The 126,033-nt window shown below is 38.9% G+C and overlaps 2 protein-coding genes across 3 annotated transcripts; one reads left to right on the forward strand and one right to left on the reverse strand.

The window, feature by feature from the left end:
- Positions 1-33,956: 33,956 nt before the first annotated feature.
- STX18 (syntaxin 18) lies at positions 33,957-87,842 on the forward strand. Its single transcript, XM_042811996.1, has 11 exons — positions 33,957-34,154; positions 58,365-58,432; positions 67,775-67,890; positions 69,260-69,337; positions 69,448-69,514; positions 72,905-73,020; positions 77,356-77,444; positions 83,298-83,356; positions 83,706-83,775; positions 84,362-84,442; positions 86,137-87,842. The coding sequence occupies exons 1-11, from the start codon at positions 33,993-33,995 to the stop codon at positions 86,230-86,232; spliced, it is 1,002 nt and encodes a 333-aa protein (XP_042667930.1). The 5' UTR covers positions 33,957-33,992; the 3' UTR covers positions 86,233-87,842.
- On the reverse strand, positions 86,641-108,464 carry NSG1 (neuronal vesicle trafficking associated 1). 2 transcript variants are annotated; one of them, XM_042811997.1, is made up of 5 exons: positions 108,413-108,464; positions 107,897-108,047; positions 104,326-104,442; positions 94,402-94,512; positions 86,641-89,205 (listed from the first exon to the last, which is right to left on the reverse strand). In XM_042811997.1, the coding sequence occupies exons 2-5, from the start codon at positions 108,023-108,025 to the stop codon at positions 89,005-89,007; spliced, it is 558 nt and encodes a 185-aa protein (XP_042667931.1). In that variant the 5' UTR covers positions 108,026-108,047; positions 108,413-108,464; the 3' UTR covers positions 86,641-89,004. The 2 variants fall into 2 exon arrangements, with proteins under 2 accessions (XP_042667931.1, XP_042667932.1); XM_042811998.1 differs by lacking the exon at positions 108,413-108,464 and adding an exon at positions 108,150-108,178.
- Positions 108,465-126,033: the final 17,569 nt, after the last annotated feature.

The following is a 126,033-nucleotide window of genomic DNA, read 5'->3' on the forward strand; positions in this document are numbered from 1 at the left end:
CTGTCCATTTTTACATATCTTCCATTGTAGATTATAAACTAGCAAACAAACAAACACAGTAGAGCAGAATCAAATCAAAGGAAGCAAAATCCTGCTCTTGAGCAGAATCAGCTTTCTACTCTTCTTAGAGGTTGAGAAAGAGGACAAACCACCATGCTCCAGCAGTCGTATCATCTATTGTTGATGATGCAGAAGTTCCAGGTTATTCCAATATCAAGGTGGGAAGGAAAAAAAACAAAAGCTGTAAATAAGCCAAAGTTTCATAGCATGAAAGAATTCAAAGTGATTGTGAGATAGCACGTTTACATGAGTACGGAATTATTAAAACTGATTTAATTTGATCTTGTAAATAAATAATAGTATCCAAGCACGTTTATTTATCTCATTTGAAGTGTTTCATCTGCCAGTAGACTCTGCCAAAATTTCATTGCATGTTCTTCGTAGCTAGTAATCAACAGTTATTTATCCAACGTGGAACTCCTTGTCATCCTGATTTTATTTTTATCTTAGTTTTAGTTAGCTACAATTGCATTTTAGCACATAGTTAATAAAAAGTAAAATTAGGTTGCCAGAGTCTGAGACTTAGTAATCAGTTTTGTGGTATCTGCTCTCCCACACTAATCATAGAATCATAAAATGGCCTGGGTTGAAAAGGACCACAGTGATCACCCAGTGACCTGCTACATGCAGGGTCACCAACCATCAGACCAGGCTGCCCAGAGCCACATCCAGCCTGGCCTTGAGTGCCTCCAGGAATGGGGCATCCACAACCTCCTTGGGCAACCTGTTCCAGGGCATCACCACCCTCTGTGTGAAAAACTTCCTACTAATATCTTACCTAAACCTCCCCCATCTCAGTTTAAAACCATTCCCCCTTGTCCTATCACTACCCACCCTTGTAAACAGCTGTTCCCCTCCTGTTCATATGCTTACTTCAAGTATTGGAAGGCCAGTGGTCTAAACAAATCATTAGTGAGACAGTGTTAAATAATCCCAATAATCACCTGTATACTTCCATCTTCTTAACCTTTAACTCTTATAACAGTGAGAATACTGTTATTTTCTTCAGTACAGAAGGCGAGAAAAATCTGTCAACGTGGTTTTTTTGTTCATGTTCCAAGCACCAAAGTATGATATGCATATGTGATAAAATTTCTAAGAAATATGATCAGAGAAATCAATATGCACAATTTCACTTAACCATTTTAGCCTGTTTAAACTATTTGATGTTTTCTTACAGCAAATTTAATAAATTCAAAAATCCCTGTGCTTCCTGGCCACCACTGTCCTGTGTTGGTGTATAGGTCTTTGGAACTTGAATAGCTGGAGGAAACATACATGGATTGTTCATAGTACCTTTGCTACTTACACTTTAATCCAGTATAAAGCAAATAAACCTTAATCTTCCAGGCACTTAAACTAATTACATTTAGCCAAAATATCTATATATAACCATTACAAAGCCAAACATCATAAAATCCAGATGCAAAAAACATGGCAACTTTGTCTAACAAATTTGCTTTGGCGTGAAACACAAACAGAACCACATCAACGACTGTAGCACTTCAGATGTCAAAGTGTTAATCAGAGTTTTAAAGTGAAAACCTGTTTTACTGATGTTTATATATGTATACATTATTACTAAAACATACTTTGATTGAAACATTGGAAAATCTTAGCCTAACTAAGGAGCAGAAAGGTAAGATATTCCTGGATTCAACTCTATTGCTGACATTCAAAATGCTTGTTAGTGGAAGTTTGGTTAAAAACTGCCTAATCAAACCTCGTAACTGAATTTCATTATTTCAGAATACAAACGCCAAATTACTTTATAAGCCTAATTTGACTAGTTCCCTAAACTCAATGAGCTTATGAAATGCTTGACATTTTTGCTAACACTTTTATTTAAGTCTTCAAAAAATGTAAGTAAAAAATAAAAGAATAGAGCAGAAAATCTTACCTTTGAATGTTTTGGTCTTCATTGATTTAATTTTGGTCCTTCAAACGTTTTTAAATGCTGTCTTTAAATATTTAATGTGCAAAGAACTTCTGAAAATCTCAAGATATTTTTTCCTTTGTGTGTTCTAAAATCAGAATCATCAATGACAGTTTCAGACTGGCTAGGATATTTTTCTGTCATTGCTGTTGTATAACTGTTGGCATGCCCTGAAATGCGATTATGCCAGTGGCAAAATGCAAAACAAACCTGAAACCATCAGTATAATAGGACCAGCATTTTGAAAGGAGCAAATGCCACACAGGTTACACTTCAACTTCTTCACAAGGTATTGTCCAATTTATTAGTGTTTAGTGGGATTTCTTCCTTCATCAGCAGCAAACCAGCAATACCAGGTTTATAATGCAATTTTAACAACGTGTTGTTTGTTTTCCACATAAATACTGCAGGTACATTTCTCAAAGCCTCCTTGTGAAATTAAGTCCACATATTTTGCCTAGGGAGAAGCTAGATTTGTTTTTTTCACTCTTATCTTATAGCACATCTCACACACTAGTATATATTGAGTCCAAGTTTAGTCAATTGTTGATGCTCCTTGTGCTCTAATTGATGCTATTATCCCTCAGTAGAAGTTATCTCAGTGAAAATGGTGTCTATATTGTCCAAATCAGGTTAAGTGTGACTTATAACCATCTTCACATACGACCTATACACGTTTGAGGAAATCTGAATGTAAGTGACTTTGAGTTGCTGTAAGATCTGACTTACAGTAATAAAACTATTAAATATATTTACATTGTTTACGTATGTACATAGATGTATTGGTGCAAATCTTTGCTAAACTAGGCTTTATTTTCATATATAAATTAGAAAAGTAGGTGTGAGATTTATTGGATCAATTTTTTGCAAAATGAGGCCCTGGATTAGTTGAAGTGTATAGTCCAATTTCAATGTAAACTTATAAATGGTGACACCATAGATTTTCAAATGCATAAGTAGCTATTGATTACTTAGTTTCAACCAAAAGTCAAAACTTTCCACAATGAGCCTTCCCTTTTCATAGCAGTTTCTAATCTACAACTTTATTTTGAAGCAAAATAAGGTAATTCTTCTTTCATGCACTATTAATAAACTTACAGCTTAGAGAAAAGTGGACCTTTGACCACTGCATGATTACTGTACAAATACTTGCTCACCCTTAGAGTAAGTTTAGCTGTTCTTTCATATGACATGCTGCTGGGACTGCATTTGGTCTCTGAGGAGACCTTTTCTAACCAAACTGGAACTGACACAGAGCATTAAGGACATTTCTATGGGAAGTTCAACCAACATAAATTTAGGAGAACCCAGCTTGAGTCACTCAAGCTACAATTCCCATGAGGTCTCATGGCAATTGAAGGATACATCCTGCTAGGTGTTTTGGCACTTATTGATGGAAATGGCTGTAATTGACCTTTCTCAGCATTAATGACCTCATGCTCCAAAGGAAGATTATTTCTCCGTCTCATGTCTGACCTAATATACAAGTTAGCTGAGAATATAGTTTCCAATTCAAATTTACTACAAACGGTAAAGAATGACATCCCCAGGGGGCTATTGATCCAGCCGTGTGCTTCATTTGTTTAGCCAGAATGATAAAGATGTGTAAGTATTTTCTTAGATACTTACAAATTTTTCCAGGTGATGTGGAAATACGATGTGACTACCTGAACTCTGTTAAGAACAGAAGTTTCCTCTGAGAATGGGAGCAAAATTTCCTAACTACTTCTCCTTTTCTTTGTTTGCTGGTTTTTTTCTTCCTGAAATACATACAGTGTTAGAGTCCACTGTTAAGGATGTCTTTATTTTGGCTTTCTTTTTGACCGAGCTCACTGTAAGAGATGATGTGTGGTTTTCCTTTAAAAGAAGAAAAATTTTGTGAGTAGTTAGGGGCAAAAAATTGAATTTGTTAGTGGTGCATTCCACACTTTCACAACTAAGCCTGTAGCACATGTTTGTGTTACTGGTATATAAGATGATACTAAATCAGCTCGCATAACTAAATTGCAGCATACCATTGATTTTAACCTCGAATAAAACATATGCATGTGTTTCAAGTGTTTTTAATTATCTGTTTATTATTAAAGCATGTTTTCTATTCGGAGTTTTTATACAGTTTTGATGCATAAAAGAATTTTCCTTGGGAAGTTAAGCTTAATTGTATTACTTGAAACATTTTTGAATAAGACAAACAGTGACAAATGGCCATTTACAGAACTATTGTTCTTCAACTTCAATTGTTTAAAGGTGCTGCAGAAATTACATCTGAGTACCTGGTGCTCAGGTTAAAATAGATGAAATTCTGATTGGCTTTATGATAGAACTGTATGACTAGCTTTAGGGAAATTGACCACTTCTTTAGCAAAAGCTAGAACCATCTGAAAGCCTGACCAGCAGACTCCCAAGAAAGTGATTCCCTCCTCTTGCTGATCCAGTAATACCTGCCTCTGTGATTCTCTGTCTTCCACAATTTATATTTTTCTAATCCTTCCTCTGACAAGAGGAACTCAAACTCACTCTCACTACTTATTTCCTCTTTTCCTGGTCTTGCACAGCTCAGTTTGACTTGATAGCCTGTATGATTTCTTGCACCATGGCTGTGTTTTCTTGTCCAGTTTTGCCACTTCTATAAGTAACATTCCACAGAATAAATCTACTTAATTCAATAAAATTTTTCCACATGACTCACTTCTTAAGTTTTCCATCCTCCTGTATCCATCACTCTTTCCTCAAATAGCATCTCACTTATAACTTCAGAGAAGAAATCAGCAAAGGCTTCTACTTTTTTTCTGCTTTCTTTTCACTCTAACTTTTTCTCCTCTTTCCTCGAGGAAAAGATGCTAGAGTGGTTCTCTTTCTCTTACAACTCAGCTTTCTCTAGCAATTCCATCCTACCACCAATCACCCTCCTCCATTTTATCCATTAATCTTGCTGTAGCTTTTGTCACTTTCTCCTATCAGTGCAATCCTGCTCCAGTAATTACCTGCCTGCCCTTATCTCTCTAGTAATTGCCCTGTTTGCTTTTTACTTTGTTTACAAGTTCATTGAATGAAAAAATAAGTTCTTCTCCTCTAGTTCCATGGCAGAGCCTCTTCCAGACAACCTATTTTTTTTTGTATTCTACCAAAACCCTAATTTTCAAAGACTTTTGAACTTTTAGGTTACGTACCTTTCGTTCATTTTCAGCATAGTGGCTCAAGGTATTAGCAAAAATATACTGTCTCTCTGTGCAGTTTATATTAGATTCTTTACAAATACTTTCATTCCTTTGCTACTTTGTTCATTATGCATAGTAGTACTTACATGCAAACACCTACACTGAGCTTCATGATCTTCCCTTTCCTTGATATCTGTGGATAGGCACTTGCTAGATTACTAGCCTGAAGGAACCTTGGCTTATCACTGCTTCTGTTAAACTTACCTGATATTTTCTAGTTTCCTTATATTCATTTGTCTGAATTTATTTCTTTGTCATATCTTTAAAGTATATTTGAGGTAGAACTCTGCTTTTTATTGATTGTTCATATGACTTTCCCTGTGAAAATACCACAGTTTAGGAGTTAGGTATCACTTCATTTCAGTGATAATAATAGCCATACATTAAAGGGTGAACCGAACTTCAGCTGTACATAAATGCACATAATTGTCAATAAGCCAAACTCCTATTTTTATCAGAATTGGTTGAATTGAAGGCTTTCTTCAGTAGTTTACTTTTTTAATAACTAAAGATAGTGAGGAACATATGGTTACCTTTTCTGATCTGAGCAGCTAGACATATTGTGAAATTTCATGTTATTCCCACTGAATGGAGAATTCAACAGAGCAAATTTTCTTAGATGTTTATTTGTGTTTATTTCTAAGATGGTTTCTTTCCAAGAAACAAATTCCTGTTTGTTTGTTTGTTTGTTTTTTGAAACTAGCAAGATTCAAGCTAACAGAAGTAATAGTACATCCTCCAAACAACACCCAACAGATAACACACCCTGTAGACTTCCTTTATGGAATTGGTCCTTTTTATATCTTTAACCTTTTTCTGAGCATTTCCCTGCTTCTCAGTTTGAAATCAATTTGAATTCACTCACATACACGACAAGCGAATGCCTCATTTTCACTTGGATTTTGGAGTTTGGAGGATGCTGTTGTTTAAGCTGTTTGCCTAATGGAAGAGTCGAATGACATCTTATGACTATCATAAATAAATAGCAAGTTCATTCCTATCCTAATGATACACCTATACAAAACTGAAGTTTCTTCTGAAAACTTGGTACAGATTCATTTACTGTGGATTTTTCAGCATGATCTGTAAAATCCTGATGGAGAATAAAACTATTTCTGCATTTCAGCTTTGTAATCCCCTGGAAAAACTGTTGTATGGCTCCTGAACTGCTCCTGCCTATGTAGCTCATGCCTGTTTGCCAGTGTATCAAGATTAATGTTTTGTACTTTAAATACCATGTTCTTCATGACTGTGTACAGGTCACTGGCACATTTTCTTCCTTCAATCTTAGATCAGGGCAGAGAGAAAATATTGAGTGGAAGTCAACTGCTACAGCTGTATATGTATATCCTGAAATGATACTTCCAAATTTCTGTAGCCCCACGAAAACAAAAGTTCTTTTTCAGCCTCATTTCTATTGCAACAAAGTAGTTGTTATAAACTGTAACCTTTCAACACCAATCCTGATGAATATACAACTAAAAGATAAGGTTTTTGAGAAAAGCAATTGCAATGCTCTAACTATAATAATACCTAGCTCTTGTACAGTCCTTTTCATCAACTGATCTCAGAGCACTTTAGAAAGGAGATCAGTATCATTACCCCCATTTTATTCACTGGCTTCATTTTCTTACAGTGCATTGTCTTCATTTGCAAAATGTATACAAAACTCTTTATACCCCTCTTTCAGATCTAATGTGAAGTGGGAGTTAGACTCGTTCTGGCATGAGAGGGTGCTTTTTGCCTTTCACATCCTCCAACCCCTACGCACACAGACCCTTCTATTTTTTTCTGACCGAGTGGTTTTGCAGAGCAGAGATCAAAAGGAAATTTATCAGTATCTGTCTCCCTTCAGACCACTGAAGCCAGACTTCTGACAACTGTGTAGCAGCCTTAAAGCTGAAAGAGGCATCAAGAACAGGGAAAGAAAAGAGGGAAACAGAAAAGTCCCATGACTACACAGTCACTGCCAGATTATGGAGAAGGAAATCATAGTGTGAGCGCCCTCAGATGCTTTGAAGGTAGGGTGCCAGAGGCTGTAGCCTCCCTTGATTTTTGGTTTGTCCAGCTCAAATGACTCCAGGGTCCCAAGCCCCTGAAGGGCCTTGAGCTCAGAAGTTAAAAACAGCATCCTCTTGTGTTACAGGCAGTTGTGGTTAGAGGTGATTCAAAGTGTTTTAAATGTTTTAAGCACCTTAAAGTCTTGGATCACTAGCAGAACACAGATTCACTGAAAATGCAATTGAAGATGTAGCATTTAAAAAACAGTCCTTCCTTCATCTAGTTACTAAAACCAGGACAGCCCAGAATTTATGCTGGTTAATAATAATAATAATAATAATAATAATAGTAATAATTTTAAAAAAAAATCCATCTCATATATGAATGCTGTGATGGGAAACCTGCAGTGAAGGCTTACAATTTTCTGTTCTTTTCCAGATTCTTGAGGGATTGGGGCTGGGGATTGTCTGAAGTCCCTTGCTTACCCACTCAGACAAGACTGCTGAGGTGATATTAGACAGCACAGATGCTGCTCAGCTAAAAGAGAGGAAAAGAGTCAGTGATCCTTTTATGTCAGGTGTGCTCAGTATTCCTTCAGCAGCATCCTTTGTCCACTATACTGCAAGAGCTTTTGCTGAAAGTTCTGGGCAGGACTCTGCTTCTGCACTGCTTTAAGTAATCATGTTAGTGATATGATTCACTGATGAAAGAGAAGCAGATAAATCCCCAAGTTCTAAACTTGGAAGGCAGAATGAAATGATGGATGAACCTTCTCTATCAGCAATTCAATTGGGTTCAGATAATGAATCAAATATTTAGCTGCTTATCCAGACTCTATCCCAAAAAAACTCTCCAAAGAGTTGACTTTACCAGGGAGGAGATCAGGCCCTACAGCTCAAACTGGTTTACTCTCATGTGTGACTTGAAGATTTTGTTTGCATTTTGGGTGAGGTGGAGCCAAGACTGATGAAACACTGAAGACAAATGTTGAGCCAAGAAGAAAATGGGACAACTGAATTTGGCAAGGAATTTAAAAATACTCTGAGAAAAACTCTGGTTGGATATTGCTGTTATGTATTTCTCTTCTTAGGTAATGTTTGATTCAATTTGGTCTTCAGGGGAAAAGAAAACATTTTTATTCTAATTTTGATTGCTATGGTTCGTCCAAATTAGTAAAAAGCACTACATTTCATCATGAAATTTTAATTATTTTGAACTTTTTTTTTACCTCAAAGATACATTTTATTAATGAGCAGATCTGAGAAAATCTTTTTGAAAAGGATTCACCTTTGAGATAATCATGGCAAGTATACACAGCAAATTCTCCTGCTATGGTCAGGGAGGAGTTTAGAGGTTCCATATGGCAAAAAAAATATCTGGTCATAGAGGTTAATTAATTGAGACAGGTCATCTCCAAGTTTTTCATGGTGTCATTACTATCCAGAATATTCAACAGGACATGCTTATACTTTTCAGCACTTCAGAAATGTATCTGAGACTGCACTGTTGAGCCCTTTTCACATTTAAGAGATGTCAGCCCTAATACTTTTGTGTGCCAGTGTAAATGAGAAGAGCACATATGTTCATGGAGATGTTGTCAACATAGCATTTATGTATTTACAGGAGAAAAAGAAACTCTGTATCTCTAGGAATTAGACTTAATTTACTTATTTTTTTAGGGAAAAATATTACTTTCTTTCTTATAGAAAATACAAAACATTTCTAATTGAATTCTAAATACAGATTTCATGTTGAAATTAAATACATTACCCTCATGTGTTTTTTGTTGTTGTTGTTGTTAAAAAAAATGTAGTCAATCATTTAATCATAAGAAATGGACTGTAATCAGAAAAATCCTACTTCTTACTTTCTGTCAGGAAGAATCCTAATGATAAGAAAATGAGCTAATGCTACTCTTAGTTCTTGTGATCTTTTTACCTTCATGTGAGATATCCCTGGGCTCCATATTATCCTTCCAAATTGCTCTTAGTAATATGAAGGGGAGGAAAGAGCACGGATATTTTAGTCTCTACATAGTAGTTGTGGCACAGTTTTAGACCCTTGTAATTAATTTCACGGTCCTCATAAAAGCAAAACCTCTGGAGAAGTGAAACTGCAGCTTCCAACATGGTGGTGTCATTTTGAACTGGTTATATCTGAGCATTAGTTTCATCAGGCACTGCTGACAAAAGCAATTTTAAAGATAATAGTCTAAGTAACCTGGCCATATGCAGACTCTTTCTGTGTTGACTTTTTCTACCAGGAGCACATCACTCCAATATAAAAAAAATAGTAATTGATAAAGCTGTGACAGACAGGAGCTTGCACACCCTAAAGCATGTGTTTCTGGTCTCTAGTCTGCTGCATGCAAATAGATTTGTGAGCTTCTCTGGAGTCACTGTGGTATCTCTGAAAGTTTTGGGGAAAGTAAGATTTAGTATATCCCCCAGAAAGACACAAGTACCAGATAGAATTGGGTCCAAAACATTTCTTAACCAATTTTTTTAATTATTACCTTGAGTTAAATATAAATGTAAAATAAAAGTGGTCCATGTTGCTTGATTTTATAGTTGTTTTCTGACTAGGTTCATGGCCTGGTTCTCAGGCAGTCATAAAATTTTAGCTGGACTCGTAGCACTGGAAGGCAGTGACCAAATGCAAAACATCTCACCTTGTAATGGGTACAGATCTTGTCAACATTTTCATTCCTATTGTCTTTCAAAAAACAACTTCATGAAAGCTAATCTGAGGACCCAAACCACATGATATCTTGTAATTGTTAAAAAAAAAGAAGGGCAGCAAAGTATGAAATTTGATGTTTTTATATCTATGCTAAAACTGTTATTATTTCTGAAAAGTAGCACAGATATTTCATTTCCACTCAGCTGCGGGTGGTGAAATTTGTTTTCTTGAGGAAAAAGTGCAGATCTTACACTGGTTCTACTAAGCACTAATGTGTTCACTACATCTGATGCAGCAAAAGATCTGGACTTGAAGTATGTTTCCTTCTGTGGCTCCTCCTCTGTCTCCTCTGAAAGTAATCTAATATTGGTCTTATCAGTAGCAGGTTACCCCTCGTGTCTGGATCTGTTACTTGTGGTACAACATGCACTGTGCTTGAAAAGATAAACCATGCCTGACAAGCCACATCAAAACCACAGGAATGCCATAGGGCTTTTTCTTTACTCTAAGTTGACCTGAAGGATTTGGTTATAAATACCAGTGTCCTCAGTGTGCCTATCGAAACACAAACGTCAGAGGCTGTTTGAGGAACATCTCCCAGAATCAGGCATACAAAAAAGATGTTTTCTTCATAGTGCTGAACAACAGAAAGTAAACAAACCATGCAATTTGCAGCGATAACTAATGGAGTTGTTTGCGCCCTCGTTACAATTTGTTAGAACGTGAGGCACATGTGATAATCAGAATCAGAACAACATATTTTCAACATTGAAATACTATAAAATCACCAAAAAGTACCCGTTCCCTAGTGGTGTTTGTCACAACACACTGAAGTTGTCTTTCAGACTGTTTTGGACTGCAGATGTTTATAGAAAATCACTCTGTGTGCTGGATAACTTCACAGAAGAATGTTTTCTGCTTCCACTTAGTTTTGAAAGTATTTTTAAAAGTAGCCTTGGATTTGCAACAGTGTACTGGAAATCAGACATAGCTTATGGGTATAAAATCTTGTCTGTTACGGGGGTCATCTGGGGAGAGTGCTGACATTGCAGTTTCAGGTCTGCTGTAACCATTTATCAGACATCCAATCTTTTTTGTCAAATGTGTACATACATGCTGCTGCAATTTTGCTGAGGAAAGATACAGCTTCCAAGCTGCCTGCGCATACATATCAGAAGTAAAAACAAGGCACAGAGTATACACATTCTGTACATTAATTAATTAGTGTGTTCAAAAAGATGCTGTTTCTTAAACCTGGAGCTACAGACCACTGGGACACCTCTTCGTGATGAAGAAGTAATCACTTAGTAATGATGTCTCCAATATCATTCTAAATAGTTGGGACAAAAAGTATGTATGCAAGTCTGTCCTGCTCCCTGGAAAGGCATCCTAGAACACAGCTATGACTGAAGAGCAGTTATACTGAAAAATGGCAAAGTAAAACCAGCATATCTGGATGGAAGAATGGCAAAATCATATATTGGGCCCTTCCAATTGCTGTCATCAGCAAACAATGTTCTGAAGTACTTGCTCAATTCTTACTCCCCTCTTCAAACAAAAATATCATTAAAATTAAACAGTAAAAGTAAATAAATTGATAATGAGTCAACAAGGGAACTGTTTTTGCAGTGGGAGGAGATAAATTATGAAGAGGATGAAATATTCAGTATTGAGTGCATCACATTTACCACATTTAATAAGTACCAATTTTCAGGGAAGTGGAAAACACAAAGTGAACACTCTTTTCTCAGCTGGATTTTTTATTTATTTATTTATTTATTTATTTATTTGTAATCTTTATTCTCTGCAGATCCTCCCATTTCCTTCTTTTTTGGCTTTCTTTGCCTATGACTGTAACCATAGCTGCAGTGTGTATAGAGAAAGAATATGTTGATAAACCTCTGCATTTGGTTTTGGACTTGAAATACAATTACAGCAATTATATATACTAGCAGCAATGTATTTTTAAAGGCCTCACTGAGATAGTTGTTCCGAAACAATAATGAACATACGTGGATTAAATCAGCTGCATCTGAGATTAGCTCTTCTGTCTTATTTATGCTCCCCTATTTCTCAGAAGTGTTTCTGGAAAATATCTAGGGCAGAACAACATAGACTTACCATTGAGCTTTTGTGGCAAAACAAGCAAGAAGCAGAGATCAATGCAGAAATTACAGTTACCTACCAAATTGCTTTGACTTCTTAATTCCATATTCCCAAACGTAATATTGCAGGCCGTAGGAAATGTTTCCAGAAGACACAAACTCCTCTTGTGCCAAATTAAGTGGTTGCTTTTCAAGACACCAGCACCTCTTGAAAGAAGAAAATCCCTCCCCATGAACTGGATCCCCTGGGATCTGGTATGTGCCAACATTTTGGAACTATAAATCTCTCTTACCTGTCTAGCTGAGTGCTGAACTTTTCTGGAACTCTGGTCCCATGATATTCAAGTAATGACTTTCACAGAAAAACGTAAGAGTTACAAACATCTGGTTCTTTCAGCCAAGAACACAAAATACTTTCAAGATAAAATCCAGATTGTTTATCCCTTAAAGATAAATGTGTCTTTTATTTGAGCTGAAAAACCATCTAGTCATTCCTTATAAACGTATATCAAGGCTGCTTCCTCTGCTTCCTCTGATAGATGTTTTTATCAAGAACACTTTTCTATATAGAGGGAACATGTGATCAATATAACAGCCACAGAGTTTTCTCCAGTCCCATATTTTTAGACATTTTATAATTAACACTTTACAATGACTAGAGACTTCTGAAAAAGTTCCGGGAAAAACAGTTACTGCAGTGTGATGCACCTTGCACAGCCTTTATCCTGCCCAAACATACCTCACAGCAAAAGGCATGTGCATCAGATTCGCATTTGTTTGTGCACAAGTGTATCTTGATGGTGCAGCGTATGTTGATGGTGATGTTTGTCCATGAATATGGACTTAGGTTCCTAAGGTAGTACTTAAGTGGAATTACAGACTCCCTGTCTCTCTCATTCTTAAACTGTAATCACCTTTGTGTTTCCAGTTAATGAGCTACATCTTTCTTCTTCTCTAATTACATTTGTTCTTTTAAATCCTTTTTAAAGTGATTTAACTCTTGAATTGCATGGAAGGCTTTGCAGTACTGAGTTCTTGATCTTATTTCGGAAGACAGGTGACAAAATGTTAGCTATAAACCTATTTAGTATTTGGACTTCATCATCTCCTGAATTATAGTACATGAATCCTTCAAAGCAAAAGCAAGTGAAGACAGATGTAATAAATATAAAATAGGAAAATAACATTTAAATAGAAAAATTTTAATAACAAAAAAATTGCATTAGCACTTCTTACTTTCAGGAGAGATGCAATAGATGCCAAATGTAAAACCTGAAGAGTATTGGCTGACTTCACCTCACACGTGAAGCAGAAGAAGTAGAAACTGAGATTGTGTTGTCATCAACACATTACAAACTCAACACTTTAACTTCATGAAGGAAATAGGAATATTAGTTTTATGTACATGTGTAGGTCATAGATACAAATTGCTCATTAGTCTTATTCAGCTTTCATTTATACCTGCACCACTTAAATGCTTTATAAATGCTTGTATAGCTAAAATACTTGTGAAACTGATTTTTTTTGTCATTGAAATTTTAAAAGAGAATTCTCACAAATACTTGAATTGAAAGTGTTAGTGTCCATACCTTTAAGGAGAAACCAGCATAATGAATGTAAAATACATCATAACACTAAAAAAATAGTCTCCTGAAAAGCGACAGATTACTACTGCTTTCCTCAGTAGCTGCTTTGCTAGAACCCACATTTGCTTTCATGTTAGACATATACGTTTTGGCTAACTTCAGTATCCAAAGCTGTTACTGAAATCAAAGTTCTCATTAAATCCACTGAAATACACACAGTTTGCCAAATTTTCCTTCAAAGTGTTAGTCCAGCTGCTTAAAAACATCACTCAGAATCTCATCTCTGAATACATTGTTTATTGTTAAACTCCCCAGAAAGGAAACAACTTATAAGGTGCTAAGTCTCCTGATATTTCTCATGCAACAGTTGATTTATATTTTCTTGGAACTCAAATGCACTTGGAAATCATGAGAGCATTTGAGATCAGCTGGGAATCATTAGGTACCTTACAAGATTAGACCCATATGAGGTTGTCCTTAGAATTACCTTTTTTACTCATCACTAACCCATTCTACTTCCTTTTATTTCTTAGTCACTTTATTTGCCTCAAGGGGCTTCATAGGGCCCTTAAGGCAGTCCCATAATGATACTAATTAATTAATAATTGGTAGCAATTTGGGTGTGTTGCAAGAGCTGACCTCAGATAATTCAGGCATTGTAACATGATGTCCTTTACAGTGCCAGCAGCAGAAACAGCAGGAGTGCCATCCTCCAGCTGCCAGAACTAATTATAAAGAGTTTATCTTTTTCCTCAATAGCAGATTCTGTTTGTTTCACAACAACTAATTTAAATCACTTTTAATATCAGCATCAACAAAAGAATACCTGGGGAAAAAAAAAAAAATGAGCCCATTTTTTTTGCCAAGAAATTTTAGAACAATTTGGATTTTCACGGTTTCTTTTGTTTCTTCCAACAGCAAACAGAAGGTAAAAAGCAGATGGAAAGTCTCTCACAGGAAAATATATAAACTGCTATCACTTCTGAGCAGCTAATGCAGTGCTGATGGGTTAGTTAACACAGCAACTCAAAGCACAAAGTCCCTTTCTGAGGCACGTATCCTATGACCAAGGTTATGACAAAAGACCACAGGTTACATTCTCTGCACACGGGTTCTGTCTAAGTGTTAAAGGTGCTGAGAATGTTAGGTAGTCTTACAAGGTCACCTCAGTGTTTCTTACAGCAGAAGGTCACTCACTGTTACACATTCTTACCCTTCCTGTTATTCGGTGCACTTCCACACTCACACTATTAAAAATCCTCCTCAAAATGTCATACTTCCTCTATAGTAAGGTGAAAAGGTTAATTCCCAAGGGACTAATCCTGTGAGGTGCTGAGCTCCCTCAGCTCCCACTGACTTCAAAGCTAAATATTTGGTTCACATGAAAGCCTCTTTAATTCCCCATTACTGTAAGGTATACTTGTATATAACAGTGGGAGCAGTTGTCATTATAAATCAGACAGTTTATCAGGGGAGCTATTCTCCAGGGCAGAGCAGATTCTAACACACCACGACATACTTTATTTGTTAGCCTCAATTCCACAGGAATTTTATTCAGGCAGACACCTCAAGGCATGCATCTTTTCAAAGTGTTTAGGCAGGAAGCGAAATTCAAATTAGATACACTTACGATGCAAATGCATTATTATTTAGTTCAAAACGACTAGGCTCAGGGGTCGTAAATCCTGCCATAAAGAGATCTTTCAATTACCTTCTGTTCAGTGAATCAGAGAAGAGGAACCCTTTCCCTGGCTTTTTCATGCAGAACAAATTTGACTCCCAAACAAATATCAATCACCATAATAATCCAAATTTTGGCCTCTGTGTAGACCTAACGCCAAGCTGTTTTATATGGGGTTTTATTTTAAGATGGTGTCAAACCAAAACCTTGCATCTTTAGTGTGTCTGAAATCTGAACCCAGTCTTGAATGACTCCACCCTTTCAAGCTGAGCCAAGACTCCAGCATAAAGGATGTTTGAAACCTGGAGTCAAATCGAGATCTGATTTAAGGATGATTTTCTTTCCTTTCAAATCTCATTTCTTCCTCAGTTCATCTCTGCTCTTCAACCCAAGCCAAGCTGCATTACTGCTTGCTTCCCAACGTTTTCACAGCATGACATTTTCTGATGTTTCACACTTCCCCTTACCTACTTAGCTGATGTTTCACCTTTCTAATATTCATCCTTTTGCCCCCAATTCCCCTGCTTCCAGTCTCAGCTATGACAGTTTGCTCTGCAGACCTGCTTATTCAAAACATTGCTGTTGCGGTCATTACTCACCACAGTGACTGCAGTGACCACCACAGGCACCCCGAATCCTTTCATTAATTACTCTGATTTTAGGGAATAAAATTCACACCTTTTTCCTCTTAGGACTCCAGAAACCTTTCCTTTTCCTTTCCTCTCTGTTCCTATGTTACATTGAAACCTTCCCGCTTCACCGTTCTTCCAGTTACACTGATCAGTTACACCCATCTGCTCCTCAGCACTACCAAATTCCACATTAGTGTCCTTGAGTTTTATTGCATGAGACATTGGGAAATTTTTATGTCTCCTTCTTCTTTGATCTTCTGGACAGGTGTAAGAGCAACATCTCTTTCCATACTTCTTTAAAACATGTCTTTAAAACAGGCAGTGCCCACAGACGGTGCACTGGCTAGTAGTGTCCCAGTAATTGTGTAGTGTCTGCAGTTAGCATAAGGCTTCAATCAGTACAGCTCCTGGAATGTGTATTTCTACTCGTTAGATTGTCTGTAGGAAATTTCAGTTTGTCATAGTACAGTGATGATTGTATAAATGGTGGTTTAAAGCTTACTATGACATAAACTAAAGGAAATAAATGTCTCCTCAGATACACAAAGACATCCCAACAGGAGGCCCCTTTCTCTGACATGGAGAAACTGTAGGTTCAAGTTCTCAATCACTTATTTAAAAAAAATAATAACCCTTAGGCCCATATTTAAATATCATTTGAAACTGTATTTGTAGGAATACACAAAACCCAACATTTCACACTGATCTCTACTGTGTGTTCAGTAAAGCAACATTTAAATGTATTTTCTCAGCAAAACTTGCTTGAAAATTTCATATTCATCCAATTAAGTATTTGATTGTATGTTAAGTGTACATGCACATTTTCCCATGCAGAGAATAAATAAATCTCTGTACTTTTCAGTGTACTTTAAGCGGAAGCATGCTTTTCAAAAATAATGGTGTGGGCACAGTGCTGGTGAGAAGTGCCGAATACCTCCAGAGTCTTCAATTTTCTGTGGGCCTCATCCAGAGATGTTACCTTACATTGACTGGTATGGAAGAAGTATAGGTCCTGTGGTTAGGGAATAGAGGTATGTGTTAAGAGGTCAGGTTTCCTTACCCACCCTGCTGGACCTGCTGCTTAACCGTGGGTAAGTCACTGGGTCACTTTGTAACTCAGTTTGCCATCCATAAGGATGGCTTAATCTTTCTTCCTACTCCACAGGAAAGTTATGATGCTTATTTTGCTTGTGTTCATAAAGAGTTTTGAGATATTTGACTTAAAAATACAGTACAACTCTTGTGGAAATGTTTTCATTCATAAGACCAGTACTTCACATTTAGTCACGATATAAGGTCTCCCAACACCATTAATAAAACTAAATCATAATGAAAAAAGGGATTCCAATATTGTAACTTTCACATTTTTTTTTCTTCTTTTCTATTTCCTCTTCTTGTAATTTGTAAATTCAAGGGACCTTTTTTTTCTTCTATCCAAACTAAAAATACAAAGGTTCAAAAGCAAATAAATTATTTTGCAGACTTCTTCATTCAACTTCAGCCAAAATGAGAATTGAAAAAGCAATTTGGATTGTGTTCACTTAAAATTAATTTATAAAGTAATCCTAATGTAAATTAGCCTTTATGAGTACATACTGCAAATAAATACGTTGGAAGTAACCACAGTGCCACAGCTTAACAGATAGTATCTCTGGCTATTGAGTGTGTGCAGGCCTACCTAGGTCTTTATCGGTGATTGCACTATCTAAACAAAAGCTTATCTTTCTTTTACTGTTCTTATCTTGTTTGTCAGTCGATTGTTTGCTAAGTATCTCAGTGAACAAGACCTAAAGGAAAATGACTTTTCATGTATAATTTGTTTGGATCAGATTAAATTGGTAAGAAGGTAAAAGTGAAAGACAGAGAAAGTAGAATGGTTGTTACGAATGAGCAGCAGAGGACAAAATGAATTAGCAAACATTATGTTTGAAGTTTTCTCTTCCTTTTGTCTGACTTTTCAGAGTAGTTTCTGGTAGAGGGCAGCTATAATAGCATGTCCAAAGGAAATTCTTTAGCTCATGTGAATTTGAAACGTCTCTTATTATCATAACGTAAGAAAATGTCACGGGAAGAATGAAAGGATCTAACATAATTACAGCTAGCGTAGTTAGCTCCTTTTGTCACACTGTTACCTGCTGACAATTCTTCCAGTGGCTGCTATTACTTTCTGTTCTACCATACATTTCTCATACTGATTCATTTTACTGTTGTATCAGTGCAAGTCTTTGAAATCAATCTTGCTTTGCAACTCCAGAAGCCTGAGGCCTCGGACGTGATTTGGAAGGGAGGAACTAGCATGTTAAAGTCTTTTGTTGGTGTTCTGTTTTTGTATGCAATAATACCTGTGTCTGAGATTTGGACTCTGTTTTGTTCAGAAGCAGTACTATCTTATGACTTTACTTTGAGTAGATAAAGTAATCAAAGAAAGCCTGGGGAATTACAAACCTCACAGGACATCTCGACTTGCCAAAGACACAGCATGTCAGCAGCAGCAGAGCCAGGACTGGAGTTCTGTTGTGCTTCAGCAGCATCTGCAAGCTCCTAGAAGAGGACCTTGCACTTCTCACTCTCTCCAGTTCCTCATTACTTTACCCCCTCATAGATACATATCTGGAAGAAAAATGCAGTAATTTATTTCACCTCTCTTCATTCCACAGGCTGGATAACTTCGTGAGGGGTCCTTTCTCTAGCCTATTTTAAGACAGGCTTGCTGATTTAAACCTGAAAAGGAAGCTTCAACACTTCTATGTAACAGTGCATCCTTACAAAACCTCTTTCGGTGATTAATTGCTCCATTTTTTTGAAAAGCATCATTCAATTTTACTTTGAATTTGTCACATTTCGGTTTCCAGATGCTGAGCCTTGTTATATGTTTCTTTGATAGCTAAAATTTCCTAACTAATTGGATGGCTTTAAAGGGTCATGAGCTTCATTTAGATAAATTAAATAAATAAAGATCTTCAGTCTCCACAAAGAGCTTTGTAGCTCTCTTCTGTACTTCTACCTTTCTGTATTTTATTTTCGTGAACTGAGTATCCATGCTTGGTACAATGTTCTGCTCCTACAACAGCTTCAGAAAGACCATGCACAGTCGTAACTCTTGCTGTCTCTTTGTCCAGTCCTCTGCTGACACATCTAAAGATCTTCTTGCCATGTCACATTCAGTTCATTATGTCCCATGATGACTTGTATGTGAGCTTTGTACACAGTCTTGCCAGTCTCCCACTGCCACAAGGCACTCATTCCTTGATGACTTAATGACCAGTTTACCCCAGTCTTCTATCTGGTTATGTTTCCTCTCATGCCATATCTTCCAGCTTCCTAAGTCATCCTGATTTTTCCTTACTTAGATCTTCACCAAGCTCCACAAAGTCCACAGATAAATTTTCATTCCTATCATGATCATGTCCAACAAGAAGTGATCAGTGACAGCAGTAGAGGAATTATTTATGCCAGAGACAGTTCAAAATAAAAAGCCCTAACCTTGTCCCCCAAGTCTTTCTACTCGTCCCCCAAGTCTTTTTCTGCTGTATGTAAAAAGGTCAGTGAGATGTCAATGGAAGAGGAGACAAAAGTAAACATGCAGCACTGCTCTCTGGGCAGAATTACTAGTCTTTTTTTATATTCTATGTGTACCTAACCTTTTTAAAATCTGCAGTGCTGATATACTCCCTTTTCTTTACTCATCTTATGGAGACATTCTCAAGATTATTTAGTCTGATATGGGCCTTGAGACCCTCAGTTCACAAGAACTGTAAGGAATTACTTACTCATTCTCAGTTCATACCATATTAAAAAATAATCCCCTGCTTTCCCAGCATGTTGAAGTCAAAAGTAAAATTCTCTCAGATCACGAAATATCATCCCAAAGGCTCTAGGAGAACCTTTTTTGAAGTTCCATGATGGTTCATAGGTTGCCATTTCCAACAGCATGACCTGATCATCTGCTTTAGACTTCAGCACAGAAGGCTCATGCCTGTGATCAGACTCCTTCACTGAGAACTTTTCAAGCAAGCAGCTTTCTCCTTAGTGCCTTCCAGGAGAAAGCAGGTGTGTATACCCTTTTTCAAATGGTATGGTTCACATCAAGACATGAATATGACCTTTTCTTCCTGGTTTACTATGATCCCCATACTGAGGATTTCAAGGTGCTGCTGGACAAGCTGTTCCTGCAGGGAACACTGTGCTGTGGGATTACATGTAGGTGGAGAACAGCCATTGTGTTAAGGTGGAAGACATGTGTGGCTCTGCATTGACCATCTTAAGGCTGGTGTTGACTAACTTAAGGTTGCTGTTGACCAGCTTAAGGTAGCTGTTGACCAACCTAAGGATAAAGCTGATGCCACTGCTTTAAAAGGAGTATTTATAACCGCTCTGGAAAAGTGCAGGCTTTGTACATAGGACAGCATAACATGTAAACGCTAGCCAGAACAGCTGACTTTTGCCACTGTGTGTCTCCTCGTGAAGAGCAGGCTATGGCTTCCCGGGCGCGGTGTCCTGACCCACAGGCCGGGAGCGGGGTTGGGTACCGGGTTGAGCTTGCCTGCAAGCCAGGCTTGCACAAACAAATATCTGGTGTAGCTGTTATGATTATTGTCAGTAACTGTCCCTATTGTTCAGGGGCAGGAATTCCTTTGGTCTCATAAACACGGATCCGAGTCCTCCCCTCCCCCCGTTAACCGTCAGATAATTACACAGTTGGCTTTAGAGTTTAACTTGTCAAAGGAGTTTCATTACTTTGTTCCTTTTGGGCAGCTTCCACTATTGTGCTTTCTGAACGCTAAACAGAACCTATATTAACTGTCAGTTAATTACACACCGTTTTTCTTCAGTATTTACCAGTCAAAGGGGCAGGTAGGCTGCAATCCTATCATCTCAATCACTGTCTCCGCACACAAAAGAATCAATAAAGATGAGTCACTTAGTGTCACCCAGTGTCTGATACTCAAAGCCACCCATTCCTAATTGCCTTTAGAGATGGATGATAATACAAACTTTGAAGTGATAATCAGCCTAATGAGTGGCCTTGCTGAGAGGGTAGATCATGTGTCAGAACAGTTTGCAGATGCTTACGGGCAAACAAAGCCAGCTTTCCTTTTGGAGCTGGGAGGACCACGGCGAGTCTGGTACCCAGAGGCCGGCACAATGGCAGAGACTGGGGCGCAGCGGGGCGCTGAGCCTGCTGCCCGCACCGCCTCCATCCATCTTACTGCCGGCCTTTAATCAGCGCAGCCGGAGCAAGGCCGGGGAGCCCCGCCTGTTTACGCTGGATGTTTGGGCAATAACTGTGCAAAAGATAAATTCTCTGATTCTGAGCCATTGGATTTAAAGAATAGTGATTGGACTTGATGGGTAACGGCCGGGGATCGCGGCTGAAAGTGCCGAGTAAATGTAATTAAATACAATCGGGTGCAGTCAGCCAGGCAAGGCAGGGGCCATAAAAGGCTCATTCAGACGGCAATGAAAACAAACAACGTCAGCAACAAAAACAAAACCGGTGTTTGGTTTGCTAATAGGAGCACGATCCGAGGTCCGATCTACACTCGGGTTCTGCGCCCAACGATGCGACCGAATAGATAAGTTGGAAAAAGCAGCAGCAAATAAACAAACAAACGAATGAACGAATTCACTTGTTACGATCCCTCGGTCTGGGTGCTGTTATACCGTCGTAAGGACATTCCTTTTCCAAATAGTTTAAATGTCATACATCAGGCAAGTGAACAAATGAGCTATGACCACGTACATATCAATATGACTGGCTCCATAAAAGGCTTGTCCTCATTTAATAATTCTTTATTAATTTAGCCAAATTTTGACAATAATTCACTATGGACATGGTTTAAAGATCAGCCATAATGTGTAGGGTCACACTATTTTGTTTTCAAAGCACAAATGAAACATACAGACATGCATAAATGGGCTGCTTAGCATCTTGAGCAATTCAGACCTAACAATTTACAAACTACTCATGGACCAAATGCTAAAATCCATATCTTCTTTCTCAGCACTTCTTTTTCCTGAGATACTGAGCCAGAGAGAGAAAGATAGTGGTAAAAGCTAGCCAAGGACTTCAGGACACCGCTTTAATAAGAAACCGTCAGAGGTTTTTCATGTTTTGCAGCCAGCTATTTTATTTGTGAAACCTGTCAGACAAAGGAATTACTGAAAGAAATGACATGAGGAACAGAAATTGTGCTAAAAATCAAACAAACCTACTGAAATAAAAAGCATTTCTGCATTAAAAAAAAAATATATAAACAAACGAAAGAAAAAAAAAACACCACAGCACTGTGCTCCTTTCAAGTAAAACCAGAGCTGTATTTACATATTATTAGCAGCTTTACATCTGCTTTACTTCTTATCTTCAAATTAGTGAGAAAAGTGCAATCTTTTGGATTTGAATGAACAGAAATAATTCATCTTTTTCTTTTTTTTTTTTTTCCTAACTCACATAAGACTATAGCAGAGGTGCAATTGGAAAGGCTTTAGAGTTGTCTGATGGTATTTTCCCTTTCATTTTGAGGTAGTGCTCTCTAATAAGTGATTCCTAGTAACTCTCTGTGTGTTCATGTGGGCCTTTATTTTCAAGCCCTTTGCTATAATTAGTATCAGCTATTAGTCCAACCTAACACTGCCTGCAACTGAATTCACAATAAGAAGTTAGTTTGGTTATTTGGAGGGGGAAAAAGAAAAAGAAAAAGAAAAAAAACAAATATGATAACATGGATACTTCAGTTGACTTCATCAGTGGGCTCCAGTTCCTCATGTCCACCAGTGGTCCCAGGCTATCTATCTGTCACCACCCGGGATACCCAAGGTCCCTAAACTCAAAAAGCTCAAAACCCATGGGCCTGTCCCCTACTGCTGTGCTCTCAGCCCTGCAGTAAAACTGCAGATCCTCCATGGCAGCTGTGAAGGGTGCAGAGCTTTCTCTGCAGTCAGGCTCTGGTCTTGTTCCCAGCAGAGCCCCGGCTCCCTCATAACTACCTATGAAACACCACTGAGAGATCACAGTGCTACCATTTTTGGGAGGTAAATTTGAGCTGTAGAGATATTTCACCTTCCTTCCTACCTGGAAAATCAGGAGGGAAGATGATCTCAGCCATACTGATACAATATTCTTCTTCAAGGGAAATTCTAACCCACAGTTATATTTCTCCTACAGTTTAATATTCTTTTAAAGTCTTCTTAACTTGCACATTGATAGCTCATAGGTTTCGGATTAATTTTTAGGTAAGAAAGTTACTAAACATTTTTAACATATGGCTGAATAACTCCATACACATATTCATAGGAGTATACGCACGCCACAAGTTCATGCTAATTTAAACGCATAATTACAAGTATGCAAGTTTAAATATGCCCTTTCAAGCACAAAATATCACTACCATTGCATAGCTTATCACTTATAATCATAGTTCAGAACTTTGTCTGAGCTCCAAAGTGTGTTGAACAAAGGGAAAACCTACCTGTGCTCAGAGCTATAGAAATGAAGTTGGTAATTTGTGATTAGTTAATAGGAAAGTGTTGACATATGAATTACAGTAGTGAGTTTAAGCATGCACACTGTGGGCAGCTATGGGTGGGAAATGAAAGGGGACAATGAATTGAATAAATGCTTTTGGTGGTTCATGATAGCTGACGTCCACTCAAGTAATCTTGATTCCTAATTTGGATTACAGGTGGGGATGTTTAAAACTATGTGACACGATATGCTGCGGGGGCTTGACTAACTGCTTTTAAAACAAAACAATCATGGATTTTAATGTATCTTTGAAATCCACCCAACTGATACTAACCTTAGGAGATTTACTGTTATTTTGATATCTTCTATCTGTATTACTGTAACTTTGTAGAGGTTTTCAGATGCTCAGCTCTGTACAGACATTATTCAAATAATCCATGTCTGAAAGAGTTGCCTGCATATAAAACCCTAAGAAAAGAAACTGATTTCACAAAATACTTTTGAATGAAATCGGTTTGACACTTTACAGGGGTGTGGCTCTTTCTCAACTGTTCTCCAAGTGTTTCACAAATATCTGCAGAGTCCCATAAAGCCTTCCACGAGGCAACAAAAGTTAATCAGGAAGTAGCCCTCTGCCAGCAAAAGGCAGGTGCACCTGGAAGAAAACACAGCAGGGGTAGCAAATCCTCACAACACCATCACTAATGGACACCACAGGAAGAAATGAAGGTGGTTAAATACCGTTACTGGAGATGGAATTTGGCCAACCCTTTTCCCAATCTCATCCTTCCCTATTTAAAAGTGCCATGAAATTGTTAATGACTAATAGGAGCTTGAAGCTCTTTCTGTCTCATTTGAAATGAACTTTTAAGAAAGCAGCTTGTTTTTGAAATGGTTAGACCTCTGTTTACACACTCCGAGCCAGACTAGATTTTACCAACGATTTTAGTTTGTCCAGATTCTCAGTGAGCTACTGAATAAATTACTAAACCCACTTCCTACTTGTCTTGGAAATATCTCCTTTTCCCATATTCAGTCAGTCCAGCTCTTCTCCAAGCTGCATCTCTCCCAGGTCTTATAAGTTAATGTTGCAGAAGAGAGAACTGTAACTTTAGATCACTGCAGCAAATTTTGAACATTCTCTTTAATACCTGCAGCAGGGTAGTGTAATTATAAGTAGATGACTATAAAAAGTCATGCAAAATCAATAGTGGCTTTTGCAGAGTCTTTTCAATTTTTAAATGAAAGCTCAGTATATGGCCACTGATATGTTAAAATGCAGCCTGGGCTGTATTGCCTTTCCTCTCATTGAATTCAAAATGAATAAGCACAGCCTGGGTATTTGAGAATTCATTGCTGCTAAGACATATTCTGGCAGGTCAACACAAGCATTATTCATAGACCTCAATTCAGTCTGTCATCTGAAATGAAAGAAAGCCTTTCTTTAAAAGGCGAAAATCCATCTTTAATTTGTTATCCTAGTAACTGTATGAAAACTGTTTTAAAACAAATATAAAAAATGAGAGCAAGCTGATGAGCAATTGAAACACAGTAAAATAGATGTGGAAGTAACTGCGGGGCCACCAAGTCCAGGCTCCAGCTATTGCAGGAAGCCAGCTCATGCAATCCTTTTCATAAGTATTTCAAGCTCTATCTTAAAAGTATCAACTTTTATTTCTTCAGTTACTCCTATTGTGCAATTATTTTTTTTTTTTTTTAGTTGGAGTAACAGATTTATAGATTATAGAGCCAGAGGGCTGATCATCAAGTTTGACCTCCCATAGGACATAATCTCTAGGATTGCTCTGAATTGACTTTGCAGCAATGAGGTTATTGGAGAAAGGGTACAAGAGCCATGGTATCAGTATTAGACTGATGGGATTAATCAGCTCATGTTAACGCACTGATTATCATACAGTAAAGGGAAATGTTTCAAAAGAATACTCCACTCTGAAATGTAAAGTGAAATCATTTGGACTTCCAGAGGGGTCATGGTTGAAATATCACAAAACTCTCTTTACTCAAAGCAGATGCTTATTAAGATTAATTTAGTGTGAAAAGTGAACCAGAAAGCATATAAAAGACAGTGCCTCCTCAATTATGTAATAGGACACCTCCTCATTATATTGTGTTCACTGAAGATGATGGTATTTTCCTAAGGGGTGTATAACTACAGTTTGCCAAAGTTCCTCTCGCCCATTTTAGATTAAATATCTGGCTACAGAGAATGAGGCAAAGTGAACAGAAACAAGAGAACTCCAATAAACATCAATTTAAGTGAAGAAGAAAATGCCCATTATGGGTGTTTTCTAAATATGCATGTTCAGAATAGAAAGTTACAATGATGCCAGGATATAAGTAAAAAGAGAAGAAACTAGCATTTAATATAAGCACAAATACCTCTTTATTACATTCAGACATCAGTTGAAGTGGCAGACAACCTGTAGTTGTAAATATTCACGTACATTTTCACATAACTAGAACAACTTCTCTTTCTTACCACCTTTTTTCTTCCTGTCTCTTTCTGTGAGCTCCCTCCAGTGTTCTCATGTAAGTATTGTATCAATGTATTTTGCCAAATTGCATTTTTATCACACGAAGTACAATGATCAGAAAGGTAGCATTCATACCACTCAAAATCAGCAGCCTCAAAACTAGATGCTTCCTCTAAGCCAAAAGTCTCCTCCGAAGCAGACGGCGAGCTGCAAGAAGGAGCTGCATCTCACCCATCACAGGTGTGCTTCGCAATGAATGAGAAGACCATGGGCCAAGAAGACTTGGGCTCTAGTGGTGCCCAGAGAATGAGTCAAGACTCTGCATTAACTTTTAGACGGACAGTGTTATGGGGTTTTAATTATCTCCTTCTCCTCCACTTAAGGGCTACCAAGAAAAAATGCTACTATAAACTGGACATTAATCGTTCAGAAAAGACAGACAACTAGGAGAGCCCTGATGCTGCCTCTCAGTCATCAACATGAGAAGAACAAGTTGGCTCTAAAACCCTATCAGGTAAAATACATTCTGTGTAGTAATAATAATGCCTTTGTACAAGCCTAAGCTGAAAGGCTAAGGGGATATGATTACATTCCAGAAGAAAACATTCAGGGCACTGAATCCGGTACACTGTGGATGTACTAGTCTGCTTGGAGCCAGTTTAGGGAGCTCTATACAGTGCTGCTATGAAGGCTGTAAACATGTCATGAGGCCCTGACACCCATTTACATCCAGATTAATTCCTGCTTCTACCAAGATAACAAGAATAGCGACAGATGCTACATTTTCTATGCTACTTCTCTGGCTTTGTGGAGTTGCTAAATTGAGCTGATATAAATGAGAGTAAAATTATCTTCCATAGGGCTAATCTGCCTGGTTTAATTATGCTGGTTTAATTTGCAGTCTGTTTACTGATAGAATAAATCAGGAAAAAACTGGGGCTTTGCAGTCTCTGCACTCCTTGAACAGTTCTTACCCTTCCCTTGTGCTTATTGGTGCTGTGTGTAAATGAAAAGTTCAGGGAATTTAGCTGTAATAAAACTCAACAACTATTGTGAGAACACAGACAATCTTAAAATCATAAGTAGTAGAATTAAACAGAGCTTTGTTTTGAGTACTATAATGTCAATTCAGTTGGTATCATTACTGCTGCTTTACTTATTGTGAAAGCCAGGATGACAAGCCACTGTACTGCTAATCTGCATGATATTTAACAGATAGTGAGGCATTGCCTAACCTCAGAAATGTCAGAACAGAGAGCTATGGAATTACTCCAGTTCTTCGTGGTTCTGGCAAAGACTTTGTAGGATCTCTAGTGACGTATGCTGGGCCTGATTCAAATCCCATAGACGAAAGCGTCTTTGATTTGTTGTATTGTTATTTCTGATCCCATAAACATGGAGACCACTCAGGCAAAAGTATTGTTTCTCTGGCATGTATGATAGTTGGTGCAGTTGACTTCAAATGAAACAGAATGAAAATCTCAGTATCATTTTTCTTCTTTTTCATTTAGAGCGCTTGCAATGCTATAAATCCAATCATTATAGTTTGTTACTTATGCACCAGGATTTGAGTTTCTTATGAGAAAATTTTACAATACTGATTATATTTCAGAATTCTTTCTCATGCCATTATCTGTAAATAACTTCAGTCCTTCCTTTTCCTCTTCTTTCATCCTTAAAAGCAGTTATTTAAACAAACTGGTTTTATACTTTTTTTTTCTACCCACCCTCTTGTAAGGGCTTCCTCACCAACCTCCCTACAGGTTACTAGCATGAAATCAATGGAAGAACTGTATTTTGTTTCATGGCTGACGTTCATCTTAATATTTTATAACATATGTTTTCCTTCTCTATTTTCATTAAGGGGTTGGAATTCTAGGGAATAGCTAGGTTGGTCTAACTCCTAAATTCATAAATATTGAGAAATTGAATTTGAACTATATATTATATATATTTCATGTTATGTTTTGTCATGTCATGTCATATCATTACATACCCAATCATTTGGAGCTCCTGTGTTTCTGCTGCTTTTTGGTGTTCACCGTAGGATTGTTCCTGAAACTTGAATCTTATTACACCTTTTTCTGATATCACTTAGAGGGCTTTACTTAGAGAATTTCTAATGGATCTCTTGCATATATACTTTTAGCTCTGCTCACTGCCGATATCTCAGAGCCTGTGAGGCAATGTGAGCCTCCAACATATACAATGTTGATGATGTTAATGTTTGATGATGAAATATATATTTTCAAAACAAATTCTCTTGAGTCCAATAGGGTGGGCAGTGGTGTAGAAAACCTGTTGTGTATTCATGGTATCCAATTTCTGAGGCCTCATAGGTTGACAGACACATATGCAGTTGTTGGGGATATTCATTCTCTTCCCTACCTACATTAAATTACACTTGTAAGAACCTTGTGCTGAGATGCCTTTGTGTTGGCTGCCGATCAATTTGTAAAGGTTTGTCTACTCAGGGAAGACTATGATCATCAAACTAATTTGTGAATATACTAGGCACTAAACCAAGCTCTGCTTAAAACGTGTGGACATTCCTGTGCTTAACCAAAACTGACTCTTACATTGATCAGTGCCACACAGAGAGTGTTCAAAGGGCTCAGCCAGTGTTAATTGGGTTATTGTCACGTGTATTTTCACAGTTCTTAAAATTCTCTCTCCAGACACGTGCTGTTGTCTGTGCCAGGACTAAAAACTTATAGTCCCTTGCTTGCTTTACAGTCTCCTATCTCTTCATCATATTTGCTCCCAGCTTGCATCTATTGGAATATTTGTATTGATGACTACAAACCTTATCTACATCATTTTTGTTTTCCCATTGACCTCTAAACTTGATATATTTCTTATCTCATTCTTGAATTCCTATTCTTACAAATGCCATAATTTCTCCAAAGTATCACATTTTCTAGGCACATAAAAATATCCGCTTGTGGTAGTAACAATGCAAACCTTTCTGTATTACCTTGCTGATTTCTGGTGATTGCCCTCAAAGTTCGGTTCACTGAAGAAAATTAAATAGTAATCCAGCTGATTCATTATCTTTTATGATTATCTACACATGTGGGAAAAAATGCCTTTTGTTACTGTATGTATATTTTTGTTATTAAAAAAAATCTCAATTTCTATTGTTCTTCCTTTTTTGCCTGGCAGACAACATATTGCCTCATTCCTTGATGTAGAGGCAGAGCTCTTTTAGACAAATGTTGACTAATGCTGTGGAACTAAGTAAGAACAGTGTGACTTTGAGAGTCTCTGCAGCAGTTTCATACAGAATTCAGCAGACTGAACTTTGTGTAGGTGCCAGGTTTACTATTTCCCTGCAGAGCTTTGCAGAAGCCAAAGAGGTTGCAAGAATCTGTGAGGGTATGGAAAGTTCTCAAAGGAGGTACGCCATATATTCCTCTACAAGTGTATAGCTCCCAGAGGCTCTGAACAAGCTCAAATCTCTACAGCAAAATTTAAGACAACGAATGCACTGTGTCTATTGACTTTTTCCAGGTATATGTGCTGGCTGTGGGAAATAATTGCCATAGATATTACTGTCTCTATCTGTTCTAATTATGACAGCCATAATGATGAGATTGGGATGCACAATTATCAGGGCAGAGTGGGGTCCAGGTGCTTTCTGAGTAATGGGGAGACTGACGGATACCACAATCTTTAGAGCAGGGCCTGGCCAATTAAAGCCTGTCCCAGTGCCACACAGCGAGCGGAGCAGGGTGGTTTGGGCACCCTCAGCTCATCAGCCGCATTCCTAGGGATAGGAATCTGAAGCCAGGCTGGGATGAGTCTTTGTTTTGGGCCTGGCTGGATGTCCATGGACATCCTTCAGAGTCACTGGGGCAGGGACTGACGACTAATGATCCTGGGGACATGAAATAGGCTTCTGGGACATGCGCAGGCTTGGGAAAAGCCCCATGGAAGGCTGGATAGGGGCAAGCAGGGCTGTTACTGGGTCCTGACACCCAAAACTTACTAAAATTGAGTGCTCCATGAATAATTAGAATCAGATTCAGATATCACTAAGAGTTAAGCTCCTTATTAATTTTGGGGTGATTATGTGGGTGGTTTTCTTTGTTTGTTTGTTTGTGTGTGTGCGCCTGTGAACTTTGGTGTGATGGTTTAGTTTCAAGAGGAGTAACAGAACCTTCAGGTTACTGCCAATTGAACCAGCTTGTGGCAGTCAATATTTGTTGCCACAGACAGTAATACTTGTGTATTACTGCCTGGCAGTTTACATCCATTGCTTCCAGAGAACTTTTCACCATTTTATACAGTTGGCATACTTTCCTTGGGCAGGTTCTACTGTCTTCCACTTCTTCTTTTAAGTGCCAAAGGTTTCCTCACATATCCACAAATTTGTTATATTTACTTTGAGTTCAAGCCAGTAGAATACAGGCTACCGACTTGAAAGTTCATATGACCATCAAATAAAGTTTCTCCCTTCTTGATTTGTCTCAGTTGCAAATGCGCAATGTAAGCAAATTGTCTTCCTTTTGGTAATTTGTTTAGTTTGTAACATCGCCATCACATAAAAAAGTTACTGGTTTTATTCCAGAAAAAATATAAAATGTATAAAATGTACAGCGTAGAGCCTTCTGTTGTCTGCGCCAAATTAGGACCCTGTAGCCAGAGTGCATCTGAAGGGAAGAAGTTCAGGAGCTTTATCCATTTTATCTACCTCTTACACAGACAGAATTTATGCACTGAGGAGTTACCTGTCTCTGAGCAGAGACGAACCCCACTAGTTCCTGTTTAATAGGCATAATCACTGATAACCGTATAAGAGCTTTGGCCTCCTTTTCACTGGCAGGTTTTGCCAGGGCATTTTACTGGACATAGCAGTTAAGTAGGTACATTGATGATCAGTGTGCTGTTCTTAGACTGCAAATAAAACTGTTGCAATTTGCAGGCTCCTAATTTTTCCTCTTCCAGACATCTGCTGTGGCATGAGTGGGTGCACAGTGCATGTGGTCTTACAGATTTACCTGCATTGCTTGAGGTGCCACTGTAGCCCTTTGTGTGTGCTTTGGAATTTTACTCCAATCTTAAAATCTTAAATTTCAAAGTTAGCTTTTTAGCAATTACAGGAAGCTCTAGCATGTACTGCTGAAACCTATCTGCTCCAAAGCAAGATTTAAACTTTCAAAACAAGGTGGTTGTGGAAGTGCAAATAACTACTGAGTAGATGTAGTTACTGTATACAGGAAGCAAGGATCAAGTTCAAATAAAAGCGGTGGGCACCACTTCTTAGCAACTGATTTTAAAGTAATTGCAATCTTCAAAGCTATCTATTTATCTCTATAGCAGAGGCCTGGGTATTATATACCTAATGAGTTAGACCATTTGAGAGTAAGCTTCTTTCACATTGAAAAGGTATTTTAAACTTTTGCCTTTACCAGATCAACTGTGCAGTCCATTTCAGAGAGATGAGATCAGCTACTTGGAATTTTAATACTGTGTTTCTTATAAAATGTGTCTCTACTTATTTCCTTGTGCCTGAATGGGAGCTCTAGAAGTGCTGAGGTTCAAAACTGGTTGTCTAATACTCCTATTACTGCTTTGGGGTTTTCAGTAACTACTGGTGACACATATACCACACATTTGTGGACATAAACACAAATAAATAAGCACAAATAAAACTAGCAATAAAGACTCAATCATGTCTCCAAAGAATTTGGAGGCAAGGTCCTGATCTGATAAAAGTATTATGTACTTAACTGTGTGCACCACTTGTGTCTCCATCGACCTCAGTGGGAGTATTCACAGTACTCATTGTGGTTCAGTGAGTATAAATCTTCCCAAACTGGGAGGTGAACTACAGTATGTCTGTTGAAATTTCCTTTACTGAAGGTTTTTTTTGTTTCATTTTGTTTGTTTTCATCTGTTTTCATCCAAAATTGCATGGAGTATTCCTTTTATTTTTAATTTCCTAAATTTCTTTAGAAAATGAGTAACACAGACACCGGTATGTTGTTGTTTCTAAAGCCAAGAAGGTAAGATGAAGCTTAGAATCTGAAGAATTTCTAATTAAAGCTGATGGAGCTGTAGGTGTCCCTGTTCATTGCAGGGGAGCTGGACTAGATGGCCTTTAAAGGTCCTTTCCAACTTTAATGATTCTATGATTCTATGAAATAACCAATGGATGATGGATGATCATGAATTAGAAATACATACCCATAGTGTAACAAAACATGATTTAGAATAGAACAACAACAGAGTATGAATGAATACTAATCACAATATAGCTGTGAAGGAACTTACAACCAATTGCTGAAGTAAACTGAAAGCAAAGTAGTAATTATCAGCAGAAGAGTTCTTGATGCTCTGAAGCAGACATGAAAACAGCACTAGCTGGTTAAGTTCCAGATTGATGGGGGAAAGGCAGGATTTTGATATTTTTTTTTCTTTGGGGAGTGCCTCGGGGAGCTTACTTTGAATCAGTGAGAGCAGTTAAAATCATGCAGTGTCTACAGGATCCCAGAGCACCACACACCACCACCACTAGTTATTTGGTCAGAAGTTTTCACCACTGTGCCACACAATTTCCTTTCTGGTCACTTTTCTCCTGCACAGAACATGGTAATGAAATTGCCAGAATAAAAATAATAGCAAAGAGTATTTCAGAAAGTTTTCTTCTGATTCAGTTAAATCAGCAATAGCTGTGCATTTTAGCTCCCTTCAGGGTTTGTTCTTGGGGTAAAAGTGATGCTGTCCAAGTGTGGGATGGCAGCAGATCTCAAGGGCCTTAACAGACAGCATCCTGCCATAGAAATAACTGTTACGCATTGCAGGTGTATTGAAGTCTTCTATCTATTGTGTTCAAGAAGAAACACAGTTCTCCAGAGAGACCTAGCATGAACCTCATGAGCATGAACCTCATGTGGCTCCACAAATCCAAGTGCGAGGTCTTGCACCTGGATTGTGGCAACCCCACTATTAATACAAGCTGGAGGACAAAAGAATTAAACACAGCCCTGTTGAAAAGGACATGAGGGTCCTGGTGGATGGGAAACTAGACATGAGTAAGCAATTTGCCCTTGCAGCCCAGAAAGCCAACTGTATCCTGGGCTGCATTAATAGAAGTGTGGCCAGCAGAGCGACGGAGGTGATCCTGCTCCTCTACACTGCTGAGACCTCACTTGGATACTGCATCCAGATGTGGAGTCCTCAGCACAAGAGAGATGTGGACCTATTGGAGTGTGTCCAGAAGTGGGCTACAAAAGTGTTCCAAGGGATGGAATGCCTCTCCTACAAGCACAGGCTGAGAAAGCTGAGGCTGTTCAGCCTGGAGAAGAGAAGGCTCCAGGGAGACCTGGTAGTGGCCTTTAAGCATCTAAAGGAGGGCCGTAAGAAAGGAGACAGACTCTTTCGCAGCATCTGTTGTAAAAGAACAAGAGGAAATTGTTTCAAACTAAAATAAGAGAGAATTAGATTGGGTACAAGGGAAAAGTCTCCTACAGTGAGGGTGGTCAGGAACTGGCAGAGGTTGCCCAGAGAGGTGGTGGCTGCCCTGTTTCTGGAGACACTCAAGCTCAGGCTGAACCGGGCTCTGAGCAATCCAATAGCGCTGTAGGTGTTTGTGTTCATTGCAGAACTAGAACTATTGCTGGACTAGATGGCCTTTAAGGATCCTTTCCAATTTTAATGATTCTATGATTCTATAAAATAACCAATAATCAATATAATACATTAGTATGTATGGTCATACAAGTATGGTCATTTCCTCTGGAAATCTCACAGCAGCACCAATCCCCGGTGCAAATCTGGTGAAACCCATTAATCAGCCTTAATTAACTCTTCTTTCCGAGACTGAATTCTCAGGCTGACAGCTTGGATGACTCTGTCTAACAGCACCACCTGGTGACACCTGCCGCGACACCAGAGCTCGGTGATCCAGACGTCAGAGTTTCTCTGGAATATACATTTTATTCTGCAAGCTTTCGCTCTGCGATGGGAGGCAGCAGCGCAGGAACCCCGCACAGCAGGTCCGCGCAGCTCCCTTCTCGGCGCACGCCCCGCTGCCGCCGGCAGAACGGAACGCGCTGCGCGGGGCCGCGTTTCTCGGGGAAGGCACTGCGCGGAGGCACCGGCTGACGGGGCCGGCCTGGCCGCCATGGCGGTAGACATCACCCTGCTCTTCAAAGCCAGCGTGAAGACGGTGAAGACCCGCAACAAGGCGTTGGGAGTGGCGGCCGGCGACAGCGCCCGGGATGAGCTGCTCAAGCGCAGCGCTGCCCGCTCCAGGAGCGACTTCACCGGGCGGGCACGGGAGGTGGTGAGTGCGGGCAGCGGGCGGCCGGGGCGGGGGGGGGCGGCGGGGCGGCGGGCAGCCCTCCCCGGGGAGCCGGGGCGAGCGGGTGGCTCCTGAAGTGCCGCAGAGCGCCCCGGGGCAGCGCTGTCCGCAGCGGATGTGGCCGGGAGCCGGCGCTGATGTGGCGGCCGGAGGGCTCCCAGCCCCACCCCCCCACCGAGCCTCCGTTTCGCCGGGCTGGGGCTCGGTGCCGCCGAGCTCTGCTGTGCTGCTGCGGGCTGCCACGTAGGTCGCCTGCGGGACGAGCGGGCGAGTCTTTGTAGTGCTGGGTCGTTCCTTATTGCTCGTTTGTTCCTTGTGTCGCACGGTATGGCTGTCAAACGCTGGCTCCGTATGAACTGCGAGTAAACTAGGGCGTTGTAGCTGGAGAGACAAGCGCTGAAAAGCCAAGGAATTGCTGGGCTGGAGGCTGACCAGCGTTAATAATATTACTGAGTATGATTGTAAACTTGTTGCAGATTCTTTGCCTCCATACTGAGCAAAAGGTGTGGGGGGAAAGCGGCACCGGAGCACGGTTTGAGTGATGCCCTTAATCGGGCACTAGGACACACCTTGGAGGTGTTCAAGGCCAGGTTGGCTGGGCTCTGGGCAGCCTGATCCAGTGAGCGGCAGCCCTGCCCATGGCAGGAGGATTGGAGCTGGGTGACCTTTAAGGTTTCTTCTGAGCTAAGCCATTCTGTGATTCGGAAAAGCTGGGAGAAACAGCCTGCTCAACATGCTCTATGAGGAAACAGACTTCCAGAACACCTGTGCCAGTGTAGGGCTGAGCAAAGGATGACAGGAACTTTTGATCCTCAAGAAGATAATGATGCAGTGATGGACTTTCCACTGTCTCACATTTATAGAATGCTGTTAGAATTTACTGTGTGTGTATTAGTGCTTTTTGGTCAACGAAAACAAAAGCTATTTATTTTTTTTATTTTTTTTATTTTTTGGTCCTTGGACCTTTACTTTGGCATAACTATTTTAAATTCAGTATGCATGGATATTAAATCACACTTTTACAGACTTACATGATAACTTGGTTTTGGTATCTGATTTGATACCAGTACAGATATTACATAGTCCCAGTTTGTGTGACACTTGTTCTCAGCTTTACCATAGCCTTAAACCAACTGATCTGGATATTTTTATATCATTGTCAGTTTTGGAATGCCTCTGGCGTATGAATGTCTTTCTGTCTTAGGAAATCTTGCTATTTAAGCCTTCTCCTTTACTTTTTATGGCAAGTACAAGCTATTAGGAAGATCATCTGTCAAATATATTATTTGAAAACACTGTAGGGATGAGAATATTTAATCACTGCTGACTGTTCAGTATGCGTTACAGAAATGGAATTAGGGTTGATACAGCTTATTAAGAGAAATAAAATCAGTGGCAAAGCAGAATCTCACAATGGGCTTGATTCCAACCATGAATTATTACTTTTTTTTTTTTGTTTTGCTAGGGAGATGATCTGCTTTTTTAATGTTCTTGCACACAGACTAAAAAATTATGTGTCACAACTTAAATTCTTCAAAAGCAATACCAGACGTATCTGAAATCATGTCCTTGAGAAGGGAAAATTTGAAAGGTTAATTGTTTCTGAGCCTTTAAATGCAAAATTTCAGAATGATCGAATGTCTGTGATTGAAGCTGTTGAACGCACAGGAATGCCAGATTCATGGGGATACAACATCTGTTCTTCATATAACTTCTTTGTGCGTATTCTATAGAATGATCAATTCTTTTTTATTTTATTTTTTTAGTTGGTATAATAGGCCCGTATTCACATCAAGGATATGTTTGGTTGCTCTGTTTCATCCTCTGTGATGAGAAGGGAAAATCTCCACGTTCAAGTTATGGTTTCAGAACATAGTGAATTACATCTGAGTTTTAAAAGAACAAGAAATATTCAAAATACTCCAAACGGAGGAGAAAAATATGGTGCCTACCAGCCTGAGAGCAACTAATGCACAGACAGCCCTAGCTATAGCACTGTTTAATTTGCCTTTACTGTGGAAAAAGGAGACAGTCAAGTGAAAATTAGGCCTACTTTGTTCTCTTGGCAGAGAAACCAGAATGTCAATATTAGCACTCAAACTTTTTTTCAGTTATATAAACATCTTCAATGATCCAACAGTATTGCATTTTTAAAGGTCACCTGCTAATTTCCAGTTAATTACAAAGTATTCCTTTTTTTTTTTTTCTTGTTGAAAATGTCAGTTTAAAAATAAAATAACTTGCTTACTGTATTAACTTTTTTATGGGACAGGATATGCATTTACCAGGTCTAGTATAGCCCTGAATGAGACATAACCTCCATAACCTGTATCTGAGAACTAACATTAAAGTGTGTGGCAGAACACGACTGGTGAGTCAGTCTGCATGAGTGAATTGCTCCACGTGTAGCTGAGTGGCTGACTCTAATAGCACTAAGAGGGAAATAGCCACAACTGGTTAAAACTGAACACTTAAATTTCTTCTGTTTTATACTGAAGCAGACTGAAAAACTCCAACTTGCTTTATTCAGGTTAGTTTATACGATCATTCTGGCTCTAACCGCTACATAAGAATAACTCCCATGAGAGAATATTTGGATGCCAGGCAAGTATATATTGCTTATGGTACAGCCAATTACAGTCCTTATTAGAAATTAATGACTGTGCCAAATTTTGGACAGCTAGTGATATTTCAGCTCACTTTTTAGCTCTTAATGAGAGGTAAATTCTAATAAATTGGGCCCACAGCTGAGGTCATTGGAACTCATGCTCACGTCTCCCTCATACTGTGCTGAACACTCACTTCTCCCCTCGGAGTTCACTGGGGGCTGCATGTTGCAGTCATTTGCATGCACCTGGGATTCCCTTTCCTATTTTCTAGGCAGAAAACAGAATTCTAAATTATATATTTTCAAATGGGAAGGTACAGCGTACCGCACTATATTATTTCAGATTTATCTCTTCCTCTCTGCAAATTGTTTTTTTTGCTTCTCATTTCCTTCATCCTTGTTAGAAAGCAGCTCAGGCTAAGAGATGGAAGGCAAAGTTGATAATTTAAATTAGGGGGGTAGAGACTTAAAAAGCAGGTTAAGGGAACAGCAGGGGAAGGATTTTAAAAAGATTTTTGGAGACAAAACGCTAGCCTTGTTTAATGCAATGAGATTAAAAGCCAAATCGCTAATGTTCCCCATGTGATGCTTCTGGTTTTACTAAAACTTCCATCAGTAACAGTGGTGAGGATATAGGTTGGCCCTGAGGGAGGAGCTGTGAACTCTTGTGTTTTGAGAAGATCTGAAATGACTGTACAAATGTCTGTTGTCCTCCCTTTCCCTTGTTTGTTTGCTTTTCTGCACATTCTTAACTCCATGGGAGTTATTTCTGAACATAGGCCGAGCAGCTGGTTTGAAAGCTGGCTTGGGAAACAGCTTCCAAAGCTGCCCACTGAGGTTGTTTTGGTTATCTGGGCATCACGTGGTGCTGCAGAGTCCTCCAGGGCTGCAGGGTGGGTTTGAGGGCAGAGGGTTCCCTCTGCTTGTCCTTTTCTTGCCTCCTTCCAGGGCCCACTTGTGGGAAGTTCTTTCTTGGCTTACAGTTGTTGGAGAAATTATTCAATGTAGGTGGTTACTATGAACTCTTTGCAGCCTATGGTCTCCCATTAAGTTGATGTCTGCTGTGAGCTGTTATTACCTTGCTGAAAAATAGGGATGGAACTAATGGAAGATTGTTGTACACATGGAATTGGAAGAAACCTGAGGTTTAGTACACGTGGCTTCCTTCATATCTCAAATACATCTCTAGTACATCTGTGTGACTGGGACAGCGTGGCAGGTGCTCTGGGATGGGAAAAGCTGGAGTGATGTGATGGGATGATGACAGGGTGAGCAGGCTGAGCGGGAGGAAAGCAGGCTGGTACAGCTGGGAGAAGGGACAGTCAGCTCTGAAAGGATAGCAGCAGGGATGCAAAGGAAGGAATGAAAAATGGAAACTGATACAGAGGATGTCAGAATATAACTAAATTAGGTTAAAAAAAGAAAGATGTAACAGCAAGAATGGAACTTGCAGTTGTGCATCAGCTTACTGTCTCTGAGTTCTTTATCAAAGTTAAAACAGTGACCTGTTCTTTCTTCAAGAACTATTTAGGTACGTTGAAATTGCTAGAAACTTTAATATTTTTATTTATATATTTTAAACCTATAATCTTGTTTGTGACAGAAATGAACTTACATATAAGCAAAGAAGATTATAGGTTACCAGAGTGATACTGCACTTCTTTTCTCTGTGCATACTGTATGGTCGTAACGTTGCAGAGAGGGATACTTTTTTTTTTGACTGTTGAAGGGCACTACTTCTGTTAGCTTCAAAAAAACAGAATTGGATTAAGTAGCTTCTTCCACTATGATGATTAGCAAACAGAACTTCTGAGCCATCCTAGATAGTGATTGCTTTCAGCTCTCAGATGTGTTGAAGTAGTCATAAATGAGGGAGATGATTTAGGATACCATGTAGGTGTTGTCCAGCATGTGAGACAAACAAAACCCATATGAAGTTGAACATGTTCTCACTGGATATTAGGAAGAATTTCTTCTCAGAAGAGTGGTGAGGCATTGGCACAGGCTGCCCAGGGAGGTGATGGGCTGGCTGTGCCTCAAGGCATTTCAGCAAAGGGTAGATGTAGTACTTAGCTACATGGTTTAGTGGGTGATAGTGGTGGTAGGTGGATGGTTGGAGCAGATGATTTTAGATGTCTTGTCTGATCTTAATGGTTCTGTGGTTCTGTGAATGTCATCCAAATCTATTCCCATCTTTGCTTTTCCACTTCACTTCCACTTTCAATACACTGCTAGCTTGACACTTCCAGGGGGTTATATACATATAATATATAAGTGTGCGTGTGTCTACGTATGTGTGCATATATATATGTGTATATGGTTGTTACTGTTGACTTTAAAAGTTTTAATGTAGACTTAAATATTCATTCAGAATTGGTAAAATGAATTCCTGTAGTACAAGCTGGAACTGTTTCCCACTTTTCCAAAGTGGAAAGTGAGGCACGGGTTTCAGGTGAACATTAGCAGAGGTTCTCTGAGGACACAGGACTCCTCAGTGTCTTGTTGGTCTGAGGCTGAAGAGAAGAGGAGAGACTTGTTAAAAATGAAATCTCACTACATTTACTGGATTTCTAATACAGAGTAATATTCTAAGTAGGTTTTTATGGTATGGTTATTTAATTATTATTTTAATGGAAAAGCCTTGTTCTGGGAAAAAAAAAAATGAAGTCTTCAAATATTTAGCACATATGTGATGTAGCAATTTATCTTAATTGAGAAGATGGGAGATAACCTTGCTGCTGAACACTGAGGGGATTTCTAGCATGAAACGCACACTGGAGGTCTGATGTGATGAAGAGGAGCTTTGAAGAGAGCCCTGTCTGTGTGACAGACAGAGAACCGCATGGATCCTGGAGCCAGTAGTGCCTGGAGAAGAGGAAAGCGGGTTCTGGCAGCAGGAAGAAGGAAGTTTGTCAGTAATTTGTATTTTGGTCAGGAAAAACATTATCATATGGAAAGTGTGGTATCATCTGCTATTGACATGAGTAAAATATAGACACAATTGCATTGGATTTCTTTCTTTTTTTTTTTTTTTTTTTTTCCTTGCCTATTTTCAAGGTGGTTTGGATGTCCTTACAAAGGAAAACAATTTCAGTTTGCTGGGCTTCTTGGTATTTCTCTTTCCGAAAAGAAAGCTGTATTTTCTTCAAGAGTTTTTGGCTGAACTAATGGTCTCCCCCCTGTTCTCCCCTATCTCCTTTAATTCCATTTCAGCCTTTTTACCTTCCTTTCCCCCTTTTTCAGGAAAGAGCACAATGCATACAAACAAACAAACAAAAATTGCTTAGTCTTAGAACACTTTTATACATAAGACATCCTGTACATGAGATCTGTCTTCATAACTAGTTCTCTTGTATTAAAAGTAAACGATGATAGCAAACAGACACATGAAAGGCAAACATAATAGTGATGAAAGCTATTTAATGGTAAGTGGAGAAACAAATATTTGTTGAAAATAAAACTGTGTCTAAAATAAAACTGTGTCTACAGGCTCTAATGCTGACTTTTGGAAACATTACCATGTAGCAGTGTTAGCAATACTGTGTGTCCTGTACAGTAGATATTGTTTAAAATTGCTTGGGAACTGGAGCTTGCAATTGTGAGCTTGGAATGTCCTGCAGATAATTAAGTTGTGGTCAGGCTTTAGAAAAATAAAAAGTTCTCGAACTATGATTTTACAAACATGCTACAATAACATTGCTTTATATTTAACAGTTTCTTATAGAAAGCTGATACTCTCATGAGGCATTCACTAAAGGTAAAACATCAAGAAAGAAAAAATATTAAATTAAAACTTCACTTAGGATGTTGACAGTTGGCTTGTAATATTAAACAGATGTGCATGTTCTTGGGATATTCTTCATTTAGAACTTTGTTTCATACCCATTTTCAAGTGACAGCTACTAATTTTTGATTAATTTAAAATTCCCTTTTCTTCAGTTGTCTTTGATATGTATAATTTTCTTCAGGTCAGTTCAGCTGGATTGTGATGCACACTGCAGTTTCTGTTGTGTTGTCCAAGGAGAGAGCTTTATCTAGGCTTAGATTGAAGGAGAGCTCATTCAACTCTGTTTTTTAAAAAAATAAATTACACGTATGGAGAGATCTTTTGGCTAGATGTTGCCCTTGCATGTGTGAGCAGGGCACTTGTTGATTCTGGTTGTGGGTATTGTAGGGCATAACTGGGTCTGTTTAGCTCATAGTAAAAGCTGCACTTGAAGTGACACCAAAGGGAAGAAATTTAAGCTTTTAAGAGAGAAAAGTTTAATGAAACATGGAGGGAAGGAATAACTAAAAAATTACAGCACTCTTAAAATGGCAGTGTATTGTGTCTAGTTCGCTTGTCACTCAGCCTTTTCAAAACCAGTGTTTTGTTCTTTTTAATAGAAAAGAGCTACAAAAAAGATCGTAAGTTTGGAAAATCTGAAGTAAGTCTGTGGATTTTACAGAAAACCAAAACTGAGATACAGTACTGGAGAAAATGTGTTCTTACGATGTGATTCAGCTGCTCTTTGATTTAGTTGATCCTGCACCACGTGAAATCAAGTGCAAGTATTGTAAAATCCAAACGGTACTCAGCAAGTAATGCAGGAGTTAATACAGAGGGGTGGCTCAGGAATTCCTTTTTAAATGTGGGACATTGCTTCTTTCCAAAGCAAAGAATTGGATACTGTGTTTCCCAAATCTCAGGCTACTTTTCCTCCAGTGACCTATGACTGATCAGTCTGACCTTAGACTGTATGATACATGTATAGAACATGTATGAATGTTCTGTCTTTATATTTTTTATAGTGAATGAAATTACAGGAAACAATGTGTTTAAGTTTTCCTAAACTAAAATAGCTGTGTTAGACTTCACAGGGTGCATAATGTAGTTATCTACCAGAGGTGTTGCTTACTGCAAAGCAAATGAGCTCTTGTTGATGATGATTTTTCTTTTTCTGACTACATCGTCACAAATTTCAGTGTATGTGAATGTACAAAGATGGTTCAATGTGGTTTTGTTTATTTGTTTGTTTTCATTAAAAATGAAGAATGCATTAAACCAACTGAGATATTAATTGGTGAAATAACACTTCAGCCTGCATACTGACTTAGGAGCTGGATGTCTCCTTTCCTTTTTCTGTACATTTTTTCAGTCCCTTTAATACACAATGACAATATGTCACAAAGTGAGTGAGACCAGGTTATTGTAAGAATATGCATCATTTCCATTCATTATGTTATTTTCAATTCCAGAGATTCTTAGTTCATTATTGAATCTATTGTAGTTTAGATGGGAAATGCCTACAAGAACTCAGATATACCATATTCAAAAACATAAAATGCAGTAGGGACACCTATAGACAATAAAGAAAAATACATCTGAGAGGGCATCTTAATATGGAGAAAAGGAAAGGAAAAATAGAAAAAATCCAGGAGTTAATTGGTTTGTCTAAAATGTGACCGAGTTCTATATTTATTTTTCTCTGTAGCATATAGATAGCACAGTGCTGTGGTCTGGCTGTGACTTCACCATTTTGTCATACAATGAATCACAATTTATTGTCTCTGTCCTGAAATCTACAGTAGTTTCAGGAATGGTTTGTGGGTTCACTCAATACACTTGAAATATATGGTATAATTTTATTTTGCAGGGAAAATTAAAGCATGTACATTTTTCCAGAAGAAAGCTTTTTTTGCTTGTAGTGAAAGCCCTTCCTATAAAGCTCTTAAGATAAGAATCTACTGAATTAAGCACCATGTAAATTCTATTCTGAATATTATTCCCATTTTAAAGAAATAAATTCAGATGCATCCACTGGAGGTATGGGAAGAAAGATAATCCAAATACTACATTAATTTTATCTTTTGAGTAATGCTCATTTGCATACTTGTCTTTGACACTAACAAGAAACAATCTTTGAAGTAAAATTTTGATTCTTGATTTGCTTTTATGTGATTGTTATTCTAAGTGATGTTTTTATAAAGGCTATTACTTTAAAAAAGCTGCTGTCAAAGGAGGCACCCTGAGACCTTATGTTATGGAACATCTTTCTTCTGGGGTTTTTGTGGTTGTTGGATGTGGAATGAGGATTTGTCCCTTATGTGGAAGGCTTTGAAATAAAATGAATAAAATGTTCATCGTGGAAATGATGTGGAATAGCACACCTGTTGACAAACAGATTGCCTTAGCGCATGTGTTGTGTAAGTGATGGTACTGAGGATAATGCAAACTCTCTGGAAGAATAATACTATGGGTGTCTGATCCTGCAAAGATATTTTTGACCAAGGATGTTCATTTGTTTTTAAAATAGTGACAAATAATACTTTCTTACTAGAATTTTGAAAGCAAGAAGATTGTTGTAATGTAAACAAACTGAAGCTCAACATTTTGAATAGTGAACTTGTTTGCTTATTGTTATTATTTCAAACATTTCCACTGTCTTTTGAGGCTCTGAACTGAATGACTGCATTGCCTTCTAATTGCATGTTGTGTGTTCTGCTTTAAATTGCTGTTACAGTAGCTCCCAGAGCTCCTAACTGGGAGCAGAGCTATGTATCCCTTGCAGGGCTTTTGAACTTTTAACTAAGCAAGGCATTTAAGGAGGTAGGGGCAGATGTGGGATGAAAACCTGCTTGCATTGAAATATGTTGCAGAGTTGCGGTCAATTTAATTGAAGGAAAGATTTTGCAAAAAAGTTCTTAGAGTTTAATACTTATAAGATAGTACTAAAAGGGAAGACTTCTGAAGTGCTTTGAGGCCTCTTCAGTCAGGTACATGCTTTGATTTTTTTGTTTGTAACAAGTGAACTGAATTCACTGGGGCTATTCATGCCTTATTGAATTGGTTTCTAAGAGTGTTCTCAGAAACTTCTGACAAATGGGAAGGGCTTGTCAATAAAGACGTTTCTAATTTGCTTTACTTATTCCTGCTTTAAAGATGTTCTTTACTCTAAAAAAAGGAATAAATATATGAATATACGTAACAATTATTAGGTGTAACTTGCAGTATTTTGAGAAAGTTCAGTTGTGGAGATATGTGAGAGTTGTAGCAATTAACCTACATGCACATTTATAATTCTAGAAAATGGACAGCGTATTACATTCAAAGACTGGATCTGATAGACCCAAATTGCTTAAAACATCAGTTATTGAAGATGTCCCCCTGGGACTTTGAGAAACCATTTAGCAGATGAAAGTACATTTTGAAAAGTTTGACCTTACAGGCAATCATAAAATGAATCAAAACAGTTCTTTCCTCCCCTGAAATGTACAGAGCCCATCTGTATCTAATCCAGTAATTACAGACTGAGTTCAATTACCTTTTCAAACTTGGAGCAGACTGGAGACTAGGCAGTGAACAAACACAGGGTTTTGTCTAGACCTCAATTGACCACAGTCTAAAACTTGAATTTATATCTCATTTTATTTCTAGCTTCGCTTGATAGTTTTTAGGAGATTTATTTTGCTGTGTAGTTGCTAGACTGTGATTATTTATTTATTTATTTGACTTCTTGACCTGGTGTTTATGGCTACATTTTTATCCCAGTGAACTTTATAAAATTAGTCCTAAGAGTTTACTGGGTTGATCATTTAAAATGTAATGAAAATTGGGGCTACGCATCTCCTGAGTCTTTAATGTTGCTACGATGAGATTATGAAATAATCTGAACAACTTTTCCGAATTAATACTCTATACTCAATATATTTAAAGTCCAGATTAAAGACACAAATGCAACTTTGTTGTTTTTTGTTCTCTAAGAAAATTGAATCCCAGTTCTACCAGGCTGTGAACAATGATGAAAATATGCTTTGAGCTATTTATTAATTTCTGTGAGTTCTGTCTCTCGATTCAGCTAGTGCTAAAGAATACACAGTTGTACCAGCTCACGTTGGTTATCCTTTTGATTGCTAAGTCAGAGGTCAGGCATCTCGATACTACCCCACAAACCGTGCAGCAGACCCTGTAGCATGCTTGTCATTGAGAAGTGCTCTGCTGAGCTTGCTGACTTCTGTGAGGACAGTGCCAGTGGGATGTTGTGATTCCTTACGTGATTGTCTTATACATGCAGCCTTTGGTTGGAGAGCAGTCTTTGCAGTGAAGATGTGTGTAGTTTGCAGAGTAAGTTGTTGAGCTTTGCAGAAGTCAACCACAGCCAAACTTTTTGCTACGACTGTTTGCTTTGTGTCTGGTAGCTGCTCAGCAGCAGCAATGAGGACAATAAATGCAGTGTCTTTAACTTCCAGTTGGGCTATGCTTTGGTTGGGATGGCATTTCTTGGCAAGTGAAGGCCGACTGATACATTTAGTTTAACTTAATGATTAGTTTAACTTAATGATTCTTAGTATCTTGTGTAGCAGTTGCTGTTAGTTTTCTAGGGATGCTGTTTGCAATGACTTTGTGTTAGGTCTTAGGGAATAAGCCATAATGTTGCAATGAGCAGTAAACTTGATGCGAGAATGTTGTGATGTTTCATTGCCTTCCCTAGTAACACTCAAGAAACAGCTGTTAAAGGCTTTGTAGGGATAGGCATAAGACTTTTGTAATCCAGTACTGTTGCTGTCAGCACACAGGTGACCTAGCTAGGAGGCAGGAGCAAGCTGTGGTATCATCAGGTGTTTCACTACCTTGTGTATGGCCTTGCAATGTTCACATCATTCAGTCTCTTCCTTCCCCTTTACCTTATAGCACAAACTTTCTTGTACCTGTGTAAGCAGTGAGTTTGGCTGAGTCTCTGACTTGATTCTCCTCTATGGATTGAGGAGAAAGCGGGGGGGTCAGCAGCAGCACCTGCCATGTTAGTGTGGGTTGGGATGGTGCATATTTGTGTGTCACGTTACTCAGCTTGCCCCAGTCACTTCCAAGGTGACAAATAAAAGTGGTTTTGCAGGAGCAGGCATCAGCTTGGGCCCTAAATATGTGTAGTTTCAATGTGTTACTGTTGGTGCTGCTAAGAGGTATTGCTAGATAAAGAGAGATTTATGAACACTTCTGAGGTACTGGTAAGAACGTGTTAGTGAGTTCAGAGCCACTGGGTGCTGCATGCAGCTGGGAGAATTCAAAGCCTTTCCTGGATCGTGCACATGTGTGAAGGGCTGGGGTCCGGGGCAGTAAGAGCCTGTAATTTACTCCTGTGTGCAGGACACGAGGAAGTTACTTTGCCAGGAAAAGTCCCATACGTTCTTTGTTTGAGACACAGAGAGAGCTTTGAAGGGAGCTCTTGTTAAAATATTGGCAGTGTGTCATTTGCATCACCTTTGTTTTCTTGAATATAAAAGTTAAAGCTGCTCTGAGTAACGTTCAGTTTCTGGCTGTGAGTTAAAAGCCAGCTGCCAGTTGCTCTCAAAATGAGGTTCTGCAGGGGGATGTACGGGTGCAAGCGTTTGGAGAAAGCCATAATGCTACAGCTTATGGTCTGGTCAGATTGATGACTGGGTCTTGAATGCACCTATATATTTTGGTAGAGAATAGCATAATTTTATGTATTGATTTAAAAAAAAAAAAAAAAAAAAAAAAAAAAAAAAAAAAACCACTCTTTAAAATCAACACTTGTCTAACTGTTGCCCATTTATGTTCAGTTGCTCACCTCTTCTTTAAAGGGCCCTCTGGCAAGGAGTAAGGCAGTTCTGGAAACTTGCTTCTTTGTTACATTCAGTGAGGACAAACTCTAACAGTTAAATGAATTTTTAAATTATGGGTAATGCTGCTGTATTTTTAATCAAGTAACAGCCTAGTGGTTTGCTGGTTTTCAGATAGCCAAACTACGCTGTGAATAATCCCATGTAAAGGGGTCCTGATGACTTCAGAATTGTTCCTGTGGCTTATGAAGCTGCTATATTTATACAGACTTCCATCTTTTAAGCTGCTTATTTTTTTCTTTCTTCAGTTATGTATGAGTTTGTTGTATAATAGATGAGAGAATACCTATGTTCATGGAGTTTAGCATTCTAGTTGTAAATAAGGCTGAAATGATTTCTCATCTAGTCTGATAATTTCCCATTGATAGGATTGAGGTGGATGTATGATGTGGATAATAGAACAGCTACAGCAGTTTTTTTGTAGTATGTATAGATACAAGAGAAGTGATCTTTAGGTTGCATTTCTTTTGAAGAAGGTTCACTCTACTATCTGTTTTCACAGCTTTTGTTGGATTTATGTGACACACTGGCACGATTTCAATCTATATCACTGTGGAAAAATTTTCTGGGTTTTGGGCTAGGATTTGTTGCCTTGGTGAAATACACCTGTGCGAACCTGGCCAGTTCTCTTCCATACTTCTACTTACTTAACTGAGCTATCAATATTTAATGAATTTAACCTTAAGATTCTTTATCATTATTTTTGCATAATTGCATTCCTTATTGCTTTATTCAACTTTGTAAATACTCTTACCCTATTGTAAACACTGTCAATTGGCATTTTTAACATACTATATACTATCATTTTTAGCTATGCTGACATATAAAAGTGGTTTCAATTTATGTGTTTTCCTTTTTTGCCATTCCCAATCTTGTTCTATCAAAAGCCTCAAAAACTTTTGTGCTGTGTTCTTGTCAGTCTTGCAGTGTCGTAGCAGTTTCTCAAGATTGCCTTTATCATTTAAAAATATTTCTTGCATTTAACTACAGCTTCTTACATCTAAAAGTCTTCAGCTTTTATCTTACTGTTTGATGTGAATCTCGACTAAAACTAAAATGCACAGATGTCTGAATGCCGTATTCAAATTGGTTAAGTATGACTAAGAAGGAGTAAGAAGGAGCCCATCAAGTAAAATCTTATAGCTGCATACAAAGCAGAATTGAAGCAAACAAAAAACCCACCAAAAACACAAAAAGCAACGCAACAAAACAGAACATTAACTTTCACTTGCAATAATAGTATTCTGATTTTCATTAAATAGATTGTTTTACTCTATTTTATATAAACTCAAGATAAATTTCTGTGGTTACAGGGGATATAAATCATGAGCTTACTTGTAAAGGGGATTGTTTATTCAGAGCTGGGCTTACAGTCTCTCCCTAAGAGAAGCTATTACTTAATTTTATTTTTCTAAGTATAAATTCTTTAAAAAAAAAAAAGAAATTGTAATGATACCCCGAAGGTATCATAAACATATAAATAATTATGGTCTGAAATTATTAAAATTACAGGAAATGGACATTTAAGAAATCTTAATAAGATTCATAGCTGAGAGGGGAGAGAAAAGGTGTCTTGCTTCACAGCTAAAATTCGTGTCAGGAGTTCCTACTTTTAAGTGATTAAAAAAATACATACATTGGAATTGTCAGCATTACTCACATTTGTACAAATAGCATTGATTTCCCTTTGAATTTCAGCTGAAGCTTACTGCTCCTTAATTCTGAAAGCACATTCTTGGGAAAAATTTCTACATGACCATCTACTGTAAGTTTTCCTAATAGAAATTAGTCTTCCCCATCCTCCCACCCCCATTTCTTCACAGACCAAACCAGTCAGTACATCCTAGGTAGATAAAAAATGATTGGAAGAGCATTTTTATGGTTCCAAAAGAAGGGTTCCGGAGATGGTTTGCCATGCTACGTTTTGTGGTACCTTACTCAGCTGGTGGGTGGTTCTCGTAACTGTGTGTGGCAGTGATGTTGCCTGCAGGAGATTTTGCTTAGATGTTGCTGCTGGGCTTTGGCTGACTTGAGTAGGAGGCAGTTGGGTAGGTCCAAAGGAAGCTGCATCAGTTCTCAGTGCTGCTTCAGGCCAGTGTGAGCTTGGCTTCAAATTCTGGCCCATGCTGTGGGATTGAAAAGCTGCCATGGTTTGTTTTAGTTACTGCTTTACAAGACAATTCTGTTTTTTTGTGTGTTTTTTTTTTTTTTTTTTAAAAAAAAGGTGAAATGGTGTGGCTGCAGGGAACTAAGTACTGTTAGCTGATGTGTTCAGAAATAGCTACTTTCCAGCGATTTGTTTGCTGTTGTGCCTGATCTGTGCCTTCTGTAGGTAAACAATAATGACCTTCTCTGTGCAGCCCAGATGCTTGGTACATTAATCCATGCATAATCCTTGACCGTGGAAACAGAATGGAGCTTGTCCGTTGGAACGATACTTGATAGTGTTAGGAATCTGAAGCACGGTGAGTACTACGTCAGCTTGGGCAGCATTGTAGAGGTGTGTTGGTGTAGACAGCAAAAACACGGAATCTAAAGTGAAGATGCTCTGAAAGCAGAGCAGGGGGCCAACTGTGAGAAGTTCCCACTTGGCCACAGCTTCAGTGGAGAGGAGCCTGCCCAGCTGGTGCCACATTGCCCACCTGCTTGTGTGCTCTGCAATGACTTCTGCTGAAGTTTGGTCCCAGAGTTAACTCCTGCACATGCAACTCCCTGTGAATTGTGCTGTAAAATCTGAATCCTGAATTTCAGAAAGCTACTCAGAGTAACCTTTCATTACTGCACGTGCATGAAATGAGACTGGAAATCTTTTTTCATCGTGAAATATATTTACACAAGAATACATAATGCTGCATGAGTTTCCCCTGTGAGAAAGGGGATGAGTAAAATCTCTCATGCAGACACAAATCCGAATGGAGTCACTGTGGTGCTGTAAGTGGAGTGCTTTGAACAGTGATGGTAAAGGCCAATTATTGCAAATATGTATTTTAACCAGTTTACTTTTATCTCTCAACCAAAACATTCCCCGCAATTGTTGTGGAATTTATATTTTAGTCAATGAGGTTTTGGATGATCGTGTAAAAAAAATATAAATGTTCAAGAAAGTTGTGATTAGAGTTGGACTATAAACAAGAAAGAGGGAAATAGTTTAAGTAAAATCAGATGTTCCTCTTTTTTTTTTTTTTATTGAAGGTATTTATTGCCTCAGAGAGAGTAAATGAAGACTAGTGAAATAAAAACATTTAGCATGACTGTACATTTTTAAAGTCTTCTGTTCATTTTTTGTCAGGGTCACCTCACGTTCCTGTTGACCCTCTGCAGATCTTCAGAGTATGTGGGTGTACTTCTGTCCTTGTGGGTATCAAACCTGGGCACTCCCACAAGATGACAGAAAACAGTGGCAAACTGAGCACAGACATCCTTATCTGAATTCTACACGTATTGCTGTTCTCCGATTGAGAATGTAAACCTAGCTTTCAAGTCATTATCTATAAAATAAGACTCCTCCTGTATTTACAAATCCCTGGAGTAAAATGATTGTAATGCTTTGTTACAACACATAATATGCATTATCATAATTTCAGTCATTTAAAAAAAAAAAGCTTCAAAATACTTTTCAGCTGGAATCTGATGTAGGTACCGTACACATTGTTCAACAGTGCAGCAACCTCACCCTGTAATAACAGACCAGCAAAACCTAAATCCAGTGATAACACTGGGTGCTTTCAGTCTCTATGGTATTTAATGGGAAACTGGAGCTTTCATCCTCTTGGCTTCTAATTTTACTTGATTCTTACTAGAAAAATTCATAACAAAAAATAGTCTGTCCATCTTTTACTTGACCAAATCTTACATCCCCTGTAAATGGATTATGCTTTAAGCATGGGAAGACATGATTTGAAGCTTTAAGACTAAATGCAAGTTATTTATTACTAAATTTTCCACTTGTAATAAACAGTGAATTAAAACCTTAAAATGATTAAGTGCACACCCAGGGCGTAATTGGAGGCTGAGCATTCAGGGTGAGGACTGACAGTAGCAAAAACCAACGTGAGAATTTTTGAACCCTAGACAGGATGTTTAAATGTATCCTAAGGAAAGCAGGTATTACAAAATGAAAAAGATTTTCCTTAGAAGTGAGGGTTTTTTTCCCCTTTACGGTGCAAGGCAGTGTGCTTTTTCACTCTGCCATGCTTGCCAAGTTGCTACTAAGCAAACCAAAGCATTTTCTGTTGCAGACCAGATGTTGCAAAACAGGCTTCGCCTTTTACTGCTATGTGGAGGCTTCTTAATCAGTTTCTTAATGATCTGAATACTGTCTGCTGTATTCTGCAACTAGATTTTATCTTTGAGTATCTCACAGTGGATAATACTTTTTTTTTTTTAATGGTTCTTAAAAATTTTACTTCAGTTCTACTCTCCTTCACCCTCTCTGAAAAATAAACTGTTAGTTTTAATTATAGAAATGCTGATAATATTACACATTTGATCTTCCTAAGTTTTCTTGTTTATTTTTTAAAATATATTTACCTTTGAAGGATTACAATGACTCAGTCTTCATTTCAGTGGCTTTTAATTGACTCAGTTGGATTTTGAGCAGTTTTACCCTGTGTACCATATTTTTTCAATACAGCTGATGCCCATTCTTGGTTATGTTCATTACAGTGTTGTGTACGAAAGACTACTAATAAAATGCAGTTACGATTTTCCCCTGCCCGTGTCTGCTGCTGTAACGTATATGCTGATGGAAAGCAGGAACTGAACCAGGGCCCAATTTCCATGAGATTAGAGGTAGCCAGGCTGACTGTCTCCTTTCCCCTGCCCCACTGCAGCTATGGCCACCCCTATGTTGTTTAGATATTAGTTGCTCTTTTGGGTTTCAGGTTACAGGAGCAATTGATCTGCGTGACCTAGTTTAGAAAGTATAGGGTTGGCAGTAGAAACCTAAACCAAATGTATACCCTCCAGAGACAAATCTTCGGAAAACGTTGGCGATTTTGGGGCAGTGCTTGCTCCTGTGCTGTGCATGCCGGTGGGACAGCACCACCTAACGGGCTTCAAATGGAAGCAGCAAAAGCTTGGAAATAGGAGTCAGCAAAAGCTTCTAAACAAGTGCTCACACTCCCAAGGAAATGCCGAAGCTGTTTTGTTTGAACCTTGCTGCCTGGCATTGTGGCAGGGAATTGCATCGCTCTGTCACTGAAATTCGAGTTTCTGAAGGGTAGAATCCAAATATAGATTCTGTTTATTTTCGATATACTGTCTGCTCCTATAGAAACCCGTGTGAATTCAGCAGGCTTACAGGGCTTAAAACATTACATGTAAGGAACACATAATGAAATCCGGTCTTTCATGTGCAATTAAAAATAACAACAAGAGAAAGTTCGTACCTCTATGTAATCAAAAATAGGTTGTATTGCAAAAAGCATCCATATGAGTAATTTCTGTATCAAAGCCTTTCTCATTAGTCTTTCTCAACAGTAATAATATAGGTAAGAACCCAAATTCTTCAGTTGAAATTGTATTTTAATATTAATTATTTTTCTGTTTCTATTCTGTTGATTGGGTTTCATTCCAGATTTCAGAACTAGTTTGCACCAACATAGAAAACTTTTTTTTTTTTTTAAATGTCACACAATTTGTGTATGGTGTGTGTGTGTGTACGTGCTAAAAGCAACTTTATATTCTTCTGCCTGTTGCTATATCTCCTAGCAGTACTGAGGCCGTACTCTGTCTCTGCACATCACCTAATGTCTCACAGAAACTCTTAATTTCTTCTGAAACAGACAGTGAGTATGTTTGAGTTGACTGTGTGTTTAGAACTGAAAACATAATTAAGAATGTAACTCTTAAATATTTTGCTTGTGTGGAGGGGACTGCAAAATGTTGTCACATTTTCATGAATCTGTAAATGAAATCTACTTAAGACATTTGAAGATGAGTATTTTTTGAGTTTACTGAAAAATTAAATGTAAAACTTCTGTGGTGGTAGTGGGATTTTTTTGGCTGTTTGCTTTGGTGCTTAAGGAGGTCCGTCCATCAGTTGTGCTTTTCAGTGCTGCTGAGTTGAACACTACGCGCAGCATCTCTAACAACTCCTGCAGGGTCTTTCTGTTGTGTTTTAGTTTTAGGTATTTTTGAAGTGTTCTTTAACAAATACATCTCGTAAAAAATCAGCATAGAAACATAGTACAAAGTGCAACAGTTTTATATGGTCCCAAATAGCTGTGTATTGTTCTGATGGCAGAGCAAACGGGCTAAAGCGCTGTTTGTTCAATGGAAATGACTATTCAGTGCTGCCGGCTTCCCTCTACAATGTGTCACGGGAACCCTCTCCAATCATTTTAATCGTAAACAATGCTGCTGCTTCTTGCAGTGGGTTAAACGTATGCAAATTGGAACCTACTGTTTCATGAGTGATCAATTCTTTGTTGTGAGTGGCAAGAAATGGTGTACGTATTGCTAAGATACTGCAGGAAACACACCCAGCGTCTTTGTTCAAAGTATACACATCTTTTGAAGGTGCTGTATTTTAGAGAATACTTTCCTGTTTATCTTATTTAGAAATGTAAGTTGCTCTAAAATAATAAGAAAAATTTCTCAACAGAAGAACATTCACCATTTCTAGTGAAGACGTTGAGTACAAATAGAGCTGTGCATGCCACCTGTGGTAGCAGATGGCAGCCATTCTCAGCTTCTTTTTGTGCTGAACCTACATTATATGCAGTAGTTGCCTTTATGTTTTAATAAAAGTTTTTTGAAAAATCTACAGTGGCAACAAAACACAGCTGTGTGTGTTAAAGAGGTAATTTGCAGTGAAGATAAACTTTGAAATGAAGATAAAATCTAAGCTGGAATGTAAAGTAAGCTTAAAAAGTTGTGTTACAGGCTTTAATGTAAATTTATGGGGTGCTTTTCACTCGTACAATGTTGACACTCGTGTTGCCACCCAGTGGATAATTGCTGCTGCATCACTGTGAAAGTCATTGGGGTTTCCACTACCAAAGCTGTGCCTGGGAGGGATTTAAGGAACACCTGGAGTCTCTGATTTCAGTACGCCGTCTTATGGGGTTACTGTCATAAATTTCTTAAGCTGTAACTGAATGTGCTTCCTTTCTTGGCAGATTTCTTTTAGGAAGTTCCCTACTGGTACTACCCAACTTCTGCTCTCCTTTGCGATGAGAAAGGTATTTGAGGGCCCAAATGAACACAACAGACTTATTTTAGTTAATCTTAAACATGATTAGGCTCATTCCCAAAAGATTAATTTATGAAAAATCATTCCAGCGTTCCACTGTGTGGTGCTGGCCCTCAAGGAAGAGGTGGAGTGCAGTAAGCAGGTAGGTAGTCAGTTTTGTCAAAAATAAGACAACCCTCAATGTTCTGGTGGTGAGCAGCAGGTGGGGAACATGCAGTTAATGCATTAATGTAACTGATGTTGGTGATATTGGGAGGAATTCCTATGATTCCCAGAAAAAAAGCGTCAGTTAAATCTGGCAATTCAGTAATATACTTTCTCATAAGATATCTTATGAGGATAGGTTATCTTATGAGGAGAGGTTTGTTTCTCTAGTCCAAACTTTCAGAAGGGAAGAAAGTTAATTTCCAAGAACTGTGGTGGAGGCCAGTGCTAAGTTATGTTTGTGATTTGTCTTCAGACTGCTTTCATCTTCCTTCTGAAGGCTGTGTAGACTAGTGGTACGCTTGTTTTCAAAACAGGCAAATACAGCAAGAAGTTGTGATTATAATGGATGGGTAAATAGAGTGGAAAAAGAAAATGGCACACTAAAATGCAAGGGGGATTTAAAGTCATTCCATATCTATTTGAAGGGTTAGCTAGAGAAGATAGAAGGAAAAAAAAAAGCAACTAGCTCAGGGGCATTAAAGGAGCAGGGGACCTTGGGGAGAGAGAGAGACTGGCTGGCCAAGAAAACTGTTGTCAAAGGAAAAGACTTTGTGAGGATAAAGAAGACAATTGGTAAGCACACAGTGACTTAACCAGAACTATTAAAAAATCTATATGGCTAAAGAATGTTTCAACTTATAAATAAAAGGAGAACTAGACAAAAGGTGGATTTTTCATGCATCTCTAGAACAAATTAAGAATAGTTTAGGTGTGGTGTCCAAACTGAGACGAGCAGGACAAAGAAACTGACAAGGTAGGTATTGGGAACTGAGGTGTGGAATTGGAAATTTTAATGAAGTCAAACCATAGCTATCAGATAATCTATGGGTTGAGTTCAAACACAGTGCATTTGAGAAATCACGAGTCTGATGGCAGCTTTTTTTAAATGAAAATACTTTGAGTTGGTGATGATCTCATTTGATTAGAGAGTAGCAAATGTAATGCCTCTAATTAAGTCAGCAGAGGGAAACTGATTATGGCATCAGCAGGGCTCTTATTCTGATGCAGAAGTGTTCCAGGCTTCAGAGAAGATTTTAAGTGGAAAAAGATAAATGGGAAGTAAGGCACAATGGAGTGCAAGTTGCTGTCATACTAAAATAGAATATTTTGCCTATTGAGAACTGTTGGACTGGATGATCTTGTAGGTCTTTTCTACACTTGGTAATTCTATGATTCTGTGAACCTGGTGCTTTAAGAAAATTGTGTTTCCTTTGTAATGAAGATCTGGTGTTAGATGTTAAAGGGTCTGATAAGGTGCAAAGAGGAAGTCTACAGAAGACTCGCAAAGGAAAATATGACATGAGTAAGATGTGGCTGTAGCAGAAGCAATACTGCTGTATTGGAAGAAGTACTGTGCTGAGGGGAGGCTAATAGTTGAATTATTCTGGGGCTGAATTCTAAAAATAATAAAATTTAATAATGTTCTTATTTTTGGGAATAAAGAAGTAAGATTGTGCTGTGAAAATGTCGTGATGTGAGGAAGGAGGAGCATGCTCTGTTACAGAAAGTGGTGAATGATTCCAAGGTTTGAAGTTGTGAAGAAGAAAATCCAACAGTAGAATCTGGAGTTTGAGATCAAACCAAAAAATAAAGCAAATAAAGCAATTAAATGAAAATGGTGGATAGAAAGATATCTCCAGCTGAATTGCAAAGTACAAACACCAGTGTATGCCCTTCTGGTCATTTGTTTTGGAAGAGGATGGATACACTGGAACCAACAGCAAGAAAAGTCACAAATTAAGCAATGTTAGAACTGCCCCATGAGAAGAAACTAAAGGCTTGGGATCTTTTGTTCGGGGGTTGTGGGTAGATATGACTATTTGCAGTTAACTGAGAAGCACACATGCAGAGAAGAAGAGCTTTTAGGGATAAGGACCGTTTTGAATCAAGAGCAAATGGGTGGAAGGTGTTAATTAGGAAACCTGAAAATTTGATAGTTTTTATTCCTAGTAAGATCAGTAAGATTCTAACAAGGGTGGTCAGATGGATTAGGAAGATGCTTTGTTACCTTTAGAATGAAGTGTAATAACTCTGTGAAGAGTGTATGGTGTGCTTCTGATAACCCCAAACCAAATGCTAGTTGATGACCCTGGAGATATCTTCAAGATTTATATTTGTAGAATAATGGAAGTTTTGTGTCTGTAGAAGATGAAGAATCTTAAAATAAGTAAACAGAATTGGGAGTATTCTGGGATAAAGTCTACTTTTTATTTATGCTAGTAAGACTTTTTTTTTTTTTTTTCATTTTAAAAATGCTTAATTGTATGTGATTATGACAAATTGAATCCAAGATGGTGCCAATATTACATGGTAAGAAAAGGTTAAAGAGAAATAGCCTTAGTGCAAGATCACAGGGGATGCTGTTAGAATTTGAGGGAAAGTAGAACAAGACGTCTCACTTCTGATGCAAATCTTGGGAACTAAGAGCTTGATGTGAGTATGGGCATAATAGTGTCATTCTACATTCATGAAAATAGCTTTACAAATGAAGGAGAGGCAAAGTGGGGTCAGTGCAATTCAAATACACGATGACAATTTTAGCCTAAATAGAATGCTCTTTGTGACTAGATGAATTAATTACTGTAAGACAGTGTTCTTGCTTGTCATTCTGATTCTTTCTGCTTGTTAATCACTCCTAAATTGTAGCTATTGCAATAATATTAAGATTTATTAGTTACGAAATTTTGCTAATCCCTTTTCTAGTTTAGTCTTTGTTCACGTATTAATGTAGATGTTTTCAAATGTGTCTCATTTTACAGTTCTACTCTTTGTTCTCTGTAGTACTTTCTGCTTATTAAGTATTATTGTTCTACTCAAACACTGTATGGCTATTTTGAAGATTCTGCTTTTATAGTCAAGCTTAGTTTACCTATCAAGCAAAGTCGTATGAAGCAAAATTCATTACATGCTCATGCTGAGGAAGAGATTAAAATACAAAAGTAAGTTCCAGAAGAAACATCTGTAGAACGATTTAAATTGACTATTTGTGTCCAATTGATCCTGAGTTGTATTTTCTGTATTTCCCTCCGTAATGCTTCTGACAGCGCTAATACACTTTAGGGAACTTGCTATCTGCTGGCGTTACTGATGTGTGCTGCAAATGGCTCGAAATTCCACGTGCTGTTCATCTCATGGAAAATTTAAAGCACAAAAATAGCAAAATTTCCTATCTGTTATCATGAATTGTAGTGAAAAGGAAACAGGTGATAACAGGGAAATGTATGCCCACGTATTTGTGCAGGAAAACATGTTTTTTGTTTTAACAGATCGCTGTGGCCTTACCAAGTTTTTTCCTCTTTTTTTCAAAGGCCTATAGATCTTGCGAAAAAATAATCAGGGATATTAATCTTCTATTTATGCAAACCATTCTGTGTTCTGTCGCTGTGGTTTTTTGTTTGTTTAATTACAGGGAACATTTGCATGAAAATAGGATTTTAAGACTTGAACAGCTTTTGATGCTTTTTCCCAGATACACAGAATAAACCACATTTATTGTATTTGTAAACTAAAACAACAGTTGCATTGTAAAAACCCTCGCATGCTTTTACGCGGAATTATTAATGAATATTTGAGAATATGCTACAGGAAGGTTCCCCCAACTGCCTGTCCTGTTGAAAATATCTACCAGTAATGCAATCTCCTCACACCATCGTGTCTCTTTCCAGTCCTGTTAAGGTAGCCATCTAATTTCTGTGGCTGATGAAAATTCATTTTCTGTGATCATCTGTTCTGTAAGACAAAGTAGGATCTTACGCTACACCAAATCTTTTACATTCAGCTGAAGTTAGCAGAAGTCATTTCGGAGCTCAGGAGGTTTTTCAGAAGATCTCAGTAAAGACTTCTGTGAAGAAAATAAAATGGTTTTACAGCAAAAAAATAGATTTGTGGTGAAGGGAAAATTCAGAAATGGAAAAAGAAATCCGGAAAGAGAATTCTGCTGTGGATGTATCTCCTGGCAAAAGTTCCCAGGTGCTACATGCAGTACCTCAGGCACAAACTGCTCACTGCATCGCTGCACAAATACCAAGGAGAGGGGCAGCACCTTGCGCTATAAGTTTGCTTAAAGGAAATTGAGTATTGTATCATTCTTTATCAGTAAAGTGTTTTAAAATTTCTTGTACGATCTAAAATTAATTTATTTTCTGCAGTGCATGTTGGATTTTGAATTGCCAGTTGATACCATTTTTAATGTTTAGTTGTGCTTGGAGTTATGTTTACTGTTTTAATGTTTTGTATTGTATTTGTTTAGCATGTAGTGGTATTTAGTGTTTAGTTTATGCTTTCTGTACTCGAGACATGCATTTTTACTACTTCTTTCAAAATACTGCTTTCATACAACAAGCAGAACTTTAGATGATTTGTATGTACCGACTGCTTGAAAAATGTGAAAATCCTATTATGAAAGAAAATAAATGTTATGGTGCTGATTAAACGCACATAAATACAGTGAATTTTACTAATTTATGTTTGAAAAGTAAGTACTGAACTTTAAATGTATGCAGATATTAGTATCTGTAGCTACAGGGTTTAAGTATGTCTTTGTTTTTGTTTTTAAAAGATTTCCAATATTGGGAAGCTGAAAGATTTTCTTCTTCAACACAGAAAGGATTACATTAATGCATACAGGTAAGTGTGTATTGTGTTTAAATTGTTTTGATATCTTCTTTTAATACATTTTATTATTTATGAAGTATACCACCCCAAAATCTATAGGCATAATAACTAAAACCAAAAATGTGGATTGCTTATTAATTGGCCTACTTGTGAGCTCTTTAAGAAGAAAAAAAATGGCCCTGACTGAAATGTAGCTAAGAATTTGAGTAAGAGGCTTTTAGGCTATGTTCTGTAACAAATCAGACTGGAAGTCTGAGCCTAGCACTTCTGAAGGGTAGAATAAGTTTTTGAAGTGGTTCCTGAGACAGAAGGAGAATAGTTTCAGTTGCCCCAACCCAAGTCCAACACTTTAGAATTGACCTCTTGAACCCCATTAGGTTCCCCTGGACCCACTTTTCAAGCTTGTCCAGGTCCCTTTAGACGACATTCATTTCTTCTGTTGTATCAACTGGACTCTTCAGCTTGTCATCAGCAAATCTGCTGAGGGTACACTCAATCCCATTGGTTAGGTTACTGTTAAAGATATTGAAGAGCCCCCATCTCGAAACTAGTTGTGATAGGCATCCAGCTGCACGTGGAGCCATTGACTTTAACCCTCTGTAGCCCTCTGGCTGTGGCCATCTAACCAATTGCTTATCTTTTAAAGCAAAATGATCTGTCCACCCTAGTTATGCACAGGGAAAGAGGTGTTCTCCAGGGTTCTGGGACTTCATTTTTTCATTTTGAGATTCATGGTTCAAAAACAACAGATCCCAACCAGATGTAAAATAGGCATAATATAGAATGTGTGCCTAATTAATACATCCTAACTGGGGTGTGTTAAAGAGCTGGGAAACACCCTTTGGAAAAAAGCCAATGAATTTCTAAGAAATGAAGTTTCCAGATTGCAGCCATTTTGAAGGAAATGTCAGAAATGTCAGTTCATTCTTGAAGTGACAACAGTAGATCATTGTGACAGTGACCTTCCTGGACAGGGGGGAAAAAAAAAAAAGCTTCGGGGTGCTAAATATTATTTTTTACAGCCATTTGAGAATAAAGTTATGCATGTTGTTTTACTTTATTCATTATTTTTGTATATCCGAATGAAACAGTGTGAGTAAACATTCCCCTTTGAAGATTCTTCTGTAAATCTCACCATTTCCAGTGTTGTATTTCTCCAGTCCATCAGAATAGTGGCAATATTGCGTGGCTTAAGTCAGCCCTGTCTGCATTCTGGTTCTGTCTGTAACAAAACTTTTGCAGCAATCCAGGTTGAGAAAGCACAGTTTAAAGACATCTATCTGTTGAAGGCACAAAGTCCCATATTGATTTAATGCCGCTCCAGAAGGCTTCATAGATACAAAATAGGAGCATTATCTGGACAGGTATTCATCCCACATGGGAAAGGATTAGGAGCAAGTGAACCCTCTGCTGTTCCTTAGGCTCTGTCTGTATTGTAAGAGCAGTCTTTCTGAGAAACAACTCCTTCTTAAGTCTTGAAAGAGTCAGTAACAGTGATGGCAATGCTGTACGGTCAGTGGTACCAAAAGGTGTCCTTGGGACTCTTCTGGCACCTTCCTGAGATTTTGAAAGCAGTTTTTTTGCTATTGCAAAAATGAAGTCTCAAAAGTGAAGATTTTGAAACGCTTTGGAAATGTGAGGCAATGAGAGCTATTCGTAGTATTAGTGAAAATGAATCCTATGTGGAAGGCATACGAGAAACTGCCTTTCCAAGCAGCAAGCAAAAGTAGAGTATGTGCGTGTATTATGTCTGGCTCTCTGCTTTTCAGTTCCTTTTGAAATAGGTAATGAATAACACTAGGTGGAGCTACCAGCTGAATACTGAAATAACTTCTTGTGTGAAAACTTCATGTGAATGTATAAGCTAAGAAACTGCAAATAATTGCAGGAAGAACAAACTGTCAGTGGATAACTTCTAGGTTTTATTAGCAATGTGTGCACAGAAGTGAGAACACGGAGTACAGATTTTCTCCAAGCTATTTTGGTTTCTAAAAACTGATAGTGTTCTTTTTGTAAACTCTTTTAGCCAGTTATCATGAAATTCTCAATGATTTTTCCCCTCACTGCAGTAGGTATTAGCTAAGGAGAGAAAAAAAGTGTCATTTCCTTTCTTAAACAACAAAATAATAAACTGAATTTCATCTGTTGGCAGTTGATCTTGTGCTTAAAGGTCAGATTTAAATAGTGCTGTCGAATTCCTTATTTGTGGATACAAGGAGGACCATAGCATCCATACTGTCAGTCTCACGGTCTTAACAAATGCCTCACTCGTTCAAGACAGCAGTTTTAATAGCATAGTTAAATTACAGGGAAGATTTTACAACATTTTAATACAAAGAAGCTATGCTGGGAATTTATGCAGGAAGCTTAATTCTGGCAATGAAATTTGACTAATTCATTTGCAGAATGAATTCTTTAGTAATATTTCTTGAGGGGGCATATATAAAGTGTTCTGCAGAGGGGATATCTTTAATTCATTTTTAGAGCAATATTTCTAGAAATTAGACAACTGGAAAAAGGATTAATTGGAGCTAAGGTCCAGACCCAGTTTATCAAGCTTTAAGTATTCAGCTGAAATGCCTAAGTTGAGTCCAGAAAGCTCGAGAATTACTAGTTGCTTGTTCACTTCTTTTCTTCTTGATTTGACTGTCAGCTGTAATGTATGAGAGGCAAACCTTAAATGAGTGGTGGAGTGATCTAAGCTTACTCGTTTTAAGCCATTGCATCTCTGTTCTTTCCTGTTCATCAGGATTCACTCTCTTACCTTTACACTTTGTTTTTTCAACTTTCTGTTGTAGGGAATTTTTCTATTTTGTCATCTTTTCTGTTGTATCCTATCTGCCATTACTCTCCTCTGATTATAACTTCGGAAAGTTTTAGTGGTGCCATCTTCCACTGGCAGCACAAGTTAGACTGATTTACAGAGAGGTACATATAGAAGCTCTTCCATCAAACGTCTTTCCAAATGTATGGTGGTGGTTCCTTTTTGTTTATTTGGTTGTCTTTTTTTTTTTTTTTTTTTTCTTTAAGGGAATGTTAGAATTTTATTCCTGCTAAATTGGTGTCTTTAAGGACTTTCCTTGCAATGTAACATCAGCAAATGTCTGTCTTTAGTGAGAGTTACTGATGAACAGTTCCTTTTAAAAAAAAAAAAAAACAAAAAAAAAACAACTTTTGTAATTCTATGAAGTCCAAATATCAAATACTTGTTTGGTAAGAATTATCTCTTAATAATTCTTCTGTGGCAAGGTGGAGGCAGGAACTCTTCATTCCTGCATACATTAGTGAGATGTGGGTGATTTTTTTTCCTTGCTAAGCAAACTGTTCATTCTTTTGAGATAAAAATTGTTACTTGCCTTTGCTTTTTTTAGAGTATTATTGCCTTGTGTTCCATATGTTCTTCCTCTCTGTATATTAGTGTAATAACATTCCTACAGAGCTTTCTTTGGTGAGATCCTTTGTTCATTCTCAAGTAAGTTGTCTGATGTGAACAACTTGTGTCTTGCCTTTCATTATGAGCTCTCATGTTTTTGATCATTGAACCATTTGATCATTTGTACATTTGTGTTGCCTATTGTTCTAGGAACTCGCATTATTGCATTCACACTTGGGTATTTGAAATGTTCCTCTGTATCCAGTTTCTCCAGAGGAACTTTCTAGGCTGAGATAATTCAAAGGTCAGCAGTTATCCTTACTGTTCTAGTTTAACCGGACATTGGAGTTGAATTGAGAGTTCTGGATTTTGATTGTAGAATGCCTCATTCTTGAAAGGGAAATCTCTGAGAGGAGATCTTTCTTTCAGGGAAAGAACCACCAGTCTGGATGTGGCTCTGGGCAGCCTGGTCTGGTGGTTGGCAACTGTGCACGTAGCAGGGGGTTGAAACTAGATGATCACTGTGGTCTTTTTCAACCCGGGCCGTTCTGTGGTTCTGTGATAATCTGACATCTCATTTACTGACTTTTGCAACTGTAGAGGTATGTATATAGTTTATCAGTGTTTGTTGTGCAGGTTGGTTCTGAGTAGAATTTATTTATTTATTTTATTTCTGTGAGAAAGGTGGGATGGATGGCTTCTGATCTTTACAACATCCTTTTGTGGACCATATGTACAGTTCAGTGTTTGAACGTTTCGTATGTGGTTTACATCAGTTAATGTGCTTTGGAAAAAAAATGTTAATTATTTTACTTATTATTTATACTGTTGGAGCTCAGTAATTGTTCCTTTGGCACAAACATTTATCTACCCACTAAAGCTGGAAAAAAAGCCCAATAAATCAATTACATGTTTGTCAGCTAATAGGAGGTTGTTGAGCATGTGCCCTATGTTTTCTGGAGAGTATTCCCTTGATGTAACCAATAAAAGAAAATCAGTAACCCTTAAAAGATTCTAAAAATAGTCTCTTGATGGTCTCCCCCACAGTGCCAGCCTGCCTTATTGTAATAACTTAATTATGTTTTTATAAGAAGCAGTGAAATGTGTAGGTGACCTGTTAGGACTTTAGAAGAAAGTCTAGCATTGTCTTCATGGGTGAATACACAGCATTTTTCTGTTCTCTAGGGCTCTAATGTCGAATGGTTTATTTTTTTGAGTTTACTAGTTTCATACATCACATCTTAGAAATAATCATTCTTCTCAACAGCATTCTGGAATTTCTCAGCAGTATTTTACAAAACTGAAAATACTGACTCAGCTGTGCCTGTACTGCCTGCTGTAGTACCTGAAGCTTCTGCACAGATTGTTGTGAGATGTTCTGTCATTTGAGAAGCTTTTACCTTACTTCTCTATTAGGTAAAGCATTTACTGGAAAAAAACCAAGTTTTTCTGCTTGGTTTAGTGTCTTCATTGAATGAGTAAGCAGAAAATATTTCATGCACCAGCAGAAAGAGTTACTAATTCCAAAAGCTGATGTAATGACTCCATAGACTTCTCCCTGTGCTTTTCCAGCAAAATAAGTTCACACAAATGATGCGTTGGAATGAACATAGCTGACACTTATTCAAAAAAGGGAACAAGCAGGTCGTTCTTAACACCTTGACTTGCTTGCTTTTAGGTATGTCCTTCAGTGGAGATTCTGTATCTTTCCTCTGCTTTTTCTGTTTCCTTATCCATGCTAATAAGTTTTTTTATTTTTTTATTTTTTTTCCCATTAGCTTGTTTTGTTTTCTCTTCAGTCTTTACTGGAATTGGTGACTACAATGTGTTTAGACTTTCATATATACTCTTTTTGGTCACGGTTTTTCCTTTCCTTTGGATGCTGTCCCACCTGGTGTTGCAGTGAGTTGTGGAACTGAAACAGTGCTTCAGCTGAGCTCCAGCCCAATGTTAAGGACTGCAAAAAAAAATTACCTTTTATCTGCAGTGGGTTGTGCTGCATTTATGCATCCCACAGAAATTATCACTTTTTTCTGCAACTTCTTGTTGTTTTGTTTAGTTCATGATCCAGCATGATCCCAGATGTCTTTCTGAAGTGCCATTTCCTAATTGGCAATCCCCATTTTCACAGAATGTTCAGGTAACTAGTCCTGCTGCAGCAAAGAGCCTTTGAGCATTCCTCATTCAAATTCTTTCTGCCATTTCTCCAAGTTGGCAATATTGTTTTGTGTTGAAGTCTTGTTCTCTTAATGCAGCTTTAATTTGCTGAACTCTGTGCCCTTGCAAATGTACTAAATGGGAACTTGGATAGTGAAGTGGAATATACATGCAGACCTTCAACAGGGTCAGATCCAGGGTAGACTGCTGTGAAACACAACTCGGTATGTGCTTCTGGTTTGGTTTATAACTACTCTGAGTTCAGCTTTCCAACCCATTTCATGTCTAAACAGTACCTGTTTCTTCTATTGCATTTATTTGCTGGCAGCTTATGAGAATCTCATGAGAGATAGTGGCAAAAGCCTGTCTAAAGATGCATAGCAGTATAATCCCTCTGTAAGACCTGGTTCTGCACCCCAGAAGTAGACTACACTTATTCATGTCACGGCTGTCATTTTTTTTTTTTGTTGTTCTCTTCAAAGCACTTAAATTTGATTATTTGTATATATACACTTTTATATACTTAAGTACGGTGTGTGTGTGTATGTGTATATATATATATATATATATATATATACACACATATTATATATATACCAAAGTATACTCATATACTTTTACAGTACTTAAATATATATATTTGGACCAAGGGATTGTACATTATTTGCTTTGTTTTTCAGAGCAATGTTTTGTAATATTCCTTTTTTAGAATACAGATGCTGTACTTACATCCACCTAGAACTCTCCTGGCAGTGAGGATAAATCCTTTAATTTGATGCGTTTCCTATTTTATTCCAGTGCCTTGTCTCCTGTTTCTGCATACTATATGGATATGCGTTCACCTGGATATTTTTTTAAAGCCAGTTTCCTCTCCTATTGCACCATTTGTAGATGAATAGGAGGAATATATCCTCCATCAGTTTTACCTTCAGCATTAGCTCAGAAGCACTGCACCCTGAGATAAACTTGTGCAATGACCTGGATTGCCCAGTACTTTTCCTCAGGCGCTCACTCACTCAGCATCCTGTTATTAAAATAGCACTTTGTGCTTGCTATTACTGATGAAAGTATCAATTAAAAATTGTTATTTTTTTTTCTGAAGGTCAAAGGTGCTAAATTGGGCTCAGATGATTCAGACAGAAGCAGTGATTAAAATGGAGTAGTAACAGCAGCTTAAATTTTAACTTAGTGATGAAAGTTAATGTAGAAAAAGCCAAGAACATCTAGGTTTTCTTCATTCTATGCATATAGTTTTATTTCTCTACTGAGTAGCAAGCCAGCATTTTCTTCGGTCTTTCTCTTTTTAATGTTTGCAGAGTTACTTCTTGTTATCATTGGCATCCCTTGCCAGTTGTCTTATCCTGGATTTGACCCTTTTCTGATTGCATCCCTCCATGCAATGTTCCTTTACAGTTGTCAGTAGCAATCAGTCCTAATTTGCACTTTCTGTATTCTGCTTTATAGTGTTTCAACTCAGTGAAAAGCTCTTGAAATAGCATAGTTGATCTCTTACTGCATTGCCTGTTCTTCCCTTTGATCAAGGGCAGAATTGCAAGGTATCCCAATATCATTTCTATAGGAAGACTACTGGTGCGCCTGGACTCTTTTCTGTTTCATCTTAAGTTTTATTTTCTGTGCAATTCATCTTCTTAATTTATGTATTTTTATTTTTTAGACTACTGGCATCTGCCTACTTGATAGCCACTGTCTTTTCCTTGCTTTCCAATACCCCTTTTTAAGAATCGCAAATAACCCAAGTTGCTTTCCAGTCCACATTTCTCATGAAGCTTTCTCCAGTTGATTAGAATAAAAATCTAGAAGAATTTTGCCCTCTCTTCCTCTTCTTTATCTGTATTCAATAGCCAAAGCTTTTCTTGTGCTCAGGCTAGTTCTTATGGTTGCTTCTGGTTCGTCTGGACTCATGTGATCTCTCCTGATTTAGTGATGCAGCAGCTCATTGCTGTGATAATGTCTGGTAGTACTTCTAAGCAAGTCTTTGCATCTGTGACATATGGAACACACTTGGTTTAATTGTTTATTTGTTTAATGGTTCGTGGTGGTGGTGTTGCTTTCCTCTTCTTTGGCCTGTTCTTTTTAAAGTAGTGGTTCTTTCTACAGTAAGTTTAGAGGATAGTGGTGGGATGGATTTACTGTATATTGAGACTCACAGTCATTACCCAACCAGAAAAGAGCAATACAGCTATTAAAATACAAGTTGAAAACATTTCTGAAAGTTTTCTGTAAGTTATAGAGCAGAGTAATTTTAATCAGAAGGGAAAATTCCCAGGATTTGTCTGACAAATAGGTGACAGTTTTGGAAACAAACAAGAGGAAAACAGTGAATATTACTTCTAATTAGATGGCCTTTCTGTTTGCTGGCTGATTTGTGTATTAGCTACCAGTCAGGTGGACTACGCGTTGCTTTTTTCATATGCAACCAATCATGCAGGATGAGGATGAAGATCCTTTGATATAACTCTCAGGGTCATTAGAGTAAGCCTAAAAATTTGTGGAGGAGATTTGGGAGAAGCATTGTTAGTATACTAATGTGCAGGAAAAAATTGATGGTACGGCGTGTAATGGGAGAGGATAGTGGAGAGAGGTGGGGTAGCGTGAGTTGATCGAAGGCATTTCTGTGGCAGGAATTGCAGCAGACCTGGCACTGTTGCATTGAAGCATGAGACGTCTGTAGGGTATAAGGCTTAATTTGGCAAATGAAAATCCCTTATTTTCACTTGTTTAATTGCATTAATATAGTTGTGTTATTCATATCTTGGACAAGTGGGAAATTTTTCATATATGAAAATCTAAGTTAAAGTAGATTTATTCATTTAGGTTTTCTTGCCTGTTTAAAGACATATAACAGGCAGTGATGACTGAATGGTCAACAGGCCCAAGATAAACGTTGGGTAACATGCTGTAGCACAGTCTTCTGATCCTGTCAACTGACTGGATATTAAAATATCTCTATAAAATATGGTTTTCTTGTGTTTATCTACAGAGTATTAATATTTTACTGACAGGAAGGAACAAAAAGTCTTTCAAATGTATTGAAGTAAACCTCCAAATATTCTAGAACCATATGAGGTTTGCATGGAAAGCTCTACCTCAAACGCGCTGGTATTTGGCCTTTTGAGATTGGCCTCCCTTGCTACTAATTTAGTAGCATAAGAATATATTAACCCTACAAGAAAATATTAAATGTATAATGCATCAACTAAAATATAAATAAACAATGTGGACAGGTTTTAATAAGTCTTTTGGTCTACTTGATATAAAAAACTGCATTATTTTCTGGTGTTCTTCTGTACTATGATTTGAATTCACAGATTTCATTATACAACTATTTTACTTTAAAAATGAAGCTCAGCATTTAGGAAATAAGAACGTACGTAAGTGAAATAAGTTACAAACTGTTATACTTTTTTCAGTATTTGAGCTATTCCTCTATCCTACTTGTTCTCTTTATATTTAGAAGTGAAGTATGCACAGTTAGAGAAGTATTTCTTTTCTGGTTGTATTTTCTCCTTACTTGCTCAGTGTTGGATAATATAGGAGATGATAGGATGTATTGTTCTTCCTACATCTTTTACCACTCCAAATGAATGTTCTAAAAAACCTTCCAGCTTATAGAATTGATGGATTTATTGATTGAATTGATGTACTTTTTACTCATACAAATAATTTATATCTCCTTGTTCTGTGAAAATTAGTGTTGCAAAAAGATTTCTTGTGGAGATGGCGAGTGGGAAGAAGATCCCAAATGTATACTTATAGGTGTTATGTTGGGAATTTCATAAGTGACAGTTTGTCTTGTTTCTCAGCCATATTATGTCTGAATATGGGAGGATGACAGATACCGAGCGTGACCAGATAGATCAAGATGCTCAGATATTTATGAGGACATGTGCAGATGCCATTCATCAGCTGAGAACAGAAGGTAAACTGAGCAACTTCTAAATAACTGATAACTTTCTTAGTTATTGGCTAAGGCTAATACGAGAATGAATGTTGCGTGGCATTTTGAGTTCTGGAATGCTTTTGTTAGGAGACTGGTAAAGTCTCATTCCTCTTTTGTTTCATCTTTATAATCCCATTGACTGAGTAGAACCATGACTGATTCTTTCAAGTAAATGAAAGGATAAGCCAGAGCATAGAATTTTATTTGTTCTTGTACACTAATTAACAAGTGTGGTGTGTTTTTGTTTTTAAATAAAAATGATAGTCTTACATATTTACTGTTCAGCTGTAATTTAGCACTATGCATAGAGGACTGAGCCTCTTCCTATGGTGCCCACCTGTAACATTTCACAGGGATACTCTTTCCAAGTTTGAGATATTTAAGTCACTGTGTGAGGTGGAGTAACATCCATATCATTACATTCACTCTTCAAAAATTTTTAACAACTATGGATGTTTTCTTGAGCTGTTGAGCGTAGCTCTTATAATTTTGAACTCAAGTAAAAAACCAACCAAACAAACAAAACCCCAACAAAACAAATTAATATTTCTTAATATAATATTTTAATTGTAAATTTTCTGTAAATGTATATAATACACAATGTTTTACAAGTGTATCAAAATTTTAATTATGAGAAGAATTAACAATTTTACTTATCTGAATGGGAATACCATAGCACAGGGTCCTGGTAATGTAACATCAGGTTGACAGTTTGTCAGTTATTTGTGTGAAGTAATACTCTTCCAACACTGTTTCATGAAAGTTGAGGAAAGAAGTTCTGTTTTGCCATTTTCAGGTAGTCTTTTTGTATGTATGTATTTTAGCAGCATTCTAAAGATTTGCAGTTTTGGGATGCCATCTTGCAACGTTATTCAGAATCACTGAAAGTCATGGAGTAAGTCGTGGAAATTTCAGTGTCAAAATAACAAATATTTAAATTGAAAGAGTGCTAGACACAATCCCAAAGACGTCCCCATAGTCTGTACTCTGGAGAACTTAAAATGTCAGGAGCTCAGCATGTTAAGTGAGTGAAGTCTCTAGACCTGTTCTGCAGTGCTTAGCTTGATGACATCTGTTCTTGTTTAGAAACTTCATGGAGATAACATGACTCAGCAGCATATATAAAAATAACAAGCATTGTGTGACAGAAGTTGGTTTGAGGTTTTACTTTCTTGTAATAATTTACTTGTTTACAGAACCTATGCTTAAATGTAGCAATGTTGAAAACAGTTATGTGTAATATGTATAAAATATTAGTAAGCTCTTGTGTATGAACTGAAAATGCAGACTTCTGTGCAATTCAATAACCAGTTAAAAGATCATGTTGTATCTGTCTTCTGCATTTCAGCACACAAGGACGTCCAGTCTGCTCAGGTGAAGGAGCACAGAACAGCTGTCTTAGACTTCATTGAAGATTACTTAAAAAGTGTGTAGTGTTTCTTCTGCAGTAGTGAGTAGCTAAAAATGAATGAGTGTATTTTAAAAGGAAGAAATTATGCTCTCCTAACCTAAGTTTTTTACTGATCTCTCAAACAGGAGTGTGTAAGCTGTATTCAGAACAAAGAGCCATCCGGGTTAAGCGAGTGATAGATAAGAAGAGACTGTGAGTAGTGAGCTCTCATTGTCAAAACATAGACAAAACAGATTAACCTGTGCTTTTCAGTTTGTATGACATTCAGCAAAATAGATTCTAAGGAGATTTTCTTAGATGGAAGTCTTTAGCTGGATGAGGAACTCTTACTATCAAGAGATGCATTCCAGGGCTGTCTTGTACATCTCGTGTGTAATGTTAATTCTTTAAATGGCAGAATACCGATACAGCGTTGTGTGCTATTCTTATTTGTACATGACTAAAGCACCAAGTTAGTAGAAAGTGGAAGAATAAACCTACTGGACATTTAAAAATATTTTGTTGTATTTGTGGATTTCCCATTAAGGAATATTTTATGTAAAATACTTTAGAATGAAATTTTGCACATTGCTATTGTCTTATATAATTTAGAATATCATCTGCTTTGGTGCAAGAAATATTCATTTCTCTCCTTCTCTCTCCCATTCTTCCACTTTGTTAGTCTTCCTTAGACCATTGTCTTGCTGCTAAAGCACAGTATTATGCTGTGAATGAATTCTCCTTCAGATAGCAAGATTTCATGGCAGATAGAAAATGGCTCAACTTCATACTCTTGTTTGTAACTTCTGAATTGAACCAAATTGCATCTTCTTCTGTCCTCATGCCTCAGACCGCTAACCTGGAGGTAGAAATGTGTGGGAGAAGTAGCTAAAGATGATGTGCTTGCAGGCTCTCTACCCCAAATGTCGAAAAACCATACCTTTAAGGGAGGTTTGTTTTGTTGGTTTTTTTTATACTTGGCATATTTAGTCTACTATGTTGAAATTAGAGAGATGCTTTGAGAAGTCCGTAAGTACGTTTTACTCAGAGTGATTCAGCATGATTAAACACGATTGGATTCACTTATGTATATCTTCCTGAGACAGAAATAGAAGTACAAATCAAAAACAAGCAAACAAAACATGCCAGACCAGTTCTGAAATTTGGTAGATAGTAATGAGAGAAAAGATAGGAGTTGCAAAAATGCTGAGAGCCTATAACCTTGTGGAAAAAGGAACCATACAGAAACATAATGTGTGATACTCTTCATGTGCAAAAACACCTAACCTTACTGGTATTATTCACTGTAAGGAATTTCAGAGAAAGTTAGCATGGTTAGTCTTCTATATAAAATTGGCTAATAAATATCAACTGCTTTGTTCTATTTTTATTATTGTTTCTATGTTAAATGCAAGGTCCAGGATTTCTCAGGTGACTAACCAGGCAAAACAAGTCAATCTGATTTGTACAATGAAAAAGAGCTATGCCAGAAGTTAGGAGATCATTCAATTAATAGAGTAATAAGGCACTAAGAAATAGCCCAGAAGATGCAGCCCTGTTCTGTAATGCTGGAGAGTACTTCCCTACCTCTTCTGTAAGGGCATAAGAATTGAAAACCAGACGTTGGCCAGGTGGGGTCTGTATGCATTGCAGATGTGATATAGTGGCCTAATTATCATTTAAATTAAAAATTAATTTAAATAAATCACAGGGAATAAATCAATCTCTGTGATGACTTGAAGAAAACTCCTTTTTTCATGTGATTTGTCAGTTGATTTGTAATTTCCCCTATGAGTTCAGCAGACGTTTTATGTGATAATATCTCCCATCACTTCAACTATTTCAAAGTAGTGCTTTCCAGATGTTTTGTTCATTTTTAATTGAAAACTTCATAGATTATTATACTGTGGAAAATAAGGACAACAAATAATGAAGGAATACATTTATTTAGAAGTAAATTAATCCTAGTGCAGATCTTATATATGCTTATTAGACAGTTCTGATATGTTTGCAGTAAAAATACACTTTGTTATGTTTACTTTTACATAGCTAAACATCCTAAGCTCTTCAGCAAGTGGCTGGAGTGTTACTGTTTTCTTACATAAGTTGCCCTTTTCAATGGCCTTATATTTTTTTGTTTAATAAACTTTGCCAATTACTAGGGATGGTTCCCCAAAATGAAATGCTGGGAAATAGAAACAGTCAGCTTTTACTAGAAATGTAGTTGGTTTGGATTTTCGGTTTGTACGTTTATTGGTACAAATTTATATTTCATTTCAAATATTTTTCCATTATAATTTCTTGTGAATTATGTCTGAAGTTACTAAAATCAGCTTGATTTGATTATATTTTGAATTAATGTTTTTATAGTATCAGAATTTTATAATTTGAATGGTATGGATACCCAGAGAAGTTTTTTGGTTTCTTCCTCAGTATTCAGCAAACTGAGTGAGGAGAGATGAGAAATTCTTCCTGTGAAATGACCAGAAATCAGACTTGCAGAGTTTTATGAATGCATGCTGTTATTTTCTCCTTGTTTAAATAAAGTAGTCAGCCAGTGATGACTAATACATGATACTGTTTTTCTCAGAATTTTTTGAGTTAGAATTTAGATGCAATACAAAGGAGGAAGGCCACAAAATGCAGCACCTTCTGTTGAGCAGCAGGAGAAGATTGTAGATCATAATGAGATTAACTGTTGATTACATTTGAGAGGGGAGGAAGTGATGAAGGTGGCACAGCAGGTGATGCAGCACGTTATTTCTTGGTGCTTTTCTGTTGTTGTTCTTTAGCTTCTCCATCAGCACAATTGCTAAGCGTTCAGCCATCCACCAGGTAGTTACAGAATTCATTGTAGACAACAGTAGACCATGAAGGTTTACTAGAAAAAACAGTATTTAGCCACTCATTTTAGACTTCGTGGTGCCATGGTGAAAAATCCTTGACGAGTGCAGAAGTACTGACATAAGTACTGAATGTGCTTCTCATTTTCTGTTGGTTTTGTATTGAAATTTCATAGCAGGCACTTCGGTGGAATGTGTATCTGATCATTACATACAGTTTTTCTTTTCTTTGCTTCTAAATGGTCTGTTGTGTCTCTTGGCAGACAAGGTAAGGATTGCTCTCATCCTGGTTAAACTATTCTTTACAGCCAGTTAAATAAAATAAACTTGTTTCAGGAAAGAGCTACTTCTCTTACTTTTTCCTCATGATAACTTAAAATATAAAGTAAACTGTTAAATGGCACTTGAAAAAATTAACTGGGTGAGATGGCTATTTTTTAGTAAAAAAAAATTCAGTGTGATATGATAGATTTTTTTTGAAAGGAAGTTTAAGAAAATGCCTGGTTTTCATGCTGGGGCCTTCAAAATTCTTCTCAGCTCTGAATATGTGATGTGTATTGTTCAAGATTACGTGCATTCTTTGCTTTTGTAACAGTATTTCAGTGAAGGTTGCAAGTTCATTTTGTATCTAGACTGGGAAATCTTCATTATGAAGTCTGCAAAAGCAGGTTGAAGTGTGATGAATTTAAGTAATCTGTGTTTTTTCTTAGTTTAGAGATGCAGTTGCACTCAATTAAATTGCAGGCTCTTGTGCTTGTAGGTCCAAACTTGAACCTGAGCAGAGCACTGTATCCAAATCAGCTCTTTCTCCTGAAAAATGTTCCCAGAATTCTTCAGATGAGTCTGAAGAAAAACTTTCTGCAGAGGAAAATAAAGGTAAGAATAAAACAACTACAGGCCTATTCCTGTAATTTGCACTTTTCTGTTTTCTTCTTCCCTGAGTTGATTGGACTTTTGAGAAGCACACTGTGGGAGTGAGGAAGCAGTCTAAAGCTTTCCGATGTTCTTCCAAGCAGCTAAAAAAGTCTTGCTGGATTTCCTCATTCCCTCAATAAACTCTGTGTGAACTCTCCTTTTTATTTATTTTTTTCACTATCTTTTCAGTTGTGAGATCTGCTTCATTTTCCAGATCCCTTTGACTGATGGCAAAGAATTGGAAAGTAGCTCAGTGACTTTGCAGTAGTTTTTAGATTTTAAGCACACAGACCTTGAGATAGGCACGTCTGCAGTAGCAACACAAAGGTAGAATATGTTCTTAAAGGGGTTTTTATGACTGGCCAGGCACAGCCTTGAATTTCTTTGCTGGAAGGGTTGCACCTTCTCTTTCAGTAGGCAGGAAATAGCCGCAAGTCTAAAGCAGCATCTCTGTCCTCGCAGTCATTTCAACTGCCAGTATTGACAGAACTCAGTAATTTCTTAGTGGCTGCTTCTGAGGTTGTATAAGCAAGTCTCCTCTCAGACAATCTCAGGATGGCCCCTTGGTCCGTTCCGGGGTGTGCACACTTACAGAATTTTATTGCAGAGTGCCCTTCTGAATGCTACCGCTGTGCAGGTAATTTCAGGTTTCATACCTGAAGAGAAATCTTGTTTCCACAATCCTGGAGCTGTTTTCCCTGGCTTGATTTGTCCTGCTGGTACTGTCTAGAGGAGTCTGAGGTACGGTGTGATTACAGCATGAAAGTTATGTTTGGAGGGAAACAGAAACTGCAGCAAACGAGGCATTGCATTAGGGTAATGCTTCATCAGGATAGGGAAAAGTGCACCAAATGGCTGTACTACTCTGCTGATCTGTTGTTTCTTTTCTGTTTTTTATGAAGAGTGAAGTTTCTCTGAGGAGTGACTTGCAGGTCACACGAAGGGTGGGTTCATGTGAAGGATGGGTTCATGTGAAGGGTGTACTCCATTTCTGAATGAAGGCTCATTCATACTGAATTACCTCACAACATACAGTTTCTTTTTTGATATGGTATTGCTTATCTTTCTAACCAGTTTGTAGTGCAGCCCTATTGATACACATTGGGTTTTTTTTCTCCTCTCCGGAGGCTGAATTTACCATAAGAAGGTTTTGATCTGGTGTTATTTCTAGTGCTTAGTACATTTTTATAGTATGTCTTAAGAGATGCAGCACACAGGCATGTGGATGAGTTTCACCTTAACACGTTATCAGTATGTCACAGCTGTGAGTTCGTACCAACAGAAAAGGAACAGCACAGTAACAACTGCAGAGCTCAGTGCTTTCCTTGTTCTTGAACGTCTCCACAGCCTCTGAAAGCATCGTGCAAAGCATCACTGCTCAGAAATCTGTGCCACACTGTGGGAAACATAGTTCTGTGGTTGCTCTGGAAACAGCAAACCATTGTAATAGACAGAAATTACGCTTAGTTTATTACATGTTTTGCTTACTCCAGTTTTAGTTCTTACTAGTAGTTAAAGACAATGCTGACCAGTCTTAGATGAAACTAGAAAAGTTGTATATCAACATAAATCTGCCTGAAATGGACTGTAACTGCACACAGTGTGCATTTTGTAGCTCCGGTTCATAGAAATCAGTCTTGTAGCTTCACTGGTAGGTCCATGGCAATAACGTGAATGAGATGATTAATGGACAAACAGCTCTGTTCAAGTCTTACTGCCTTTGATTTTTCTACTTTTTAACAAGTAAATACACTGGGAAAATGTTTGTGTTCAGAAATAAGCCATTTCATCCTCAGGATATTGGTGGTTTAGAATGTTATGGTTGTTTGTGTCTCTGAAATATTGGTCAGCAGAGTGCTTGGGTTCCTTGTTTAAATGTCTCAGCTGTAAAGATAGCTCTTCTGGGAGAGGTTGTGGTCCTGTCCTTAATTTTAAAATTATGATGAAAAGCTGGGTGTCCTCCTTGGAGTGCCAGGGCACCACTTGGGTTTTGTCTGGTGTTGTGACAGGTATAAACCAAAATGTGATACTTTTGAGACAAAGCACCTGCTTATATTGGGGTTATGCTGGACATGCCTTTGTGGTAGGAGAATTGTCTCTCTGGAGATATGCTCTGCTGGCAGTATTTGTTTGCATACTACAAATCTAATGTTTCATGTATAGAAATAAAAGTAAATAATAAGTAGCTTTTGAACTGGTCCATTGTCTTAGCAGCTGTCTTCCCTCAGCATGGAGAAGGGCTCATCTTTATTATTATTTGATCTTCAGTTTGTATCTCCATTATTAATTAACTACATCTATTTCAGCAAGTGAAACACAGTTAGCTCTTTTCTCTGTCTGGATTTTGCTGGATGAATTGTAGAAAAGCATTGATGTCAGCTCCATGAAAGCTGCAGAGCACCTTTCAAAGTGACTAGAAATGTACCATGGTGACAGAATGCAGCTCTGGGGACACGTGTCATTCTCACTTACCTCTTACTTGGGTATTTACTTATTAGCAATCACATTGGATACAGGTGCTGTTTTTTAACAGTGCTGACAGTGCCTGAAAGTAATTGGTTCCTCTGGGATAAAATAGGAATATAACTTATTTCTTAGCTCTGTAAACTAATTATCTTCTTTTCTTTGAATCCAATATATTTTGATATTTGTTTACCTAATCAATATTTTTAAATGATAAGTTTTGAGTCTCTGTGAAATAGATTGAAAATACTGATGATGCCCAGTGGAAAACATCAGGTTGAATCCTTTCTGTGCAATGTTTAGAAATGTTCTTGGTTTTTTTTCCGTGTTACTTGTAAGAAAGAACATTTTATTTAGAGACCATATCCTTCATTTGTAACATTCTTACTGTTTATCCATCCTGGTTTGGTTTTTGGGAATCAGAATGTCCAGCAGTGCTCTCTTACAAAATGTATTTTTCAAAAGTTTTTGCAAATATTCTGATGAAGGATTAAAGGAGAAAATTTCTTCTTATAATACTTTCAACATATTTTACATAAATAGGACTGCTTCTCAAGAGAGCTAGTGATCTGAATGATAATCAGTACTACTTATGCAATAGAAAAAGAAGTATTAAAGGTTTAAAAACCCATAGCAAAACAAATGACAGGACTTGTAAATGCTTTAAAAACAAACAAAACCCAGGAAAACCAATGACCCTCCTCCCCCCCCAAAAGCAGGAGAATGAGTAGAATAAATAGAAAGCCTGAAAGCTATAAAGAAGTGAAAACTAAACCTGACTGTATTTTAATTTGCAATTTACAACTGATAAGTTAAAGCAAGTTCAAATTTGAATTCATTTGTGTTTGGTACAAATCTCTGTTTTTGAGTTTGTAAAAATGCCTCTGAGGGGAAGGAGGCCTTCTCAAGGTTGCAATATTACTGTCAGTTTAAACCAATGTTAGAGCAGCTTCAGAAGCAGTAGGTTCCTGCTGTAAAGTTCCTTTTTGTTCCCATTCTAACTTCCTTGTCTATAATTAGAGGTATATAATTAAGCCTAAAAATAAATCTTCTAGAAGGGAATATCCTAGAAATAGCCATTGAAGATGTTTTGTGCCCAACTCCTGCTAAGATTTATGCAGATGATTAGCTTTAATCAAAGGGAAAGTGCTGGTGAAATCAGTGGAGCAGCTCTGATGTGTAGGGGTTATTTTGTGGGTTCAGAACTGATTCTGTTACATGGAGGAAGGCCCCTTGCCCAGAGTGCTGTGGGATTTGCCCTGCGAAATGCAGTCTTAGCAGTATGTGGAAGCCAGATTTCTCTTGTCAACTAAGCTCAAAATGTCTTTGAGATTCTGTTTTTATATTTGAAGAATGAGGAGCTGGTGGTTCTATCAAATCTCATTGGAATATAGTAGCTCTGCACATAGGCTGTCATTTTGAAAATTGTTTTACAATCATAGAATGGCTTAGGTTGGAGGAGACCTTAAAGATCATCCAGTTCCAATTCCCTGCTGTGGGCAGGGACTCCCTGGTTTTGTTCTACATTCAGATGCTATGGTATATTCTGCCCTATTAAGTCTCAGTCCATTGTGAGTTGTTTTACATCTCTTAGTGTCAGTATTTTATTCCAACTCCTCATAGTCCAGAAATTCTCATGTATGTGTGCACCTCTGCCCTAGTTTAAAAGTTAGAGGCCATTGGTGTAATTTTGTGCTATAACTGTATGCTCAATTTCAGATAATGAGAAATGCTATCTGATGGTTTTATCAGAGCTCAGAAATAATGAAAAATGCCTATTGCTTCACTGCTCACTGTCCTGCATTGTCTCAAACTGTGGTTGTTCTGTTACAGACAGGAATCTGCCCGACGCTCAGTCTAACCTTGGGCTATGGGGGGATGGTAAAGGTGAAGATGAGCTGTCACCTGAAGAAATACAAATGGCAAGTATGCATTTAGTCTCATTGTCCATTTTGTTGTGCTTCCTGCTGTGTTCACGTGTGCTAAGAAAGTTCAGAGTTATACAAGCTCGTTTACAGCTTTCATGTGATGCAGAGCCGTGACACAATATACGTTTTGTACACAGATTCCTGGTTCTTCTAGTAGCCATTAAGACTTAAAATTGCTATGAAATGTTTTCATGCAGCCATGCTATTTTCATGGAATCATAGGATCACCAAGATTGGAAAAGATCCAAGGTCATCCAGTCCAACTGTCCACCTGCTTCCAATATTTTCCCACTAACCACGTCCCTTAGTACCACATCGCCATGTTTCTTGAACACTTCTAGGGATGGTGACTCCACCACCTCCCTGGGCAGCCTGTTCCAGCACCTGACCACTCTTTTGGAGAGGAAGATTTTTCCTGATAGCCAACCTGAACCTCCTCTGGTGCATTGTGAAGCCATTCCCTCTGGTTCTATTGCTAGTTATGTGGGAGAAGAGGCTAACCCCTTCCTCACCATAACCTCCCTTCAGGTGATTATAGAAAATGATAAGGTCTCCCTTGCACCTCCTCTTCTCCAGACTGAACAATCCCAGCTGCCTCAGCCTCTTCTCATAAGATTTGTGCTCCAGACTCCTCCTCACAGCTTTGTTGCCCTTCTTTGACCATTTTCCAGGGCCTCGATGTCTTTCTTGTAGTGAGGAGCCCAAAAATGAATATAAACTCAAGGTGAGGCCTCACCAGAGCCGAATACATGGAGGTGATCAGCTCACAGATCCAATTAGAAGTGTCCTTTGAAATAAAAAATGTTTTAGAAATTAGAAGTTTTATTTGCTTTCTTAGGAAACAGTAGAAGTCAAAGCAACATCAGGAATGAGCAGTAAAGGTTTTGTGAGTAAATCTTTTTACTTAGGCTACTTCTAGAAGACAAATAGTTATTTTTTATTCCTCTTTGTTAGGTTTATCAGAGTGACTTTATTAGAAAAAATAGCTATAAGCCTTCAATCACAACAGAATCTCATTGACTTTGCCTTTTCTGCATGTCTCCCATTATCAGCTGTTTTATGCATGGGTTTAATCCATTTCTGTTTGTGACTGATAGGCTACAACATCCAACATACAAGTGATTGCTGGCAGCCTGTCTTACTTTCTGACATTCCTGTAATTGTAATGCATGCATTGCATTGTTTCTATACAGAAGCAAAGCTTCTTTATAAATAGCCTGTGGGTGAACAGTTTTCAAAATGGTGAGCTGCAGTGCAGGGTTGCTGCAGTATGAAAACCTGAAGCTCCCTTGGCAGTGACTGGGATGTTGCCAAGCAGAATTGTGCATCACTTCCCATCACGGATGAGTAAGTCGCATGAAATTATGGTTTATCAAAGAGAGCAGGTTGCTTTTGATGCTATCACATTGTATTTGAGAACATGTTTGAAATCAGAAGGTTTAGTCCTGCTTTCTGTTTTCTTTTTGAGCAGGATTCGTTGGATATAGCTGTTGTTCTGTGCTTGTGCACAGTGTTATTAGCCTCCAGGGGATCGGGAGGAAAAGCATCAGAAGCACCATCTGAAAGGGCATAACTAAAAACTGACTACTGAGTGTGCTGGATTGCTTTTTTTAGGCTTCTCTGTAGTAAGTTTTAAATGTGTTACGTCTCTTGCCGTGGTTCTTCAGGAATGAATGCATTTCTTTTTTATGGAATCCATTTATACTTTTTAGAGTAAAGCCTCAGATACTTCACGACTTACGAGAGTTTCCTGAGCCTGTGAGTTTCTTCTGTTATCTCATGAAGAAAAATTAAGCATCTTCAAATGCTGATTTTTTTTGCCCATCTAAGATATATTTTTCCTCTGGAATAAGTTGTCTTTATTGACTCGTGTAGTAGAATGATCCGAATCTGAAGTAAGACAAAAGACATATTGGTAGTTTAATACTCTGAAGGATTTCCAGACTCCTGAATCTCCAGTCCTGAGACGCCTAGTGTGAGGCATTTGTCTGGCTGTTCCTGGGGGAGAGCCATGAGACAAAGTATCCATTATTATTCTTGTCCTTTTAGACCTCTCTCATGCCTTATTTATTATTATATATTCTAAAAAAAATTGTAGTTTCTGTGATTTTTCTAGCACTCTTGTGAAGCAATACAGGCTTGCTTTCTACCTCTGCTAAAAATTACAAGCATTACCAACATACTTCCATATTATATCTTTGAAGGAAGTATGTTTATTATGACATAAAAAAGGAGTCTGGATTCATGGTAGTGTTAATGGAGACATTTGCTCTTTCCTCACCAGTTAGTTGCCTTGTAAGTGAGCTGCTTGTTTCTGGTTATAGCAAATGACCCCAGCAAAGGTAGTTTCTTGTCAGGTCATTCTTTATGGTTGGATTGCATTGCACTGCATATACTGGGATTGTTGAGCTGGAAATTGAAAGTTTTATCTAACATATGTTTGCACAATAGGTTTTCCAAGGTAAACTTTGCTACTCATGTGTTGATGCTGAGAGCTGAGTGCAAGCCATTGGTCTGTTCCATGGACCTCCAGTGTTTGCTGATATATTTTTTTTTTTTCTTTTAATTATTTTTAAAATTTTGTAGGGTTAAAGAACACTGTTATTGACAGAGGCTATGGACGTGTGCTGTGACAGCTCCACAGCAACATTGCCTTCAGTGCCTTTCCAAGGGAAGTTATAGCTGGGAGTTGGACTTAATTACTAGAAGTTGGGTACTGTGTAATGGACTTCAATGTCACTGAAGCCATATTCTAATTTTCATGATAGTTTAGATCCAAGATATAAATATTGGTGTAACTTAGAAATAATTCAGGTGCTTCAAAGTAATATGAAATGCTTACTGATAAATTGGGCTTTCAGTGCAGGAGTTAGAAGTCTTTACAAACACTTAATGAACCATCCCAGCTTCAGGAATTTGTGATTTCTACTTCCTAATGTTTGATTTGTGAAGAGTGGACCAATTCAAGTTACTAAAAAGCAGTCCTCAGGAGAGGGCAGGTTATGGTGTAGAACCTGCTGTGTGGTTTCAAATTGGAACACATTGTATCAAATTATACCTTAAAAAAATATAAATAAATAAAATCCCAGTTGTGGCTCCATGGGCTTTCCTGCAGGTAAAAGAACAAAATAAAGCCCATTTGGATGATTACAGCAGGAGTTTATGTCATTATTTTCACCTGAGCAGACGTTTCTACATCACTCAAAGCAGTGGCAAACTGTTGTATGATTTGCACAGTAAGTTTCAATTTATAACTGAGCACCTGAATGTTCTCATAGTGGTTATGAGCAGGTGTCTCATGGCTGTGAAGAGTGGAAAAAAATCTGTTTCTGCTGTTTGAGCGAAAATATATAATTTTCTCTGATTTCTTATCTTGGCTTTTGTCCTAAGTTCAGGTATAGCACACTGAATGATTTATTTCAGGGGATGACAAAAGAACTGTAATTATTCCTGCCAGACATTAGATTTTAGGGAATATCTGAAGCCGTTGGTCACTTCCTGCCATGCTTTGGTAACAGTATTTCACTGTTATCAAGGAGGCTACTTTAGTAAGCTGCATGTCACAGAGAGCTGTGATGGCTGGAGTTGGTTGTATGTCTCCATCATTTAACCCCTCTGGGGACACACTGGTGGCTGGTGGTGTGTTCTGTGCTCTTTTATTCGCTTGCCCGTTTTACCAGATCCTGCTACTGAGCCATTTGGTTTGTCTGCCACAATTTCAAATAGCAAAGACTATTGGGCAGTTTAAAAAGCAGTTCATGCCAGTGGAAGATTTTATCAAAGGTTGTTTGCTTTTTTTTTGTTTTGTTTTGTTTTGTTTTTAATAGAACTTTCTTAATTGGATTTGTGCTGTGTGTAAGGGGTTAAAAGCATTCATTCTTTCTTTCTTTAACATTCACCTTCTGAATTACTTATTATCTCAGTTTTGCTCAGGGATATTTTGGGGATATTTTGATGCTGAATATGTGTGCAGAAATACTTATTTCTTACAGAAATCAGGAAAACAATTACAGCTTATTGGCTCTGCTCCATCCCTCCATGTCCATGCAGTCGACTCAGTGCTAACCTGCATGGATTTGTTCACTGCTTTGTTCTGAGGTGGCTCCCTTAAAATCTGAGACACATCAGAGTGAACATAAAGGAGTTCAGTGACAGAAAACTTCTAACCATGTGCTGTGTATTGGTTGATTATGGTTTAACAAATGCTCTGTAGGCAGACACTGCAGCTTAGCTCCCAGTATCCACACTGCCTTGGTTCAGTTGTGCCAGGCAGCTGCTGTGGTGGGCTTCATTTTACTAATTCAGTTCAGCAGCAGCATCTGGTTCTCTTGCAAGCTGAAGTGTTGGGCATTAGCTCTAACGTTGAGCAGGTCCTACTGCACACACTGCAGACCCAGTCTGACTTGTGAGCAGGGCTGCATTGCTGACAACACACTGCTGTGTCCCAGAAAGGACATCCAGACCAGGGTATCCTCTTCTCAGCCACCTTGCTATGCTGATTCTGTTAATGAAATTGGAACTTGATTGAATTACACCAAAATCCCAAAGCTAGTTCAAACTAAGTAGATTAACAGCAGTAGAATTGGGCTTGCTGTCTTACATAGATCCAGTGTCAAATTCTTTGGGATTTTAATCCTGTTTTCTGGTATTGGGGCTGCTGTGTTCCACTCAGGATGTGGAAGTGAAGCTTCTTAGAGTGCATACTAGGCAAGAATTTCAGGTGAGGTCTGTCCTGCATCTTGCTTCTGTATAACCACAGAGACTGGTCTGTCTTAGTGTGTGAGAAATGTACAAAGACCTGGAAATCCTCGCTGTTCCTGAGGCTCTGGCCATGTAGAATGAATTGGCAGAACACCTCGATTCACCCCCACCCCCCCTCCCAAACTGGGCAGGTGACCTCTTCCACAGGAAGCATCCTGCTGTTCCTGATGGCAGGAACCTGTGGCAGGAGCAGCCTGCAGGAAGTTCTGAAGGCGTATTGCTGTATCCTGTGCCTGCAGAAGAGACAGCAGCACAGCTCCTCTGTGGCTTGAACAGCTCTGCTGGAAGGGCTGCAGGACCAAATTCATGTAGGCACCTGGAGAACTCCACCTCACAGTGCCCTGTCTTAAAAGCACTGTCCTTACAATGCTGTTTCCAACTAACTCCACTATGACACATTAAGTGTCTCAGCTGTATTCTAACAGTGTGTATTTTGTTGCAGCAGATTGTGTCATTGTACTTGTTCCATAATGAATCCCAATTGATCTGACAGTGAAGTACATCAGGAAAATCAAAGCTTGTTTTCCTGCATAAAGTCTACTCAGCGTGGCATTTTTCAAATACAAGCATGAGAGTGTATTTAAATGTTTCATTGATTACTTGGGAGTTTTAAATGAGAGAGATTGGCTGGGATAACTGAAGTGAGGGCAAAGCATTTGTAAAGTATGAATATCAGATGGCAAAATGCTTCATAGTGTAGTGAAATCTAAAAGCTGTAATTTCATGCCATGAGTAGTACGTGAGTGAGGTGAATGATGGTGTAAAGACAGAGCACCACATGCTATGAAAGCTTTCCCTACTCAAGGACTAAAATAAAAAAGACAAGTTTAAGGCAGTACATTTTCCTCAGTGCAGAACTCTTGTGCCAACTGCAGGTTAATTTTGGGTCTGGCTCATAATAGTAAGAAGCATTACAGTGCTTGATGACAGATGTGCAGGCTTATATTGGTCACTTAGGCTGATGGTGGTAATTCTGGAAGAGCTATGTGAAGAAAGGGGAAGGGTGGGTGGGTGGGGATGGGGCTGGAGAAAGTTCATTGAGTCCAGGCATGTGAACTCTGAGACTGACTGCTTCCTTTCTTCCAGTTTGAACAGGAGAACCAGAGGCTGGTTGGTGAAATGAATAACCTGTTTGATGAAGTCAGGTATGGTTTTCTGTTCCTTGGACAGATAACTGCTGTAACCAGGATAACATCCATGCACGGTGACTGCTGTGGGACACTGTGCTGCAGGGGCTTATCTACCTGTATGGATTTACATGTCCTGTTCTCTCACAGTGTGAAGACAGGTTCCAAATTTACATTAAAGTTACTCAAAATAGTGCTGGTAAAATGTGGAAGGTTTACATTCTCTCTCAGCTAAGTTGTAAAAGAGTGAGCTGTCTGTTGCAGATGCAGTGCTAGGGGAGGTGCTTATCGGATGGAGAATCTAAACCTGAGGCAGGGAGAAATTCTTGTGTGAGCTTCTAACGGAGTATTTCTTTTCTTTGCCAAGGCAAATTGAAGGAAAAGTGGTAGAAATTTCCAGATTGCAAGAGATATTCACTGAGAAAGTCTTGCAACAGGTTAGTAAAACTTGATGTTACTGTAGCAAATACTGCTTTAAGGTTTTCCTGGGTGTATTTTGCTCTTGGTTATATGCAAGATTTAAACACAAGATTAATGATTTTTTGACATAACTGTGAAGGGAAAGGTTTTTTTAGGGTTTTCTTTTTAAACCAAAATCCCGAATGGTAACCACTACTGTTACATGCTGGTGCATACTGGAAATGGAAAATGCAATGTCTTGGACTGATCTCTCTGAAAATTAGTGTTCTGTCTGGTGTGTTATGTAACAGCAGATTTCTGTCAGTTCCAGAGGAACTGTCAAAAATGAGACAGCTTAGATTTGATTGTAGGTAAGCAGGGGACTTTCTATTGATCTTGGTGGCCTCAGCTCAGACTCATAAAGACACAGATGATTAAAAAATTACAGCTTAATTACTTCTGTGCCTTTGCTTCGCTGAAGGCAGCATAAATGAAGCTGCAATGTTAATAAGATCAGATTTTATTTTACTTTTGAGTTCTTTCCAGACCCTTACTGGTGTTTTTGTATTTTTTTTTTTTCTTTCAAGCTTTGTCAGTGTTTCTTATTTTTATTATTCTTAACAGGAAACTGATATTGACAATATCCATCAATTAGTTGTGGGCGCAACAGAGAATATCAAGGAAGGCAATGAAGACATAAGAGAGGTGATGTCTCTAAATAATGTTTCTAAAATTGACTTCTTTCTCCTACAGTTCAGTTTTGCCCAAGTGTTACTCCAACAAGCTGTGCACACAGCACGTTTAGTGTGTATTGTGGTACTGGGATGTGATTTTTTGAAAAGCTGTGAAGAAACGTAGCTGACTTAGTTTGTGCTGCTTGCCTTGCTAACCATGACTGAGTAACTGTATGGGCCAGCTGAAATCTGCTTCGTGTTACCCTGTTTTGAAACAAACATCTCCCTGCGCGTGCATTCAGGCACCTCTGAAGTTTGTGTCCTTTTGTTGGTTTTGTTTTCCAGTTTCTTTAGCTTTAGAAAAAAAAAAAAAAAAAAACAAAAAACCAAAAACGTTTTTTGGGCCTGAAAGACAGTACTGGGACTGTTGAAACTGGAGTTCAAGGTTAAGCTTTATCAGAAGTCTCCTTACCATGCTGACCACATCTCACATGTGCCCAGTAAACAACTCTGTCCCATTGTCCTACTGATGAGAATGAGATGATGATTTATTCAGGAACTGAGACTTCAGTAACGACAGTTCCTAAATTGGGCTCTGGAGTAAATAGCTCAGTTTCTTGTCCCTTTTCTTTATTTTTTTTCCCTCTCATGAAAGTACACAGAATATGTAGTTAAAGGATGCATTACCTACTACTCAGCTGGTCAGAAGCATGCATCAAAAATATATTGGCGAGCATGACTTAGCTACTTAAAACTTCTGTCTCGGGAACTTGTTTCCACATTTCTTCGCTTCTTCAAGCAGTTTCTTCCACTTCTTCTAGTATCCTTTTCAGTGGCTGTCTACAAGGTGTGGTGGTATGGCACATGGTGGGGAAGATGGGAGGGATTTTTTTAGTTGTGGTGGTGTTTTTATTTTCTTTTTTAAAACTAAAATCAATAGATATACTAATGTTTAGCATACAGTTACTGTGCCATTAAATTGTGATTAAATACCTGACTTCAGGTAGGGCACTTGAAGGGTACAGAGATGGCAATGGATTGTCCCAGTGTTTATGGTCAAAGATTGGTATTTACAGCATGGCATCGACTTATTTTTGTAGGCAGAACCAAGTTTCTCAAACTACACTGAGAAACAGTAGAGAAAGGTCATACGAAACACTTCTGTTACTGTTTTGTCCACGTGAAAAATTCTCTACTATGCAAAAATCAGAAAACAGAAAACAAGTCCCTATGATCTGCCAGCCTAAATTTTTGGAAGGAAAACTCTAGGAAAAATTTGCTCTATCTTGTTTAGTTGATCTTTGCCCTGCTTGTTCTGAGACCAAAACCCAGCCTTTACAAACAGCTGCTCTCAGATTTTTGTGTTAGGCATTTGTTTGTTTTTCAATTGAAGAATTCATTAGAGAATTTCACTTTCAGAACTTACAATTAACCTCTAAGTGTGTACATTTTGATTTAGTTCTTTGTTTTGGCTGTATTTCTATTGTGTGCAATCTGAATGTTGTTTTTTTCTTTTTGAATCACCATCTTTAAGACTCAGAGAGAAACAGTGTGATAAACAAAGAGAAGTATAACCAACCTGAATGTTACCCACCTGAAATCAATGGCAAGCTTTGTTCTTGCAGTACACACTGAAACCACTGACAGTCATCTTGGGCTGCCTTTGTGGAAATATGTACTGTACCTTTACCAGTGATGGTAACCAAGATAATCTTTTTCTCACAGGCAATCAAAAACAACGCTGGATTTAGAGTATGGATCCTTTTTTTCCTGGTGATGTGTTCATTCTCCTTGCTTTTCCTGGACTGGTATGATAATTAATTAAAAATACCATGTTGTCTACATGCTTGGTAAAATCTCATGGCTCTTTTTTTCTTCTGTTGAATGGAGTATAGGATATACCTGTATATTTTATGCATTTTTTTCATACTGCTATGATGGAAATATTTTCTAACAGCTAAGCACAACCATATGTCCCTTAAGGCAGAGAGAGGGTAGCATTCATTTTAAATCCCTTTATCAGATCTGAAACCACACTTAATCCTGCACACTTAAACCTCTGAAAGAACTCCTAAGAAAGCTGCAAGCTGGAGCACAGCTAAAGGGAAAATTAAAAAAAAGAAAAATTCTACCATTGTCAGAGTCAACCCACAACTCTGATGCTTTAAATCCAGTTCCCAGTGCACAGAACAGATTGAGAGAATTGTTGCTGTGTGCAAAAGCATCTACACTGTCTCAGGCTTTTATTTAATCATACTACTTCAATACACAGTGATCATTTTGCAGGTGTATTATGACCTCTGCTTCTAATCCTTGGAAACTGTTTTGTCATGTTGATTTAATAATAATTTTAAAAATCAGCTACAGAGCTTTACTGTGGGGTGTGAAGAGAAAAAGCAATGCAGCCAACCAGACTGCAGAAAACAGATGGTCTGAGTGCTGGAACAAAGCCAAAGGATAGACAATATTAAAGCCAAACCCTTCAAAGTACTGAACTTGGGAGCAATTTGTTAACTAAAGAAAGTCCCCAAACCAACTGTAGATAAGAATCAGTAAACTTCATCCTGTTAAATCAGAGGAAAAACTCCTTTGGCTCTTGAATGCAGAGCAGTCACTGTCTCTTAGATTGTACAGCTCCATGTTTTGTGATGTTTGTTGTCATGAGAGAAGTAAGGTTTCTTATCAGTACTTACTTATGCATTAAAGCTGTTCTTAGTGTGCTAAATTTTAAAGGAGGAGGATGTACTGTGGATCATTTCTATGTAGGACAGTCCTGGGGAAGAAAACTTTCCCTCTTGTAACATCTGAATGGCTTCTGTAACTGTGGTGATCAACAACTGTTTTGTTAACTCTCTTCTGACATGCATATCCAACTTACAGGCATATGCAACGAGAAAATCATTCTTTACAGAGTGAAAATGTCAAAAGTTACATTCAATGAAATATAAGCCTACTAGAAAATGCAACTGGGGTAATTTTGAAAATCTGAACATAAGTCTGTAGTTTTTAAATGCAAGGTAACATTTGGCACATAACTTAATGCTTTTAAGCATTCCACCTACAATTACTTAAAAATCCCTTTATGAGTACTACTGTGTAATTCATACTTCATATCAAATTAAGTAATAATGGTTCTTTTTACTGTACTGCTGAAAGAAAGGCTGTTGATAATGTGATTCTACCGGAGAAAAATAAAAGCAGAGCTGACAATGTTCTACTCTGCATCCTGATGTTTTTCCTTCATTTTTGTGTAGTCTCTACCAAGGGAACTTCTTGACATGTCCACTAGAAGCTGTTGCATTTAATAAAATGAAAAAGAAAGGGTATCTGCTTACCCACATACTTCACACCCTTGTCTGTTAAATTAATGATGCCTTTTTTGTAATACATTTAAGATTTATAATAAAAATGAAAACATGGTTTCACACAAAGAATAGTTAAGTTTGTAATTACAATGGAACTTGAACGTGCATCCACAATACTATGTTCTTCTACATCTTTGTCCATCCCAAGCCATACATAAACAGTTCTACTCTTCACTCAGTTTCACATGGAGCTTTCCAACAGCCACTTGTGTTACTAAGATGCTACTGTTTTGATGCTTTGTGTTTAAAAAGTATCAAACCGCAAACCATACATGAACTGAAAGCTCTAATTTATAAAAAGGGTAAATGTCAATGTAACAAAAGAGAAAATTCAGATACATCACTCCCTCTGCTGTATCCATCAAGTTACATAGCGGGCTACATCTACTGTGAATAGGCTTTCTGCCTTTTAAGTACGATCAAAAGATGTCACTTCTCTTTCAAACATCCTTAACCGTATATTCTTATGCTATCCTCAACATCCATCACTAGAATTGTCTGTGTTTTTCCATAGTGTCTATCTAGTTTGTGTTTCAGTGCACATCCTTACCAAGATGCTAAAGCCACAGTGGAAATGCAGTTAAATCCTGTTGACAGCAATAATAAAACATTGAGCATGCCTTCTCGCAGGGAACTTCGTTATCACTTACAAATAAATAACAGAAAAGAAAATGTAAGAAAAATGCTACCTGACACTTTTTTTTTTTTCCTTTCTCCATACAAGTCATTACATTATGCCCTTGACATCAGTGCTGATTATCATTTTTGCTTGAGCCAAAACTAAACACTAAGCACAGCTCTCAGCTAAACAAGAGATCACTCTAGTTATGGCTGTGGTGTTTCGGTTTGCAAAATGACTAACAATAAAAAATTAATAAAATATCAGTTCAGACAACAGAACACATTTTAAGGTCTCAGCCCTGAAAATCCAGAGAAGAAATCTGTCAGTATCCAATAAACTGCAAGAACATATCTGTTGTTTTTTTTTTTTTAAACATTGAAAACGGTGTCAAAGCTCTAAAGCAATGCTGATACGCATCTTGTTTTATGCCCATGAATGTTCTGCAGCATGTTTTTTTGTTTTTGCAAAGCAGTATCAGCAAACAGAAGCAATTGCACCATAAACATGAGTAACCTCTAAATTATCCATAATTATATTTAATGAAAAGTTTCTTAAAGTCCCTTAGTTACCTTCAAATGACATAGTGTTAATAATTAGCTTATCACACTAAGCTGATTTCTCAGCGGCTTCAGTCTCCTGCTCAGACAGTTTCTCTTCTGACAGTACTGTCATCCACGGGGACACTGAGCGCGTGATGGTTTGCTTGGCCAGATTGTAGTGGTTTATGACTGTGTAAAATTTCCCTCGAGCATTGGAGTCTTGTTCAGAGTAGTAGTTTTCCAACCCAGCTGGAATGCATTGATTATTCTGAAAAGAAAATCCATCACTTAGATTACAGATGCAGTCCCACACACGATACATGTTTTCTCTTTTCCTTCGAGTCTAAGCAAACATTCAGTCTGTGACTCAGGATGCAACATACAGCAATTACTACAACGTTGTCCTAATGTGTTCAAACTGTTCTTCCCTGTAATCCTTAGGCCTCACATAGCATTTGCCAGAAAGCCCAGTCTGTGTCTATAGTCCGGAATAATTAAAGGACAAAGAACTTGTATGCCCCATACTTAAACTCCGTGTAAGTACTCAGTCTCTTGTTGCAGATACATTTTGCTTTTTCTTTCTTTCTCCTTCCCGTTTACTTCCAAGTGGTCAATTTACAATTACAGATTCTGCATTCTAGCATTACATTAGCTTCATGCAATCTACAGTGCTTTCAGTCTGTGGGATAGAAATTAATACAGCGATGCCAAGTTATGGCCAGTTTTACAGCCTAATAAATAAGGCACAAAAGGAAAACATTGCGTCCAGCTGATGTGTATACACACCCACACAAACACAGTTCTTCACTGCTGATTTTCAGAAAGATGAAGTCAGTAGCAGGCTTTTAAAATCTATCTTTAGCTGTGGTGCTACATTATTTAATTCCCCAGAAGTTTAAGAGCACTACAAAGAAACTCCTCCATGCTCAGACCTTTGGAAAATGAACTACCTGATTTAGACAGTTAAATACTAAGTAGAGACTTTGATGTCGTCTTAAAAACCAAGTCTGTACAGTGGATGGCACTGAGCCACCCTTCCTGTGATGATGCAGTAAAAGCCTATGAAGCAGCAAATCACACTGAAGGAAACAATGATTTAGACAGATCCTGCTGACCCCGAGTTTTGCTCCGAAAGGGTATGGGACTCCTCACTGCTCTTCTGCCATATCTGCCAGGCTGAGCACTTTTGCCTGAGATCCTCAGGGTGCTGCAGCACTCTAAGATCCACACTGAGCACCTGCAGCTCACGCCAGCTCTAGGAAATGACTGCAATTGTTTCTTTGCTGACTCATTTCAGAAGAAATGATCTTCTGTGTCCAACACCAAAGACTAAAATTTGTAATAGTGCAGGACAGCAGTACTGCTGTCATTAAACTTGGCAAGAAAGTCTTTATACTGGAAATTTCTGAGCACAAAAACACAAAACTGTCATGGTTTTTATGACTAAATGCTATCTATCTATCTATCTCATATGCATACACATTTACTATGAATGCACACCAGTTTTAAGTCATCTAGCACAAAATGGCTGGGCAGCAGATGGAGCAGACAGTCCTAGGTAAAATAAATTTTGCATCCCCAAAAACACTGAAGAGAATAGTATGAAAGAACATTGCTGAAGCTATCAGCCTGTGGGTAGTCTTACAAACCCACTTACCTGATGAGTACAATACAGTCCTGTGGCAAACTGGAAGGAAGGCTGAAGATGAACAGTCCTCCCAGGAGTTAACAACTCATCAATCCTAACCTGCTTTTGTGATGGAAGCTTAGATGGGCTGCCCTGTCCCTGAAGGTGTTCAAGGTCAGGCTGGATGGAGCCCTGGACAACCTGGTCTAGTATCTGACATGGAGATTGATGGCCCTGCCTGCAGCAGGGTGTGTGGAGCTTCATGATTCTTGAGGTCCCTTCCAACCCAAGCCATTCTATGATTCTACTATTCTATGCATGTCAGACTTGAATCAGCATTGGAAGTTAGCATTCCAACCAGGCTCACCTTATCGTTTTTTCTAACATAGCAGCCAGGGCAAAACTTGCCTTCAAGTTTTATTTGAACTAGAAATACGAAGCAGGCAGGATTTAACCCGGAGAAGCAAAGACATTGGCTGTTCTGCACTTCGTAAGGCACAGAGGCTTCCCTGCAATCATCATCGATCATTCCACATGTGTCAGCTGCAAGCCTGGGACCTGCATTTCAAAAACAACTTTCAAAAGTACAACTCTGGCACAGAGCTACGTGCTGTGCACATTCACCTACATCACCATGCCATCTTCTGTTAGCATTATCCATGCTTTATCTGGGATAACTGACACGTCTTCTGATGTGATAAAATGACTAAGTAGTACTTAAACACAGACCTCTTTGTAGTGATTATTTCTCCCAGTCAGAGGATGTAGTCACAACTCTAAATATTTAAAATGGGAGAAGGAACACAATCCATTGATCTAATTAAATCTGCCAAGAAAATTCAAGCAAATGGAATATAATTATTAGTGCTGAAGACAAGCCAAGATTACTGCCAGTCTAAAAAAAAAAACAAAAAACCACACACACACACACAATCTTTTGTTGCTTAAAAGGAGCAATTTGCTTTTTAACAGGCAAAATGACTCAGTAATGTTATTTTTTTTGTAGTCAAAACCCCACAACAGCTGACAGGAGAACTTAAAGAAATACACAGCAGAGATCCCAAGAGTTCCCATCTTGACTGAATTTTCTGCTCACAGGATTTCATGCTTCTAGAAAAGACAGACAAAGCCTCCCCTTTTACTCTGCTCCTTCTCTGCTGCCCAAGGACAACTCCTTTGCTTAGCATCTCATCAAGGCAAGCAGTGCACACTCAGGAGTTACTGAGCTGCAAGAACTGGTGCTGATTCTCTGCTCTGACCTTCAACTTAAACAGAACATTCTCCCTCTCCCCTCTTCCCCCCCCCCCCCCACTGGTTTCCAAGCATGAGAAGTAATAACAAAGGCTGTGAGGAGAAACTGGGATACTCCAGAGTGAGTTGTCAGTCTCCTGTTTCTTTCCTAGCCCTTCTATTTCAGAAGTTAGTTGTGAGTTAAGGGTTCTGATGCCAGAGAAAGTTCTGGTTGCCAGTCTGTGTTTGGCTATATTAGGATGACTCCTTTTGTCGCCCAGGGGCATTAATATGTCACAATAGTATCTTCTCTCCTATTTGCTGGGTCAGTATTCCAAACTTAATAGATGATGGTGTTATCTCTAATGCACGGAAGTGACTCTCTTGTACTGTCCATGGATCTGACAGAAGGCAAGTGTCTCTGCAATGAAAGGGAAGAGGAACAGATGCAGCAGGGAGCACCCTGAAGCTCTGAAGAAGTTTCTCCAGGATCTGAATGTGCTCAGGTCCTTGAGGGCAGCTCTGGTGAGTCTCACCCTGAGCCAGAAAGAGTGCTGCTGAGGAATCCACACCACAACAGTACTATGTCTGCATCAGCTTCAACAAGCACAGATTTGCAACTCAGGCAGTTTAAGTATGTTATAGAGAGGAAAACAAGCACCTTTTTAATTACACTTACAAGCTGTGGATGTGTAGGACAGCAAAAAGGTTGAAGACACTGAAACCTTTGGAACTGTTGTGTTTATGTTAGCATCAAGGCAGAGAATCACATATTTGACTCACGGCTGCAGTAGCTCAGCCTGTATTCAGAGGCTCCCATGGCACCAGGCTTCCACAGGGAGGAAACATCTACCCTTACCAAGCAAATCACATCAGCATCAAAAGCCTGGTGATGCCAGGCCAGAGCGTATCACTCAGTGCAGCTGAAGCATAAAGCCTGTCCACAGAGAGACTGGTCACAAGGTGATCACAGCTGGCTGTAGGCTTCTGCTTCATCTCCTAGGACATATGTGCCAAGCCATGCCAGCTGATGTTACAGACTCTCTCAAAAAAGACATGCAGGCAACAAATACAAATTCATGTCAGCACTGCTGTTCGAGGCCAGGTGTCATTTAGTGACTTGTTTATGCTATAAAAAACTCTTAAGAATTCCATGTCCAAAGATGCCATGCCTCCTGGCATTATGCTGTCAAGCACCCAGGAAACAGCCTTCACAAAACCCAACACTGGGAGAACAATAGTAAAGCAGCCCTGTTATGTGCTGCACCATTTATGCACTGTAAAGCACCAGCTGTGAGGGGTTCTCCCTAACTTGGGTTTCAGACAGGATCCTGAGAAACCTGATCAGATGGTTCTTCACACACCATGCAACTGAACACAGCTCACAAAACTCTTCTCCTCTTAAATGTTTGTGATGCTAGAAGGAAAAGGCAGAAGAAGCCAGAATGCTGCAATTCAAAGGAAGGGAAGACATGGTGAGAAAGGACACAGAAGCACAGACCGTCACTGGGAGCACATAACTGGCCGTGCCTGTCAAGTCAGGATCACATCAAGGTAGGCTCTGTAGGAACATACAGTCCATATTCCAAATGGCTCAAAGAGAACACGTAGAACAAAAGCCTGTCATCCCTTGAGACAGGAGCAGAGACATTTCAGAACTTGTCTGAGACAACTCAAAAAATACAGCAGAACCAAGACCTGCGTCCCACATTACTGCCGAATGTTCTAAGCACCATATCTCATCTTTGAGCCAAGGGAAAACTGGATCAAAACTGAACAGGACTGTCAGGAGCACTGAAGCAGCCAGTCTTTCTTACATCATTTTGAAAATCATTCCAGGTACCCGCCGTTCATTTAGGTGACTAAGTAATCTTAATTAGAGGGAAGAATGCCATAAGCACTGCTGCTTTTTTTAACACATGACACCTGAGTTCAACCCTGTTACATCTCTCAACAGACAGAAATCAATACTACCTTTTGGACTTCTAGCTCAGATCCAGCTGAGAAGCCAGCACTACCACCTTGTAAGAATTAAGTGAGCCCCAGCCTCCCTTATTTTTTCCAATAAATGTATTTTCCCTTTTTTGGCATCCCTTCTGGCCCGTGGCAGCAGGGCTCAGAGGTCTCTGTTCTAGAACAAGGAGTTCTTTCTATAAAAATAAGGTAACTGCTACTCTAATGAGACCATCACTTCAGTCTTTCTTTGATATATATTCCAGAGTCTTTTCCTCCAGGTCTTTAGATTTATTGCTCTCCCCTTTCCTATGACACAAGAATTTGGAGAAACATGCAACATCTAATTGTATGACCCAATAAATGAATGCTTTGCTCAAACCGCTGCAGATGAAGGAAATCTGAAGGACACCAGTGTTGATGTTTTTGCAACGTTCACAACAGCAAAAATAACAAGTGTGTGAAATCTGTGTGGTAGTCACAACCAAATTAAGCAGAAAGAAACACATCTAAAAGCAGTCTAACCTTTGGAAACAACTATGAATTTCCATGCAATACAGCATGACTTCACAAAGGCTATGCACAAAACAGCACAGATTATATTACAATATTACATACTCTCCCCTATTTTTCTACAATGTGTGCACAATTTACCTTGAAAACAAATCCTTCTGGACAGGTATGATCGTACTTGTAAACCTTGTAGACTACCAGAAATACAACACAAGTTAAGAACGCAAGGGCGAAAAGGACCAGCACAGTTACCTGCAAAGAGAAATACAACATGTTCATGTTAGTAATGCACTGCTTAATACATTGCTGTTACTGTAGGCAGCAAAAGCCAGCTATGAAAGAGTTGTACAGGAAAATCAAGCAAAGGCTAAAAACAGCTACTTAATCATGGAGGGAGAACGGGAAAGGAGTACGAGTGCTTCCACCTCCTGCTTCTCGCTGATGAAGGCAGATGATGCACATAGAGTAGCCCAGTGCCTTCGTGCTACCAGGCTTTTTCAGATGCTTTTCTTTACAGTACACACAGGAGGGCAGAAAGACTCACAGGGGTGGTTTGGGTGTGCTGATTTTTTTTAGTATTTAGATGATGGAAGTGTAAATCCCGTTTATGTCAGATGATAAGCATGTTGGTTTTCCTCATACCTGCTCAAGAATGGAGTCAGATGCCAAAATGTTAACACAGGTGGCATCCAAATAATACAAAGATGGCTTTAGCGAGGCAAGGAGAAAGCAATGTCTGCCCACTATTGTTAGATAAGAGTTTGTTGCACCTGCTGTGAATGTATGGGCTATACACCAGTAGTCCACATGTAAACCAATCAATACTCCTTCAGAAATCTTGTTTGAACCAGTACTGCTTCACCACACAATGACTGCACAGGAGTCACTTCCAGACCCATAAGGAATACACCATGTTCAGCACAGGGCTGCCTTGACAAGTTCAGGTACAACTGTTCTACAAATCGATGCATCGCAGATTGCACTGTGTGTGTGGCATTGACTTCACCATGTACCTCTCTTATCCTGAATTTGAGCTGCAGCAAAAAACAGGATACCTGAAGTTGAATCAGAAATCACTGATCACTGCATCACTGCCAAGCTAACATTACCCAGGATTAAGCTGTGAGCAGCTGGAGATCAGGCAGCCTTTTAGATGAGATGGGAGACGCAACCTGAGGGGTGTGTGAGCTGAGCAAAGAGCACTGGTTACCTGGGGGAATGTCCCAGATGTCTGTCTTTATTACTCTAAAACCTCTACTGATAGAAATGAGTAGCTTCTGGAAATCACAGGAAAAGCAGAATAAGAGAGTGGGCGAGAAGCCAACATGTGCCACAGCATAAAAATAAACAGAAACAAACTTATGTGATTAATGAATCAAATGTACAGCGTTATCTAAATTTTAAAAAACAGAAGTAATAACCTGGTTCTTCCAAATACCACTAAAAGATTGCAGCTTTGTCTATTGGCGAACAAATAAAAATACAAATCAACTTCACCTTCCCCTTCTGATAAGCCTAGGATGCTGAAGGACTCAGATGAACTTTTATAGATTTGTCATCCCAAGAAAGTTAACTTCACCATGGACAAACAACAGGGAGAGCAACATTTCCTGGCTGAAACAAGACTGGGAAGTAGCATGCTGCTGAAGCTAAGGATTTTTGATAGAAAGAAAAAAAATGTAATAAAAGGAGGGCCAGAGGGGAGGGCAGGGAGAAGCACAGATCAAAAAGCAAATTAGCGGAATAAATGTAAATATTAACGTAACAATGCTAATCTAAATGAGACACAGTGCAAATGACCTTTCTGGTTAATAACATCTTCAGTTTCTCAGAACAGACGCTGAATTAAAAGAAAAATCATATTCTTAATCACCCTCTGAAAACCACAAACTGACATCAGTTTTCAAATCCAATTAGCCTTCTCCAAGTTTGTTACTTATGGACAGATAGCTCTGCCATGCCAACCTTGCATTTCCAGCCATGGCTCAGGGTACTGTGTGTGAATCCAAAGGAAGCACATCTTCCTTCCTGGTCATCTTCTGTGGCACAGTTCAGTAACAGCCCCTCTCCCCTCACACCTGGCAGCCCTACCAAGCCATGCCTTACCTTGGCCCTTCCCATATGTTTTATCATGCCTCTCCCTTTTTTCTTCTACAGCTGTTTGCAGCCCCTTCCTGTGCGTCCCCAGCCATCCCACCAAGAAACACCCACGTTGCCCAATCCAAGCTGCAGGTTTGGGATCACTCACCTCCCAGCCTACAACCCACTGGCACTAAGTATATGTGGCACTGTCCCACTCACTCTGATGATCACTGCTTTTTCCTTAGAAAATGACACAGAGAAGAAAGGGTAAAGAAGTACTAAAGAGAAAACAAAATTCCAGTGGGATTATTGCCAAGGCCTCCATGCCATCCAAGATGTGTTCCACACAGCCTTCAAGAATGCCTGTTCTCTGTAGAACAGCTCTGTGACACGAAACACAGACATCAAAAGAAGAATTGCTGTGGTACAGACTGGTTCAGCTCACAGCCATCACAGCCACAGACAAGAGTAAACAGTTTCCTAATGTTATTAATTTTGGTATTAGCATGTAAATTTTTACTCTCATTATCCCCAATAATTTGCAATCAGACTCCATTTGCAAATCCCTAATCAAGTAAGCTCTTGTCTCCTTCCTAACCACCCATCAGGATACAAGTAACGTGTACTTCAGTAAAGGACAGCTGCACGTGCCAGTGACATGGATAGAAATCCATCACTGGATTCCAAGATGATCCTATCACCTGTTTATCCAATTCATTTCTCTCCTGTAAAATCCTTCTCTTCCTCCTACTAGCTGTTTCCCTTCACTCTCATTGCCCACAAAGATGATCCACAGCCCAGCCAGGCTGCTGCTTTTCCCTTCCAGTTACCCAGCAGAGTCCACCTCCCACCTCACCTCCCTGTTCCCTTCCACAAATGAAAGCACAGAAAGAGAGTAGACAACAAGCCGCTCTTTAGACCATAAGCCTGACCAAAGCTGACACATACTGTTTTCTTCCACAGCAAATCTGTACTCACCACAACCTAACGCACAATTATATCCTTCCTCCTGCAGGGGCACTGGCAGCAACCCACCCTTGCCTTCTGTTCCAGGAAGGAGAGGATACCATCCACACAGAACAACTCCCTCTTTCTTACAGTTGCATCTCTTCTGCCTGTGGCAGCCAGCTGGAGGAGTGCAGAACCCATACAGTGGGAGCAGAAGTCCTCCAAATTGCTGTGATCCTTCACTGCCACATACATCCTGCAGAACACCAAGGTCTCTGCCAAACTATATGGGTGACAGGCTTTTAAAATAACTAGAAGGAAGTAGAAACAAGTGTTTCTTTCAACTAGTAATGTGAAGGGTAGCCTTGTTTTCATCTCAAAAGTGCCCTTAAAGGTTAATTTTGAGGAGATCTGGCAGCAGAACCAAGCGAGCACAACAGATGACAAGATATTATGTACGTGGCAGATTTTTGAATAGATAATAAGTGAAGAGCAGAAGAAGGACAACGTCTAGCCAGAAGCCATTACAGTAATTGAAATGAGAGATGACTAATGAATGAACTAAGTGTACCTACAACAACAACAAAAAAAAACAACACACCAAAACTCCCTATCTTCTGACCATAAGCATTTAGCCCAACAAATGAAGTTCAGCAGATCTGACAACTACACCAACATGCACACAGCTCCTGGTAAGGCCTTATCATCAGGGTCTGCTAGATCTTCCCAGTCAGTCTGTCCTCTGCTACAGCTGTAGCTGTACTACTACAGTTAGTAGTACTACACTGCTACAGCTGCTACACTGCTACAGCTGTATTTCCTTCTCTACTTGGCTGTTGCAATCTCCTCCCTCGTTCCACTAGCCTCTACTGTGCTCCCTTTCTAATCAAGCCAGAATGTTACAGCAAAATGCATCAACTGTGCTGGTTTGCCTCAGACCCTTCCCGACTCCTGGCCCTTTCTGAACAAATAACAAAGGGCACGTACAGTTCTGTCTGCTTTGCTCCTCTTACCTCTCTCCTTCCGTTCTGCCTGTACCCCACTGTCCTCTCTTGATGCCAACAGGTGCCATAACCTGCACACACTTCTGCACATCTCCTCTTCTTGCCTGAATTTTTGTCATTAATCCACTCTCATTGTGCTTGTTTGCACTGTCTTCTTTTCCACTATGCTTTCAGAAAGCACAGAAACCCAGCTAGGAGCACTGCCGTCATTATGAGAAGGGGAACTAAAGCAGAATTAACAACACATGCAGTCATTTTCACTGCTCAATCTGTGGCACTCAGTCACATCTCATCTCTGTTCTACATCTATGCATTGCCTATTTCACTTGCAGCCTCCTGGGAATAAGCTTTCACTGCTGGTTTGTCTCTAGGCACACACTTGGTGCTAGCACCAAATGCAGTGAGTGAGGACCTGCACCTTTCATCTCAAGTGATTTAGAATCAATTCATGCTTTGCTCACCAGTGAAATACAGAGCCCTCTGGGATGAAATACAGCAACTCTGTGCAACCATTTAGTGCAGGAAATTAAGATTATTGCTATCCAATTTAAACTACAAGAGAATTTTAGGTAGGCAGACTGTAATTACAATAGATTATGTCTGACTACATCCTACAGACTAAAATTCATAAAACATCATGCTTACTTCCCTGCAAATGGCTGTGACCTCCATTTCACCTCTCTCCACTAAAATCCTGCTTCTCCAGCATACAATGCACTCTACCTGCATGCAGGAGAATGTTGAACGCAGCTCTTCATTTCCCCAAACATTTCTGCTTTCCCAAAATGACATTCCTTGCTATTACCTGGGCCTGTCCCTAGAAGTTTACATGAAAGTTATATGAAACCATTCACGTATGGAAGAGGAATCATGAAGTTTGAGGAAAAAAGGGACACTCGCTTATCTGCATGCAACATTTGATTCACATTCATTTACAGAGCAGTCCAGATTGTACAGAACAATTTGGTACAACTTCCCATTCCTGCTACAGGACTATACCTTAAATACATAATATGGCTGGTGACACAAAAGGCAGCCAGGTGCCTGATTTCAAAGGGATATTTCTAACACAACAGGTCACGTTTAGCTGCATGACTGGTATCTGTCTCAAAAAGGATGACAGCCTTGGGACAGAACGCAACAGAAAATGACAAAATCAAAAGACAGCTCAAGGAGGCAGAGGAAGAGAACTAGTGTGGATGCTTACCTGGAGAAGACTGAGAGAAGCAGCAAGAAAGGAAAATGGATTCATGGAGGGAAATAACTGAAAAGAAACTACACATATAGAAACAAAGAATCATTTGGGTTGAAGGGAAAGATCACTTAATTCCAACCCAGTGCTTCTTAGCAGCGATGGTACAAGACAACAGAGCCAGTGTGCAAGGGAACTGATTAATGAAACCTGAGGGAGATGCTGTTAGACAAAACCAAACAACAGCAGCAGCCTCCAGAGTCTGAGCAACACTGTGGCTTAACATGACTGCTTGTGGCAACATCCCATCACCCTCCATCACGCAGACACCATGTATTAGGCTGAGAACTAGGGAGATTTGAGGAAGCAGCCCAAGATATCTTGTGCCCCTGAAGTTAGAGCCTTTTTACCTTACCATACAGACCTGGAATGGATTATCAGGGCCAAGAGAAGGGCTGGAAAACCTTACACAGCCTTTCCGTATATGCAGCAAGTGTTAACATCTAGAGAGACCCAAAGGATCTTTTGCCAGCAGTATCTCAGACACTTGGTTCTGCTCCAAGACAAGGATTTCTAATGGGATTCAACAGCATAAGGCACCTGGCTCAGAGCAGAGGAGCTGTTGTTGGGTATTACCCACTTGAGTCTGACAGCTCTGTCTGTAAAAATAAAATTCTTTTAGCCAATAATGTAGCAGTATTGTCTATGTCCTATCATAGAATTATCAGAAATTATAAAAATGGAATAAAGACAGTCACAACAGATTGCTTTTATTTACATTGTTTTTTAAAAAATGGCAATTACACTGAAAGAAGAATATGTATTTTTTTGTCTTGATATTTTTTTATTGCTCTGAAGCAATAAAAGGAAGAATTCAAAGTCTGCCAAACTGTTATAGCAGTGAGCAACTCTTCAATCCTGTGAGTAGCTCTAGAGAAGAAAAGAGCACTATGCCAGGCTGTGAGCACCTGTCATCCTTCCAGCACTGAGTGACAGACACAGCACTGCTTAAGGAAGTGCTCCTGTACAGGAATCAGCCAACATCTTGTGCATTTAGCAGATTTTTAAGTGGATGCAAAGAGCCACTCAGGACATAGAGCGATCACACAGACTGACAAAGAAGTATTCTCTGTGTGTCCAATTGTTTTTGCATTAAGAATAATTACTAAGAAAAAACAAGTCAAAGAGGCTTGAGGCAGAAATGCGTTTTAAAAGATGGCCCTTAGAGAAAGATCAGTCATGGAATATTTAAATTCATGTTACATTATGTACTTTTTTTTTTTTTTTTTTTTTTTTTTTTGTAATTAAAATAACCAGATAAAACTGAGAATACTGATTTTGAATGTCTTGATTTCTATTCCATAACCTCACGCTTGCTACTTGACAGTACACGGCTTGCCCAGTGTGGTCTTACCTCAGAAGTAAGCTTCAGACTTTGGCTCTGCAGCTACATATACATACAGATGTCAGTAATGAAGCCTGAAGAACTGATTTCCCTTCATACGAATCAAATGGCTTAAAGCATACCACAGCTTGGGTTAACGTAAGGGCTTTAAATTTATTGGGAAACAGAAATGCTTGCTTTCAAAATACTTTGAGTGTTCTTTATTCAGGTTTCCCCAAAGAGAGAAAAAAAACCTCTCATTCTTCAATACAATGGACAGTTTTTGAAATGGGTGTGCTTGTGTGCAGCAGTCAGCTGTCAGCTCCCAGCAAACACACACCTCACTGCAGAACTCAACTGGAGTTCCGAAGAACGCAATGGAGGCAAAGGTTCGCCCTTGGCTGACTGACACCATCCATCTGTGCCTCTAACAGCTTCCTCCTGTGTGCTGATTCTCAAGGCTCCTTTGAAATGACGTTTCCAGCCATGTTGTTCTGTTCTGTATAGCAGACAATTTACAGGACAGGAAAACCTGCCTCGTTCAAAGCAAAGGACCAGCTCCCCCCATTACTCTATGCTGTTCAAAAGAACAGAAGAGAGACTTGTATTTCTCAATGAAAAATAAAATCTCCAGTAAGAATACCATCTCCCTTGGCGTGGTTACTGCCATAAAACTGAATTACAGCAACCTCAGAATCAGGAAGCCTTCCCATTCTTAAAGCAGATTCTGATTTGAATTCAGAACGTGGCTTTGTACAGGAAAATTATACTTGCAGTTTTCTTTGTAAACATTCTCAGCTCTGTTGTAATAACTGTGGTAATGCGGATTGAATGCAGAAAATACATTTTATAATTGCATATTCACCCAGCTGCTAAAACAAAAAACGACCTACATGACATATGTACATGCTGGAGTGGCTTCATTTGTTACAATGTGTAATTTCTCAAGAAGCTCAGCTTTAGATGATCTGCACTGCTGAATCCCAAAAACGCAATCTGCTCTGTCCTTACTTAAGGACTACATCTTGGAATACATGTGTGAACTATTAGCAAAGACAACTGCCTGCCTTTATTTTAGCACATTTGCGCCGTGTCTTGTGGCAAATGCATCAGCGATGCACAGTATTAAAGCCATTAAAACAGCATCTGAAGCTTTCTTCCACGAGTACAAGCCAAAGTCAATATCCTACCAGTTAAATAATGCATTTCATAATTATAGCAAATATTTAATTTTCAAACAAATATCCTTTTGCTCTCTCAGAATCAACAGCAGCAGTTAACACAACGGTTCACAATTAATAAGGACCCAGGAGGAAAAAAAAAAAAAAAAACCTCACACAATCAGTACTTTCCATCTACGTACTTATAAAATGGCATCAATTATTCATGAAATATTTACTATTGGGAGTGGTGAATATGACAATCGTCCCTGGAGGAGAACCAGTCAGTCCTCTTTAAAATGATGCAGGCAGCACAGTTCAATTCTAAAAACATTACATAGAGATTAAGGGACATTTTTAAGTCCTGAACGTTCTGCATGAAAATATTGTTTCCAACTACCTGAGCATCAATTTTCCTAATCGATCAGCCCCCACACCCTCCTTTAAAAGCAGACTTACAGCCAGTGTGAATCATCCTGCAATTCTCAAGAGATACAAAATCTTACTGAAACCTCTCTCTGATGCAGTAGTTACCTAGCAGCAAAGCCTAGCAACCCTGTAGTATGAGATTAATCCCAGAGTGATCATCATGAAGTAATATCTAAAAGACATTTTCCTTTAAGTATGCCATCCAAAGGTATATAAAAACGCAACATAAAAATGCTCAGACATCTGACTCTTCAGATATATAAATTAGAAAAGACTACCCAACAGCATGACAAGATACTTATTTGCTGTTCAGTGAGGTCTTACCTCAGCACTCCCAACAAACACAGAAAGAACCCAGATCTACAGAGAAACATGTACAATGTTTAGATGCAGCTAAGATATTCAAAATCCTCTCTTATCTACAATTTAATGCTTGACAGATGAAAACCGTCACAGTCCAGAGAAATGAAAAATTCTGCAGACACTGGTTCTGCTCCATTGCTCAGAACTGAAGAGCTAGCAGGACACTCAAATCCAACACATTCCCCTCCCTCCTCTACTACAAAGTGGTATGTATTTCCAGATCACATTAGTCTGATCAGGATGCATTCAGAAGACAGCCACACACATCCTGTTTGTTCTGAGCTGCCCATCTGTACCTTATCCGACCATACAGCGTGTATCAATCCCAAACAGGATAGGGACTGCACTCAGTGACTGGTGGTGAGGCCCTGGCACAGGCTGCTCAGAGAAGCTGTGGGAGATGTTCAAGGCCAGGTTGGATGGAACCTTGGGCAGCCTGACCTTGTGGGGGGCAGCAGACTGGGTTGGAACTATACCGCCTTTAAGGTCCCTTCCAACCAAGACAATCTGAGAATGAAAAGGAGTATCAGGAGAACTGACATCTTTACTGAAACCTTCTATTTTTCCTCAGATTAAACTTAAGGCTTTCCAAGCATATCTGTACCTGCACTGAATAGCGTGGTCACCTTGCTATTTGAAAATGCTTTGGTGTCCTTGGGTAATATGCCAAATTAACAGCACTGGAAAACTAGTCTTCTTTCATTAAGAAAGCTGACAAGAAAACGTGAGCTGAACTACTAACTTTCCTGCTTTATTTTAATTGTACAGCACAAGAAAACCTGACCTCCAGTGAGAAGTGGAATTGGCAATACAATCAGTTTGTATCAGTTTGGCATCAGTTAAGCGCTCAGCTTTCCTCTAGAACTATCAAAGGAAATAAGGAGGATGTGGACACAAATGAATAAATGTGAGTCAGATTCCCACTGCTCTGCCATCTCCCAGTGATCATCATCATCAACCTGCATGATACAGCTGGACCACAACATCGATAGCGAAGAGCTCTGTATGCATCCTTAAGTCGCCAAGTCATACATCTCACTATAAGAAATACTTAATGGACAGTGACAGTGCTTTTAGGAGAATGGTTTGGCTACAGAGAAAAATAGTCAGCCAACAAGGAAACATACACTCTTGTGGTTCTTACCCTTGAACAGAAGCTTTGTCCATGCTGTAAGCCATACCTATGCATGCCCCAAACAGATCCCAGTCAGCCTCACTGTGACACACACACACTGACAGCACTGCCCCCAAGCCCGACTGCCAGGAAGGGTTAGAACCAGTAATACTGCAGGGCTTCCTTCTGCTCCCAAATGTTAAATACCCACTGGATATAAGTATATATTATAACGTAACTATTTTATCACTGAATTCCTTTTTCTCTTTTCCAGTTATGCTCCAAACAGCCACTCTGTTACAACCACTCTTGACTACAATCAGCAATTGATTTTAAGCATTTCGTGGAGCAGAACTGAGTCACTAACATATTTAGCTTGCATTGCTTACCTTAAATCTTTCTGAAACCCCTTCAGTGATGCTGATTGTGAATTCAGCTATTTTTGGAGTACGGAATTTTCCTTTCTTGCGATCAGGTTCATACTCTGTTTTCGTTTTGACCACAACCTTTAAAACAAGTAAAAAAAATATATATATATATCAAAAAGCTGTCAGTACCTTTTGAGCACATCTTCAGGTGCACCTGCCATGTTTGGAATAGCATGAAACAAGCCGTGGGAATCTTATTTTACTCTTTTATTTGCTGACAAGCACATTAAACACAACACTGTTTTTTTTTCCTCCTCCAGTTTGTGCAGTTCTCCTATGGAGGCTTCAAGCTGTTAGTTATTTCTGTCTATTTTCTTCATAGTAATCAACAAAATTCTCTCAAAAAAAAATCTTGATGGATCTAAAGGAAGACTTGCTATGCAACACTTTCAGGAACATTCAGTTTTTTCAGCTGTTCTGTTATTGTGCTGCAAGCACCTATTTAGTTCAAATCCAAATCACAAGACTTTCAGACTGTTCAAAGCAGGAAACAGCCATCTCCATTAGTTTCAGAAGTATGCTCCACAGCCATGTTCTCCAACAGCACGATTCTGAACTTCAGAGAAGTGGAATGACCTAGCTAGATGCAATTTGGTACGTGCCAGACAAAAGCTTTTGGCACTGTAATATTTAACATCTCAGATAACTTTTAAGTTACTAGCAACAAGGAACACACAAACCCTTACGTGATAATGAGATTTCTCAAAACGCCCAAGGCTCTTCAATTTCAGTTTATTCCTTGCTGTGAGCTATTTCCTCAAAATATCATTGAGCGTCTTACCTGTATTCCAAAAATACTTGTGTCAGTTGTACCTCAAATACTCTCCTAGGCATTCTCATCATACAGAATTTTCATACACCTAACCTACTTGCCTCATTTCTTTTCTTCTACAATTTTTCAGGATCTATTTTTGAAAGCATCTCAAACAAAACGGGCAGTTTATTGTACTGGCAGCTCCATTGTGGTTTGGCCAATTTTCTCTATTGTTCCCAAGAACAAATATTGAGACTTCACACTTTCAGATTTTTAGAACCAGATGCTGTCCTTGGAGCAGCACATGTTGTCAGTGGCAACTATTCATAAATTAAGACTGTAATAAGCTGTGATAAATTAAGATAGACTTACAGGTAGCCACTTACTGAAATTAAACCTTTGGGTTCTCCTTTGCGTGACTGTAGCACAAAGCCTATTAGATACTTTTATAAAAGCACGCAGACATAGAACACAGGGAAAAGAGTTTCTAAATCTATTTTGAGCTATAATTAATAAGATAATTATAACTATGTTACTTTTCAATTACCCAGCAGCTTCATGGAAGCAAACGGTCTGGAACATCTTTTTAACATTATACTTCTTCCCCTTTATGTTGCATAATTCTCAGGCAACTCAAGTCACTTTCAGCTGACACTGAACACAGAGTTCTATCTGCTTGGTTATGTAATGTCTTCTTTTGTTTAACATACCTAAATATGAATTTAAATCAGTTCATCCGTTTAATTTAGAAGCTGTCAAAACCATCAAATCCTTGGCACTACAGTCACTACTACCCAAGAAGTTAGGCTTCGCTGCCATACCAGAGCCTTGTAAGTGAATAATAAGCACAGATATATGAAGGACGTATTCCATTGTACATGAGAGTCTTCATACTTCAGAATTTGTTCCATTTGTCAATCTTGACAACCCTTTTGCTGTTTTTCACATCAGCTACTCTACTACTGCCTTTGTGTCTGAAGCAGCCACGAAGGACACAGTGACACGACTAACCATGTCACAGAAGGAAGCCAATAAGACCAATAAATGCATGCTTCTATTTTTCCTCATTGTTCGCAAAATGAAAGGAAAGCTATCATACCGATAGACAATGCAAAGTGCAGAGGAGCCAACTGAATGTTTCCTTAAGCTTCCAGCTGAGGTGTACGTGTGCTATGTTGAAGGCAAATCTTGCAGAGGCAGGAGGAGCTCTGCCTGCTCCGAGCAGGTGCAGATGGGAGGCACAGTCTCCTATGTTTACCACAGCTCCACTCAAGGTAAACCTATTATCCCACACGGTCCCAAAGCAGCCTTCTGCTTAACAGCATGGTAACACAACAGATTCCTCTGGACGCTGTTCTTGGTAATCAGTTCTATGCAGTCACCAGTTGGCAGGCATATCAGACACAGTCAGACTTAACTTGTTTGAAAGCCTTAGGGTGCAATTTTGTCCTCGGTTTGAAGATTTACACCCATGTAACGAAGGACAGAAAATGGGCCCTAAGGCTCTGTAACAGCTGTTATGGCTTATTGTATTTATGCCTGCCAACTGGTCACCACACACAGCACAACGATGCTGATAGGAATTAAAATGGAGGTCATAAATGTGTTTGTGTTGCCTATGAGCAACACTCTTCTGAGGCAGACTTGAAAAGCTGAAATGCTTTACCCTGAGGTAGGATTATGTGATTTTTTTTTTTATTATTCTTAACTATGAGTAGCACATACCCATCACTTTATCTAAAAGGAGAACTGAGCTCTTGGAGGACACAATGCCAAAAGCAAAAATCAGAAGGAACATATTACCAATCATTTTCCAGTTAAATCTTGGATTTAAAAAACACAAAGCTTTTTTTGTTTTTTGCCAGATGCATGTGGAAAATGCCCCAGCCAGTCTCTTACTGAAATACCTGAAAAAAGTATCCTACCACTGTATGCCCCACCCATAATAACTCCTACTGAAACATCTGAGTGAAATGAATATATTTATGGATTACTCTGTCATACTCCTGAATCCCTGACACTCGAGCCATGAGATGAGGAATGTAGATACATGATTCCCTTCCAACCTGTGAGCAGCACCTCAAGCAGTCCTTTCCAGCCACAGAGCACCTACATCACCTCCATTTAGAGATCTGGGGCCAAATAAGTTGCTAACCTGAACTAGTACTTGATCTAGTCATGGACAACCCTGCCCACAGTGGAAGGACTGGAACCAGACGACCTCTGAGGTCCCTCCCAACTCAAGTCATTGTATGATTCTCATAGGAAGCTCAGTGATCTACTCTCATCCCAGCGCTTCAGGCTGAGTGGGGCTAGTGGAAGTTCTACCAAAGCACAAACGGAACATGGAAGTTCTATATGGCCAGTCTGCCTATGTTCATCGTGCAGAGACAAAGCTGTGTTCACAGCCCACCAGGGGGGCTTTTCAGGGAAAATTCCCTTCCCTTCAAAGGGTGCACAGCACCTTCCACATACTAACGAGTCAGACATTGAAAAGGGATGAAACAATACAGCACAGAACACCTTGCATTTGTCTGCTCCTACATTTCATACAGAAACCCAAACACCTCACAAATGCTCACATTCCCCACTACGTTTCAATGTAAATCACCACTGCTGGGTTGCCGGTAGCTCCGCTGTTCCCCAGAGGGGCTGCCACTGCTCAGAACACGGCGTACTGCCCGGTGCTCCGAGCCGCTTGTCACACGTAACCCATTCTTTGTTGTTTGCCCAGGATTTGGGTGTGATTCTCCGGGGTGGAAGCTGAAGGCACCGTACCTTGTCGGGAGGCGGGAACTGGAGCTGATTGACGTCCAGGGGTGTGATCAGGGGGATGGTGTCGAAGCCATCCTCCAGAAGGGGCTGCTTTGTGCTCTTCTCGCTGAAATTATTCCCCAGTTTCACCATTCTTCCAGGAATGAGGGGTTTTCTGCAAGCAGACACACAGACAAACGCACAGCGGAGCGGTGTGTCAGCGAGCCGGGCTCCACCAGCCCCTTCCACAGCCCCCGAAACACACGGCGATACGCACACACGCACACACACGGGCTGGTCTCCGCGACTTGAGCACGTCTCAGTACGTGAGAATTACGACCGCCGCTTAAAATAAATAAGTAAATAAATAAATAAATAGCGCACAGCCACCGCGGCGCGTTATCACGATCCCGGCGACCGCGGTGCGGCATCGCCCTCAGCCCCGGCCCCGCCCGGCGCCCCTCGCCATGGCGGCCCCGCACACGGCAGTTCTCCCCCCGGCCCTCCTTGGGGGCGGCGAGGCAGCGCCCCGCCACTCACCGCCGCGGCTCCCGGCCCTTCCTCAGGGGGCGGCGAGGCGTCGTTCCGCCGCGGCCCGCGCAGCGATGGCGGAGCGGGCGGCGAGGCGGCGGCTGTCCCTCGGCGGGCAGAAAGACTCAGCGCCGTGACGCAGCCGCCGCGTGGCTCAGGGCAGCTCTGGAGCAGCACAAAGGGGCCCCGCGGGGATGGGGCGGGCGGGCGAGCAGGCGCTCCCCCCAGCCGGCTACTGGCGCAGCGGCAGCAGGTGGAGCGGGCGGCGGTAGGACGGCACTGCACCGCCCTCTGCGCCCCTCCCCTGGCGGAGCCGCGCGGTGCGGCGGCCCTTGGGTGCGGCTGCGGGGCGGCCCCGGGGAGGGGAAGCTGCGCGCGGCGGGGCGCCGGCTGTTTGTCACCGGTCGGCGGCTTTGTCCTTAGGCTGTCGCCTTTTATGTCTTGTTGTCCGCTGAAGCTTGTAGGGGGAGGACAAACCTGCTTTTCCGGAGGGTGAAACGGGTTTTCGTTCCCCGAAGGAGGGGGAAAAATTGTAACGGACGAGTGGACGCTGGCCTCAGGGTAAAGGTACATTGCAGAGCTTTTCAGCCCCGGCGATGAGGACATCTTATGAGCCGTCACAGATAAATAAATAAATAAAAAGCGCTTCACGTTCTCTGTGCTCCTGCCTCCCATAACCCACGGCAACCAGCATGCTGGTCTTGCAGCTCCAGGTGCATCCCTTCAGCACTCAGAGGGAGAAGGGCTGCGGGCAGCGCAACAGGTGCGGGTCCCACAGCCGGGCTGTGCAAGGATTCGTTCCTTGTTTTGCTGCCTGGAGAAAGCCGGCAGCGCGTGCTTACTGCATGGAAGGCCAGCGGTGTGCTGGGCTGCATCCAAAGAGGGCTGTGCCGGCAGGTGGTTGTCCCTGCTGTTGGCGCTTATGGGGGCCAACCTGCAGCACCTAGGCCTGGAGCACCCAGCACAAGGATGTGGAGCTGTTAGAGTGGGTCTAGAGGACAATGTGAAGACGATCAGAGGGCTGGAGCCCTTCTCCTATGAAGAAAGGCAAGGGGAGCTGGCCTTGTTCACTGTGCAGAACAGGGAGCTCCAGGGACACCGCATTGTCCCTTACGGTACTCTGGGGAAGCTTATAAACAGCAGGGAAACTGACTTTTTACCTAGGTGGATCCATGATTGGCAGCAGCAGCTCCACGCCTCTGTAAACACAAGGTCTCTAGGCCCCATCAGTGCAATCTTTTCTTCATGTGGTGTCCACAGAGATGGGGGATGCCAGAGATACTTCAGGAGTGAGCCCTTCTGCCTTGAAGACAGAATTTCATGTCTTCAATGGGAATTTAGGATATTCTGTGCAGAGCATAGCAAAACTGTTTAGTGTTGTTTTTTTGCTCTCCAAAAATATATATTATGTTTTTAATGTGAGAATTGTATTTTGTCTGAAAATCACCTTAGGCATCTCCACCCTTTTTTGTCTGTCTCGTAGAGTATTCAGCAGATATTAAGTGTACAAACAAAACATGAGTTCAGTTTTGGTGAATGTGGCGTAGAGTTAATGAAAAAAAAGGTGTTCAGCATCTTATTGCTACCAAAATAAATCTTGATTTCAGCATTTGAATTGGTTTGTTTTTTTGTTTTTTTTTTTCCTCTCTTAAAGATATTCTGGTTCCCATAATACGTTTTCCTTTTTTTTTTTCTTTTTTTTTTTTTCTTTTCTATTTGGCAAATAATTGATATTTTTTTCCTCCTTTCTTTCTCAGAAGGCACAAAACAAATGGATTTTTCTTCATCGGATTTTTTTGTTTGTTTGTTTTTGCCATAAACATCACAGATAATGCTAGTGTCATCTGCACAGATTTGGGAAGTACACCAAATTGGTTAACCTGCTGGCTGGAGAAATGCCTCTGCAGCAGAGAAATAGACCCATGGGAAGATAAGAAAAATAACTAACAAAATGTTCTCAATGGAATACCATACTTCAAATATATAACTGAATACTACCAAACCCATACAAAACATTTTGAAGGTAGAAATTGATTGTTTTGCCTCTTTGCTTACTGAGCAAGCAGTGCTGTTTTGTTGTTGATCATATGACACTGAGGACTGTGAAACAGTGCATTTACCCAAACATGTTAAGAGTAGCAGCAACTATGTCCCCCTCAGTGCTGTGTTTTTGTAGTCTTTATTGTTCAGAGCACACTGACCCATGAGTCTGGCAGATATGGCCAGCATTTAGCTGTTAGCTCTCAATACATACTGATTTCTTATGTTCCAGTTATTACATCAAAAACGCATTCCATCTTTTAATTTTTTTTCTGCTTTTTACCCTGAGGCCAGTAGTCTGTGATGCAAGAGGCCCAGATTCTGCTGCTAGCTGGGGAATAAAGCAAGTCGTGTCTCTGACTATGGATTTTCTTGTCTGTCTCATTTATTTCTACCATCAGTGTTCTGATCTGAGTAAATAAAGTGTAAAACAAGCTTGTCTTACTTGAGGAGCAATTCATAAATCGTACTAGGATATGTTAAATAGAAAAAAATGTTACTCATTTTATGTGGAACATGACACCTCTAAGTGGAAGTGAAGGGGTTTCTCAAAAACAAGAAGCAATTCACTCAATTTTGGCAGTACCCTTGTCTTACAAACAAACGTTCTTGAAGCTATCAGATGAATAACCAACGGATGGATGAGTGTAATCCATTCATCTGCCTGTGAAGCCATTCAGAATGCCAATGACATCAAAAGTTCAAGTGATGATCAGAAATACATTTGACAGCAGACTGTAGGGAGTAAAAATAACACAGCAAATGTTCTAGCAAGTTGGCTGACTGGGTCCTTTTATCTTCAGCTGTTGTGATTTTATTGTTGGGCATTTCTGTTGGCTGCAAAAGCAATGGGCTGTTGGGTGTTAAGCTTGTGCCTGAGAAAGTATCGCAATCAGGTTAAGATGAATGGAGGTAAATTTCTGCCTTAACTGATGAAAATGCCTCATCAGTAATTTGAGCGTACTCACGAGGAACTTGTTTAGTATCTCTTGTAGAGAAAAGGAGAATTTTGAATAGTGTCAGTGGTGCAAGTTATTGCTCTCTTTGGCACTGTGCATTTCTTTGATGACAACCTGCCTTTTAGGCTAATTAGCCATGACTTAACCAGTTTCCTAACTTTACAGAGAAATCCTTACATAGCATTTTTGTTATTACACAGCTCCATACTGCATTATTGCCACTTCATACTCCTCCAAACAGCTTACTGCCTTTCCTTTTAAGTGCAATCCACCCTCTATATGAGAATAAGGCAGAGGTCATGTGTGCCACACGAATGTCTGTGACTAGTGTCTCCACTTGCTAGGTATGTGAAATAAGCAGTCAAGAAGATTCCATATCTGGTACCAAATAACCAACCAATGTTTTAGTAAATTCTCATATATACTTTTTTTCTTCTAGGAAAACTACTACATTTCCTAGACAGAAGTTGCTGCCTTAAGGATGCAGAAAAATAAAAATCATTGTAAAAAATATTTGGAAAGTAATGTATCTTCAAAACAAGCACAACTCTTTCCTCCAGGGCTCCTACTGTAGGTACACTTTGCTATGGTTATTCAGTGAGCTGTAAATTCTGGGAAAGGACTGTCCTCCTCTCTCTGCTTACTAAGAGTAACTCAGTTCCAGGTGCTTAACAAACAAAGCACACCCTTGCTGAGGCACTTAAGGCTCATGGACTGCGGTCTTTATCTATGTTAGTGATCTCTGAGGATACGGGACAGCACCAAATGGGTTTTGACTGGTATATGGGCAATGAAAAAAGCAGCCAACACACAGAACTAATGACTTAGCGGCTGGCCTCGTTAGGTCCAGCTGTACCCTGATTTACTTAATCTGAGACCTTCGTGGGCTCAGTGAGGTAAGAATTCAGTGTGTATCATCAGCCCTCCTAAGAAAGCAGCTTTTTTTTTTTGCATTACCATCAAGCAGATGTAGTTCTTCTGAATGGAAAAAACAAAACAAAACAAAACAAAACCAGGAAGTGATGGTAACCTTGTGTCTGAAGGCACCTGGTCCAGGAAATGATGCAGGGATCTTCTTTACAGGCAGTAGGCATGTGTCTCAGAAAAGAAGGAGAAAGATGAAGTGCATGGGACGGCCTGTATATTGACTCACACTGAGAACACATGCCAAGCCTTCCTTTAGCAGCAGAGCTATGAACCATTGAGTTTTATACATACAGAAATGGAGGAATGTAAATTGGTAAGTGCCGTAGAACCAGACTTCGGATTTGTCAGAGGCAAAAGCTCTGGAAATTACAGGCTTTGTCTGCAAAATATTTTTTTTCTAAGAAGGGGGAAAAAAAATTGTTAACCAATTCTTTGTGATTACACATTACTTTATTCAGGTTGGCCACATCTATTTTTTATTTTTTTTTCCTCTGGGCTGTAGTTTATTGACACAATCAACTGAAATGGCTCTTTTGGAGCCATTACAATTTATTGTGTTAGCGCAGCTGAAAACACTTCAACATACCACGTGTCATGCTTTGTCAAGTTATCAGTTAATGCTTCCAAATCAGGATTTGGAACAGTGCTGATGCAGTGCAATGCAGCAATTGCTTGTGCAACATAAGCATTCATTAAAAGGGACAAACTCTTCTGGAAGAAATAAGTGCTACCTATTGTTGTTTGTCAGGTGTCCTACCAGTTCATTTCCTTGAAGCATCAAGTGGTTCAGCATCTGAGGTTGCTTGTATGTGAGAATGTCATTATTCCTTTGCTATTTACAAGCTGACAAACCACTCGTCCACTTTAACAAAGTCTTCAAAAATTATATGAAACTTTTAGCAATGGGGAAATCTTACGGCTCCTTCAGTCCCTCCCCCACTCAGTAAATCTGCACTTGGACAGTAATGAAGCTAAAACTTAACTTCTTACACAATGAAATATGTCCCTCTTCATTAGCATTTTATTCTCTGATTTGTATATGTGATAGGCCTATGTGTGAACCACTCTAGAATTGTTCAATTCACACTGAAATGGCTGTGAGAATGTATAGTGGACGTGTGCATCAACAAAAGACTGGAAAAGCTGAGAAATGTTCAGAATTATGAAAATCTTAAAAATTTAGAATTTTGGAACAATCCCTCAAGACTGGCCTCCCAATGTTAGTCATCCTAAATCCAAATGTAAACATCCAAGTAAGATTTCTCAGAAGGAAAATAGTCCACACAACGTAGTAACGCTGAGACAAGGAAGTTCTAAACGCCATTCTCAAGACTAGCATTTCTCAAACTGTGAAGCAAACATCAGCAATATATCCACATAAAATACAAAGTAATAAAAGCAGGAACTGTGCTCCAAGAGTTAGCACTCTGAGCCTGCATAGGCAGCAGGAAGGAGAAATAGTACTGCAAGGCAAATCATGCACTGTAGCTCCTCACTCCGTGTGTAGACCTAAAGATTCATCTCCTAGCAAAGTGTCAAAAATACAGCAGGAGAGATGAGTGCTGTGAGATGAATAGTTCTCCAGGCCTCTGGCTATTGCCAGCTACCAGCCCCAGCACCTGGGGCAGAAAGGTGAAAGTCTGATGATGAGGAGGAAGAGCTTTGGTGGAGGAATTTGGAGAGAGCCGTGATGGGAAGTACTTAGAGGCAAGCAAGCTCTACTGTTAGGATAAGGAGAGACAGATATCCTCCTGGGTTAATCCTGCTTATGATTTAAACAGTATAAATGGCTAAAGCTATCTGATTTCAGAAAGAAAAATAATGCTTCGGCTATAATATAAATGGTTTTTACGCAGCATCTAAGTTACACAGGGCAAGCAGATACCCAAACAATCCTCTATTAATTTAGAGTATTACATGAATTTAAAAGATAAGATCAATTTCAACAGAAGATTGACTTAACCACCGAACCATTTATTTAAAACAAGAAGTGCATAAACAAACCTTTCACCAGGAATGCCAGGATGTGATCCTAGACTTCTCTTTGGCCTTGAACCACTTCAGATTAATTGGTTTGGAGCCAAAGGAGGTGCGTAATATAACATCACAGTTTATATTTAGGAAAAGTCATTAGAAATGAAAAAGTTATGTAACTCCTCAGAGAAAGCAAACGAAATATAGGACAAATTATACTCGAGCACTGCAGTTAAATTATTTTAACAGCAGGGTATCTTTAAAAAAAAATGTTAGGACAAAATTCTACACAGAGCAGGAAAAAAAGCTTTTACATCTTACTGCAATTAGAAACTTCATCAGGTTAATGGGGCAACTTTTCAAAAGCTGCCATTTAAGCTTTTGTGTATGGCATTGATATTGCTGTATTTCACTTTGCAAATAGAACTTGTCCAAGACAAATAAAAAGCAATTAGGTGTTTTGGAATGTAGATGAAAATTCAGATGTCTGTGTCACTGTGTCTGTGCTCTTTCATGCAATTTGTAGTTGTGATAGAATTCCGAGAGGATTTCATTTTCACTTCTATCTCCACCAGCTGGAATTTCCAAAAGCAGCAAATGATTCTGGGGCATTTCAGTCTTTAGAAGGGAAACTGAAAGGCTTCAAGAAAGCATCGGGAAGGGAGCCAGCTTGTCAGGATCAACTTTTTTTTAATTTGAACACCCAGAACCTGTTGCACAGGCAATTAAAGCTTGCTTTTGATGACTTACATCAGTACTTCAGGAAAGTTGTTCAATATTTATATAAATGATGAGAAGAAATTCCAAAATGAATGGAAAAGGATGCAGGATAATGGACAAAGTTTTCAAAAACAGCCAAATAACAGAGGAGCCTAAATTCACAACAATTTTGATAATTGTGTATGGCAGTTTTCACACATCTTGTTTTGCAGCTCCTAAATATGTTTCTTATGCAGAAAGATATTTAAAAGGCTACAGATAGAAGAGAGAAAATATCTCCTCACATCACATGACTAAAACAATTAAAATTATGAAGAAAAATATGAGGGGGCCAGCTAAACGAGTGATGAATGAGCCAGCTACCTTTACTGAAAGGATGAATTGTTCCTTTCTGGATGCAATGAATTATTAGAATTAGATGCCTAGACTGCAGCAGCTCCCCACTATAAATAAACTTTGTCATCATGAAGCTTTAAATACAGTACTGAAAAAGAGAACTACAGACAGACGTTACAAAATAAAAAGGTACATAACAAAGGTACAAAAAGGTATGCTTGCTACTATATTAGCATTTTTCAGAATGGGGAGAATGAAATGAAGTGGAACAATTCAAAGAACGAAGCAAAACTGCCTTAGCTTAAAACATATTTCTACTAACACAAAATAACCTAGTTTTATATTCTGGGTGGGCAGAATATAAATATATGTAAGTCTGGCCAGGTATTAAGAACTATAAAAGCAAAACCTCCTTCATAGCATAGAAGCACTGCATATCACACTCATTTGTAAGATTAGAGCTTTGCCGCTGCCTTAAAACAGGAGTTTTTCTGACCCTGGTAACACGTTTTACATTCCTTTACAGTGACATTCCATGTCAGAAAAGATACTTTGAAGAACTACAACAGAAATACACAGCAAGCAATATCAGTAGAAATTTCTGGGAAGTAGCATTAACCTTTCAGGATCTTCTTGCCACATGAATAATTCCTGCTCTACTAGCTTAAAAAATGGAAAACCAAGACCAGCTCCTTGCAGACAGCATGGGTGCTGACCAGTACAAGATTACTGATCTTGCACAGCAAGAGATCTAAGAACTTAATAAAAACCAAACAAAACCTACTTGTAGTCTGCAAAATATGCTGCAATGTTATTGCTATCCTTGAATTATTTCATGTTATCCTAGATAATTGCAACGTAAGGCACTGAGCATTCTAGATGCTAAAAATTCTAATCTTAGTTATTTTTTATCAGTCAAATCTCTAGAAGTGGTGCATGCTAAAAAGGGAAAAGAATAAGCCAAACTGAAAACAGTGAAAAATAGGAAATGAACAAGACAAACAAGGAACAATTCCATAAACACAAAGTTCCCACTGTGCATTAAAGTACAGCAACTCTGCCAAACACACTCAGAGCTCTCTATACATTGAGTTCTTGAACCAGTACCTTCAATCAGAATTGGCAGTAAAGGCACCCAGTTGTCTTGTGAGAGGGGGAGCAAGAGCTCCTTGAATGCCAGGTTATGGGCAGGCTGTGGAGAACAAATGTTAAGATTCCTTCGCCTGAGGAGACTATGAGCAATTGTGCTGAGCAGCTTCCAAAAATACTTCACATTTACAAAGCACCGGGCAAAGATGAACCAACAATTTCCTGCCCCATTTCCCATTATAGATAAGGCTGAATTCCAAAGGAAAAACAAAGCACTCCTGAGTCTTGAGAGACAGAAAAGGACAATTTTTTTGATGGCCAAGTTAACCAGCTGTAGCAGCTCAGTGACAATCTCCAGGTTATAATCTCTACAAAAACTGTGTACTTGGACACTTTCTCAATTGCCTACACACATCCTGCTCAGCTGAACTCGAGCCAATTGGCTCTTAACAACAAAAGAATTTGTGGATAATCGTAAGAGCATAAAGCTCACTGGATGAAGGGAGGAATAGATGGACATCTTTCGTAGTTTTCTAGAAGTCTGTTCCTCTTTTCTACTATCTCCAGTTATTGCATAAGGATGTCAACCACAAGAAAGTCATAAGCAAGTGCTGCATGAAGAACTTCTGTAACCAAGGAAGCATGTAGCGTTTCTACTAATGAAGGATATCAGCCATTGGAAGAGTTAATCTGCCCATTCTGCCAACCTACTGTACAGCTTTGGAGATCATAAAAACACTCTAGAAGTGGCAGTGGTAGGAACTGGTTACTTCTTCTCCACTGCACAGGGATAACTTTTAAACCAGGTACACATTTTTTTCCTCAAATTAGACCATAACAAGCTTCAGTACACCTGTAACACATTTCTCTTGGGGAAGCATTATGATCTTAATTTGTAGATGCTTTTGATTACTTTCTTACTCGATATGTTTTTCTAAAGGATCTGCATACTGCTTCATGGGATGACAGAGAAAGCTTTGACATGTTTGAGATGTGATTTCTGCTCAGACTACAACTGCATCACTTTGGATACTATTTTTTTCCCCCAAATAAGTATCATGAAGCACACAAAACACAATAAGGCCACAGTAAGGCAATGGCAGTTCTACTAAGGACATTTCATCCTATTAAAGCTTATTCTCACTCTTAATTGGGAAAAAAATTACACATAGTACTTGTGCTTACCAGATGCTGCGCAGTCAGGAAACAGAGAAAGCAACATATTTTCAAATAATTACATTTAAACAAATACTTTTGCAGTTACTTAAGACTCAGTGGGAAGAATACTACTGAACAGAGTTGAAAATGCTACAGCAGTAAAAATGTGGTTGAAGCAAGAGGGGAGTGCACATCCTGTTGCAGCTTGGGCAACCTGCTGTTCTTCTGGCAGTGACACAAGGAGCAACAACAAAGTAACAGCCCTTACACGAGAATGGTAAAGCAAAGTCATACACTGTTTGACTCATAACACTTTATAGATACCTTTATGGCTGCCAGAGCTGTAAACAGGTTTAAAACCCATTGCAATGTTTCATCTGCACCTAATACTAACCTGCACAGCCGAAATCACAAAGCCAAATATTGCAACTCCATATCAAGACATCCTTGAAAATTACATGTAAGGACCCAGATATTTAGTTTTCACTTCAGTATGAGCATTTTGTTTATTTTTTCAAGGTAATATTCGCTAACTCTTATAAGAAAAATTTTCAGACACAACTTGCCTGGAAAGTTTGTTATTTTTGATACATCTCTCTCCCATTTTGGGGACACTGCAGCTAAGAAACTTCAGTCTTGCATTTTCCAAACACTTTAGTAATTCTGAACACAAACAACTCACTGGTTACACTTTGAATGGTTCCTGTGATCCCCGTCCTCGTGCACACTGAATATAGTGATAAAGCACACTGCAAAGCTAAGTTTATATACATCACACATCACCATAGCCACAAGAGTGAAGTGCTGACATATTCTGACTGGAGTTAGAATGCTATCTCCAGCTACGTTCAAAAGGCTGACAAACGATTAGCTGAGAAACGAATTCCTTAGTTTGTTAAAGACAGCAAATCAGCCAAACAAATTATTACTTGCTAATAAAGAAAGGAGTTTTATCACAACTGATAAAGTCACGGCCTGAGCACCTGTGATATGTAACGAGAAGGTAATAAAATCCTGGGCTGACCAGGAGCTCACCATGCGAGAGCGACGCCAGCCACATCGGAGCACAAGGCTCGCTCACCTTTATTAACTCGGGCTCTCACTGCCACCTGGTGGTCAAACTGACTTACACCTTTGTTTGTATCAGACTTCACTAGAGATGCCCTAAGAAATCGTCCCAGGAGGTTGATACGATAAATTGCTTAACCTAAGACCATAGAGAAAGAAAGGAGAGAGAGCATTCCTAATACTTCCTACGAACCACACACTGAGAAACCAAATGAAAGTATCGTAAATGTGACTTACAAATAATGGATACAAATAACTTCCAAACAAACCCTTTCTATATTCACAAATAGGAAAAATCTTTTAATTAAGCTGCTAAGTAATTGTGCCAATATTAATACTGGTTGACAGAACTTGTTTAAAACAAAGCTTCAGAAGTGATAACTTTGATGATTCCACTACAACTGGATTACTACTAAAGACAATGCAGGATATGCAGGATAGTTGGATCACCCAAGATGCTCATCCATATTGCAGACCACATCAGAGCCCTTCATATCAGAAATACATTACACAGTATAGTTCTACACTTTGAGATTATTTAATATTTTGTCTTAATAGACTCCTCCCAAGAACTTTGAATTAAAAAAAAAAAAAAAAAAAAAAAAAAAGTGACATAAAGCAACAAGAAAGAAAAGCATGTTCCAGATGAGAAGACAAAGTGGAAGTGAATGGCTTATACACACTGTCTGCACCAGTCTTACACTATGACTTCAGTCAGAAGCATTCTTCAGGGTTACTGCCTCTAGCTTTAGAGTCTCGTTTTAGATTCTAGTTTAGAATCAAAGCTAACTTAGCCTCAGGTATATAAAAGCTACATTTTAACTGGAAAGATAAAAGTTATTTCCAGTTAGGAGTTATCAGGATTTCCGTTTTCTTCATGTGCTGACGTAATTAATCATCTGCATCCAGTTTCAAACCTTGTATTCCTGACAAATATTAGAATTATCAGACTAGTCACTTACTAGCTGTCAGGAGAAGAAAAAAATTACATTTTTGTTCCTATTTGTCTCTAACTGGATGAACCCAAAGGCCTGCCAGGCACCAAGTGAAGATCCTTGGTGCCCCAAGGGCACAGCGAGAGTCTTTCCCCAGGGAAGACACGAGAAACCCAAAATCTTTTAAGAGCAAAAGCTTTTGGTCAATGTCCTGTTTTATATTAACTCGGAACATCATAATTGCAAGACAATTTATCAGAAGGTTCTGTGATTACGTTCTCCATTTCAGGCTGTAAAATAACTGCTCTGAAACAAACATGGCATAATCTAATCTGCTTTATTGTGACAGCAGCCAAATTAAGGTTTGACAGTGATTTTACTTTTGCGTACTTAATTCCTAAACTCAAATTGAAGTTTGATCTTGAGAGGATGCAGACTACAATGAGTGAAACCAAAGGCAACATTCATGAATCTTAATGAATGGAAGGTCTCAAGCTTCAGTCAACTCCACTTCTTCTGCAAGTCAGACAGACCTGCGTTACATGAGAACTTGATGTAACATTACAATACTTTCACAAATACAAAAGGTTGTATTTGCCAGTACGTAATTCCCCAGTGACCTGGATTCGAAAATCATGATTAAGAAAGCTTTGGGGTTGAGAAGAGAGCGTATGGAGAAGCAGTGCAAATTGTTTGCTTAAAAGCATTTGCTTTTAGAGCACGTTCACAAGTGTTAAAAATATGCTTCAGATGACAGAAGTGATTCATTATGAGACAGCTGCTGAGAGAGACATCACTGACAGGAGCGAGAGGGTGTGCAAGAGAGGGAGAGGAGAGAGAGATTTGACATGCAAATTACTTGGAGAAAAAGAAATGAAATGCTTTTTTTCCCCCCAAGCTTTAGAATTGAGGAATGATTTTAATGACTTTTGAATTGAAACTAAGTTGTTGCATCTCCTGAAACTGCCAGAACTGTAGCACCCCTCAGACCCCTTTCACACTTCAGTCATTACTCAGCTGATGTGGTGACTGTTTACAATTGTCTTTCTTCTGGGTAGGAAAAGGCAATATTCTTTTGTCCATTTTCTGTTTTGTAACATTAAGAGACTGACTGCTGAAACTCTCGTCAAAGGCTTTAGCTTCATAAATAATGCAACTCTTACACAAGTGTCAATCTCCAGACAAAACATTAAAGTTGGTTTGAAGCACATCCCTGCTCAGAAAGAAGGGATCCTTTCCTCATTCTGGATCAATGGAACAAATTCAGAAAGTGACTGAAATCCAAATCTCAAAGTAATGACAATCATTTAACACTTGAGTTTGAAATTTAATGTTCTAGTGACCGCTAATGTCCCACATCTGAAAAACATTGTGGCAGAAGTGCTCACCTGCAGACCTGCTGCCTTTCCCTGTCTGTTTAGCACAGACCTGGCAGTAAAGCCCCAGACAATGAACAATTCACTGTAAAAGACTAACTCGGAACTGCAATCCTCATTGATTTTCCACTTTGAAATTGCTAATTATGCTTACGTTAGTATGTTGTTCTCTGGAGGCCTGAGCTTTTGTGTTTCTCCAAAAGTATCCAGCTCAATCTTGGCCTTTTCAGGACCCAACACATACACATCTCCTGGCTGATATAATTCTAGTTGTACTTCTGCATAGTTTTTCCCTAAATTACTGCATATCGCGTTTGTGCGCGGCAACTGAACTTTCAGAGAACGTTTATTCTGAAGTGGAAGTTAAACACAGTAAAAATCAGCTAAAATTCTATACCCACAATTGCAATTTTTCAGCCACTTCTAAAGTAAGTATGCCATTACATTCATATGTTTGTATTGAAAAAGCTAAGCTGATTTTAGAAAACCAGTATGATTAAATCATAGGCAAATTTGTCGACCACCCCCTTTTGAGAAGGGTTTTTTTTTTTTTTTAATCTTTCTTTGTTTCACCAGCATACAGATTATCTATTTAAAATACATGAACTGAATGGACTTCCCATTGAAGTTAGTGTATTCTAGCATTGTAATAAACGTTATGAAAAGATGTCCGAGCACCAGCTGGCCTTCCTTTGATCCTCTCCATTCTTGTGATGATACATTTTCACACTTAAGATGATTCCCTTCTACCTCAAAGGCTGAGAGCTGCTTTGGTCCTTACAAATATTAACTGCGATCACAATGACCTATCTTTCTGGTTCCAGTCATCTGTTTATTATAGCGTGGAAGGTCAGAACTACATTAAAGGGGCCTGAAAGGCTTTATTTCACTATACTGCCCCCTGCAGAGCCTAACAAAAAGCTGGCAGACTTGTAGTTCATGCATGCACGCTCCTCAGCACTGCATTGTGTGCTTGTATTAATGGGCTTTTGTAACCTTCCAGGAAAAATTCCCTCACCAAGAGAACAAAACTGTTGTTAGATCTGGACACACATGTGAATATCAACTACAAAAAAAAAAAAAAAAAAAAAAAAAAAATTAAATCTATATTTAAACAGTAGAGGCACTGTCTTTACAGAAAAGGATGTCTGAGTTGTCAATAGCTTGCATTTTCACTAGGCTGTGTTTTAAAGATAACTTTTGTATATTTGCAAGGATGGATATTTAATAATAGAGATAGAAACCAACTATTCAGAGAAGGCAAATTCAATAACAGATGTCAGTAAGGATTAATGAATAAGGCTGTGGACCAGAAAGCACAAGCCCGAGCGTACCAATAGAAAGCCCTCTATTCGCAGCGCAGTGGAACACGGGTCACTTTGAAGACATTAGCATACCAAGTTACAAAATAGCTGCATCCAAGACCTTTCAGTTCTCACTACCACATTTTCCATGCTACCATGTTTCCCTCCTTCAAATTTGCCTGCAAAACTCACACTGCATCAAGCTTTCTGCACAAGCAGGACCATTCACACTTGTTCTGTTTGTTTCACCTCTAGCAACTTTTTTTGCCAAGAGAGTCATTTAGTAACAAACTAAGTATCCAAAATTGTAGCACATACTCCAGAACACAGACATCGGAGAAGTTCTTTAAGATTTTTACAACTATGTGGGACTCTGTTTACCTATACACTTCTACATTTTTCCTGTCTGAGCTTGAATATATTAACCTCTGCTCTGGATTTTGAGGGGTGGGTAAGTGGGCATGAAGCGAGCAGCAGGAATTGAATGCAGCTGTCCACATACGAATGAAGCTACCCACAGTGGGTAACACAATGAAAGCAGTGAAAAACGTGGATTCCAGAAGTAAATGGTCTATGGGGCCAGTTCCACTTGCTTCACGCTTATTTTGTCTCAAATTTGGCTTGCTCTTGTATATGCCACTTAGCTGTTTTGGAAAGACTTCATGTGTAGCAATTACTTACCTATAAAATTATCAACAGGAGTTTAAGCCCATCTGGACTTGTTGAAGAATCTATAGAAAAAAAGCATAAGCGCTCAATTCTAAAGCTCCATCTGAATTCAGGAAACTAACAGCCCTACATTTTGAAAAAAAGACCCAGGAATACCAGATTTAAAAGTATGTGAGAGAACGTACATAAAGTTTCAGACCAGGAACACTATCCATGGTCAATGGCAACAGGTTGTAAACCAATGCAAAGTCCTTCTTAATGAAATTCTCCTTCCTTATACAAAGTTCTAGCAGTCTAAATGTTAAGCTTCAATATAAGCAGTAGAGGATGGTTTTCGTTTTTCGGGGTTTTTTTTCTTTTTGTTTTTTTTGGAGGAGGAGTTATTTAAACCTGCACCTGATCATATGAAGCAACATTTTCCTAAGTGCATACTAAAAATATACTCGTATATAAAAAAACAAGTTAATCTTTAAAAAGATTTGAGTGTAATTAAATTGTCTGAAGAACACAGTAGTACCTTCAGTGTAAACACTACCATCATTTCTTCTTAAATATTGTGCAGGTGTCAAGTGACAGAGAGAGCTCTGCACTGAACAAACCCAAACTACAAAAACCCACCAACACTAAGATTCTCATTCACAAGATGACTCGAATGGCAGCTCTAAACTGCAGGATGGCTACTCTAATAAATAATTAGTGGTTGTTCAATTATACTACACCAATTTGGTTAATAACCTCTTTCAAATTTTTTTTTTTTTTTTTTTTTTTTTTTAAGCAGCATGTCTTCTACATTGCTAATAATGACACTTCAGCCCTGCTTGCAACCAGCCAATTGAGTGATGCTTATTCATACCCCTCAGCATGCTGGCTATAGATATTTATGAGCAACAGTTATGGCTGAGCATCTGTTGGTGGTAGAATACTATTGGCTCACTAACTGTGGCACGGTTTCCACCTGTTCCTCAGAGTCACAGGGTAGCTGCTGTTTTCCAGCTGTGTGGGTTTTATGGCAGCATCAAGCCTATCAGACCACATTTGCTATTCTCAAACATCCTCTTCACCTACAGGATGGCAAGAAAATTGTTAGGATATAGTAGTAGCTGCTCTTTCACAGAATTGTCAAGGTCACCTTCTAGAGAAATTTCACTGAGAGGAGCACTAGATGATACTAAATTGGCATAGTGTACTACTATACAAAATACACCTCTTGCAAGTCAGGCAGTGATGATCTCACTGCAAAGCAGCTGCAGGGACAGGTCATCTTAATCCAAAGCTTCTTACTCCATATGTAGAAACTCATTCTCTTCCATCTGACCCCACCAACTTATCTTCTGAAATCTCTCTCTTTTGCATAGCCTTTCCTTCAAGCCAACTAGCTAAATAGTCAGAACTGTTTCTGCATTATCTCCTGTTTGTCACTGCAACTTCTGCTTTTTCCAGTCCCAGCTGTGCAGAGTCAACACAGGCTGTTTTCTCCTGCTTTCTTCTCATGTAGGTATGCCACACTGCAAAATGGTGTTTTCCCCAAATTGTAAACAGTATTCACAATCTAATAGCGAGTTTGAGAATATTCCTGTTTTTGGTGTGATGCACTCACAGAAAGAAATGCTGCCAAGCAAGAGGGATTATCCTGCCTGCATGACTGTCCTTTCAGCCGTAAGTACTTGATGGCTAGCAGTCTAATCTATACATTTACAGCAGCATAGTAGATGTTATTTTCATTTTAAGGTGTTCAGTGTTCAGAAACGTTTCTCCAGAAGCAAAATGGGCAGACACATAGTAGTGCACTGCTAGAAGAGCATAAAGGCTGTGACACAGTCTCTGTTTTAAATCTCCTCTATTGACTCCACCAAAATACAACAGAGAAAGCAAAACAAGAGTTCCAGAACTAGAGGTTACTGAAAGGTTACAAGGTTTGCAAATTCAAGATTAGTCTTTGCCAAGCAACAGAACCCACTGGGAACAGGATCAAATTTCTAATTTCTCTTGGGATACATAAATCTAAAAACAACTTCTGACAGGGGGAGAACAACAGGTCTGGTGACTGGCAGATATCCACATTTTGCCTCTGGCACTGACACATGGAAAAGAGTGAGAGCATGCGTGAGTACATTTGGCCATCATAACACATGGATTTTTGGGCAGCATGCTAAAAATTTCCACAACGATCCACAGCATTCAAACAAGAAATAATATAAACAAAAAGAACGAGAGAAAAATTAAAGGTTCAGATACATACATTCCCTTAATCCTAAGCAGGACTGTATTCTGTTAGCCTGCTATTTTTAAAATTTGGCATCGAGAATTCCTCTTTGTTTTGACATTACTGGCTGGAAAGATGCATGTATTTTAGTTTCCTGACATATGTGCACTACAGGAAAAGAAAGGCAAACTAAGAGTCCCTAATATGGTCTCCAGTGCCTCTGTGTGTGATTTAACCAGCCTGTTAACACAGTTAAAGGTTTTTCAGAATATGATATGATTATTGAAATAAATTACTATTTTTCAAGACTGACATACCAAGTATAATGTTCTGTCCCTTTTTAAGGATACTATCTCTGGCCAACAACATCACCTGTCTTACTTTGATTCAGGTTGAAAACATTTTAAAAAAGGGAGCACAAGGAAAGGAAGTGAAGGCATAAATTGTAATGCATAAAGTTAACAGGAAATTGAGCAGCTAGTTTTGTACTCCTCAATAAAAAGTAGCAAGATCTTTAAAATTTTGAAACATATTGCATTTACTAGGCTCTAAATTTCCACAGAACAAAAGCAGTAGACTGTAAGTCATCTGTGGCCTACATTCCTGTTTTAGAAAAACTAATTTTTGCTCTACCAACAACTATTCCATTATAACATATTTGAATCTTTCTGTTTTACCTGCAGACCATTAACAACATCTTTCCTAATAGCAGAAAAATGAGACATTACATATTAACTAGTAGAAAATCCCAGCTATTGGTTTTACAAAAACTCACCCCCCATCAGAGCAACTCTGATGTTATTAAATTAGTGGCAACATCAGATTTTTTAGCATGCATTTAGATGCAAAAACACTGAAATCTACTTTTCAGC

This window comes from Centrocercus urophasianus, unplaced genomic scaffold, assembly GCF_019232065.1.
Source record: "Centrocercus urophasianus isolate 14NV4802_14NV808 unplaced genomic scaffold, USGS_Curo_1.0 seq_13, whole genome shotgun sequence".
Classification (NCBI taxonomy): domain Eukaryota; kingdom Metazoa; phylum Chordata; class Aves; order Galliformes; family Phasianidae; genus Centrocercus; species Centrocercus urophasianus.

Bases quoted from the DNA above. Each gene is read 5' to 3' on its own strand.
- STX18 (XM_042811996.1), top strand. From the start codon at position 33,993: ATGGCGGTAGACATCACCCTGCTCTTCAAAGCCAGCGTGAAGACGGTG. The intron at 69,515-72,904 runs GTGAGTAGTGAG...TTGTGCTTGTAG, and splicing joins GTGATAGATAAGAAGAGACT to GTCCAAACTTGAACCTGAGC. The intron at 77,445-83,297 runs GCAAGTATGCAT...CCTTTCTTCCAG, and splicing joins CACCTGAAGAAATACAAATG to TTTGAACAGGAGAACCAGAG.
- NSG1 (XM_042811997.1), bottom strand. From the start codon at position 108,025: ATGGTGAAACTGGGGAATAATTTCAGCGAGAAGAGCACAAAGCAGCCC. The intron at 104,443-107,896 runs GTACGGTGCCTT...CTTGTTTTAAAG, and splicing joins AGTTCCCGCCTCCCGACAAG to GTTGTGGTCAAAACGAAAAC. The intron at 94,513-104,325 runs GTAAGCAATGCA...TTCTCTTTGCAG, and splicing joins GGGTTTCAGAAAGATTTAAG to GTAACTGTGCTGGTCCTTTT.